We start from the raw sequence: 144,179 nt of genomic DNA, 5'->3' as shown, positions 1-144,179 counted from the left end.
CATTGTTGGCCAAACCTCCAACAAACTGGATCTTAGAATTGCCACCAACCCAACATAGGGAGCCACCAGTAGATTCTCACATGTTCACATCCACCCAGCCCAGGGAAGGAAACTGTTTTCATCTGATGGTTCCTCCTAATTGATTCCATTAGAAAGATTTCCAAAGAACAAAGCTTCATGATTCCTCTATGGGAAGGGACCCTGCCTAGTTAGTGGGTTGCAAATTACCCAGCCAGTCCTTTCTGCTTTGACAAGTCTGAGTCATCTTGAGGTAAGCCCTTTTTGGCCTGAAGAGTCTTCCCCGCCCGTTGAGAACATCTCCCAGTCTCTCCATAACCTACTTATTAACAAAGTTTGATGACAGGACTGTCCATGTAGCCCACTCATAGCTGGTAGAAGAAGAGAAAAAAGTGTAGCCACCCATCCCAAATATGTTTGGTAACATAACTTCATTGCTGATTGGTCTGTTCCAGGAGGTTTTATGATCAATATACTTAACAAGGATAGCCAATGGAGCATCATACTCTACAGGCAGGAAAATGGGGCATAAACTGAAATAATAAGCACTTAACATATACTTGGTTTCTATAACGCTTTCCTCATTCTTTTTTTTCTAGGAGATGCTATAAGAGATTCTCAGATGTTAACCTTGTAAACCAGTAAAATCATTTTTGAAATGTGTGTGCACATGTGTGCAGCTGGGCTCTGTACAGAAGTATATTAATGTGTTGGAAGGCATACACCTGAAACATTTTCAGGTGTCAGGCACCACCATGCAATGGACATGATGAGACATTCCTTCATCTGTCATCTGAATGTTTAAACGTTGCCTGAAATCTCATGAGATTGTCATATATTGCAAACTTGTGGTGATTTCACTATTGAGATTTTACATGATTTCATGCAAAAGCACAGAAACTGCACAAGATCACCCAAGGTTTCAGTCTTCTCATCTGACACATTGTGAGATAAATGAGATATTGTGAAATCTCACATAAGGACCACAAAAAATCTTAGGCGATATGGTGATCTTGCATGTTTTCAGTCATTTCAAATTCATTTTTAGAAGTTTGCTTTACAGTTTGGAGTATACAGATGTTGATGCTGACATGTGCACTAGAGCCACAATGTCAAACTCACTCAGGCTTCACATTAAACTCATTGGATGACCTTGGCCAAATTATTCCCTTCCTATATCTTTCCCAGTCCAGCACCTTTCAGAATCATAGTCTGCCATGTTGCTTTAGGAGCAAAGGTATGGGGGGTTCAGTGGCATAAATGCCCCCTTTCAACCCTGTGGTTCACACAGTACATTAAACCTTAAACTCACATAGGAAAACATAGTTTCTGTTTCATTTATATGAACTGGAAGGTGCCTTACAGGTCATCTGGCCCAACTCAGTTGGACTCAGTGTAGGAATCTACTAACCATCCTGGACAGATAGCCATCTAATCCCCATTTTAAAACGCCATTGAGAAGGAGTCCACTATTCTTCTAGGCAGACTGTTTCATTGCTTAATAGCTCTTACCATCAGGAAGTTCCTCCTAATATTCAGTCTGAATCTCTCTCTCTTTCTCTCTTTCTCATTCTCTCTCTCAATTAAAAAAAAATCAACTAGTTGGTCCTTGCTCAGTTTCATCTGAGAAAAGACTCCTTCCCCTCTCACAAATGACAATATCTGAGATATTTGTAGACTGCTATCATGTTTTTCTTCAGTCTTTTTGCAAACTAAACACCTCCTTTATCTGTTCCTCACAAGGCTCAGTCTCCAGATCCATTATTGCTGTGGTGGCTGTGCTCTGTATCTTCCCTGGCTTCTCCATGTCCCTTTAAAAGTGGAGTACCCAGAACTGGACACAGTAGACCAAGTGCTATCTAACGAGTACAGAATATAATGGAGTGATTGCTCCCTGTGATCTAGATGCAATGCTTGTGTTAAAGCAAGATTACATTGATCTTATTAACTGTTTATACTACACTGCTTGCTGATGTTCAGATGGCAGTCCATTGGGGCTTGCAGATTCCAATAACCAATACACCCTAACCATGGCTTATAATGATGGCCTGGTTTACACAATGTGAAGTTGCGCATTCCATGACACACTGAACCACAGACTACCCAACCTTATTTTAGTCCTGTTTATGCCCATGATTCTATGATTTCCACAGCATTTCTTCCAACAAGTGTCTACACAACCCTTTCCAAAAGATCTACAGATACTCATATTTGAAAAAGGAATCTGTCTGTTTGTCTGTCTGCATCTGTCTGTCTATCATCTCACATGTATCTTTGCAGACCTACAGAAATAGCAATGGAAGATAGCTGTAGCAGGTTGTAGGTGTAGCTGAAGAGCAGTGGAAAACATGTTACTTCCCCTGGGGAATGAGGCACCTGGTGGGAGCAGAGCCAATGAAACCCTCAGGGAGGAAGGTGAAAAGTGTGAGCACTGGGGCCAATCTGGCAACACATTCCAGCATTGCTGGGGGCTGAGTAATGTTGTTTGCATTTCTCCACTTACTCTTTAGCCTTGGGATGCTGTTATGCACCACTCGCTGATGTTGACTCAAGCATGGCAAAGGGAGGGGAGGGGAGTCAGATCACATGCTTTCACCATAAAGCTGGCTGCCAGTGCATCTAGTTTGGAAATTCCCTCTACTCAAGCCAAGCCTTTGAATCATGCCTTCAGTGGGAAGCAATGGAAACATTTTCCTCCAGGAAATGTGTTTGGTGTGAAATGCATTTGGCATGAAAATGCAATGGTGGCCATGCAAGCTGAGGCACTTTGGTTCCCAAATAGGGATAAGAAAGGCTGCCTAGCCAGACTGTCTTTCTATGTTATGTAGGATGGACACTTCTGTATATCCAAAATCGAAGAAATAAGTAAGCAAGTAGACACTAACATTCTTTATACAGAAATACGCTACCAAAATGAAAACCAGATCACTTTTTTGCATAACATGCATAAACTTTGATGTGATTTAGATATATCAGTGGAGACTTAGAAATAATTGCTAGCACTTAAAACATAACACAATACCTTTGGCTATAGTGAAGAAGGCTCAGTGTAAAATATTCCATATTTCTCTGTCTGGTGGACACTGAATTTAATGTATTGGTTTGAGCCAACCAGCCAATAATGGGGCTGTGTGCTTCTAGTTTGCAGTTGGATATTTGATTGAAGATACTGTTTTCCAGGTGTAAGATCTCATTAAAACATTAAAATAACTTTAAGCCAGACTCATCTCCTGGTGACTTCATGGAGATATCCATGTAGTCTTCTTGGCAATAGTAAGGAAGTATTTATCATTGCTTTGGTTTTGTTCAAGGGAAATAAAGAATACCTTGCTAAGAACACCTGTTATATTAGGGTGCTTTTAAAATGCAATTGCAAATCCAACCACATCTAAAGACAGGTTTCACAATGGGACGTTTTGCAAACTGGTGTGGTGCCATTGTTATGAGAATGAATAATAAAACTGCTGGTTCAAATCATGTTCCTCATCAGATCAGGAGACCTCTATGGATTCAAAGAGAGGCTGGTGGAAACTCAGAAGCCTCTGACTGAAATTGAAATCCAAGGAACTCAGTGGGCCAAACTTGCTTTACAGAGATTCTTTGAATGTAGACGTGTGTCTGAATGCAAAAATTACTGTCACCCAGCATTGGAGTCCATGACTCTCCTATATAGGAATTCATTACACACTCTTGTCCTTCCCCCATAGGAATTCTTATTTTGTCCCCATCTTGTGGACTCCCACTATGAGATGGCTGCAGAAATCACTGTCATCTGTTAAGAGAACGGGTGTTAGTAATTAGAGATCTTTTGAGTTGGGAGGAACCTTGGGAATTATCTGGTCCAACCCACCGCTCAATGCAGAGTCTACAAGCCACAGCCACAGCACTCCTGACATGAGACACACCATGAGTGTTTGGGATGGTCCATTGAGCAATTTAATAAGAGCAACATCTCCCATCACCCACCCAACAACCAGCCTTGAAATATGCCTCGTACAGAACTCAGCAATCTGGTAATTATCAAAATGGACCTGCTTGTGAGGCAAAGCAGGATTCATGTATTAACTGTTCGGCAGGAATCTTAATAAGTGAGGAAGCAAGTCTCTGCAAGCTGGAGGAGGTGAGGTTCATTCCCCTGGTTCCCTGCACTTCTGGAGCTCACTGTGCAGTTATTTTACCCAGGGGGGATTCTGAGACTAAGGAATCTCTTCCTTGGGTTTGTCAAGCTCTTTGGGTAGGGAAAGGGTGAAATGTAAAAGGAGCCAACTCTGTCAATGATGCCAAACTGAGAGATGTCAGAAGCAACTTTACAAGTCCTTATATTGCTCAATAGCTCCTGACTGGCCCTCCACTATCATCTAATGATCCCAGAGGCTCATGAGAGTTTTGAAATCCTTTCAGGTACAATATTTATTTATTTATTTATTTATTTAATTTATGTCACCACCCATCTCCCCCAATGGGGGACTCTGGGCGGTTTACAACAAAACAACACTAAAAATACAACCACCTAATTTACCATTAAAATATAAATAAAAAATGAATATAAAATCCAAGTGCAGATGGAACACAATCACTAAGGGGTGCTATGGTGCCAGCCATCCCCAGGTAGAGCTATCGCTCTCCCCTTCCCAAGCAAGGCAGCAAAACCAGGTCTTCAGTTTCTTCCGGAAGTCCGAGAGCAAGGAAACCCGACTTAACTCTGGGGGCAAGATATTCCAAAGGGCGGGTGCCACTGCAGAGAAGGCTTGCCTCCTGGACCCCGCTAGATGAAATTCCTTTGCTGATGGGGTCTGTAGCATGTCCTCCCTGCCTGACGGGTGGGGCGGGTCGATGTTAAGGGGATGAGACGGTCCCTCAGGTACCCTGGTCCCATGCCATGTAGGGCTTTAAAGGTGATAACCAACACCTTGAATTGGACCCGGAAGCAAACTGGTACCCAATGCAGCTTGTGTAACAGTGGTGTCACATGGGCTGATTTTACAGCACCAATAACTGTCCATGCAGCCACATTCTGGACCAGCTGAAGCTTCCGAATACTCTTCAAGGGTAGCCTCATGTAGAGTGCATTGCAATAGTCTATATGGGAGATGACAAGGGCATGAGTGACTGTTCGGAGGGCGTCTTGGTCCAGGAATGGGTGGAGCTGGCGCACCACCTGAAGGTGTGCAAAGGCCCTCCTGGCCGCAACTGCCACCTGCTCTTCGAGCAGGAGTCGCAAGTCCAGGAGGACCCCCAGGTTCCGCACTGGTTCCGAGTGGGGAAGTGCCACCCCATCCAGAACCAAAGATGACAACTTCCTGGAACCCAAGGGGCCATCAATCCACAGCCACTCTGTCTTACCAGGGTTCAGTTGAAGCCTGTTGTTCCCCATCCAGACCCACACAGCCCCCAGGCACTTGGAAAGGGTGGAGACCACATCACTTACTTCACCCGGGATGGAGATGTACAACTGAGTATCATTGGCATATTGATGATACCTCAGCGGTTTCATGTAGATGTTAAATAGGAGAGGAGAGAGTACCGAACCCTGCGGCACCCCACAATGGAGGGGTTGAGGGCTGGATCTCTCCTCTCCGATCACCACCAATTGGGAATGGCTCTGGAGGAAGGAGGTGGACCAGCACAAAACTACACCGCCCACCCCCAACTCCCTGGGCCGCCCCAGAAGGATACCATGGTCGATGGTACTGAAAGCCGCTGATGTTGATGTTCCTCACTTTAATCGGCAGCCTGTGCCCCCAAGAGCAAGTGCTTGTTTCAAAAGACCAATGACTCATTAGGACATAACAGTAGACCCTCATGTCTGTTTGGAAATTACCATTTGAAATGAGTATCCAGTGAGGTTAAGGTGTTCAGTTAGGATTGGAAAGAGCCAGCTTTACCCTCAACCATGTAACTGGATGACTTTGGGCTGTTATTCTTTCACAGCTCAACCAACTTCACAGGATAATTTTTGTGTGTGTTGGGGTTGGTGGTGGTGGAATTAGACGATAGAATACTATGTACCTTGCCTTAAGCTCCTGGAGAAAAGATGGAGTATAAAACTACCAAACAAATAAATAAGTGCTTGGAGCAGAGAGAAGAAAAGTTGAGTTATAATGGGAGATACAGTTTAGTTACATGACCACTTTTGTAACAAAATGTATGTCTTTCTGTCTGTTTTTCTACACTTCTTACAAATATTCTTGTATATTTATGGTCTGGGGATGCTCTCGGATACCACAGGATGTAAAGCTCAGTTGTAGCATTTGCAAGTGATTTTTACTGAATGAACACCAGCAGCATTCTTTTTGAACATACTTCAGTTTTGCTTCATGATATGTAGTTGGTGATATTGTTCCATAGGAGATTCAGTATGAACACAGGAACTTGAAGATGAAGTAGGAAGCGGCAATAGAAGATTCATCCAGCTTGGAAAAATTGATTTGCCAATAATTAAATCACACTTTTGAATGTTAATATCTTGGCATTAATAGTGAAAATTGTGAGCTTTTGATGTTTCATTTTTAAAGCTCTGTTCAATATTTCAATATATACTCATAGTATATTTCCAGCAGTATCAGTGGTGAATTCTATATACCAGCTTTTTGCTTGCCAAAGCACACTCTTTTTGGGAAACTGTAGCTGTTAGCCTGCAACTATCAAGTCATCTTAAACAATCATGTTTTTATTGAAGTAGAAACTGTTTCCAAGGGAGCCTGAAGCATTTTGATCATATGAATCTTCTGTAAATCGTGCACCAGCTTCATTCAGTTGGTTGTGTTTCCATTCATCCAGGAGGGGAGCACAGAGATTTTTACAGCTGATTCAGTAAAAAGACTAATGCAGGGCTGCTTAAGGGCCCTTGTGGGGGCAGATCAGGATAGGGGGCTCCAGTTCAGGGAGATTTTGTTCATATCTGGGATGTCTTTAAGAAGAAAACATGAATATGCAAAGCCTTTTGTTTTTCTAGTACTGATAATGTATGGAAATGTTGGCAGGCAGGCAGTTTTCCAAACTAATAGTCTTCTGCAAGATCTTCCTTGCTATTTTAAGACGATTTGTCCAGTGAGGCTCTAACTATGCAAATAAATCAAGATTGGAAGTGGGCAAGGGATAGATAGGCACTTATTGTTGGCTATGTTGGCTGGGTATTCTGTGAACAGTTGTAACAGCTGAGAGCACCAGGCTGTTCAAGAAACCATGTTACTCACAGAGTGCTATATAACCTCTGATTAGACCCATTTTTCCCCGACATCAATTTAAATGTAAAGTTCTGCATATTTCTATACAGGAGGGATCTTGTTCAGTGACACACAGCCTGCTCTCATAGCCAGCGGCTTCCTCTGTGGAGGAGAGAGATTGCAAAAGACGCTTGGAGACAGCAACCTGACTGGGTTTGTTGGCCTTCTTATAAATGGGTGAGAGGAAAAATATAATTTAGAGGGAGGAGTGCCTTGATCACAGATTGTTAGCATTAATAGCCCTTGCTATGGCCTCATTCCAAACTTAATGTAATGCTCAGTCTCCCAAAAGAAGACATCAATAAGATCTCTGACGAAACACTGAAATTTTGGGAGCAGACCGTGACTGTGTATAGAAGCAAGAGACAAATGGTCTGTACACTGCACAGCTACAAACTGGCTATGCTGTGGAAGCACACATGATTTTGCCCAAGACCAGCATCCCCCAAACCTCCACATGTGTTAGGGCAGCAACTCCCAGCCAATGTGGGCTCTCTCTTTTTGCATCTTCACAGCACAACAGCAGCCATATTTTCTGTATTGTCACTGGCATCGATAGAGACAACGTACAGATAGATGGGGATTTAGATGCCTTTGGGTCTGCAGATGAATTGCAATACTAAATAGGAGTATTTTTATGGCTTCTGCATTATTTTCAGAGTGTGGCCATATACTGAGAGATGACACAGGAAGACCTGACTCTCTGGATAAGTTATAATGCTGGGAAAGATGGCAGGAAAGAAGAAAAGGATGACCAGCAATGAGGTGGATGGACTCAATTACAGCAGTGATGAAAGATCAGGTTGAGGACAGTCCCTCCTGGAGAAAATCTATCTATGCGGTCACTAAGAGTCAACACCTTGATGGCCCATAATCAATCAGTCCTCATCTGACACTGAACTGTTTCTGGGCTGTGCCATTTCAGACTGCAGTGGGGACTCAACTTTTTTATGCATTACCATTTGATTTGCTTCAAAGGGTTCTATGTTGCCCTTAGAGCTTGGTTACACAGGAGGATATAAATTCCATGAATGAATGAAGACATGAATGAGCATGCTCAGTATCAACAATACTGCACAGCACCAAATTCACTGGTCTAGTCTGCTGTCCTTGCAATATTTTACAAAACCCTCAAACCACAGTCCAGGAATACCGTACTGGGTAGCCTCTTTTTGATAAAGGTCATTTAAAGAAATAATAGTGTTTAAGAACTCAATCATGGTGTTGGAAGGGACCTTGTCCATGATCAAAGAACTACGGAGGTAGAAAGGAACTTATCTATGATTAAAGGATAATAGAATTTGATAGGATGTGACATAGTCTGACCTCCTGCAGATGAAAGAAATCTGCTTCTACAAGTACCCTTGACAGACAACTATTGAGCCCCATCCCAATGTTGAAAATCTATATTATCACCAATCCTTCCTAAACTTTAATTGAAATCTATTTTTTTTTATCACATGACTCTTCCCAATATATTCAAAACTTCATATTTGAATTAGGAATGGGGAAAATTGAATTTGGCTTGAGCGTGATGTGAAATTATCCATTTGCGCTTTTGGAGTAAGCATTTCTTTGTTATGCTTGGTTATATCCTGCTTTTCTTCCAGGAGCTCCACGCGCAAGCAGAGCATTCTCTTTTCCATTTTCTACTTGCTGCAACAACCCTGTGAGGTTAGGATGCAGGAGCTTGATTGGCCCAAAGTCACCCATGGACTTTCCCCAGCCGAGAGTGGACTTGAACCTGCCTATCCCTGGATCTCATTCAACATGTAAGCCACAGAACCACACTTGCTCTATTTTGTAACTCAGATGTGCTTATCCTTGGGGTTGCACACTCTTCAAAAACAGTTCCTCAATTTCAAAAAGCGTATGAAGTACAGATATGAGTGAAAAAGTGGGTATACACCAGTGAAAAAACTATTTACATAAGGGGAAATCATTATTAGTATCAGTATTAGGGATGTATTGCCCATTCAGTCTGCCACAGTAGAAGAGAAGGCAGCACAGGTCACATTATGCACAGTAGGCTTATTTCTTTCCTTGAAACTGGGTCCTTGCCTAGGGGAAGAATTTGGCTAGGCACTCAGAGGTTTACAACATTGGAAGGTAAACACTCCTGGACAGTTGCATCATGTCATTACAATCGGCCGGAAATGTTTCAACCCCACATTTCAAATTCAAGTAGCACAGCAGCCAGAAAACTTGAATGCCATTATTTCAGAGGAATTTTAATATCTTCATGGGGACACGAAGGCGGCTGCCCCAAGGTACGAACCCCTCCTTCCTGCAGTGCTTCTTGGAATACGAGTTTGGTTGGTTTCACTTGCCAGAAAATATAAAGAGCTGCTCTCAGCCCACGCACAAGCAAAAATCTACCATTTGGTTTTCCTTCGTTTCCCCCTCCGTTGCTTTCAACATGTTCTCAGAAACTGGTGAACTGCAAACATTGCAAGGAAGAGACCCCATAGGTCACAGCTAAGGCTGGATTCCAGGTACTGTGACTCTCATCACTTTCATCACTGGCCAGGCTGAATGGGGTCAGCAAGAGTTGTAGTTTAAAACATCTGGAGGGCACTTGAATACTTTGCTGAACTAGAACAACCCTTTTCAGCATCATGTGGTGCTAAGTGGTAGGCTGACAGCTGCACACTCACAGATACACTCCCTGCACCCCAGGATCACCGTCATTAGACAAGGACTGGGCAGACTCAGCATCAAATCCACTCTCAGCCATGGAAGTTCATCAAGGGACTTTGGACCAGTCAGCCCATCCTACCTTAAAGGTTGTTGTGGAGAGAATGAATTGGTAGGAGTGAGGCATATTAAGTCTAGTGCCTTGATTTCATGTGAGAAAGGCAGAATATAAATCTAATGAATAAAAGGAATACATTTATCTTCATCTCTCCACGGTGTTCATCTTTGTAGCTGCTGCTTCTGTACTCTTAAGAGAGCAGCAAGGAAGGGATCTTCAGTGGGTTGTTGGTGGGGGAGGGAAACTTCTCTCCCTATGGTCCTGGTTCAGATTGCCCAGGTAACAGTGGCAAGTAGCATTCTGTTCCCAGCCCAGCTGTAATCCCTTTGGTTGGATGGTGAGGAATAGCAGACGTGGGTCTCATAGGCTGTCATGGATTACAAGATCAGCAGCAAAGGATTCCCCACATGTGTTTCACACTGAAGCATAATGTTCCAGTCCATGTGATTTTTTTAAAGTAACTATTCCCAGGTCATTCAATTTCTGCTCCTGAAAAACTGAATTCTGAAACGGTCACCATTACAGTTCTGCAACTTTGGTATTCTCTCCTTGTCATTCATTCCGAGTTTGCTTTTCATGAGAAGGGACACTCAATTCTGCAGAATCTTCACTGTCTTAAATTTGGGGGGAGATTGCTTCCAAACATAAAGTTCACAGCCATTAGGGCAAAAAACATCCTTTAGAACAGGCGTAGAACAGGGATTGGCAACACCTCTCTCTCTCTCGTCCTACCATCCATTCATCCATCCATCCATCCATCCATCCATCCATCCATCCAAGGCTACAGGGACTACAATGATGCAAAGCAAAATAGGTAGATTAAAACAGCTAGAGGGTTAGCATATCTATTTGAAGGCTTTCTTTAATGCTTAAAAAGGCCAACAAATCCATCTGTTGAAAACTGTCAATTGCTGTCAGGACTTGGTTGCATGATCTTGAAGAACTTTCAGATCCTGGGAACTTGGTCTCAGTGTCTGTTACATAAATTGTAGGCTGGGAGTTGCCCATCCCTGTTTTAGAAAAAGGGAAAAAAATGTTTTCCTACTTGGAAAGAATGGATTGTATTTGCAGTGCCATATTCTGCATCTAGTCTGGACTGCTTTCTTGCTGGCAGCTTTTTGTGTACAAAACCCTCAACAACACAGACAGTCTTGTCCAGCCTTCTCCTCCAGACCCTGAGGTTGCTTCACTGCTACTTCTCCTGAGAGTCCATTGTGTTGCTGCCTTGTTGAACAAGACTGTTCTTCTCATTATTTAGCATACACAATCCTTCCTTTCATTTGCACCCATGGAAGGAATATGTTTAATTAAAATGCCCTGGGAGTCATTCAGGATATTTCAAGGTAGCAAGAACATTTCAACTGGGAAAACCAGTGGGGCTCAGAGTGACTGCTGAGTTGCACCTGGCAGTTCTAATGGCTTGCAAGAGTTTAGCAGATCTGAGAATTAGTTCATAGCCTTTTCCAAATGACCCTTAATGTCAGAGTCAACTAGTTATGTTTGACAGATCTTTGAAACAGAAAGCCCCTCGTTCTCGAGTTTTCAAGCAGTCAACCATTATCAGTGAAATAGCAGTATCTGCTTCTCTCTGTTTCTCTCTCTCTCTCTCTCTCTCTCTCTCTCTCTCTCTCCCCCTTAGGTTGGTACCTGACAACCATAGATCAGGTGTACTTTGTCTAAATACAATGTCATGCTGAGAGAACCATCAAGAGGGGATTCTGATCACCAGCATCTTGCTGTTCGAAGCAAAGGACAAGATGGTGCCCTTCTTGAGAAGATGTCCATTAGCTGACTGGACAGATAGCTGAATCTTACCTTAGCATTAGCAATGAAAGAGTTTCTCCTCAAAACTAGATCACAGCTTAGTTGAGAGGCAAACTGCAGGGCATACCCAGCTGTGAATAGGTGAGAGTTCATGAAGTTAGCCATTGTTCCCACTAATATCCACCACTAAAAATGGACAGCTCATTCTCTTCAATAGAAAGGCAATGTGGATCTTTTGGTTGAATATTTCTCTATGTGTGTGTGTGTGTAAATCCCTGCATATAAAACACTAGTATGTCAGGAGGAAAACATGTAACTCAGCATGCTCTCTGACTTGCTTTCTTCCTGAAAGACAAGGAAATAACTTTTTTCAATGAAGGAATATTACTATTTTCCCTGTAGTCTGCAGGCTGATCACTTCAACAAGAATTTCAGTCATGCTAGTGCTTCATTTCTGCATGTCATCCTGCAATATTACTGCAAGTGGGGCCAGTGAAAATCCACCCTATATTTGCTCCCTCCAGCTGCAGACTCTCCCCTTGCTCTTGTTGTCCATTAGCTTACTCAATGAGCTAATTGCAAATGATTGATGAAGGCCATTATTATGCAACATCCACAATGTTGTGAAATTTTCACAGCATTCTGGATGCAGCATAATGCTGGATGCTCCATTTTGGATGCTGCTATGAAGCCCATTAGTTAGATTTTGGGAGATCACCACTCTTAGCCAATGGCCACACTGGTTGGGGCTGATAGATGTTCTGGTCTAAGATTGTGGAGGACAGCTGTTGTGGGAGGGCAGAACACATTGCCTTGATGTCATTACCTGGCATTGCCATAAAGCCAATCAGAATGAAGGCAATACTCTCTGCCTTTCCTCTGCAGGCTGCTGTGGTAAAATAAGGAAAAGATTTCAGCTCAGCTGTATGACAGAACTAAGAATTGTGGTAGTGCCTAGGGCAAAGAGTTAGAAGCACTAAGGTTGGTTAGGAGAAAGAAGGAATTTGCTTGGTGTGTGCTGAAAATATGAACTGACTTAATTTTGCACTTCCTGAATTAAGTAAGCAAACAGAAATTCAATTATTCTCCTATTTTTGCCTTCGTCAATGTGTACAATGCAATTTTCCAATAAAAGAGTGTACATTATTATTATTTTTTGTTTGTTTGCAAAAGAAGTGCAACTGAGAGAAAAAAATTATAAAAACCTGGACATATTTTCATCTGGAACTAAAAAACAACAACAAAATACCCCACCGCCCACACTACACTGTTTGCGTATTAATGCAGAACAAAAATCTACTTTAAAAAAAGGAACATTTTAGAAAGTGAAGTAGGCTAATTCACCCAAACTAGTGCCAATGCCCGTGGAATCTGGCATGTCAAACAACTCCAGCTGACTTCCGGGCACGTGAGTGTTGCTGGATGGAGGCTACTGACCTGTGTAGCTAATGTCTAGAACAAGAGCTAGGAGGTTTGTACAAACCGAGGTTTGACTGATTGATCATGTACCATCAAGTCAGTGTTGACTCTTAGCAATCATATAGATAGATTTTCTCCAGGATGATCTGTCTTCAATCTGGTATACTCACTGCTGCTGTAATTGATTCCATCTGCCTTGCTGCTGGTCATTGTCTTCTTCTCTTTTCTTCTTTCCCAACATCAGAGCCTTCTCCAGAGACCTAGGTGTTTGCACAGTGTGTCCAAGTATGACCATTTGAGTCTGGTTGTTTGTGCTTCAGGGGATAACCCTATTTGATTTGTTTGATGATCAACTGATTTGTTTTCTTGGCTATCCATGGTATTCTCAGGAGCCTTCTCCAACACTAAAGTTCAAAAATGTTAATACTCTTTCTAAACTGCTGCTTCGAAGTCCATCTTTCACTTCTTTAGAGGGTCACAGGGAAAATCATTGCCTACACAAATCTGATCTTTACATGCCAAGATAGTTCCACAAATATGCAGAATCAAGGACTCCTGCTCTTAACTATAGCCAAGAAGTGTACTCATTGTTATTCTGTAAGCTACTTTAACCTCTACCTTCTTTACAGGCTGGTACAAAACACTATAGCAGTTGCTGTTGTTCAGTTAGTAGCCTAATATGACAGCTTGCGTCTTGTCATAGGGCAGCAATAATGGCACAGAATATGGTTTCTTAATAGCTGCAAGGATAGGGTGGGGGAGAAAAGGATAGGTTGCTTTTTGAATGAGACACCTAGCAAAACAGAGAAAAACAGCCGAGAAAGACACTGGAAAGAACAATTGAGGCAATGTAAAACTTTTGGCATGCAGAGCTGCAGAGGATGTTATGGGGGGGGGGGCAGAGGAGGAATCACATTAAAGCTGAATTAGGGATACACAGTAATTGGCCTTTCAAAATCTGACCTTGTATTTCCACTATTTTTCTCATTTTCTTCTTTCTTTTTTACTCTTAAATTATTAGCAGCGGTCAGTTAATTTGACTGTAGAACACTACCTGAGTATAGGGTGAATCTATGTCTAGCTTCTTTATAACATGACATGTGTCTCGCCCACAACTCCCCCCCCCACCCCATGTGACAATAAAAAACACAATGGAAGAGCAAACAGTATTAAACTACCTGATTTTACTACATTCAAAGTATAAATGAAATGAAATCAAAACTAAGCCCTTGTCCTGACCTCAACCAGTACTTCCTTGGAGTATGATCCCTGGCACAACATTCGAAAGCCAAGGTTGGACCTCAGCCTGAAAAATATTATACACCTCAGTTTTAGCCTTAGCTTAGATTTCCCCCAATCCAGTGTTTTTGTGATCTTCAACTGCCAGAATTCCATGCCTTCAACACATTTGGAGGGCAGCAGGTTGTTAAAGTGGGTTACTTATTCTCTCCCTTCCCAGGGAGTTCCAGTTTTGAACAAAAGAAAGGCTGTATAGAAACTAGGGGCAGACTAGAACAGTGTTTCTCAGCCTTATCAACTTTAAGATGCATGGAGTTCAATTCCCAGAATTCCCCAACCAACCAAGGTTAAAGTTGCCAAGGTTGAGAAATGGAATGGTCCACATAATGGTTAACCCAGCCTGAGTTAACCAGCCCGGAGGATTTTCCCCACCAACACCTCCACGCCCACCCTACCCCTTCCCTCTAATTGGTCCCCTTAGCACATAATACAGCCTTGGCAAGCCGGCTGCGTCCAAGCTGGAGACAGTTTTGCCAGGGTTGTTGACAAACTGAAGATGCTTTGGGCAAAGAAGGATCCTTGAAAAATTATGGGTTTGGAATGTTTCCCTGCCATTGAGGCCTTTCCAGCTGTAATTATGGGTTGCTCTTGCATACAGTGCAACAGACAGTCCTGACATTCTGCAAGCTCAAATCCCAGACCCTTCCCAGGAGAAATTTTAATTGGCTCTGGGACATAAACAAAGCATGAACTTGCCTTCAGACAGATCTTTTTGAGAAGGGAGAGTGTGACATAGCCCCAAATTCCTCTTTCTTTGAGAGGGGTTTTGCCTAGAGGGATTTTCAATGGACTGGGTCCCCAGTGATTAAGCCCTCATCTATCTGGAGGAACTGACATTGTTTTCATCTGATCCAGCTTTGATTCTTCTTGACACTCAGAAAGTTGCTCTGCTTCCATTGCACAGCTCCTAACTTCTTCAGACCCAGAGAAAAATATCAAGATACTCTTAGGTTATGTTTTAAAAAATGGACGCATTCTTAATGCTGTATCTTATAGTTAAGGATATTTATGGCTTTGAGCCAAGCCCAACATCTCTGAGACTCCAATATTCCTTCCAGTCAAGAAAGCTATAGATTTATGTTCCAACTGTGACCATGAGACTAACCAAGGACCCTCGGCCTCACTCTTCCATCTCATTCACCAAACAACACCCCTGTGACATTAATTGCTAGGTTTTCATTTTCAACGTAGAGTTCCATGTCTGTGGGCAGAGCTATCTTCCTGGGTAACAGAGATCTGAATCTCTGGCTGGGTTTGCATGGCTTATCCATAGTTAACTATGTTAATGTTTACCAAATTAACAGAATTTTCTGGGGTCACACAACCCCAAACCTTGCACCATTCACACAGTCTGAGTGTGCATAACACACTTGATTAAAAAGTAGTTGGCTAATGTCTCATACAATGCTGCTTCCACAGCAACTAGAGTCTTGCCAATATGTGTTGAGAAGGGAAGAAGATGGTGGTGGCCCAACTATTTTCTCCCCCCTCCCCCTGTTTTAAAATCTAAGGCCTACCGCCTGAGGCTCCAGGAGGTATGTATTCCTCAAACGCCTTTGGTGATGCTCCAGAAATCTGCAAAACTGGTTACTAAGTTCAACTTTAAATGTGACACAAGGGGGAAAGTATTAAATACAGCACTAGAGAATAATCCTGTTAATTATGTTTAATTTTAATTAAATATAAATCAAATAAAATCAGGTTTAAGCTTTTATCCTGGCCTCACCCTTTATTTTTTGGAATGCGGTCTTCACTTGTTCCTTAAAGGCCAAGTGTAGCTCTTAGCCCAAAACACTGAGAACTACACAAAGAACCTCATCAACTCTTCTTTCACATTAGATAAAACTAAGAAATCAAATCTAGAATTCATTGTGAGAAGGAAAGTGAGCTTCTTTTCATTAAAAGTAGACAAAGAATAGAGAAGTATTGTATTAGAGTAATGTATTAAAGTAATTAAAGTAAAGTAATGTATTAAAGTAATGTATTAGAGACAAAAAAAACCACCTTTAAATATGGATACATTGAAACCACGTCTGCAATTTGTAGGATTTCCAAAGTTTATTCACAAAGCCATTCACAAAGGTTTTGGCTGAGCACTTTCACCTTCTTCCTTGGCACATCACACTCCACTGAATTGTCAGGTTTAGGGAAGGCAGGTGGTGGTGCTTCACAAGCTTTTCACGAATCTCAGACCTTTGCCTTTTATACCCTATTTCTGTTCTAACAGTGCTTTATATAGAGGTCTAGATATAACTAGTTATGCCAGAAAATGGAGGAAGACACATCTTTGAACACACATGTGAAAGTATATCCTAGCTGTAAGTGTGAAATCCAGATATACATTAATACCTAAAACAGCATTACGTGCATTCCAGCATATGTCCCATTCCAGACCAAGCAAGTTATACATGTGTCACTTTCCTTAACTAGATTGGGGCACTCATCAAATCAACTGTATAGATAATTGAATTAAAGATTGTGGCACAATCTGTGCTTCTCAAAAAGAATTACTAATCATATTAGAGTTTATATATGATAAATTGCATGTGCTGAGTTTATTACATTAATTTATACTTCTGCAATTGACGCATTTTGGTTTTCCGGGTTATGAAACTTCCATTTCTCATTTGCCATAAATGGATTACCTGGCTTTATGGGAAGCAGATAAGATATTGTATCTTAGAACTCTGAGAAGGTTCTTGAGTATCCAAAAAGATGTTCCTATTAAAAAATGAGCTATTTTTTTCCTACCTGGTGCCAGAGAAGCTTTGGTCTCAGGTCTTCACAGTGGCTCCATGAATTAAATCCAGATTGTTGATCTGTTGAAGTGGGAACAATAACCAGCAATAGAAGTGTTTAAAATCTCCCTTGAAGGATATTGTCCTCTTGATCAGTCACATTTCCTGATAACTGAGAGATGTCTAGAGCTGGAAGGCATGGGAAAGAGAGGATGGAGGTTACATGAAGCATCTATCCCCATCTTTACAGCTAGTAAAGCATCAAATGGGGTGTTATTCAATGGAAATTACTGTACTATTAAGAGAAGACCAGCCCTTTTCTGGTTGGCTTCCAAATTCTCATTAGGCATGTTCTTACCTGCTGCTAAGATGGTAATATGGAACAGAAGAAGAAGATGGAAAGAAGTCCAGAATCCAAGCAGAGTTCAGGCCAAGCTGATTTTGGAGAAGCAGTGAGAGTGGCCCAGTCAGCTTCTGTTTTCTCAATGGGCTAAACTGAAAAAAAAAAGTATTATGCTTCCATGGGTGATGCTGTGAGTTTTCCTATAGACTTAGTTTCTTGTAATGCAGATCAGCAACTGGTAGGCGGCTACAAATCAAGCTGTGACTTGTTTCCCCCAAAGAAGGGAAGGAACAGCTGGGATTATGGAGGCTAGGAGGAATGTGGTTTGCTTAGTTATGAGCAGTATACACGGAAGAGTCAAATGATGACAGACGCATAATCGCAGTCCCTTCATGTCTAATACCCTAAGATAGTGTATTCAAGGCAAACTCCTTTTCCACTGAGATCAAGAACTACGAAGTCACTCTAAGCAGTCATTTGCTCTCTAATTTTTTCAGTATTAAACAATTAGATTACAGGACCAGCTACTTAACATCTGCTTCTGGAATGCTTCTGTGCCTTGAAGGGCTTTGAAATGTATAGAAAGTAGTTTCAGGAAGATACCGGTGGAAGAGAAGGCTGCTCTGTTCTGTTCTTTGGCACCTGCTTACACATTGTGACTGGCACACTTTCCTTGAAGTATATCCATCTCAGTTCTGTAAAATGGGAAAAATAGTGCCCTCCTCCAATCCAAGTGCAGATATGAGGGTTATCAGATCCCTGTTTACTCATATCTAATAGCCCTAGAACATGTGTTCAAGGCAAGCAACTTTTCCACTAAGGTGAACAACTGCAGAAGTTATATTAAGCAGCTATTTGCTCACTAACTTCTTCAATATTTAACAATTGGATTGGGGAGGCTTGAAAGTGCACAGAAGGAAATTTCAGAAAGAAGCTGGTTGAAGAGGAGGATGCATTCTTAGGTTTCTTTTCCTCCCAAACTAGCCAGGCTTCTTCCCACATTGCTACTGGCATATTTTCCATGAATTGGTAATCAGACTTAATTTTACATCTGTAAAATAGGAACAGTAAGCATTTCCATTCAATCCAGGTACAGACGTAAGGATTATCAGCTACTTTGGAAATCAGAAGCACTCTTTTAAAAAATTGCACTGTTTTGCTCTTATGATGTGCTCCACAAAGAAGGTGGAACCCAAACAATCAAATAAAATAATTTCATACAGTTATCATGATTACTTCACTGGTGAAGAAACCTCACCAGCACACTTGAACAAGAGACTGCTGAATTCACATACATCAAAAGTTTTCTGACCGTCTTAGAAGGTCTTACCCTTCTATCCGGCTGAAACCTGGCAAGTGTAATGACTGCCCACTCAGTTTCTCACTGAAATTGATTCATACGTTTAAGTAGAAATCTCTTTAATGGATTGTAGCGTGCAGTACAGAGAAAAGGTTGCGAATGGAAGTTCCCATGCTTTCCTCAAGTTAAACAGCCCAATGAATTCAACCCCCTCCCCCTTCTTTGGTATGCAGCCCCCCTTTTCGTGCCAGTCCATTCAGTTCTGTGCAGATGCCTGCAATGGCTCTGCCGGTTGACCTTGGATGCCAGAGATAGTCCAAGCAAGATGCTTTCACACTCCCGGCTTGTCCGCCCTCCCACTTCTACTGACTCGCAAGTCTCATCCCGGGTTGATTCCATTCATGCATGCAAGTTGGATCAGATGTTCTGGGAACGTTTGATCTGGGAGATGACAGCAAGACTGAGTGGCTTTGGGTTTTCAGGCCTTCCAGTTCTGAGACCTTGCCATCTTTGGTACTGGAAGGGATTGCACTGCCTCAAACAGACCTGGTGTGCAATCTGGGGTCTTCCTGGACTCACAACTCCTGCTCAAGGAGCAGATGGCAGTCGTGGCTAGAAGAGCCTTTACACAGCTTTGGGTTGTGCACCAGCTGCTCCCATTCCTGGATTGGGAGGCTCTGCTCACGGTCATTCATGCCCTGCTCACCTCTTTGGTGGACTATTGCAATGTGCTCTACATGGGGCTACCTTTGAAGATTATTTGGAAGCTTCAGCTGATACAAAATGTGGTGGTGTGGGCAGTTATGTATGCTCCTAGGACAGCACGTATTACACTTACAATCCATGAGCTACATTGGTTCCCAGTTTGCTTCTACAGTAGGTACAATTCAAGATGCTGGTTTGGACCTTTAAAGCCCTTCATGTCGTGGGGCCCTTCCAGGTAAACCAGACAGGAAACATGACTAGATGAACTAATTCAACTTTATTGTAAGGCTACATTAACAGAATCTTGCAAGTCTGAAAGTACAAATCTCCCACCCTCCCTATTTATCGCTTGAGTGGTCAGGGTGGGTCTTTCTTAAGTTTCTTCTTTAGACTGTTACCCTCTCCTGGACCCTTTTTACCTTTATCTGATCATTCCCTAGGCAGCATCTCTTCCCTTTGTTCTCCAAAGTCACCCTCACATCCATCACATTCCAATTATGTCTGCCCATCCTATCAGGTCCGGCAGGAGGGGCATGTTACAGGTCCCAACTGTTAAGGAGTTACATCTGGTGGGCCCCTGGAGATGGGCCTTTTCTGTCGTGGTGCCTGCCCTGTGGAACATCATCCCCCCCAAGGTGAGATTGGCCCCATCCCTGCTAACCTTCTGGAAGTCCCTTAAAACGTGGTTGAGTCATCAGATTGGGGATCTCAGGGAAATGGAGAACTGGTGAGATGGCTATATTGTATGTAACACCCAAGATGCTCTCTCCTAGTCTTTTTTTAATAATATTAATAGTTTTTACTATGGAATCATTTTATTAAATATGTTAGTCTGAAAAAGTGCTACCAGACTCCTGATTTTCAGCTGTAAAGTGATGTACCTGTACCCCTGATTTTTTATTATATTAATTTGCCAAATTTATCACTGCCCATCTCCCCCGCAGGGAGGGACTCCCTGCAAGGAGGAATTGCTTTCAGTTATTTCACATACGTGCACACACACCAAAATGTGGGGTAAATATTTGTTTATTTTTGAAAGCCTTATCAGATAGACGTTATTTCATGGCCGCTGAGCAAGGAAGGATTTGATTTCCCAATTTAAAATGTAAAACAAAACAGGCTCCAATGTTTTGATTATGCATTTCAAAGCGCCATCCTCCCTGATCCTTTGGAGATAAGATGGCTATCGCAACAACATTTCCCAAATCTGAAAAAGCAAACTGAATCACTTGTAACTCCAGCTGCCATGAAAAACTGTCTATCCAGATAACAGAACAAAAATTTCTCAGCATTATGCCTGAGGCATCACCATTCCAAAGGCTGTTTTCTTCTTCCTTCCCTTCTCCCTCTTCGCACACGCACACACGCACACACACTCGTTTAATCAATGCTTTCTTGCACTCAGGAGTGGCAAATTCAGTCCTTGGTAAGGAAACGGGTTCTGTTGTAGAATATCAGAGCCACAGAGATCCTACAACAAGCAGAGTTATTATTGATCTACTTTCCTTCCTTCGTAACCGATACACTCCCTTGCTGGAGAGACAAAACCTCCAAATTATGGGTTGATCCACAAAGAAAAACAAATCTGCTTTCTATTTTCCCATGCATTCAATGTCATCTTATATTCACTTGATCTTGACCCCTGATTGCTTTCAGTTATTTCAATTATTGGAGCAATACGATATGTGATGTCAGGAAACCCACGCTTGCAAAGCCTATATATGTTCTGATAAAGGCAAATAAGTAGTCTCCTCATTTAACAATAACAATTGGGACTGGCAACTTGTTCATTAAATGAAGCAGTTGCTAGGTGAAACCATGACTGTGCTTATGATCTTACTTCAGCTTTCTTTTGCTTTACAGACCTGCATAGGTCATAAATGTGAGGATTGGTTGCAAAGTTACTTTTTCATCAGTGTGGTATCTGCAAACAGTTGCTAACAAAGGCAGTCACTAAATGAGGACTACCTGTATACTGGGCAAGTGACAAAGTATTGCAAGGCAGGCTCAGCAAGAAGGAGGCCCATTTAACTGCTCTGAATTAATTTCTTCCTTCCTTATTCCCTTTCCTGCTTCTTCCATGCATGGACACTGAGCTGGGCTTAATTCCAGATTTAGTCTCCATCAATAACGCTCCCCACCACCATGAAATTCTGAAGAAATTCTCAAGCTCCTAAAAATATTGATATTCCCCTTAAGCTTTTTTTGTGGAAGAATAACTTTCTGGAAATTGCACCATGAGTTTCAATACAACCATTCATCTGAATTAATGCTGAGTTGAAATCTGCCAATTCATGTGTAATACAAAAGAATGGAGGATTTTAGTGATTCTTCAGGATGGATGGAATTGGAAAGCCTAAATTCACTGCCACTGGAAGCCTTCCTGGCAAGCATCATTTTTTCCATGCAAGTGCTGAAATATCATTGCAGAGAAGGTAGTGTAGGCTGGGGGCAGGGGAGATGGGGTATCTGCCATCTAGGTGCTCGCAGCAGAAGCTTCTGCAGTGGTGATGAACTTCCCTGACCGTCATTGACCTTTTTTCATTGTGTGGAGTAGAAAATCATCTTTGCAATTTGAAAAACCTCTTTCCTGATTTGAAATAGTGAACTGGATGATATTTGCTCTAAGAAGAAAAATGAATTTGCTTTTCAATAAACATGTACAGGATTAGGCAACAGACATGCTTTGGAGACATGAGAACCCATGGGCCTGGTTTGGCTGGTCTTTAATGACTCCTCTTCCTTCCCCGTGGGAAGAGGAATACTTCTTTTGCCCTGCCCTTGGAAATGACAGCCAAGGGCACGCACCACAGGCACACAGGCAATGTGTCTTGGGCCCAGTAATTCAAACCTTTTGGTCTGAGGCACAGGCCAAGAGGTTTGAGCCAAAAAATACACAAATTCCAGGCAACTGCAATTTTATGTTGTGGGGACTCCAGAATATTTTTCTTCATTTGGCTGACGTAGGCGGTTTCCATGCTTTGGGAGATGTGAATTGTGGTGAGAAGAGACTTATGCAATATCCTCTGGAATACAAGACACAATCAAGCATAAATCTTGGAGATGCAAAGAAGAGTCAGTGAGGACTAATGTGGGAGAGCTGCATTTTCACCACCCCTGCCAAAAACTCTTCCTGATGTTTACGTTGTTGAACAAGCTGTCATCTTTTAGCTTCATTTCCCCCATCCGATTAGAGCCTTCCTGGAAGATTGGTGGGAGAGGGAGAGGTTTGTTTGTTTGTTTGTTTGGCTTTTTCTGTTCTTGAAGAGATGGTTTGCATAATATAACATCTGATGGTTTAAAAGAGGTTGCACAGATATATACAGTGTTTTTTTCAATATGGAATGCATAGGGTATGCAAAGTATGAGACAGAATGGCAATACTTTTGCCAGGAGTCTCTGGATCTGCATGCTGATGGCAAGTCTCGAGAACCACCCGGGTAACAGGTTGGTATGTTTCCTTCATGGTGGTGGTGATGATGATTTATTCAATGCAGACACCACCCAACTCCAAACTGACTCTGGATGAGGCATTCCTGGGTGCTGAAGTGATGTACCATTCCACCCTAGCCAGAATGTGGCCCTCTTTGATTTGGAAAGGTAATAAAGCTTCTGGGCAACAGGAGTTTCCTACTATGGTCTGTCCTGCTGAGGGGCTCCTCTTCCAATGAGGAAGCAGAAATTCTCTGGAACATCCTGCTTTCCAAACTCAAAATATGTCATTAGCAGATTACCCTCCCTGACGTTTTTTCCCCCTTGGGAGGGAAATTGCATGGAGCTAGAGTAAGCTCATGCTGGCTCTACTTATCTGTAGTTAATGCAACCCTGATTTGACAAATGGATTTGGTTTCCTGGGTTCAGAGAGAACACTAAACCGTAAACTAATCACACCAAGTGGATATGCACAATATGTTTGCCCTGATATAATTAGTTACTCCTGTATGCCATGCAAACATGCAGCCAGTATGACTCCAGTTCTTGTCCCATTAAAAGTTGAGACATTGCAACGTTCTTGGCGGAACCTTCTGAAAGGTTAAGGATTTCTTTCATCAAGGATCAACTTTTAGTAGTCACTGGCAAGAAATGCACATGAGAACTGCTCTTTTCCAAATGAAACTGTGGTTTCCAAGCACTGTAATTTAGCAATAGTTTCTTTACAAACATTGAAGAATATGTGGCAGTTGGAGAGATCTCCCACTTCTCTGTTCCTCTCTTGAGACAGAGAAAACCCAGATGATATAGTGCAACTGAGGCTCCCAGGCTCTGCACTAGCGTTATTTAGGAATGGGGATAATAGAGCAGGCTCTGATAAGCCAAAAGGGAAACGCACAGCAGTGACTCCTTACAACAAGACCTAAAATAAAGTGAGCCACAGCACCTCCTCTTCTGATAAATATGCTTCGTATAGAAGCAAAACATAGTCAAATTGGCCATCCTTATGAAATCATCCAGATTTATCTCATTGTCTTGTCTGTTCCACTACAGAGGTTTCAGCATGACGTCATTCCATTCTCTCTCTAGCACGTTCTTCTTTTTGTGATTGAGGAATTTCATCACCGGATCAGTCCAGCAGAGCCCCAATACCAGAGATCTGATGATCAGTACCTGAAATCTCACTGCTAAACTTCAGTTGCATAATAGCCTATTTTATGGTGGTGGTTTGTTCTTTCAAAAGTATGGGTGGGGATGGGAGCAGAAGGCCTTTCACCCTTAAAACTCTACTCTTGGGACCCAAGAGAATAACCCTAAAATTTAGCCATTTCCTCCTGGATTTTGAAGCATTTGGGGAGTGGGGGGAAGTGGTGGTTTAGAGATGATAGTGGGATATTCTGCCTCCCATTTCTACCCTTAAACCCACACCAATTTCTGTTTAAAAACCCAGAAAAAATGACCCCCTTCTAGTCATTTCACAATATCACCAGGAGGCATCATGTATCAACTTCTTCCTTAAGGTAGCCCTTTCCAACCCAATGTTGAATGATTTTTGCTCCCACTACTATATTTTCTTAATGAAGTAGAACTGGAACTGTAGTGTCAGCAAATATTACACTAGAAACCAGGAGACTGAGAATTCTAGTCCAGCCTTGGGCACGAAAGCTGGCTGGGTGACCTTGGGCCAGTCCCTCTCTCTCAGCCCAAGAGCCAATCAGGTGTAGTAGGAGAGTTCTAGTCCCGCCTTAGGCATGAAAGCTGCTGGGTGACCTTGGGCCAGTCACTCTCTCTCAGCCCAATCCACCTCACAGGGTCATTGTTGTGGGGAAAATAGAAGGAGGAAGGAGTATCAGGCATGTTCCCCACCTTGAGTTGTTTATAAAAACAATAAAGGCGGGATAAAAATTAAATAAATAACATAACATAAATGGCAATAAGTAAATACATTAGATGCCTACTCTTCACCATAGCCCCATTTTATTTTAATGAACTGCTATTGTAATGATTTTTTGGGAAGGGTGCCCACTGGGAGATGTAAGGCCTGAATGGACCATGAACTTCTACAGTTGAGGATGGTTCATAATTTTAACAGGCCATCACTGGATCAAGTTTATTTTTAAAAAAACACCAAGTGCCATCCACCGGAGAACATAGCAGCCTGGCCAACCAGGATGAAATGTTTGCCCAGGGCAGCTACCAGCCACTGGAGGGGAAGGAGCCTGCCAGGCCCTGCGGCCCCACACAGCTGGAGCTGCTACTAGAGCAGAAGAGAAAATGCTGGAGCCCACCTGCTCGGAAGGGCTTGAGATGGCTCCAGCTGGCCAACAGCAGTTTTTAATAAAAGCTGGAAAACAGGAGTGGGGTGCATTTGCAGTGGAGTGAGAGGAGGACAACATCATCCGTTCCTGCACTCAGGAAGTGGTGAATGGCCTGTACTGGCAGTGGGCCAAGCAGAAAGTATGGATCTGTCTCGATATATGCGGGCCACATGCGCTACTTTTCAAAATTCAGAGAAATGTGAATTCCATATGATAACTAAGTTTTGATTCAGCCATCAGCTATATCCACATTGAAACAGAAATAAAATGAATTTCTCTTGCATCTCTATTCTTCATCTCTCCTTTTCTTTGCTCGTTTCTAAACTGGTGACACTGTCACAAAATAGGGCTACCAGATCTATGCTGGAAAAATCTGGAGGGACACTAGATAGAAGCAGAGAAACCAAAAACCTCTAACTCTCTGCTGTTATCTTGTGTCACCTAGATTTTTGCAGCCCAGAACTGGTAGTCCTTTTGCTGAATTTTATTTGTTTGTTTGTTTGTTTATTTATTCAATTTATATAGCCACCCATCTCACAAAACAAGTTATTCTGGGCGGCATACAAGAAAGCTAAAAACAATAAATACCTGAAAACAGTTATCATTATTATTAAAAACATTAAAACTATATAAAAAACAAAGCTTATGTATTTATGTATAATAAATAATCTCTCACAGTTTTGAAAGCAACATTATTTTGGTGTTGCATTGAAGGTTATTTATATGTGAGAAAGGATTGTTGGGCACCTACTGTATGTGATCACTGTAGGACAGTATGAGTAACGATCTGATCAGCAAGGATCTTCTTAGATTCTCAACATTACTCTGCTTTTAAAATTATTAAATGACAAATGATTAAATTGTCCATGTGAAAAATAGAAATTCTCTTAAGGAATTGGAATTGGAAGTTATATTGAACAGTACATAAAAGGGGAATATAACAGAAAGCAATATATTTGAAAAGGTTTTATTTTGCATTCCAGGACAGCTTAGTCCTGAAATAGATTTCTTTGGAGTTGTCTAGGCTGTGTTATAATCAGCCAAGGAAGCTTCTCTGTGAAAATAGATTGAAAAATCACTGTTACTATTTATAAAGCCAACGCAGAGAGATACCTAATAGCTCTTGTATGTTTTTAGTCAGGCATTAGTCTTACATTGCAATTTTCTACCAACTTATCTAAGAGTAGCCTCTGTTGAGCTCAGTGGGATTTACTTCAGAGAAGAAATGCATAACAGGCTAGTTACCGACAGGTGTGGAGATGAAGTGCAAGGCCATACATTCCTTAGGCTTTGGCTTAATCTGACAGTAAGATAACCACCGTAGATGCAAGGAGGGAAATAAAAGTGGGAGAAAAAGAAATATTTACTACAGATAGAAGGTTAAACAAAGACTGATCAAAACCCAATTCTCTCCTGGAGAGAGAAACGTGCTTTCAAGGGGGTATTCCCAAATCGATTTAAGATTCTGAGTTCTTTTGCGACATTCAGAATTCAAGGTACAGAGTTCTTCCACAGGCAGTGCCAACCCATTGCATCCCCTCTGTAAGAGAGGACAGAAGAAAAACTGTGATGACCACCATCGCTCTGCTAGAAGTGTGGTGGCGCACACTCATCCATGCCTCCCCTTACATGTGAACAATTCCCCCAGCAGATAGGCAGCGTGCACAGCAGAGCAAGGCCGGCAGAAGCAGTGGTGGTCAAAGCTGTCGACCAGAACATGTTCCTCACACTTTTCGAGCAGTCTTGCTTGCCAGAATGGCCTTGGTTGAAATAGGGAGCCTGTTCTGGCGTGAGGACCCCCCCACAATCAGCTGTTCTTTAGAGAAAGTGTGTGTATGAGAGCGAGGGAGCACAAATGAACAACAGCAACCAAGAGTTTGAAGGAACCAGCAAGAATGAAGCCAGTGAAACTGACGAGCAGAGCACAAGGAAGTAAGACAAGCAAGAGAGAGGCAGATGAGCAAGAATGAGAGAAAAGCAAGTGAGTGAGAAAGGGAGAAGGATGAATGAGCAAGGAGGAGCCAAGCAAGTGAGAGCATGAGAGTGGGATAATCTTACCCGGTGGGAACTTCCAGGTAAGGCAGGAGAGATGGACAGCCCCACTCATCTTTGGACAGATGGGTGTGGCCACCTTTTGAACTTGCCTCCCCTTCCAGCTCCAGCACCACCCATGTTAGTGAGAAGAACCGGTTGATTTTTCTCCAACTGGCAAGAAATCCCCCAACGGCATTCCTTGACTTGTCACATATTAAAGCTTTCGGGGCAGCACCACTCATTGACCTTCTTATTCAGGCAGATTAGAGCTCGGCTCTTGGGACAAAGCAAATTACTCCAACATACTTTTGGGCTGCTTTGTGGACTGGAGGAAAGCACTTTATACTGAATGTGCCCACAGAGAAGGTAGTCCAGTGTATCTCCAACAATAATCCATGAGAGTTGATAATGTCATGAGTACCTCATTCCATGGAGGGCCTCCTAGTCCACTGCAGCACTGGGTGGGGACCTCTGGCCCTTGTCTTGTGAAAACACTCCATGAAGGTCCATAGCATGAACTCCTTTTGGCGCTGCATGAATGGAGAACTTTTCTGCTAGAACTCAGCATGGACTGGATTCTACTGTGAGAAACTTGATAGCATAGCAATACTTCGCACAGCATACCAAAAAGGATGCATGCGAAAAAGAGGGAAGGCTTGGATCATGCAATTGCAGCACCCATCTTGACTTTCTTTTACCACCCAAAGGATGGGTAGGCTCCTGATCATTTAATTAGGCAGGAAGTCAGTAAATATAAATGGCAGCTCCCCCCTGCATTGATCCTAAATCTGCTCCAACAAAATTGAGATTCCAGAGCCAAGATGGTTGAAGCCTAACTCAAACCAATTAGGGCAGCTGAACTGTTTGATACCATCTGTTGAGTGTGGTTAATTCCCAAGGTGTTTAGCATCACCTTTCTACCAAAGCAGGTTTGTCTCATTTTTGTTCCTGCTCTTTTGTTTTGTAATATGTTCAAAGGAAGCTTTGTGCAAGAGCTTTGAGTAAAGGTGTTTCCACTGCTTTGCACTGTTCTCTTCAGGTATTATCAACATCTGGATATTTGCTATGTCACACCTTACAGTTCAGAAGCTCTTCTTCATCACTTGTTTCATTGTGATTTTTTTCACTGCATCTCTCAGGGAATCAGGTTAAACACAGATGATCAGAATACTTGGTATAACCCCTCCTTCTCATTTTAATGACAAAATATTATTTAATCATTTGAACATCCCATCACCTGTGTTTGGAGTGGCCATTCTCTAATATTTCCAGGCAAAATATATCTTTGCACAATCTGTGCCTGCTTATGTGCACACTTCAGTTCCTCTAATTGAATGGACCAAGCCTCCTTCAATCTGATTTAAAAACCAGTTAAACTGGTTGAAAGCCAGCAGCCACCTGGATCTTAATGCACAATGCCTGGGAATTTTCCCCAAATAACTCATTTAGGCTGCAAGAAGCAGTAGACTCCCACAAGTAGCTTTCAAATGCCCTCACACCCTTCCCTCCAACTACCAGAAGGACATCTGTTTCTTAAAAACAAGTTTTATAAGCATGATTGAAGATAACATTCAGGCTGGATAAACATGTGGACTAATGCATGAATTCGAACGCAGTGACTCCTTGAGTTTTGTAGAAATTCTGAATGTTTGTGATGCAGTTCTGAGTTCAGGGCCATACTTAGGGCATGTAAAATGTGCATTCAAGGATGCAATGCCTCTGAAACATTTTGTGAGAAAATGTGTACATTTGACTCTTTTGCAAGCAAATGCATCCATAAATTTAAATATGGATTTGCTGGTGTTTTTTTTTAATGCACATAACTGTAGTAAGTGGACACAGGATTTATGAATGAGCATAGGTGAAACACGTATTATATATGCATCTCTTCTTAACTGTTGTGATGCCTGTGTATCTGCTTCAAGCAGGATAACTGCTTTTCTTTTCTGCTTTTCTCATAAGCAGATCAAACAAGGTCTAAGCGTTGTTGTTTTTTTAATTCTCTTGTATACTGTACTGATCTTCACTAGGTAGTAGCTTCATGGTAAAGAAGCATTCAAGTGCGTGCCTAGGAAGATAACACTCCAGAAACTAAAGGCTTTAGACTTTGCCCTCTTTAGCTGAAGTCCAAACTAAGCATAGAATAAGAACATGTTTTATATAAGATCAGGCTACCAGAGAGGCTGCTGCATGTTGTTTTCCTGAGTTGGCAAGAACTTGGATCTTTAAGGATTCTTCCAGATCTATGGCTTTTTCATACTATAAGCTTGGTGTCAGGTTCCCCTAAGGCAGTCACAAACTTGGCTGATGCTCATAGCGAGAGCACAATACGGCTAGGAACAAAAGCCTTGTCGTAGCTCAGGACCTGCAGCCATTGCAACAGTTGACAGTCCCCAGGGGCATGAGTCTGAGCCAGAACTTAAAGTTGCTCCTCATTCCAACGCAGCACCCTCTTTTCCCAGGTCTACAACTGTGCAACAGACTTCTCACCTCCTGTTTCTCACATGAAGCGTTAATAGCAGTTGCCTGTTTTCATTCTCCACATTCCTAATCGCTAAGATTCCTGACCCCCGGTGTGAGAAAACACAGTTGTGATGTTCACATTATACGTGATGTTTAAAGAACTCATGTCATGACTTAGCATGATGGACTGTTTCACACAGTATGTTGAGACAACAGCTTGCGTTTCTACTTCACCCTGAACTACAAGCCACCCAACTCCTTCCTAGCTTAGGACTCTTCCTCATGGTGGAGTCAATATGCATTCTTCCAGTCTTTGAACAGAAGAAAACCATACCAGCATAAGTTGTGCTGCCTCAGTGATTGAGCTCTAATCTGTCTCAAGAACAAGGCTTGCAAGTGGCCCTGTCCTTATTGCTTTAATCTGGGATAATGTAAGGGCATTAGTTGGTAGATTCCCCTGGCTTCCTTTCTCCCTCACACCCAGCATCAGCAGCTGGCAGGACAAAACACCATCCATTGTGGCAGGGTGGGCTTGGGTAAGGGTGGCCAGGTGCCCAGGACAGAGGCTTTAGCCTGAGTAAGAAGTTGCTAAAACACTCCAGGCTGGCAACCTGTCAATCAGCCTATTTCTGAACACAGGTCTACTGAACTTTTGGAAGACTGGTAGAATATGTCCAAAAGTAGCCCAGCTGTTGTGCCAGCGGGGCTGGGAAAGTATGTGGACTGAAGCAGGAGGGAGTTCACACAGCACTTTGGAAGAGCTCTGTCCCACTTCATTCCACCTATCCCCCACCAGGCTATATTTATTGGTAGAAAGATTTACTGATCTTCCTGTTGCATGAACTAAAAAGGGAACTGTCAAAACTCTTGACACTTTCATACAGCTCCAAATATGTTGCAGAAGACTTTTAATGCACTCATTTGGGATGAATCAGCAATACATCTCTTTTCTTATTTAAATCGATGGGTAGACACCAATCATATCCTTAATAACAAGTCTGGTGGTGTAATGGTTGCCTAATCCCAAATACTCAGTCTCACAAGCTCGGGCTTAAAGATAACTGATTTATTAAAGGAATAGTATGCAAATACAGAGAAAGCTGAGAATGAGCAAAAGCGCGCCAAATACAAACTTAAAAGCCTTGCCTTCAATCCAGTCCCGCCCCAAGCACCCGTCAGCATGCACCCCCTCCCAGGTGCTAGGAACCGTTACACGCGCCTGGGAAAGTAACCTTGAATAGGATTGCAAACCCAAACATACATTCCAAAGTTCCAAAACAAAGCAGAGCGCAGGAATGGAAAAACTCAGAGATGAGCCAGGCGGGCATACACGGAAAACGGCTTGACATGTGAAACGTTACGATGTTAACAGAACATTGAAAGGGGAAACATGACATATCGCCCACCCCCCAGAATGATGCTAAGGAGCCAGTTTGTCAGGGTAGGTAGAGTGAAAATGAGCAACCAGGCGGGGTGAGCGTACATTGGGAGCAGAAACCCATTCAGGATGAGGGAAATGTTTCCAGCGAACGAGGTACTGCAAAGTGGAACGCTGGCGGCGGGAGTCAAGGATGTCAGTAACCTCGAAGTGTTGTTGGTTATCAATCATGATCGGAGGTGGTGGAGCCAGTTGGGGATGCCAGCGGTCTGACTGCAGGTAGGGCTTGAGTAAACTGCAATGGAAAACAGGGTGTAAACGTTTGAGGTTATGGGGTAAATCCAGTTTAAAAGTAACAGGGTTAATTTGTGCAACAATGGGAAAAGGACCCACAAATTTAGGGCCAAGTTTTTTGGAGGGTTGTGGTGATTTGATGAATTTTGTGGATAAGTAGACTTTATCCCCCACAGCAAAAGTTGGTTCGCGGGAGCGTTTAGCATCGGCATGGCATTTGTAGGTGGTTTGGGCATGGTGCAGAGCTTGTTGAATATTGAGCCACGAGTCTTTGAGTGTGTCAGCCCAGTCAGTGAGAGAGGCTGGGAGTGGCTGCGGGTGTGGGAGTTCCGGTATTGGGACGAACTCACGCCCGAAGACAGCTTTAAAGGGAACTTGACCAGTGCTTTGATGCACGGCGTTGTTATAAGCGACTTCAGCAAATGGGAGTAAGTCCACCCAGTTGTCCTGTTGGTAATTGACAAAAGCTCGGAGGTATTGCTCAAGTGTGGAATTAACCGCCTCAGTAGATCCATCCGTTTCCGGATGCCATGCAGTCGATAGGGCTTGTTTGGTGCCAAGCAGTTTCAAAAATGCCCGCCAAAACTGTGACGTAAATTGTGTGCCTCTGTCACTCACCAGACAGGCGGGGATTCCGTGAAGGCGGTACACGTGAACGAGGAAGAGGCGTGCCAGCTGTTGCGCGGTAGGGATAGAAGCGCATGGGATGAAATGAGCTTGTTTAGAAAAAAAATCTTTGACCACCCAAATGACAGTTTTTCGTTGACTGGGTGGTAGGTCGACAATAAAGTCCATGGATATGTCCTGCCATGGGAAGGACGGGGTGGCCACTGGTTGGAGGAGACCTTGAGGCTTGCCAGTTTTGCGCTTTGTAGCTGCGCAGACAGGACACGCAGTGACATATGCCTTAAGGTCCTTTAGCAAAGTTGGCCACCAAAATTGACGCCTAACCAGGTGAAGTGTCTTAAGATATCCAAAATGTCCAGCCAACTTGTCGTCGTGGCAACGCTGGAGGATTGTTTTTCGCAAAGCGTCAGGCACATAGAGACGATCGTTTCGCCAGGCAAAATTGTCAGTGAAAGTTACAGTGTGTAGGTTTGCTTGTAACCAAGTATCAGTTTTAAGGTGGAATAGCAACTGTTGTTGCAAGTCTGCTGGAATTGGCAAGTGCGGTGACCGGGAGGCAGGCGGAGCGGCTTGAGGTTGAGTTTGTTGCGCTCGTGCTTGGCTGCGTGTCACAGCTGCCAAACTCAGTTGCTTTTCTGTCCACACAGTACCCTGGACCATTGGTCCTGGGCCAGCATCTTGGGGTCTGCGTGACAGCGCATCAGCTAAAAAGTTTTTCTTGCCTGGTATGAATTTGAGGGTAAAATCAAAGCGACTGAAAAATTCAGCCCAGCGAAGTTGTTTGGGGCTGAGTTTTCGACTGGTGCTTAATGCTTCCAAGTTCTTATGGTCAGTCCAGACTTCAAAAGGGTTTGAAGCCCCCTCCAATAAGTGGCGCCACGTTTCCAAAGCAGTTTTTACTGCAAAAGCCTCTTTTTCCCAAACATGCCACCTTCTCTCTGTTTCCGTGAACTTGCGAGAGAGGTAAGCACAGGGTTTCAAGGTGTCAGACTGGTCTGACTGGAGCAGTAGCGCCCCGACAGAGAAATCAGAGGCATCCACCTGTACCACGAAAGGCTTGGAGGGGTCTGGATGCTGCAGAATGGGTTCGGTGGTGAATATTTGTTTGAGCGCCTCGAATGCCTGTTGGCAAGTTGGAGTCCATTTAAGGAGTGCTCCTGGGTTTTTAGAGCGGCGCGTATCCCCCTGCGCTTTAGTTTTTAACAGTTCGGTAAGGGGGAGGGCGATTTCTGCAAAATTTTGGGCAAATGCCCTGTAGAAATTGGCGAATCCAAGGAAACTTTGTAATTGCCTCCTGGTACGGGGAGGCTCCCATGCCACAATCGCTTCAACCTTGGCAGGGTCCATTTCAATACCTTTAGCAGAAATTCTATATCCTAGATAATCGATTTGGGATTGATGGAAGGCACACTTAGACAGTTTAGCATACAACTCAGCTTTTCTCAATTTAGTAAGCACTTGACGCACCAAGTGAATATGTTCTGACATGGTTTCAGTATAAATCAATACATCATCCAAATACACCAGTACTCCCTTAAACAGGTGGTCGTGCAAGACCTCATTGATAAGTTGCATAAAAACCCCAGGTGCCCCCGATAAACCAAAGGGCAGGACTTTGTATTGGAAAGCCCCAAGAGGACAGTTAAATGCTGTTTTCCACTCATCCCCTTCCCTTATGCGAATGCGAAAATAGGCTTCTCTCAGATCCAATTTTGAGAAGATTTTGCCTCTGGCCAGATGTGATAACATATCTTTGATAAGGGGCAAAGGATATTTATTTAATATTGAGACTGCATTGAGCCCGCGGAAATCGGTACACAGCCTCAATGAGCCATCCTTTTTTGGTCTAAAGAGAACAGGGGCCCCCACCGGGGAGTTTGCAGGCTCAATGAAACCCCTAGCCAGGTTTTTGTCAATGAATTCCCTCAGCGTAGTTAGCTCTTTGGGAGACATGGGATAGATTTTTGGGTGTGGTAACTTTACATTAGGTAAAAATTCAATGGCACAGTCTGTTTTCCGGTGAGGTGGCAAGCGATCTGCTTCCTTCTCCCCAAACACATCAGCCAGATCCTGGTATTGGTTGGGCAGCCCTTCTAGCGGCGGAAGGGTTTGTACTGTAGTGTTAGCCACCCGTCCTCCCTCCATGTCCTCTAACAAGTCCTTTTCAGGTACTTTGTAAAATCCATCAGCAAACGTTACAGTTCTATGGAGCCAATTGATGAAAGGGTTTTGTTGCACAAACCAAGGCATTCCCAAAATCACCAAAGGCCCCCCCACTGGAGCTATGACAAAAGGCAATTTCTCCCAATGGGTGCCCATCTGTAAAGCCACCAGTCCTGTAGAGTGAGTGACTGCTTTCCCTCCCGCCATGGTCCCATCCAATTGCGTGAAGATCATGGGCCGTGGCAAAGGGAATGTGGGCAGTTCTAGGGCAGCTACGACATCAGGATGCATCAGCGAACGAGAACAACCCGAGTCCAGCATAGCCCAGACTTCGACAGTTTTGGTTCTAGAGCCCAATTTTACTTTGACAGTCATTGTAGGGAAGTTCCCACTCACCAAATCATGGTCACGCCCGGTTTCTTCCACCTGCCCAACGGCACCCTTCAGGGCAGGTGGAAGGCTTTTCCCGCCGGCTGGTCAAATTGTAATTCCTCTTCCTCTTCCCCGAATGGAAGATCTGGAGGGTCGAGTTCAGCACAGGCAGCCTTCATCTTGCGCGGCAGGGATGGCGATTTTCCAGGCGCTTTCCCGGGCCGTTCCTCTGGTCGGCGTCTTGGGCACAAAGTAGCACGATGCCCATCTTTCCCGCATCTTAAGCACTGCCCTTTTGCAAATCGTCATTCCCTTTCTTCCTCCCAAGTTTTTGGTTTAGGGCGACTCGAATATCCAGAAGCACGAGCCCCCTTAGCGACTCGGGTTTGTCTTAGTTCCTTGCTATAGGCATACATTTGTAGAGCGCTTTCCGCACTGCCTGCCAACTGAATCCAGCCGTATAACGTTTTAGGATCGTCCCTACACAAAGCCCAATGGAGGATTTCCGTCTCCAGCCCTTGCTTGAACATCTCCACCAAAGTCGACTGGGACCAGTCCTCCACCTTCCCCACCAGGGCTTTAAATTCCAAAGCGTAGTCTGCGACAGAGAGGGTTCCTTGGTAAAGTTTTCTCAGGGAGTTCTTCGCTCTCTCTTGGGCCAATGGGTCTTCAAAGTGCTGTTTTAGCGCCCACAGAAACTCATCAAAGTCCTCTAACTCTGTGGCCTCAGCTTGGCACAGCTGTACGTACCAATCAGCTGCCCTCCCCTTCAGCTTGTTGGCAATAAAATTAATCTTGCCTTGTTCAGAGCGAAAACTTCGACCCCAATCCTCCATATAATGTCTAGCATTTGTAATGAAGAAGGAGAGCGTGGTAGGGTCCCCATCGAACTTCACCCCAAAGGGTGGGAAGGTCCTTACCGGCTCCACCAGCTGTGGTGGCTCTGCAAACAACAACATGCGTCGAGCCGCCAGTGGTGGCCGATCTCTGGACGCCCTTGACTCCCTTCCTCCCAATTGCCGGGGAGCTCGAGTCTTACTTCTTCCCCTGAATGACAGGGAACTCCGTCTTGGGAAAACCAGCTGAGAGGGGTCCTCTTCCCAGTCTTCCTGTAGGGACCCCGAGCCTCTGGTGACATCCTTTAGGAGGGTCACTATCATATCCATTTTGTCCTCTATTGCTTTCATGCGGGCAGGGGTGACAGGCTCTTCTAAGGGTCTATTGGTTACCACCACCCTCGGCGATAAGGGGATTTCGGGTTCCCAGGATGGCTGTGGAGATCCCCTCCCCGGTGCTGCTTCCACCTCAGGTTGGGGCTGGAGTACACCCCCTGTGGCACCCTGCACTGCTAACAATAGATCATCCAATTGGACATCTCGCCTCTCCCAATGTGCTGCCCTTTGCGCTCTCGAAGTTGGAGCTAGCAGAGTCTTCGTCGAGTCCGGCTCTTCTTCGCTCCCTTCACTCTCGCGAAGCGGAGGTTCGATCATCGCTAGCGCTCCTCTTTACCCAAACTTTGGATGGGGCTAGCGGAAATGATATAAACGATTCTCAGCTTTATGTAATGGTTGCCTAATCCCAAATACTCAGTCTCACAAGCTCGGGCTTAAAGATAACTGATTTATTAAAGGAATAGTATGCAAATACAGAGAAAGCTGAGAATGAGCAAAAGCACGCCAAATACAAACTTAAAAGCCTTGCCTTCAATCCAGTCCCGCCCCAAGCACCCGTCAGCCCACACCCCCTCCCAGGTGCTAGGAACCGTTACACGCGCCTGGGAAAGTAACCTTGAATAGGATTGCAAACCCAAACATACATTCCAAAGTTCCAAAACAAAGCAGAGCGCAGGAATGGAAAAACCCAGAGATGAGCCAGGCGGGCATACACGGAAAACGGCTTGACATGTGAAACGTTACGATGTTAACAGAACATTGAAAGGGGAAACATGACAGGTGGTCTCTGAGAAGGCCACTGAGCCAGCCAATAGAAGCTCAGAGATGCCAGCTCCTGATAGTGTCATTACCAAGTGTGTGAAGGAGGCATCGCAGATCATTTGTACACCATTTGTGCTGGGAGAAGATGGAAAACACTACTTTAAAACTGGAAGCCAAGGACAAATTTAGGCTGCCTCCATGGTGGTCTGTGAATGAGACAAATATTATATCATGATGTTATCATGTTGTCATTAAGGACAGTTAATGGGAATCATGCAGAAGAATCCTTAAGTCTATTGTGTTAGGTAAATTCAACCTCTGAATCAGATGTGCAGCTCATCAATATTCTCTACTCTTGGCGGATCTGCCCTTTCTGCTTCGTCTTCACTGCTTCCTGACTGCAGGAATTGATGATGTTGCCTTTCTGCCACACCCAGGTCATTGCAAATGCACCCCATTCCCTTTTTCCCAATTTTGAACTGTTGTTTTCTGACCCAAGTTGCCTTTAGCCTTCAGGGCAGATGGTCTCTCCTGCTTTGTTCTGTTCTGGTAGCAGCTCCAGCTCTGATTGCCTGCAGCACCCAGCAATTCTGCCTCCCCTCCAGTAGCTGGTTGCTGCCCTGGCAGCCATTTTGGGACACATATATGAAGCCCAGTTTGATGGTCTATATAATGCTGTGACATAGCCAGCACTGAATAGGCCATGAAGTTCATTGATTGCCTGGAACTGCTTATTCCTGAGATGAAGAAGAATCAGGGAAAAATAGAAATAAAGTAGCATAAATGTAGAAAATTCGAGACTGAAAAGGAATATAAAGAGTTAAGTATTCAGTGTTTGGATGGAATCAAGGAGATGTTTCAGTCTCCTGAAAGTGGAACTGAAAAGTATCATAGACAAACGTTGAGCAGTTTTTGAAAAAAGGAATCACTAATTCTGGTTGCTCAAAAGTATCCTGTGTTCCCATACTTTTGTCTAGCTTCACTCCATGTGCCTTGCCGAGCAGTGTAGAAAAAGTGACAAGGTGACATGCATACATCAAAAGGGGCTTTATTTACATGGATATTAAAACTGCAGGATCAACGCAATGCGATCACATGAGCCTTGGAAGGTGATCTTCACCTTCCTTCCATGCTGCTGCTGCACAATTCTTATCTACGTAGGGTGTAGATAACTTGAAAAGGAATCCTCTCTGTTTCTCTGTGTCTACAGAGAGACTAGCACCTTCTGGCTTTGATATCCTACTGGGACCTCACAGCCATATGCCATTCACAATATAAATAATTCAGAACAGCAGGCCATCTGGCCCTTCAATTATGAATGAATCCCTTTTATGTATAAATGGTCGGCCTCCTGGCTACAGTCCCTCTGGGAGACTTCCTTTAATGCAAAACCTAGAATCATAGAAACATAAAATTATACAGTGGGAAGGGCTATTTAGTCCATCTAGTCCCACACCTTGTTGCCCACCACTCCCTGGGTAATTGGTTTTTTTATTTGTTTGTTCAATTTATATAGTCACCCACCTGACATGTAACTCAGGGCAGTGTACACAAACAGCAAATAGCAACCAGCAAAAGAATACAATATAATAAAACACATTACACCAGAGGCAGCTCAAACCACCAGAAGCAATCAATCAAGGCGGGCTCACAAACCCTCCGGATCTAATGCCTAGAGAGAAGCCAGCTCTTCAGAGCCTTTAGGGAGGCAGGCAGGGTCAGGCCATCCAGATCCTAGGAGGGAATGCTGTTCCATAGGGCAGGCACAGCGACAGAGAAGGCACATCTCCTGTGTACCACCAGATGGCTGCTGCTTAAGTGATGGGACCTGGAGCATGCCAACCCGATCAACTCCTATGAGATGGGCAGAAGTCACTAGACACAAGCAATCCTGCGAATAACCACACCCTGGTTCCATTGCTGAGCATTACTTAATTATTACTTAATAAACACTCAGTTGGAATCTACTTTCCTGTACCTTAAATCCACTGCTCCTTATGAAGCCATTATGCTCATTCTTGATCCACAGGAATACTTCTGGATCACAAATGGAGCTCTGATCCAGAAGGGATGAGCAGAGATGGAGGAGAAGATGGGAAGAATGGTTCATATTCTGATTCTGGGGAATCTTAGGAATCTTTTTAAAAGGCAAGGATTTGCAAGAGATTGCTTAACTCAGAGTAGGAAATCTTCTTTTTTCCTGTATAAATAGTTCTACACAGCCAGACAACGTAATCATAGTATGTGTCACTGTTTGGGGGGAGTTCAAAGAATTGTGTATTATCTTGGTAAACATGGCTGTGTTATTATTCCCATATTACTGATAGTAGGTTGAGTATTTCTAGAGGAGACGGACTCGTCCCTGGGGGAGCTGGGGGTTCTGACGACCGACAGGAAGCTCTGGCGTGGACTGGTCCATGAGGTCACGAAGAGTCAGAAGCGACTAAACGAATAAACAACAACAAAGGTTGAGTATAAAGCTGAGGGAAGAATAGAATAGCAAGGCTGGCTGGCTGGGGAATTCTGGGAGCTGAAGTCCACACATCTTAAAGTTGCAAAGGCTGAGAAACACTGCTCTAAGGGTTGTAAATGACCCTCCTGAGAATGTTATCCCCTTTGCTTCACAGTTGGAAGTAATGCGACACTGTGTGTGCTGTTCTTGACCTTCAGATGGGAAGGATGCCTTCCTGCTCCACTCCCTGTTTTCCTACGAGATCCAGAGAGCAGTTTTGAAGTCCTACTGGGTGACATGATTTGGGAGGAAAAGCAGGATGCATTTGCTTTCCATTCAGATAGTCTGAAGTGTTGTAATGTGGCAGAGCTCAGTGTTGGATTTTTTAAAAAAATCCATCACAGACTTCTAGGTAGACCAGTGCAATCCAGCAGAACAGACTCTTTATTTGTCATTCTTGGGTCAAACTCTACTCTAAATCACATTGTGGAAAAACGTTTTAAAAAAGTGCATACACCAGAAAATTTATACCAGAAGATATAAATAACAAGGTTTAATGTTAACACACGTATATTTAAGGGAATGTTGTTTTTTTAGAAAAATGTATACATAAGGACATTTACTTTCAAACACCATTCACTGACCAAAATTTAGGTTAGAATGGGAAATGTACATAAAACATTGGGGAAATTTGCATTAAAAGGTAAACTGGTAAAATTTATATTAACTATGTTTATTAGGGAAGGTTGCATACAGTACAGAACCTCAGTATATTAGAGAAAAATGTGAACAAATTGATGTTACAGATTTGTAAAAATCCATGCAAAAGTTGGATAGGTTGGAACAACTAATACTAAAAGGGTAGAATGCTTGATGGAGGGGCCAATCCTTCCCCCTCTTGTCTGATGTACTTCATTTGCATAGCCCCTCTGTCCCCCCCCCCTCCCCAGCAATGTCCAACAAATCAACCAACCCCAGCTGGGCTAAGTATTTTCAAGCTTCAAGAGTTTTCTCAGTTCAGGCATTCACTTTCTGGCTTAATGAAATGATTTAGTATTTATCCTTCCCCATGCTTAATTTGTCTGTTAGGCCTGTTGAGTAAGTGCTCCAAGACCAGTGCTATTGGGCTCTGTTGCTGATGCTTTATGCTCAGAACATTTATTTTTGAAACATTGCCCTCTGTGAGTAACCATAAGTGCCTTTAAGGCCTAGAACAGACATGCCAGTCCTGATGCATGTAGCTGGAAGTGAGGTAAGGCTTATTCACAGTTCTCAGGGGAGACAGCTTGATGACACAGATGCCCAACAGACTTGCAGGGAGGTTGAGAGGATGAGCCAACTCAGCCGCTTTACAAATGCAGCTCTTATAAATAGAAATACGTATTTCTGGGATTCAAGGCACTCCAACCTGCCCAACAACATCTTTGCTTTTGCTTTGTAGAAAACTGAACTGGTCCTTGGGACTTAAGGCACCTGGGCCTTTATTGTCATTCTCAAAAACCAAGTACCTTAACTGAGTGCCTTGGGATAGGCTTTCTCTTTTGTTGTTAGTGGCATTTTTATCTCACTTTTCCTCAAACTCCTCCAGGAAGTTATGGGATTGTATGTGTCTCCTTTTCTCTGCAATTGACCTTCACAACAACCTGAGGGGTAAGCTAGATGGAGGGACACGGAGGGGTCCAAACTTGAATGGGTTAAAGACACCCAGTTGAGTGGAGATTTGAACCTCAGTCTTTCCCATCCTGGTTGAACTACAGCACAACAAAGTAATGGTTGCACTGATGTACATTTAAATCTCTACCTTTCACAAACCTCTTAAAACATTAACTACATTAGAGAGCAACCCAAACCAACCTCAGCCTTTTAATATCAGTCACAAGTGCAAAGATTCAGGTAGGCCCATTTCCAAAGGTACATGATTGGACACTAGGATTTCATGCAGTGATATTATTACATCTTCTGTCCAGACAACCAGCATGGTGTAGTGGCTACAGGTAGTCCTTGTTTAGCAACTGCCTCTTTACCGACTGTTCACAGTTATGACGGTGATGAAAAATAACTTTACAGCCAATCCTCATATTTACCACCTTTGTAGGTCTGTTAAGCAAAGGAAAGTTGGAGTAAGATCATAAGCACACTTTTGGTTCCGCTTAGTCACTGCTTCATTTAATGACCAAGTTGCCGGTCGTTTTATTTTATTGCAGATGGGGAGCAGGGCAAAGGAAAGCTGGAGTAAGGTCGTAAGCACAGTTTTGGTTCCGCTTAGTCACTGCTTCACTTAACGACCAAGTTGCTGGTCGTTTTATTTTATTGCAGATGGGGAGCGGGGCAAAGGAAAGCTGGAGTAAGGTCATAAGCACAGTTTTGGTTCCGCTTTGTCACTGCTTCACTTAGTGACCAAGTTGCCAGTCATTTTATTTTATTGCAGATGGGGGGGGCAACGAGGGCTTGTTGTCCCCCCTCCCCATTTGTCAAATGAGGGCTACCTGTACTGTGTTGGACTGAGATCAGGAAGACCCAGTTGAAAGTGTACCTTCCAGCCCAGAACTGAGCTACATTGACCACAAGGTGGCACCTTGTGACCAATGTCATCCTTTTTTGGGACTCTTTAGACATGGGTAACCAGGTATTATTCTGTGGGATTCAAGCCCTCTACTGGGAATTAAACTCACAGACCTTTGCACTTCAGATGACCCCAGTACATTAGCTTCTGGAGCTATGGAAGTCGTGGTTCTCAGTGGTTGCAGGAAAAGGAGTAGACACAAGCTTGGTGACTTTGAGCCAGTCACTCATTCTGAGCGGAGGAGAACACTGGAGGAAGGTGGATGCTCCAGGAGGAAAAATAAAAATAAAAAATAATGATGACAGTGCACATCGAATCCCACAGAAGCTGCTAGAATGCATAGGATTGCTTGCGTTTTTGCCTGAGACAACCAAGGTCTGAAGTGGAGCTCTGGCATGCTCACTATCTGGGAAGAAAAATGTTGGGGTTGAAGCTTCCATATTATTTGGATGCTTTTTCTCACTTAATAGAAAGCATTAAGCGTTCGGAATGGACCATTTAAGTGTCTTGACTAGATGGTCCTGCTTTTACTATCCTGAAGGGTCCTTTTCCTGGATGCACAAGGAATTGCCCATGATTTTTTAGACCCAGGTCGTAAGTCATGCATCCATCAGCCACTTCGGTGCTAGAATTCAGTTATTTTATGTTCAGCTGAATTCCAAGACCAGCAGCAGCAACTTTGCTTGTTTCAACAAGGTACATTTGTTCTGTGCACAAGGGTTCCCGTAGGCTTCCGACTCACTGAATTAGCAACCACCCGGTCAAAGTTACTGTTCCGTGCTGACCTCCAGCTGAAAGCATGCTTCACCCACGTCTTTTTGGCAAAACAGTTTCAACATTTCTAGGAAGAGAAATGTTGGTATATGGTGATATTTATTGGAAGAAATCTATTTACATGAGTCCTGGGGTAAACTACTCAGCTGTAGTGGAATGTCCCTTTACTGGATGGTTTGGACATTTTATTTTAGAAAGAAAACAATGACTGAATGCCCTGCCAACTATACCAATGACATTTGGGGAATGTTCAAATAGTTGGGGAACTGTTTTGCCCAGCAAAGTGGCCTTGGTGTTTCCTATTAATATTTAAACCTTCGGTGCTGATAAGAAGCTTTCAATAGTTGCACACGTGAGTAGCTCTTGTGAAGGAATAGAAATCCCCAAAGAGCAAAGCTTTTTTCAGTCTGATTCTCCTCTTTCGGTTCATAAACTAGGACTGTCCCTTCTCTGTTCAAGAATATTGAAAGCCCCTTTCCTTCCTCTGAAATCTCCCATCTTGTTTCTTCTGGAAGACTTGAACAAGGATGAGCTGATGTTGTGAAGAAAAACAAAAACATCTTTACTGCCACTTAGACCAGATCATGATGCATTTAGTTACCAGATGGTGTGGGACTTAATTGTATCTGATGGAGTCAGGGTTTTAAAGCATCTCATTTCAAAGTATAAACATTTTTTTCCCACTTCAGAAATGCAGCTTCCTATTCTTCCCTTCTCTTCCCTTCTTTTTAAAATTTGTGGTGCCAATTTCAAAACCAGATTTTTCCCAGTTGGCTTACAAACCCGCAAAATAACATCCTGAATACTACAGATAGTTTTTAAAGTACATAATTTTAAAAAATAATAAAATAAAGCAGTCCACAGGGACAAGTGCCCATAGGCAGACCAGCTGCATGGTCTTCTCTAACGAATCAAAACACCTTCTCTAAGCACACAGATGATTCTATCATTTATTCATTAAAATTAAAATCCATATGTTGTATATTGCAGTAGGTGGTGTACAGCTGAAAGAAGCAAATATCTGTAGCTCAGGGTTGAACTGTGGAGTCCCTGGTGCTCTCTGAGCCTTGTTGTTTTCTTGCAGATGTTTCACTGCCAGGCTAGGCATGAATGCAGCGTCTGGAAAGGGCAGCACTCCCACACATACAACCCAAAGTATGGATCCAGTATGTAGATGACACTTTTGTCACAATACAAAAGAAACAACTGGAAGAAACCCACAAAACCATCAATAACATCTTTAATGGAACAAAATTCACAAGGAAAAATAGATGAAGAGTTTTTTCACCAAAGGACTCCATATGCATTTCCACATGGAAGGCAAAAGGCTTCCTTCTCCTTTTCAACTCCCTTGCCCTTATTTCCTATCTATACAGCTCTGTTTCCCCTTTCTCTTCTGGGTTAAAGCACCCTTTTTGTCCCTTATTCCCTCTTTCAAATGTACCAGACCCTCAAAGGCAAAAAATATTGGCCCTGTTGACTGCAGGATTTCCGGCTGCTGGAAAAAAGCACGCCAGGGCCTGGGGGGTTGCTTACACCTGCTCAAAAACTACCTAGAAACTGATGGAGGAAATTTTTGTTTCTATTGAAGGCACTTGCTGCAGATGGGGCAAAGCCAGACTTAAACAGGGTCAGAGCTAAATGTATGTCAAGAGAACACTCCCTTCTCTTTCCCTCCTTCTTTGTGTTCAGTGGGCTGATGGATGGACCCATTGCTCCAGCTAAAGACTTGAGGGTTTGCTTGCAAAAGGGTTTTTTAAATTAGTCCAAGGGCTGCAGATTACCACACCTGACCAAACAGGTGTCATTTCACTCTTTCTCCTCCAGCCTCACCTCTTTCTCCCTCCTTTTCCCAAAGCCATTAATTCAGAGATCTAAGACTCTGTTGATGAGACTCAAAAGACCCATTGAGACTTCCCCTGCTGCATCCTTCTTCTGACAATGGCCACTTTGAATGATGGGCACTATCCTGGTTTCCTAGCAATTGCTATTCAGCTGCAGGTGTATTACCTTGACCTGGGAGGGAACCAATAGATAAATTGACAAGTAAAACATAACATGACATTATCCCAATTAAAGCACAGCCTAGTGTGTGAATGCCTAGTGTTTTTTCACAATGGCCCCATGTTACCCTAGTTGCAATTCTATGTCTAAAGTTGAATGAGGTGACTACACTTTTATGATTCATTTGTGCAAGAAGAAAGATGGAGGCAAGTGATATCAAATTAAGATTGGAATTTATGGAAATGGGTTGAGAGGGCAATTGTGTTTCATGATGGGCACGCTTATTTTAGGGTCTTGGTGTCACTTCTGGACAAGTAGATTTTGCAGGTTTTGGAGACAATCAAATTTTTACTCAAAGGCAAACAGGGATGAGTGTCTGTATTGCAAGCCATAATCCTTAAAACTCTTTTGAGAAGCAAGCTGGACTTAATGCAAGAAAGGTATGAATGGGCCCTATGTTTGACTTCCTGAGACTTTCAGTTGTATTAGAGGAAGGAAATATGGGTCAGCTAATTGACCATTTTCTATAATTTTCAGCTCAATATTCCTCTCCCTAAGTCGCTTTTCTTCTGGAAGGGAAAAGATAGGGGGTGGTACTCTAGATATTTCCAGAAGAAGTTGGTGAAATAGCAGGATTGGCAATACTGAGCTGAGAAAAAGGATAAGGGTTAAGCAGTTTTTTTTCCTGCAATGCTTCTGTTTAAAACTAACAACCTCTTTTGGCTGCTTTTCAGCTAATGACAGACAATTCACAGATACATCTCCTTTGTAAATTCCAGCTTGGCCTAAATGCATCTCCTCCCCACCAATATTGCAGTTGGTTCCTGGCTCTGAAAAGGATGAAGCTTCCTGTTTGTGGCTGATCCAAACACCACCAGGAAAAGAGATCTCTAGATAGGTTCTAATTTGCCATAACAGCCCTTGTCATCTTTAAAGCAGCTGCAAAATCCTGCTCTTCCCAGAAGGATAGGAGTAAAAGCAATAATGCTTGGAGATGTTGTGACACATCTGCTGGAGAAGAGCAGCCTTCTGCCAGTCAGCTCCTGGCTGTTGCTCTGAGCTCTGCCGAATTGGCTTTATCATGGCATTCCTCGGGATGCTGTTTCCATCTGTCCTTAAGGAGAAAATGAACCCTCATTTTCCCAATATGGATGAGCACAGGAAACTGCAGCCCAGACTTGAAGCCCTTCCCAGAGCTGTTAGGCTATAACTCCAGTACTCCCTCCTACACTGCTGCAGCTAGGGTCAGCACAAACATTTACTGTGGTTCATATTCAACTTGATGAAGGAAAATTTGCTTTTGAAAGTTCTTTGAAAGAGAGAATAATTTGGGGGGATTTCACATTGGAGGGGTGGGATCTAGCTAAGGAGACAGAGAGAGAGAGAGAGAGAGAGAAGTGGATGAATGGGAATGCTCCCCCTCCTTTTTTTTTGTCCAATAATCTCTCCAGCAACCCACAGCTCTCTGGACTCCCCAGGCTTCAGTTCATTTCCAAGGAAAGATGGCAGGTATGATCTTCTCTCCTTGTGCTTGTCAAGATTGCAAGGTCTGAACAGCCAGGGATGCCTCAGTGTAATGCAGTGTTTTCCAACCTTGACAGCTTTATGATGTGTGGACTTCAACTCCCAGAATTCTGGGAGTTGAAGTCCACACATCTTAAAGTTGCCGAGGTTGAGAAACCCTGGTGTAATGGAAAGGTGCGTGACTGAAAACAGCAACCGCCACTGTGCCCCCATAAAGTTTCCCAAAACTACAGCAAGAGAAATTCTAAAGAGATTCTCAAGCATCCTGTTAATTATGTGGGAAATCAGAAACATTTTTCACGGGAAGAAAAATTGCTGCAAAATTCAGACATGACAGCTTGATTATGTGAATGACTTTTTAGTGTCTTTGTTTTGATGGCCTGAATCACACTTTCGGTGATAACAGTGAAGCCCTGATCGTTTGACCTCAGAAGGGAAATCAGACATGTTAAGATGGGTGGGATATTCTCGGAGAAAGAATCCCCAAGTTGCTGAACAGGACGCAGACCTTGGAAGTATCCACTTTCTTATCAGAAATAAGCAGAGAGACCATTTCCTCTCAGCTGTCTAAATCACACAGCTGCTATGCACTCTGGTGTGGCTGCAGGAGCTGACACCGGTCCAATTTATATTGTATTGCATTTTTGGTCAAAGAAACTCTAATATCTATCAGCTAAGTGTGTCAGCATAGAATGTCCATAAACTTCTCAGGCAACAAAGTTGAGGGCAGCAATAAAGGTTCAACATCTTGATTCTCTAGAAGATTATCATCTTGCTGAGATTAAAACGTCATACAAATCCTAAAGGAGGAGTTATTGGGAGAAGGCTAAGTTTAAGAAAAGATACTCTGTACAACCAGGAGCCTAAAAATCTAGGACAGAGATACAGCAGACATACCCACCTAGAAACACAGCCGAGGGAAGGCAACAGAAGGAAAGATGAGGATTTGAAGTAAATGGTCATACTGTGTAACCGGAAAGGGTACTAGGTTTGCCTTTAGATCTTGTGTGGTCTTCTAACTAGTATGGCAGGACGGCTGCAGGGAAGGGTCAAAAAAATCAAGATAATGGCCACAATTGTGTGACAGAAGCCCCACTCCTTTTTATGTATGCTGCCTATGTGACATATATCAAATAGGGGCAGGGCTTGGACTGCATGGTCGTGGCTGCCGTCTTGACTTTTTTGACCCCTCCCACTGGAGATACTTCTGTAGCCCAGAATGGAGAATTCTGTTATGTGTTACTTCATCATCATGGCAGCACACGTGCTTGCAGTCTTCATGGGGAAGCAGTGTAGCACACGTCCTCATTTTCTCTGGGGGCACTGCAGTCTTCAGCAAGCAGAAATGGGAGGAAAAATATTACATTTCATATGTCAGTTTGAATTAATTCCCCAAGTACGGTGTCTGCATATCCCTCACATTCATTTCCATTTAGCTGCCCTGTTACAGCTTTGATCCGTCTGTTGTTTAAAAGTTCATGTGCCTTTAGAAGCCTTTAAAAGTTCATGTGCCCAGCTCTTTTGGTTTGGGAAAGTCATGTTTCCACTTTGAGGGCCAGAGCTGGTTTTTTGTTTGTTTGTTTTGAGTGGGGAAGAAGACATTGAAGGAAACAGGTGGGGAGGAGAAGGGAATACAGGAATGTGATTGGATGATTCTGCTGGATCTAAAGAATATGCTGAATTGTGCTGGGAAAGTTAATCAAAGCTTCCTCCACCTTTCTCAACTAGAGAGAAGCCTTCATTTTTTCCTGATGAGCACAAGTCCTTAAGTAAACATCCTTTGGCCATTCTTATTAAAACCTTGGTGGAGGGTGGGTATGTACTGCAGTAACGTCATTATGCTGGAATCTATAAACAGAGCCTTTCTATGGAGAACCCTAACTTTCCATTGTACAATAAGTTGGGGTGAGGGAGAGGAGAAAAACAACAATTCATCAACAGCTCAGTGACAGATCTCCTGTATGGCTAATATTCATGATAATATGGTTTCTCTGGAAAGGAATCCAGGATTTGTCTTTGAAAGAGCTTTGGTTGTAGCTGTGAATCCTGAAGCCCAGTAGGTGGGCTAAGGAGGCACCTCTGCTGTTCAACCATAAGAGGGAAGGTTCTTCTTGCTCCAGTGCGGTGGTAGTGATGGAGCAAAGGACGTTTCAGTCTACATCATGATGCTGAGAAGTGCAAAGCAATTTAATCCAGTGTTTCTCAACCTCAGCAACTTTAAGATGTGTGGATTTCAACTAGCAGAATTTCCCAGGCAGCCAGCCAGCCTTTGAATTCTGGGAGTTGAAGTCCAAACATCTAAAAGTTGCTGAGGTTGAGAAATACTGGTTTAATCCAACCCAGGTCAGAGCCACATGAACTCACCTATGTCTGGGTGCCATCAATTATTTATTTATTTATTTAACAGAAACTATCTTACTGGCCACAGATGCTATGATGGCTCCTGGAAAGTCATCACATTCCAGACTTTTTCAGTGCCTCCTTCAACTGGATTGTTAATTTTAGGAAATGGGAACTTTTCTTCACACAAGGGCATAATAAAACCTCTGTGGCATCAGATCAAATGTTTATTTAGTCCCGCATTTGGTCCTTATAGTGGCCAACTAGAAACCTTTGGAAATGTAATGAGGTACAAACTCCCCTATAGGGGAGGACATACTTTGTTTAGACTCAAGAGAGTTTGGGGATCTGAATCTCTTACTTGGGAAGTAACTGCCTGAAGGGTGTTTAGACTCAACCCTCATAAAATTGAGTGGCTATGGAGTTGTGGGACCCCCTGAGTTCAGGGACCTTGGTTCTGGTTGGGGTTGCACTGCCCCAAACAATCATGGATTTTCAATTTGGGGGTCTTCCTGCTCATACAGCTCCTGCTGAAAGAGCAGGTAGCAGTGGTGGCACAGAGAGTGTTTACACAGCTCCACCTTGTGTGTCAGTTGTGCCTGCTCCTGGATTGTGAGGTCTTGTTCACAGTCATTCATGCCTTAATCATCTCCTGTTTGGATTACTGCAATGTGATCTACATGAGGCTACCCTTGGTGACCCCTTGGAAGCTACAACTGGTCCAGAATGCAGCATCATGAGTAGTTATGAGTGCACCTCGGTATCCCTACATATAACACCCCTACTCTACACGCTACACTGGTTACTAGTGCACTTCTGGGTTCTTACCTATTCCTTCATAAGCTGGTTACCTGTGGAATTGTTGATCTCCAATTACATCTATCCAGTAACATCTAATAGGGTCAGCATGCTTCAGGTTCCATCACTCGGGAACCATCAATGTCATCTAGTGGAGCCCAGGAAGCATGTTTTCTCTGTTGTTTTTCCTGCCATTTGGAACTGCATCCTCACTGAGACTGGGCTAGCCCCAACCCTGCCTGCTTTTGGAAGGCATTAAAAACCTGGTTTTCCCCCCAACTGTTGGGTCTGGGAGTGGTATGAGCCTCTGGATGATTTTTTTCCCAACATTTAAGAGTTTGTACATTGCTCCTTTGGGCTGTGTTTTTAAAATTGTGTTTTATTATGGTTTTATTATGTGGTTGTTATTGATTATTCTGTTATTGATGGTGTTCACCACCCTGAGTCATGTGCTGAGTAGGATGGCTGTATAAAACAAATTATAGAACTATAAGAAAACACTGATTCTTATTAATGAGAACATTAAGTTAGCTGGACTCATTGCTCTTATTTATCAGTGATTGCTTGCCCTCTCCTTACTTAGTGATCACTTATTGTCTCCTTCTTGCCTGTCATTTAAGTATCTAATTTGGGCTAAATCTAGGGAAAACTCTTCAGTCTAGGCCTAGTCTGAAGATAGTTAGCCAATCTGATGTAAAAAAAATGGTTAGTTGGCTTGTGACATTCTTATCTGACTTCTTCATAAACCCATTTCTGTTCATGTGCTGTTGAAAGCCATGCCAGGTAGCCACTGGCAAATACGTTAACCAAAAGAATGAGAGGCGGAACTTGACTGACAGGCTTTTTTCCCAATAGGTAGAATTTGTTGAGAGAACTGAGCCAGCTTACAACCCAGGTCAACTGAACCACTCCTTGTGTTGTCACTTTTGTTTACAGACAGCATGTCTTGTCTTGTGTAGGTGAACCTCCATAAGAAGCATTTGTTCACACAGGGAGAAGATGACACTGAATGAATCACGTACTCTTACTTGGCCCAGACTTGTTTGCCCTTCTGACCTAGTCACCTGCCTGTACAAACAACAAGCTATTTGGGTGTTTATTTAAAATACTTCCCCATTATTAATACATTAAGAAAATGTGTGCAGAGCACTTTAGAGAGGAAGGAGCTTGAGAAAATTTTTAATTGCTTCCATCACATAGTATGGTCACTCTGAATTGTCCACACGAAACTAATGCTACAGAGAATTCTGGATGAGATGTGCTGAAAGTAGAATATAGGAATCACCAGGGACTAGCAATGAGTACCTTCAGCAAAGGATTGTTACCTTGTTGTGGTGCTGGAACTTGAGCACCTCAATGATGCCATGAGCTAAACCGTGAAGGGCCACCCAAGACGGGAAGGTCATGACAGAGAGGTCAGACTAAATGCGATCCCTGGGGAAGGTAATGGCAACCCACCCCAGTATTCTTGCCGTGAAAACTAAATGGATCAGTACAACCAGAGATATGTCGGTATACCATCGGAAGATGAGACCCCCAGGTCGGAAGATGGTCAAAATGCTACTGGGGAGGAACAGAGGATGAGTTCAACTAGCCCCAGACGTGATGACGCAGCTAGCTCAAAGCCGAAAGGACGGCTAGCAGCCGACGGTGCTGGTGGTGAATGTCGAATCCGATGTTCTAAGGATCAACACACCATTGGAACCTGGAATGCAAGATCTATGAGCCAGGGCAAATTGAATGTGGTTATTGGTGAGATGTCAAGATTAAAGATAGACATTTTGGGTGTCAGTGAACTGAAATGGACTAGAATGGGCCACTTCACATCAAATGACCACCAGATCTACTACTGTGGACAAGAGGACCACAGAAGAAATGGAGTAGCCTTCATAATTAATAGTAAACTGGCTAAAGCAGTGCTTGCATACAATCCAAAAAACGACAGAATGATCTCAATTCGAATTCAGGGCAAGCCATCTAACATCACAGTGATCCAAATATACGCCCCAACCACAAATGCTGAAGAAGCTGAAGTAGAGCAGTTCTATGAGGATCTGCAGCACCTACTGGACAACACGCCTAAAAGAGATGTTATTTTCATCACAGGAGACTGGAATGCTAAGGTGGGCAGTCAAATGACACCTGGAATTACAGGTAAGTATGGCCTGGGAGAACAAAATGAAGCAGGACATAGGCTGATAGAATTTTGCCAAGACAACTCACTCTGCATAACAAACACTCTCTTCCAACAACCTAACAGACGGCTTTATACATGGACTTCACCAGATGGACAACACCGAAATCAGATTGACTACATCCTTTGCAGCCAAAGGTGGCGGACATCTGTACAGTCGGTAAAAACAAGGCCTGGAGCTGACTGTAGTTCAGATCACGAACTTCTTATTGCACAAGTTAGGATCAGACTAAAGAGATTAGGGAAGACCCACAGATCAGCTAGATATGAGCTCACTAATATTCCTAAGGAATATGCAGTGGAGGTAAAGAATCGATTTAAGGGACTGGACTTAGTAGATCGGGTCCTGGAAGAACTCTGGACAGAAGTTGGCAGCATTGTTCAGGAGGCGGCAACAAAATACATCCCAAAGAAAGAGAAAACCAAGAAGGCAAAATGGCTGTCTGCTGAGACACTAGAAGTAGCCCAAGAAAGAAGGAAAGCAAAAGGCAACAGTGATAGGGGGAGATATGCCCAATTAAATGCAAAATTCCAGAGGTTAGCCAGAAGAGAGAAGGAATTATTTTTAAACAAGTAATGCGCGGAAGTGGAAGAAGACAATAGAATAGGAAGGACAAGAGACCTCTTCCAGAAAATTAGAAACATCGGGGATAAATTCCAGGCCAAAATGGGTATGATCAAAAACAAAGATGGCAAGGACCTAACAGAAGAAGAAGAGATCAAGAAAAGGTGGCAAGAATATACAGAAGACCTGTATAGGAAGGATAACAATATTGGGGATAGCTTTGACGGTGTGGTCAGTGAGCTAGAGCCAGACATCCTGAAGAGTGAGGTTGAATGGGCCTTAAGAAGCATTGCTAATAACAAGGCAGCTGGAGACGATGGCATCCCAGCTGAACTGTTCAAAATCTTGCAAGATGATGCTGTCAAGGTAATGCATGCTATATGCCAGCAAATTTGGAAAACACAAGAATGGCCATCAGATTGGAAAAAATCAACTTATATCCCCATACCAAAAAAGGGGAACACTAAAGAATGTTCAAACTATCGAACAGTGGCACTTATTTCACATGCCAGTAAGGTAATGCTCAAGATCCTGCAAGGTAGACTTCAGCAGTTCATGGAGCGAGAATTGCCAGATGTACAAGCTGGGTTTAGAAAAGGCAGAGGAACTAGAGACCAAATTGCCAATATCCGCTGGATAATGGAAAAAGCCAGGGAGTTTCAGAAAAAGATCTATTTCTGTTTTATTGACTATTCTAAAGCCTTTGACTGTGTGGACCATAACAAATTGTGGCAAGTTCTTAGTGGTATGGGGATACCAAGTCATCTTGTCTGCCTCCTGAGGAACCTGTATAACGACCAAATAGCAACAGTAAGAACAGACCACGGAACAACGGACTGGTTTAAGATTGGGAAAGGAGTACAGCAGGGCTGTATACTCTCACCCTACCTATTCAACTTGTATGCAGAACACATCATGCGACAAGCTGGGCTTGAGGAATCCAAGGCTGGAGTTAAAATCGCTGGAAGAAACATTAACAATCTCAGATATGCAGATGATACCACTTCGATGGTTGAAAGCGAAGAGGAACTGAGGAGCCTTATGGTGAAGGTGAAAGAAGAAAGTGCAAAAGCTGGCTTGCAGCTAAACCTCAAAAAAACCAAGATTATGGCAACCACCTTGATTGATAACTGGCAAATAGAGGGAGAAAACCTAGAGGCAGTGAAAGACTTTGTATTTCTAGGTGCGAAGATTACTGCAGATGCTGACTGCAGTCAGGAAATCAGAAGACGTTTAATCCTTGGGAGAAGAGCAATGACAAATCTTGATAAAATAGTTAAGAGCAGAGACATCACACTGACAACAAAGGTCCGCAGAGTTAAAGCAATGGTGTTCCCCGTAGTAACATATGGCTGCGAGAGCTGGACCATAAGGAAGGCTGAGCGAAGGAAGATAGATCCTTTGGAACTGTGGTGTTGGAGGAAAATTCTGAGAGTGCCTTGGACTGCAAGAAGATCAAACCAGTCCATCCTCCAGGAAATAAAGCCAGACTGCTCACTTGAGGGAATGATATTCAAGGCAAAACTGAAATACTTTGGCCACATAATGAGAAGACAGGACACCCTGGAGAAGATGCTGATGCTAGGGAGAGTGGAAGGCAAAAGGAAGAGGGGCCGACCAAGGGCAAGATGGATGGATGATATTCTAGAGGTGACGGACTCATCCCTGGGGGAGCTGGGGGTGTTGACGACCGACAGGAAGCTCTGGCGTGGGCTGGTCCATGAAGTCACGAAGAGTCGGAAGCAACTAAACGAATAAACAACAAAAAAACAAGCAATGAGTACAGACAATTTCATAGCAGTTAGTTTTCTGCCAACTGAAGGATGGGTAGATAGCACTAACCCAGCAGTGGGCAAAGGCCCAGTATATGAGATAGGGATCTCATGAAATTCCCTCAAGCCAATATGACCCTGTGATACTCCATGGAAGTTGGACTTTGAAGTACCAGGATAGAAAGAGAATTGACAATTTTTAACTTTTGTGTTGGAGAAAACTCCTGAGAATACATGGATAGCTTAGAAAACAAACAAATGGATCACGGAACAAATCAACCCAAACTTCTCACTTGAAGCACCAACGACCACCCTCAAATTGGACATATCATGCAAAGACTCTCATGCTGGGAAAAGTGGAAGGAAAGAAAAGGACAACCAGCAGCAAGGTTGATGAACACAGTTACAGGGCAATGGAATGGTGGACAGTAACTTAGGCTGATTTTACCACTGTCGGCCAGCCCTCTTAATGCCACAGAGAGATATGAAGCCCTTTATTTGGCTGAACACATTAGTTGCCTTAAAGTGTTTATAATCAGATGATTACTCCAAAGCGGTTACTAACAACCTGTCCTCAAGGTTATGTCCATCGCACCATTCCTATGGTCACATGATCACACTTTGGGCTCTTGGCAACCAGCTTACATTTACAACCAGTTGCAGTGTCCTGCGGTCATGTGATCATGATTTACAACCTTTCCAGCCAGCTTCTGACAAGCCAAATCAATAGGGAACTACTACCAAAGTAACAATCCAACCTCCCACAAGAGAAGCTGTGTAAGGACATTATTCAGACAAGCACTTACACACTGCAGCAACCCAGAACACCAGAATCAAGAAAAAGAACATCTGCACAGCATCTTCCAACAAAATGGATACCCGCTCAACTTTATCAAAAAGTGCCTCACCACCCAACCCACTACAACTCAACCAATGGAAGCTATGAAAAGGATAACACTGCCATATATCAGAAACATCTCAGAAACCACCAACAGACTGTTACAACCACATGGCATCACCATAGCACATAAGCCAACTAAAACTCTTCAAAACATATTAAGCAACCCAAAAGACCCAATAGCCCAAGAAGAAAACACAGGAGTTACTTACAACATACAATGTAAAGACTGTAACAGCCACTATGTAGGACAGACAGGCAGAAGACTAGCAGAGCACATCCACGAACACCAACTAGCAGTCAGAAGACACGATGAGAACTCCTTAATCTCACAACACATGGACAGACTCAATCATAGTTTCAACTGGGAAACTGTGAGCATCCTAAACCAAGCCAAATCCAAAAACGCCAGAGAATTCCTGGAAGCCTGGCACTCAGACAAAGCAGCCATCAACAGAAACATAGATGTAAACAACATTTACATACCCTTCAAAAGAGACAATAGAAAAGCCAAAAGACCAGTACACTCCCTTGTCAGCAATCAACACCCAGATATGCAAAAGTCAACACTAGGATTAACACCAGATGAACCATCAAACAGCACAATACACCCTAATCAAGGAACTATTAACTCAGGCAATCAACCAAGCAGCGAACAACAGCCCAATCAAAGAAATCCCAAGGAGAGAACAACACCCCTACCAACACAAGCAGGGCAAGCCACAGTATATAAACTGAGAGCAAGGCCCACTCCCTCTTTGCACTGAAGATGTTGCCTAGTCTGGCAATGAAATGTCTGCAAGAAAACAAGAAGGCTCAGAGAGCACCAAGAACTCCACAATAGGGAACCATTGATTTGCTTAACAACCATGTGATTTGCTTAATGACTGTGGTGATTTGCTTGACAACCATAGTAAAAATGGTTGTAAAATCGGGTCTGGTCACGTGATGCCTCACTTAACAATTGCCTCACTTAGCAACTTAAATTCCAGTCCCAATTGTGGTTGTTAAGCAAGGACTACCTGTACCTATCTAATCATCAATCTATCATAGTCCCAATGGCTCTGGGTGGCTTACAATCATAAGTAAAAAAACCCGACAAGACAAAACAGGGATCATGAGTGGCCCAAAGGCAAATGTAACCTGTACCCATCACCTCATTTCAGCAGTGGCTCAACTTTCACCCTGCCCCAAAGCCTGGGAGAATAGCCAGGTCTTTAATAGCTTCCTGACATCATCAGGGTGGGAGCCATCAGGATTTCTTGGGGGGATATCATTCCAGAGGGAAGGGGCTGCAACATACTCTTCAGGTTATTCTTTCCAGATAATCAACATTATCCAAAGTGTAGAAAAGCAGTAAGAAATAGTGAGAAATTAAGGCATGAGTTAAGAAAAGGAAATACAACTAAATCTTGTTTACCCCAGCACTACTCAATTTATCTTTCCACATTTTTCCATTTTGCAAATTAACCTTGCTTTTACCTAAACTGTACACTGCTTTGTACATACATTTATTCTTTAAAGTTCTCACCTTTCTCTTTTTGAGGATCTCATCAGCTTCATCCAAACAAGATTTTCTCCATCTTTCTTTTCCTTTCATCTAATTAACTCTTCTTTCATGCATTTGCTTTGCAATTCAACCTCATTCATTCTGTCTCTATCATCAAACCACCACCTCAACATATTTCTTTCCTAGTGGTTACTCACTTTTGTATTCAATTCACATTCATTCTGCCTCCCTTTGTTCTTAACACAATCTCTTCTTGCACATACTTCCTAAGTAACCCATTTCTACTGTGTTCAACTTACTTTAATGTTTCTCCTGTAAAATTATCTGTTATCTGTAATCTAATTATCCTTATCCATTACGAATACTTTCTGGTTTCTTTTGGCAAATATGCAAGTTCAACACATTAACTCCACTTTGTATATATAATTTTTTCCCCTTTCATCTCTTTTTAATTTTTTTTAGCTTTGCAAACCTAAATATTAGGAAATGTGTTGCATAATTCAGAAGAATGTTCATGCTCTGCATTCTGAAGAGGAATCCATGTCCTAATTAATGCTAGGCTGAATTAGGGGCCAGTCACTTATGGGAGTTTTTACTCCATTGAAAAGAGAAGCAGATTTTAAAAGAATTCTGAAGTGGGGGATGGGGGGAATCAATACCTTATCTCCAGTTATCCTATTGCTCCCGTATTTTTTTTCTTTTCTTGACAAAGAAATCTTGCATGATCACCTGACTATTGCTTGATCAGGGGATTGTTGTAAACAGAAGGAACGAAGATGCAAAATGGCATTGGGAGCTATGAGAATCTTCCTGGCATTTGGGTGTGTGAAGGGGCTGCTTTGAATTAAAGATTACAAAAATTAACAGAGGAAAAATCTATTTTTTTTCCTTCAAAGTAGCCCCTCATTACCTTCCGGCAGTGCAGAGGGTCCCACTCCCTCTTCGTTTCCCCTGTTTAAAATGGCTGCCTGCCTAGGCATTACTGGGCGGTCACCTGACCATTGCAGGGTTGTTATTTGTAAATAGAAGCAGAAAGAAATAAACAGCATGAGCGATGGAAGTCCTTGGCATGTACTGACCTATGGTAGCCCTGCTAGTGATTTCTATTGTCTACTCCTTCTACAAGTTAGAATGGCTTGGGAAGAGCAGAACTGGTGGCAAAGCTGGTTGACAGTGACCCAGTTATGAGGGTTTAGACCAGTGTTTTTCAAACTTGGCAACTTTAAGATGTGTGGACTTCAACTCCCGGAATTCCCCAGACAGCATTTAGGAATCCTGAGCAGAGAAATACACCATCATTACAACTTGTAACAGAGATAAGTACACTTTGGGTTCTTTTTCATATACCCCTAATTATGGTACAAACATATCCCAATAACCATTTCTTAAGGATACGTCCACATGAAGTTGCCTTTGTTCCATCCCTAGCAGAAAGCTGAGGCTACTCAAAGTTGTCTTTAGCTGTTCTAGTTTTAAACTGTTCTCTTTTCCCCTGACACAGTTCTTGCCATAGACAGAATGCAGGATGTTTCATCAGTGGTGAGTTTGGAGATGGGATATGCTTGGCTCTTTTGGGCCATTTTAGGCTGTGGGCACATCTCTCCTCCACTTGCTTGAGGCTGGACACCTGGCTTCTGCAGAACTATCTATCCCTAACTAGCACTTCCCAAAGAACTTGTCAGGCCTTCCTTGGTCCCCTTACAAACACAGGTTTTGCACTCACTTCAAAAAACACTAGTCCTGTTTTTCAAACATTGGTTCAGCACTCTTTTGAGAGAGCAGTAGTTCTGTGTTGAGCAGAGGGTCCATTTAAACCCAAGAAGAGACCTGAGTCTGGCAATCTCAGTGTTGCTAGTTCTGTCACCAGGTTTTCTACTGTAAGAAGTTTGGGGGAGGCACCATTCTTCCTTCATACCTGCAGTCTGTTAGCTGGATAACTTACCAGGTGGTTAAACATGTTTCCAAGCAATTGCCTAACTTATACAACCCCTTTCATGTTAAGGAGAGTGAATGGAGGTTGTTTCCCATCAACAGGCAATGCTTGGGGGCAGGGGAGAAACCAAGCCAGGGAATCCATCAATCAATTTGATGGACTCAAATTAAGAAAATCATCAAATTCCTTAACTTGTCCTGCAGTAAAATAGTAAGGACAGCACCAGGTGCTGCCCTCCTTAACATGAGTGACAAGGATTTGGCAATCAAGGCAGCTGTCATGAGTACTGATGGCGAGCTGGAAGGGGCCTCTATCCAGGGGGGAAAACGCATGCGTAGTACTGAGGAATTAAGCAGCCATTCAAAGAGACACAGATCAGACCCGCCTCAACTTTTGGGGTTTATCTGTCTGGGTTTTTCCCACGCTTCTTCAGTTTGTTAGGATTGATGTCCTAACAGTCAGAAATCACGCTGAGATGAGGAGTAGGTCTCTAGTGTTTATTACTGCTACATAAGACAGAATCCTAACAAACTGAAGAAGCATGGGAAAACCCAGACAGATAAACCCCAAAAGTCAAGGCGGGTCTGATCTGTGTCTCTTTGAATGGCTGCTTAATTCCTCAGTACTACGCATGCGTTTTCCCCCCTGGATAGGGGCCCCCTCCCGCTCGCCATCAGTACTCATGACAGCAGCACATATTATGTTGGCATGTTTTTCTTCCAGCTTGAGGACTGATGGATAGCATTTCAATGTGGCCATACCCTTTAAGTAGGAGGGGAGGATAACATAATTTCCCATATGCAGTATTTGAAAGACAGAGATGAAGCAATAGATTCCTTGAGGCTACTAAATATATAGAAACATTTATGAATGGTAGCCCCATGGTAGCCCCAAGAAACGGTGGATTGACCGCATTAAGGAGGACATGGAATGTGTGAACATCACCCCTGAAGATGCCTTGGACCGAGCCAAATGGAGACGGATATGCCAACAAGCGAACCCTGCCATAATGCGGGAAAAACACTAAGAACAAGAAGAAGCATAGACGAAGGAAATTTCAGTTAGATGTAGCGATCCTGGAAACAATGGCTTTCTAGAGAAGTAGCTTCTTTACCCTGGCTTGGAAAAAAACATCAGCCCTTAATAGAATCTGCCAATCTCTCTCTTTCTATGTTCAAAAATCCAGGCATGCACATTGTTTTATTAGATGCGTGGCTAAAAAGCATATACTTTAAAAAATTATATACAAAAGTGGTATTTCTATAGAAAAGAATTTATGTTGTGCTTTTTGTGCATCAAGGAAGCTGATGCAATAAAAAACAATATTAGGGGCATTCACATTTTAAAAAGGTTTCTCAGGGAATTTCTGTTCACAACTTCACACCTGAAGGAAAGTTGTATACAATAGTTTTGAATGTTGTGAAATGTTACCTATGCAGGTTGATTCCAACTCTTTAAAGCTTTTTGAGGAAAAGTGTGAAGGCAAGAATCATTCTCCTTGGTCTCTGCCAAATGGAACTAAATAACATGTTCCATCTAAAATTGGAGGCTCCTTATATTCGCATGGTTGTGATGAGAGTCCTGTCCTTCAGGTGAGGTCAATGTTTCCCAACCTTGGCAACTTTAGAATGTGTGGCCTTCAACTCCCAGAACTGTCTAGCCAGATGCTGTGTCACGAGTACTGATGGCGAGCAGGAGGGGCCTCTATCCAGGGGGGAAAACGCATGTGTAGTTCTGAGGAATTAAGCAGCCATTCAAAGACACACAGATCAGACCCACCTTAACCTTTGGGGTTTATCTGTCTGGGTTTTTCCCACACTTCTTCAGTTTGTTAGGATTTTCTGTCTTATGTAGCAGTAATAAAACACTAGAGACCTATTCCTCGTCTCAGCGTGATTCCTGACTGTTAGGACATGCTGGCTGGGGAATTCTGGGAGTTGAAGTCCACACATCTTAAAGTTGCCAAGGTTGAGAAACTCTGGGTTAGACTATACTTTTCTGAGAGTCTGGTGTAAAGTTAAAGTAGAACTTCTGCTACCTAAAGAAGTCCTTCTACTAGTCTTTGCTTATGTTCTATCTATATGTTTGCAAATTAATAAAAGAAGCCAACCTAGCTTTGCTTCTGAAATTTGTCACTGGATAAATGTAATCTGCCTAGAAATATGTACTTCCAAACTGTGAAACTAAACTTGGTTCAGATGTAGTCTTATTGTTTCTGAAAGAGATAACATTTTAGAAATAACTTTATTTTGCTAATCATTTCATGCTGAAGCTTACAGTAAGTATCAATAAAGAGGTATAATATCTAAAAAATGTAGCAGACTTTTCCCCACCAAATTTATTCCTTGAGGTTTCTTAATATGGGGAGGGGGCAGTAGCATCCACAGCAAACCACGATGACATTAAAAAGAAGCCACAGATATAACGACAGCATCACGCGAATTCCTTCGTTACATACTTGCAGCCTGATTTTTAATGCAAATACATAAGTCATGGTGCTTGGTGGGATAAGAGAAAGAGAGTGGCAAAGTTTGTAATTTCATTCTCCATAATGAAGTTAATTTATTAGCTTGTTAAAAACAGGTATTACATTAGTAAGTTCAGTAACAATAAAAAGAGAATCACTTATAGGCATAGTTGCTGATTTACTGCACTGAACCTATTCCTTCGTCTTATACATCTGAAAGAGGCAATACTGCAACAGATTCCTACCAAAGATGCAAATTTTATTTCAAGACATTTATTGTTTCAATACAAATGGTTCAGTGAGGAGGTGCATCAACTCTTTCAGAGCCTTTTCTCTTGGACCCACAATGCCTAATTAAATTAGCTTTTTCATCTGTGGATAAGATTTTTTCTTCCAAGCTGGAGTCCTATATATAGACCCATTGTGTTAACACTAGTCTGCCTATCCCTACCCTTTGTTGGAATAGCAATGGGTTTCACTAAAAGAGTGCCCATAAAATGTTCAAAACTGCATTATCAGAGTTCAGAGCCAGTTAAACAGCTCTGGATGCATGTTGCATAGCAGTCAGGTGGAGACGGGTTTCTAGCCTGAATTGTTGGAAAATAAAGGCAGAGTTCCAGCATGTTTGGCAATAGTACTCCCTTTTGTAGAGAAGCTTAGCTTGATCTGCCCTGTTCTTTGGATTCGCTCAATCTATCTGTTTACAATTCAGCAACGTTTGTGGAACTTTTCATCTCATTGCATTTAGCCCTTTTTATTTAGTTTCTTTTGCTAACACCCATAGAGTGTCACTTGAAGGGCCTACGCAGTTAGAGGGTGTTACCGGAATAGCCAAAGAAATCTCTAAAGCTTAACAAAGTATTTTGGGGATTTGATTTGCCACTATGTGACATAGTTGATCTCTGTTTATGGAAGGGAACTTGTAATGCTAAAAATTCACACTGACACAAAACACATTCAATCATTATGTGAAATACTAGGAAGATAATGAAAACCAGGTGTTATCATTACAGGCTAATAGGTGGGTTTGAGCAGGATTATTAGATTCTGGCACAGGAGACTTACATTTCTACCAATAAGATAAAATATATAAACTTACTTTCTTTTTAAAGAAACCTTATTTCAAATGGTCTTTCCCATTTCTGTGTAAATCTGCATTTAATTTCTGTCTGATTTCTAACCCTGTAGCAGACACTCCCTGCAGGATTTTAAACATCTCATGAGACTGTTAACTGAGTTATAGAAGAGAGTACTCAACAAGTCTGATTATTACAGAAGATTTACATAAAGCAATGTTGCAATGTTCCAAGCTCTTCAAGTACAAACTGGCAGATTATATTTTTGAATGAGAGAAGATTACTGCCTTTTTGTTCCAGATCATAGTCTTCCCAGAAATATCTGGTCATTCCACCAAAAGGAGAATGAAAATTAAAATGAGATAAGTCTTTGGTTTGATCCAGCAAAGCTGTTCCTACTTTTGAATCAAAACAGGAGAACAGCTGCATCTATTTGATTATATGTCAGCCCCATTTTATTTATTTTTATTGAAGTACATATCTACCCCATTTATGGATATGGTGAGGGTGAGCCAGTTTTAACATCAAAGGGCACACAGATGATGGAAGAGGAAACTTTTCCTGCTCTCTATGGATATTTATTTCATCCCCCACAAGATTTTGGTACTAAAGGGTGGATCTACTATTATGTCGGAGGTGAGAAAAGGTTGGATGCTTTGCGCAGAAGGCTGCAAGAGGTAAGGCAACAGACGTTCTGTCACCTGATCCTCAAATGTTCCCACTACAGGCATCTCCTCCCTTATTTATTTATTAATAACACTTATGAATGAAAAACTGATAGCTTCCATTTTCCAACAGAAGATGGATTTGAAGCTGAGATTTCATTGATAGATGCTTCCTGAGTGGAACCTGCAACAGACTGTTGGCCTATTGAGTGCTCCCATTGAGTCATGCTGTCTTTCAGGATGCTCCATTTCATCTCCATTTCTTTTGATATTCTCTTTCCCCAACTTAAACAGCCCATCAGCATTTCATGTCGAATGAACATGCTTAGTCTTTCTTGGGTTAGGGCATTTTCAAATTTGGAGTATCCTAGCAAATTTCCTTGTTTTCAAAATCTAATAATGCACATGTAGGAATTGTGCTCTTTTGGCTATATAAGGACCAGTTATTATTGTACATTATTATTGTATATTGTACATTATGCTTCTATTTTGTGTGGGTGTACCTTCAATCCAATTGGACTCCTGGTAATTACACAGACACTTTCATGCAGTTTTCTTGGCAACGTTCTTTGAAAGTGATTTGCTATTTCTTTCCTCCTTGGGCTGAGAAGGAATGACTGGCCCAAAGTCATCCAGTTGGTTTCTACGCTTAAGGCAGGACTAGAACTCAAGTCTCCCCAATCCAGCACTTTAACTACTAGACCAACTGGCTCTCTATATGTGATAGAATGTGAGGGTGACCTTGGCGAACAGAGGGAAGAGATGCTCCCTAGGGAACGATCAGATAAAGGTAAAAGAAGTCCAAGAGAGGGTAACGAGCTAAAGAAGAAACTTGGGAAAGACCCACCCTGACCACTCAAGCAATAAATAGGGAGGGTGGGAGATCTGTACTTTCAGACTTGCAAGATTCTGTTAATGTAGCCTTACAATAAAGTAGAATTAGTTCATCTAGTCATGTTTCTTGTCTGGTTTATCTGGAAGGGCTGACACTCTGTGATCTAGATTTAATAATATGTTAAAAGACTACGAATACTACATGGAATGTTATTATCATTGTATCATTTTACCTTTGATTGTTAACTTTCACTAATAAGAATAATTAAAAATATTATGTATATGCATAGTACTAAGCAGTGCTCTGTTAATCAGTGTCTGCTGGAGCCCTGTCCTCTTCCAGGATACTCCATTTCCCACCCTTAACAATCACTTAGCTTTCCATGGCCGCTGGGCATATTCCAACGGCCACTGCTGTTCTCCTAAACTGTGTTCAGATATGCTTCCACAAATCTTGGGATTATCCCACACTTGTTGCTTTCCTCTCTTGCATGTGGTGCCATTTTGACTAAAAGAGTGCTGTGCTTGGAAATCTGAATCATGATATAGAATCATGAATTCTCTAATTTTCCAAAATTAGTTTTACTTTGACACAATGCTAAGGGATGTAGGGGGTAAAGCAAATTCTTCTTTGATGAGATAGCTACAAAGGAAAAAAAAAGGTATTTGCATAGGACGTGATATTCATTTCAGACTCCTTCATTTGCAAGACACTGTTTCAAGATGCTCTTACGTGAACACTTATCAATCAAATCTTTATTACGATCATAGACCAGCATAAATGTGAACACTTTATGGAGCTGATACGCCCGACTGTGGAGAACCAATCAAAGAATTAGCTGGTTCTACTGTATGTTCATAAGCCCTCTGCTGCCATCTTCTGGTTCTTGCATCCCATGGTACATTAATGACTATGCTTATTTTGAATTTGGGATAGCAAAGAGTGCTTTTAATCATCATCATCATCAATGGTACATGGTACAGATCAAAATAAAAACACAATAGTTAAACCATTCTATCTAAAAAGAAATCAAACCCTACCATCCTACACATTTTAGGGAACATCCTATAACACTACAAGCATAAATATAAATATAAATCAAATACAAACCCAACTGAATGAGACTAGTGTCAAATAACCAGGACCTGCACTAACCCACTAGTCAAACGAAAGGTCTTAAAACCATCAAACTCTTGCAGGGGTGATGAAGGAACGGAAGGAGCTGACTCCAAATATGGGAACCTGGAGCCTGTGATGCTGGAACGAGAAGCAAGAAGAAACAGATACTGGGAGGTTTGTGACCGGAGGCTCTGAACACAAGGACCGGTGCTTTGAACCAGGCTGTGGCTAGAATGGGAAGCCAGTGAAGAGCCTTGCAATATAATAAATAGGGGAATTGTGTAAAGGGTCAATAACAGCCCAAATGGGACTGTCCTGAACGAGGATCGGGGGATGGATAGGAGAATCTGGAATACCTGCCAGGAGAATTTTGTGGCAATCTAAGCATGAAATAACCAAAGCAAACTGCAGTCTTCCCTTGTCAAACCATCCCCTCATCAAATGAAAAATTGTGACCATCCTTCTAAGATCAATAAATGAGTGCAAAGTCAGCTGATCATCAGTCAAGGCCCTGAGACTGTGAGTGGTGGAGACTGAGATGATCCAGGAATCCTGGAGACAAATGGGTGGGGAGCAGGGGGACCCAGCAGAGAAGAGTAAAAATGTATTTATTTTATTTATTTATCAAATTTCACCACTACCCATCTGAAGCCAATTTGGTGGCCTGCTAGAACCACTGAAATGGAGCAGAGCTTATAACACAGCTGAGAAGCTGGCACAGAAAAAGAAAATTATCTTAGACAGCTTCAGTGAGCATGTCAGAGAAACACAGGTTATTGATCTTACACATTCAGCCCTCCCAAGCATAAAGAATCACACACTTAGACACATTAGGTTGAGGTAAATAAAAGGAATTTCTTACTGACTTTATTGTTTCTTCTGCTACATCCATCTTGGTGGAAAAGATGAAGTTCCTTTGTTCTTCTTTTCTCTCTAAATACTTAGTTTTGCCCTAAACTCTCAGCCCTACAGCTGCTAAGAGCTGCATGGAAGAAAGGGGAATTCCAGGCCCACCACATGGTGCCCAGAATGGAGGAGAGCAGCACACATCCATGTGCTTGTCTCTGGTGGAGAAGGAGAAGGAGAAAGGGGAAGTGGGAGTGGCAACAAACAGCTTCCTCAGAGTTGAATTGTGGGACAACTTAATTTACATGTTAATTCACATGCAAATGAGGCATGCTGGATTTGCCAGAACTTCCAACACCATCTCCTCCTGACAGAGGGGCTCTGGGCGGTGAAATGATCAGGCAAAACATCTCCCCTTCAAACCTTTAGGATGTGACTTACTTTAACCTGTTCTTGCCATTGGTTCTTTACTATACTTCTCCATATACAGGGAGGGTCTGATGTTACTCCCTTGCCCTCTATTTCAGCACTATCCACCTACATACACATGACTGCAGCTGGCCAGCTGTGCAGGCATTTTGGTTCTGCTTCTTGTCTCTCGTGCCAGTGTATGGTCAGACTGCTTTAACTATTCTAGCTTGTTGCAAATTCCAACCTTCTGTTTCTTGCTTTGTTTGATGACTCAGTGACTGGTACCAGCTTTTCCTGTAGAGTCTAAAAAATGTATGGAAGGAGGAAAAGCTAGTAAAAGGAGGACTAAACCAGTTTTTCAGAATCAGAACAAAGCAAAAATCAGCATTTTTGATATGGCTTCTTTCATTGTATTTATCACAAGAGTCAGAAAACTATTCTGTTTCACAGACTCAGAGAGAGAGATGATGAGTAGGAAAGAGATAGAGAAAGTACTTAGTATTTACAAAATAACTAAGCAAAAGGGAGTAATTTATTCATCTTGATGTGATGACCATACTCACAGGAGAAAAGTTATTCATACAAGTCCTAGACTGGTGCAGCATCTAAAGTTGGGTTTAAAGATGGTCCAGATCTTTGGGTTCCATAGCTTCCACTGATGGAGGATTCTGTTCTAGGCAGATCTTCTCCCCATTTTTGGATGATATAAGCTTCCACAGCAGCACTTGCCTGGGGCACATCTAAATGTTCTTTCAAACTATAGCTAGTGTTTTTCTGAAGCCTCACAAGAGCTGAAGGAAGAAACAGGTGAATTGTTTCAGTGGAGCAGTTCTGCAACAATGTACGAAATATGGCAAATATTTGTTTTATCTTAAGCTGACATGTCAAACTTCTCCATCGTGATCTTGAAAGCAGACACTGAACATTTAAGGTTGAAAGAACTATTCTGTGACCAGGAGCCTCCTGTTGGCTTGATGAAAATTTAGGCATTTGTTTTATTTACACAAACACCTACACATGTACACACACACACATTTAGGCAGTTAGGCTAAAGTTTATAACTTATATGAGTCATGAGATGGAATCCCAGAAAACATTTGCTCAGCCTTAAAGCAGCAACTACATTATTTACAGTATGTTTGTTTAATCTCTGACTATAATAACAGAGGGTTATTTATATGTAGTCTCATCCTCCATTGATTGTGCAACATCCCAGTAAAATGAATTAACATGAGATAATGAATGACCCCAACCTACCCAATCTGAATCAAATCCATCTAGGAAGTATTCTGCTGGGAACTGAATATTGGTGATGAGTGAAGCCCAAGCAGACAGTGGGCAGAGCAGACTCAAAAACGGGTGAGACCATCCATCCTCTGTTTTGCACACATCTTTCTTTTTTTAACCTCACCTTTCCCCCATTCTTGGTCTGAGAACTCCACAAAATTAGAGTGACCCCTGCTGTAATACATTGATTGTACCATTTTGCTACTCCAACCACTTGGCCAGAGATCATAGTTTAATTCTGGGTGGACCTGGGCCAATTTTGTCCTCACGTTGGCAACATCATGCAAGTTTACTCTGAATTCTTGCACTTTCCTGCAAGGTTCCAGATTTGCTTTCACCATGCCCATATCACAAAGAATAATTGCATCTGGCTCAAAATAATATCTGGAGATTTTGAGTTATTGAATTTTATTGAGTTGACTTGAGTTTATTGAATTTGCATGCTGCCCGACTCCCAGTGGCTCTGAGCAGTTTTGAGCATGCATTGATGCTGATAATCATGAGAAAAAGCAGACATGCTTTAAGAGTCATGTGTGTGAAAATCTCCAAAGATTCAGGTCTGTGCCAATTTTCCAGGCAATTCTCTACTTGTATAATTAAAACTGCCTATAAAAAAAGGGGAAAACTTTCTTTAACAGATCTAATGCTGCTCTCCTCAGAAACTGTATGTTCAGGTGCATATTTATTCATTTATTCAAGGTGTATTTATTTATACAGTATTGCTTACCATTTAGCAGAACCTGCTTAATAGGCTCATCCAGGTCTGATATCTGCATGCTTTCCAGAATGATTTCTGAAGGGAAGGAAAGGGAAGGAAAGGATAACTTTCATTTCCATCTTTTACAACATGTAAGAAGTACTATGGTAAGGGCAGTCTTGCCATCAATCACTGGGACCCTTTTTTTCTTTAGGATCTTAATCAGAAACCTGTGTAGAAAAGTTGTTGAAATAAGCCAGTAGCATATATTTTAAAAACACAGTCCTCTAACAGTTCTCAGACTGGCACATCTCTCTTTTCACTCAATTTCTCCCTCTACCGATTTTATGGAATTTGCTAAAGCACCCTAGATCTTCTTACTAGGCCTTGTCTCTTACCTGTTAATTCAAGAGCTCTCATTTGGATTTCTTCCCAGCTGCTTTGGAAATAGACCACTGTTTTTTTCAACATCTCTCTCCTCATTTCTGGGTTGGTATTTTCCACCTACATTTTACCAAGGATAATATTGCATTTAATTTATTGTAGCAGCAAAGGTCAAGATAAAGCTAAAACATGGTCTATTTTTTTTTTACTGAAGCCATGGTTAGACATATCTCACTATGGCGTTACCACTTTTTTCCTAGTTATTTTATTCCTGTAACTTTTTATAAGTATATTCTATAAAACACAATTAAAAAAAGATTTTCCAACTACTTCCTCCCTGGAATGATATCTATCTCTCTATAAAACAATGTTTATTATACTAATATAATATAATATAATATAATATAATATAATATAATATAATATAATATAATATAATATATACACATACTTATATTAATTGATAGGATCTGATATAAAAGTATCTAACCCAAGGCTAGCCAACTACTGTATTCTCTAGGACCCTTCATTCTTCATATAGTAGTCCAGTACGCAGACTTTTCCCATTTTCCCATGCAAGGGCCCTGGAGTTATTTACAACCTACTGTGCAAGAGATTGTCCCACACCGGATTGCTATATTTGCAATTCTGGCAAATTTACTTCAATGAAGAACCCTATTGCTCTGTTTGGCAATAGGGTTAAAATAAAAGGTGTCATCTCAAATTTTGGAGATCTATCATCAACAAGTACAGATAATAGGGCTGTGCAAAGATTTCTTTTGGAGATTTGATCTGAACATGATCTGACTGAATCTCCAAATTAGCTGCAGAATGAATCCACTGGACAATTTTCAATGCTTTTGTGATGGGCAAAAGCATTTTTTCCCCAGTCAATTTTGAAAATCAATTCATCATCCCTTCAGATACTTGAAGACAGCTATTACATCTCCCTGAAGTCTTCTCTGCTTCAGGTTAAAGATGTCCAACACCTCCAACTGATATTTCTGTTGATGCAACCTGGGATTGAATTTGCTTTTTTGTAGCTACATTACATTCTTTGTTCATGTTCAGATTGTGAATCACATAGACATAACCCTTTGGATAAACTGTATATTGCTAACCAGTATGAACCCCCCATTCTCTACTCATGCTGTTGATTTTTCCTACCAAAATGGAGCAGCTAGCATTTTCCCGTTGAGTTCATTTTACTAGTTTCTGCCCATTGTTCCAGCTTGTTAAGATCTCCTGAATCTTGACACTGAGACTCTATGTTGTTTGCTATCCTTTTTGTGTCATTTTCAAATTTGATAAACTTATCTAACCAGTAAAAAGGTGTGTTAATCCTATGAGAAAAACTTAATACATCTGTTTTGCTTTTTATTTCCACATCCTCTCATGAAAAATCAGGTTTCCAAAGTCACCATGAAGGTGCTGTTTTGCTTTTTATTTCCACATCCTCTCATGAAAAAATCAGGTTTCCAAAGTCACCATGAAGGTGCTGAAAGAGGCTGAATGTGACCCAATTTGGGTTGTCCATCCTTGTTGTACAGTCCTGGAAAATGCTTTTTTTCCTTCTGAGAGGATGAAGTGAGACCATATTTTGCAATTCCTCAAAAAGTTGGCAAGGGTTTGGAAGCAAAGAGACTGCTTTAGGTACACAGGTTTGCTGACTGACCATACCAACTTCAATATCCTCCTAAAATGATCCTCCATTTATAGACTGTTAATTCAAGGATCTCTCTCTTACCAGCTGCCTGCATACATGAACATGTAGATTTGGAAGAGTTAAATTAGTGGTATGATAAAGTTCTTCAATATAGATTCTTAGTTTCCTTTTCACTAACAAAGTCGTGCATTGCAGAAAAGCAGTCCTGCATGCCTGAAAAAGAGAATGGAACTGTTGGTAAAGTAGTGCATGAGACACAAAGTCATTTATAATAGTAGTAAGCACTTTAAATTATGAATAATTCCTTTATCTTTATCACTAGTTCTCCTCAATCTAGCCCAACAATTTCAGAATATGTTCTCCAAAGTCAGGGAAAATGGAGTGTTGCTTGCTTTTGAGAAAAAGGAGAAATCCCAGGATTACCTTCCTTTTGACCCAAATACTTCCAAGCCTTCATGAGGCTCCAAGAACAGCACAGCTTAATCACTGCGTTCATACATCATGATAAACCATGATTTGCTTAACCATGATTTACTGATAAACTAAAACTGGCTGGATTTGCACAACAAGGTACTGTAAGCCATAAAAATGATGTACAAATCCCAATTGTTGGGTTTGCGTGAGAAGATAATCCAAACCTAAATAAAGCACGTTATGGTTTTGTGTGTTCTTTGAATCAGGACTTTGTCAGTAAAGGCTCTCATTTTAAGGGTGCTGAATAGAAAGTTCCAACAAGGACAAGTCACTTGAGCTAAACAAGATTTTAAAACGATAGCACTACTTTTAAAGAGAAAAGGCTGGGTGGGTGACTCAGTTTTCTTCAGCCTCTGTTCCTTCAGCCTCTGTAGTCAGGAAGCTGATCTGTCTCATTTCCAAGTTATCTGTACTACAGCAACCTTGTGAAGTAGATTGGGCTGAGAAAATGTGACTAGGCCAAAATTACCTGGTCAAATCCATTGTCAAGTGAATGCATTCATTCTCATGCTGCAGCAAATAAATTAAATTCTTGGGCCCCATATGGTGGTACCTAAACCATTTGGTCTTAGAATCACCTAGAGGCAACCTTAGATTTGATCCTAAATAGTGACTATGGTCTGGTGCGAGAGACAAATGCTTTGGAATCAGTAGGAAATATTGACTATAATGCTATTACATTTAGCAATTAATGAACTGATAAACTGACACCAATGTCACATTTTACTGCAAAAGGAAAATGTCTAAAAAATGAGTGGACAGATGAAAAACAGACTGAAAGAATGCAAAAAAAAAAAAGGCATTTGAAGAGCATATGGCAAAAACATTAAGAGAAATATTACAAAATTCTTAAAATACATTTGAAGCAGAAAACTGGCCAATGAAACAGTTGAACTGAGGAATAAAAAGGATGGTCAAGAGGATCCCAGAGAAACTGGTGAATTATTTGCATTTATTGTAGAAGATAGACATCTGTGCCTATAGTGACTTTTTAGGGGAGGGAAGCAGAACAAGTAAATTGAGGGAATGAGAAAATATCCAAGGGTATTTTGAGACACCTCATAATAATAAATGACTGGGTCCTTATGGCAGCCATCAAAGTTCTTAAAGAACTTAATTATGAAATTGCTGACCTCTTAGCAAGAACATGTAACTTGTTCATCAAAGCAGACTCATTGTCAGATGGCTAAAAAGTAGCCAATGTAAAACCAATTTTTAAGAAGTGACTGGTGGAATATGGAAAGTTGTATGTTGGTCAGCTTGTTTGTTCTAGGCAAATGGGTTGAAACAGTAATGAAAGAAAAGAATAAATAAGAACATAGAAGAACAAACCTTGCTGAATAAAAATCATTATGGATTCTGCAAACATCATTCTTGCTTCACTAATTTGGTGTTTTTTGAAAGGGTCAACAGGCATGTGGGTGGAAGTGACCTCGATGATTTTGTGTAGCTCTCGGAAAGCCTTTGACAAAGTTCCTCAACAAAAACACTTCTAAATGTAGCAGCCATGGGATAAGAGGACCTGATTTTTTATGGAGTGCTAACCTGATTAAAACAGAAAGAGTAGGAATAAATGGGCAATTTCCTCAGTGGAAGAAATAATAATTGGAATCACTTAAGAATCTGTTTTGGGGTTGCTGCTGCTTAACTCATTCATCTTGATTTAGGGATAAGCAGTCAGAAGTCCACGTTTGTGGATACCAAATGATTCAGCTTGTTGAAAATCAAAAGTGATTGGGAAGAACTCTTAAAGGATCACTTTAAATTGGGTGAATGGTCAACCAAATGGCAAATGATGTATGTTGGGGCAATTTCAAATATATGCTGATGGGATATGAGTTGTCTGCATCTAATCAGGAAAAAGATCTTGGGTTCATAGTGGATAGCTCAATGAAGATGTGCTATTACCTTCAGGATGCAGCAGCTGTGAAAAAGGCTAATTCCATGCTGGCGTTTGCTAGGAAAGGGATTGAAAATAAAAATTCTAACATTGTTACATCCTTATTCAAACTTTTGGCATTTTCTGCTTCTGGAACACTGTGTATAGTTCTGGGTTGGAGGGACCATGCCTCCAAATACCAGCTGCAGGGGGGACTTCTGGGGCAGAAATGACAAGAGTCCCTCCTTGGGAGGGAGATGGGTGGTGATAAAATTTGATAGATAAATAAATAAATAAACTGAAGATGGATCTGTTAAAAGTGGAGCCAACCACCACGGCGGAGAGAAGAGCTGGCGAGTAGACCGGCTCTTCATAATTCCTCTCTGGACAAGGAGAGGACTTGAGATTGCCCACAAGTGCTCCAGACAGTTGCTCCTCACAAAGAAACTGCAAGACAGTGGTCTCTGGAGGGTTTAGAGCTTTGGGAGATGAGGGAATCGCCATCTTTTTGCTCAAACTGTAGTTGGCACCTTTGAAAGGACCCTAAGTTTGCATACTTCCTTTTCTAGTCATTTTTGGAAATTGCTTGTTAACAGCTTTTCAGCTATTAGGAACCTTTGGATTGACAATCTGTGAAAACACAGATGAGTTTCCTTCAATCTTCAGTGAAGGAATTTAAATACAAGTTTAAAGACCTAAAAAATATTTTTTTGGAAGAAGGGTGATTAGAACTTTGATTCTGGAAACTTACAAACAGACTAAAGGTTTAGATGGATTTGAAATAAGATTATGGAATTAATTATAAGAATCCTTCCTGTGGGAAAATGCTTTTGTTTTGAATTCTTTTTTTTAAAAAACACACGATAGGATGAGACTTTGAAGGATGAGACTAGACAGAACCAAAAGGAACTAAAGATTACAACTGAAGAAAAAGAACACTTAAATTTGACTTGCTAATACAGAATGAAGCAAACTATGTTAACACTGGACATATTGAAGGATATTTTTGAACAATGGATCCAGAAGTTAATTTTAATAGTGTCTGCATCTATAGATAGGCTGTATTTAAAAGATGTTATGGAAGAGGAACAAGTTTTACCTGACAAGATTGAGACTGATCTGAAAGTGGATTTAAAAATGACAGGCTACAAGAATGATATGGAAAAATATGCTACACTGGACATACAAAAGAAACTGGCTGATGTCTTAATAATTAAAAGGGATATACAAATCAAGAGAGTAACCTGGATAATTTTCCTATATTGGATTTACAAAAGAGGCTTGTTAAAGCTTTGAAGAATTTTGTAAGAAGGGACAAAGAAAAAAATGCAAAGAAATCAAGTTCTAGGATATTATTTGAAGGGACTAAAGGTCAAGACTGATAAAAGTAAAAGGAAGGAATATAAAGTTGGTTTATTTGATCAAGGTTGAAATGAATATGTTGTTATCTCTGGTAATCTTTAATGGACTTTTGCTGATCAGGACTGAATGACGAGGCTTTAAGGATTTGTTTATAAATAAGAGATGGGATATGGGAAGAAGGGATCATTTGTTGTATTTTAAGAGGAGGTGATAAGCTACTAAAATTGTTTATACTTGTGATGAAGGGGGAAGTCATTATCTTTATATATTTCTTTTCTTTTTCTTTACTATAGTCTTATTTTTTCTTTCTTTTCTATTTTTTCTTTTCTGCACCTTCTATTTATTTTCTTTTCTTTTTTTAGTTTGTATTAGTTTTTATCTTTGCAATTGTAATTTTTAATAAAATTACCATTAAAAAAAAAGCAAATGCCAGAGGCAGGGGGACAATGGTAAGACAGGGTTACATCTCCATGGGCTGCTTGTGTGCACTGCAGGAGCAGGTGGTTGACCACTACAGAATCAAAATGCGGGACTAAGACGACTCCCGGCCTGAATCAGCAGAGTATTGCTATGGTTCTTATGTGTAGGAAGTAGGGCTGCTATTGAGCCAAGCTGAGGTGAGCTACAATCAAGGCCTATGCAGCCCTCTATTAGATAACAAACTTTTCAGTTCTTTTCGTATTCAAGGATTATCAAAGAGAAAATTTGCTCCGGAACTTACCTCAGATACTCTGGGATTAGGGTCACGCTGGTGTATTAGAAGGGACACCAAATTCCCTCTGGCTTGGTTAGTAAAAAACCTTTTGTATCTAAACTTTGTCCAAGCAGCCAAGGTGCCAAAGAGACATAGTGCAGCCTCACGAAGGTCAGCATTATCCTATAGCCAGGAAAAGTGACAACAACAACAACAACAACAAATTTTTCTCATAGACTTAGACTTCCTAGGCACTAGTTTGTAATGCTGCTGTAGAAAATACAACATCAGGCTCAGGTTGAAATATGAAGGTTCTCATACAAGCTTGGAAAATCTTAGTTAAACTGTGGCATTTGCTATCATAGTAACAGTTGGTAACAAAAGGCTTTACATGGGAATTAGACCCATTCATGGAGGGTAAAACTATCAACTGTGCAATCTTATTTTGAATTTAGCAGTCTTAATAGCCTCCCCATTAAATGATAATGACCTTTATTTTGTGTACATCAATGTGCAGGAAAACAGTCTGTTGTGTAGAGGGGTGAACAGTAAATTAGGCTAAGTAGGGCCTTAGATTTTTGCCCCAAATTCCTACCCAGATGGCACTGCTGCCTGGACTTTATCTTATGTATGCTGAGCAATTTGTGAGAAACATTTTTCAGTATCTTTTAAGCCTGTTATCTGTTAAGCGTGAAAAAAAAACCTCCTTTGGACCATACCTAGTGATATGCAAAGCCAGACTCCGAGAGGAAGGCCTTGGCCCTCTCAGCAATTCCTAAATAGGGAGCTCTACCCTTTGCTTACGTCGGCCAGGTATGATGTGGTCTTCAGGGAGATGTCTTTAAATAGGAACCCCACATCTTTCCCCTTCAGGTGTGGAAGAATCTGAGCAAGCAACCTGAGACTCTCCAGCACCAACTTTTCATCATACAAAGCTCCAATGAGGATGGCTACAATGGTCCTCTTCTGTTCTTTCACCTGTAAGGACACAGGTAAGAAGGCGACTGTGAGAATGGCTGTAGAAAAAGGTCTTATAGCAAGTTTGTTGGATCTGTCAAAGCAGACACCATTATCGGGATGATGTATCACACTAAGCCATGGTTTGTTTAACTAGTCTGTTGAGCAACTACAATTGCCTGAGTTCATTGTTCCAAGCTGTGATTTCCAAACCACAATGGTTGGATTTGAACCACAGGCTAAGTCCTCAACTGTGCAATCTAGGTAGTGTGAACCCTGTCCATGGTGCAGGCAATAACACTGAATAAGCTTCTCGCATGCCCATCTTTTCCTAGCCAACCGTCCAGTGTCTGATTCCAAGCCAACTTCACTGAGGGGAGGGTGTGTGTGTCTGCCTTCAAGTTATTTCACATATTTCCTGCAACCTCAACAGGCAAGAGCTGACCTTGTCAGGAGCCACAAGGAGAAGGTTCCCAAGACCTCGGATTGCCATCTGACGGGTACCAGGATCCCAGTCTCCTGCTCTCAGCATCATGATTGGAAGGAGAGTTTTTAGCTGCACCTTTTCTATCAAGATGGGATCTTGAATCACCTGCAATGAATCAACGTGTTTCATGTTATGCCCGAACGTCATGTTACTTCATTTTTTTCCAGTTTGTCTAACCATGGGGCATTTAAAGTAGCCAACAGGCTAGGATAAAATGTAAATAAGTCAAAACTGATAAAACCCACTAACATTATTCGTAGTACAACCATAGATTTGGCTGAAGAGGAAAGTCTGAACTCCTTTCCTAAAAACAGAAGAGATAAGAGCTGAGCACAAATCAAGGCCTGATACATGCCACCAGGTTTTAGTCAGCTTCCTGCTGAATTTTGGCAGGCTGATTTTAGGTGAAGTTTGGAAGGATTGGGGTCTTTCGACGGTGGAAAAGGAGCCGTTTGTGTCCTAGAGGCCTGCTGCACTGAAGGATGCTTTCCATCCTTAAAAATGGTGAGAAATTGCTTTTTTAAAATGGCCTCACCCTTTTCTGTGGGCCTTCAAAGCTGGGGAGAAAGTTGGACCCCCAAACTCTGGAAAAGCCCTATTTCTGGAACATACACAGTTGCAGAAAGAAAGGAAGGAAAATAGAATAAACTTTCCTTTACAGGTTGATACAGATGCATTCCATAAGGATAAGTTGGGGGCAGGGTTTAAAACGAGTTTAAGAGTTTAAAAACAAAGGTCTTCAAAATGGCAGAAGAATATTCCAAGCATTGGGAGACTATTTCTGAAATAGCCTGTGGGTGGCTGCACCTTCTTGCTTGCCAGTGCAGTTTGGTTTTTTTAAGCGAAAGTCTTGTTGGAGGTCCTACTGGGCCTTCGGTCCAGGACCCCAAATTCCAGTAGGGGCTGCCAATGAGCCTTTTGCTAAGAAAACAATGCACTGCTCTGCAAAATGGTACAGCCACACTCAGGCTATTTCAAAAGCAAAGCACATCTCCCTGCCTAACAGCGAACCTTAAAAACCACAGTATGTTTTAAATAGTTGCCACTTCTGATTGGCCAGTGCAGCGCTTTCTTTGCTGGGCAGCAAGTGAGGGAAAGGAGGTATTGAGGTGGAATCAGAGCAGGAGTAACAAAAAATCATGTAGGTGAGGTGGGTGGCCATATAAATCCACTAAATAAATTAAAGAGAAAGAAAAGGGAAAGCAGCAAGTTACAGTAGCGGCAAGGCAAGGAGGAAGCAAAGGAGTGTAAGAGGCTCCTCTCACGGCACCTTGTCTTCAACCTCTTAAGGCTAGCAGCATCCTAGGTCCTAAGCCTTACTTCTGTCAAGAAGGCAGTTCCTGTGAGTCGAAGCTTTCGGGACTCTGAATTTATCCATGGTAGGATATTCTGGACAGTTTTGTGATGAAGAAGTCTATTCTGAAACAAACAACTGGAAGATAAAGGCACATGGAAGACTGATTTAGTGATACTGGCCAAGTTCAAAACGGGAACTCATCTAGTCCAAAGCAGCATCATATGTGACAGGACCTCTCCCTGGAAGAATTAGGCCAGTACTCCCTTCTATTATGCAGCATGTCTGTTGTCTTGCAGCTTTCCTTCCTTTCTGTCAAACGTATTTACTATTTGCAACTCAATTGCAGAGCTGGCAGCAAGTTCTTCTTCTCCATCAGTAAGAGTGTTGTTTAGACTCAGGAAGAGTCCTGCAGAACTCAGTTTCCCAGGTTTCCATGCAACTAGTACACGTGTTCCTTTTATATTATCCAATGCAGGGACAGAATGAAGAGCAATTGGTGGGAAGAAGAACAACCAGAACTGGATGATGTTGTGGCTGCCCTCTTTACTTTTCTTTCATTGTAGTGGAAGGAAGGGGATCATGGTGGTTGAGGAAGGAGTTTGTTTAATTTATGTATACAACACACTTTTTTCTTGATAGTGCACACTATGGAGCTTGCTGGATAAGTCTAGGGCAAGCTACTGTATATAAACAGGGAGTAAACCCCACACTCACTAGCACTGATGATGTTGCCTAATCAGGTAATGAAAAGTCTGCAAGCAAACAACCAAGCTCAGAGAGCATCTATCTATCTATCTATCTATCTATCTATCTATCTATCTATCTATCTATCTATCTATCTATCTTCTACCTATCACCTACCTATCATCTATCTATTCTATCTCTATTATCTATCTCCATCCATCCATCCATCTACTGTAATTATCTATTCTGTCTGTCTGTCTATCTATCTATCACCTACCTACCTACCTATCATCTGTCTATTCTATCTCTATTATCTATTATCTATCATCCATCCATCCATCCATCCATCTACTGTATCTATCTACCTCTATCATCTATCATCTATCTATCATCTATTCTATCTATCTCTATTATCTATCTATCTATCTATCTATCTATCTATCTATCTATCTATCTATCTACCTACCTACCTACCTACCTACCTACCTACCTATCATCTACCTATTCTATCTATATTATCTATCTATTATCTATCATCTAGCTATTATCTATCAACTACCTATCTATTATCTCTCTCTCTCTCATCTCTCTCTCTCTATCATTTCATAGTAGGCCTATGGTTAAAATAACTCTTTATGTAAAGATTTTTGATGTATCTAATGTTTTGTTTTCGATGTTGGGGAAACAATGATGAGGGAAGGGCTTGAGTAAAGCTTAAAAACACAAGACAGGTTATGCTATTGGGTAAGACCAAGGCCTATCTAATTCAGCACCAGTTTGCCAATGTCCAGTAGTAGAGCACAAATGAATTAATACTCTTTCAGCTGTGTTTTCCAAAACTGGTACAAAAAAGCCATGTTGTCCCTGTACTTAAAAGAAAGCCATCATGATAAGTAGTCACTGACAAATCTCTTACCGAATCAGCAGACAGACACCATCCTGGTGGGTTCTAGGATCCCTGAGTAATGCCCAGATACTCACTTCTCTGATTTCTGCCAATGATGGGTCACAGGTGAGCTTTAGTACTAGAGCCTTCAGGCTTGACACTGAAAGTCTGTCCAGGAAAAAGAACATCAGCACAGAAGATCAAAGCCTCCAGCCAACTCTGCTTATGTGTTAGAGGGATGTTTAACAATGGCAGTTGATGTCTGCCATGTTCATGCTAACTAGGAAATCCTTGATGGAAGCAAATTTATTTCTTAAGAAGTGCTCTTTCCATTGTTACAAGAAAAGCCAGGCTATTGGAGGAAGGCTTACCTGCATGGGTTGCCTTCAGATAGATGCTGTTCTCTTAGAAACAGCCGCCGACGTCCTTCAGATAAAGGCATCTGTTGCCCCAAGGTTTTGCTGACCTGCCATAGTAGAGCACAAAAGAGCTCTGGGAACACCTGCTGGACAACTTTTTTCACTTGCAGCACAGAAAGGATTTCATAGATGGCACAAGTGGCCTAGGGAGAGAAAGAAGATCAAGCTAGCACATTAGAGAGGATTCTAAAATCTGGTATTTTCTTTCCTATCTTTGGGAGAGCAAACAGATAGTGGAATACCAACAGGGTAAGCTCCCCACGTTAGCTTCAGAAATGGTGTTTTGAAGGGGCTTGAGGACCTGTCTCTTCTCCCAAGCCTTTAGTGAGTATGAGTGAAGCCCCCTTGGATTGTGTGTGTGTTTCTTTTGTTTTTCTCTTCCAGTCCAGTTTCTGTCATCTTGACAACTTTTATTCCTTATTTTTCTTATTGTATTTTTTAAATGTTTTTATTTGGGCAGCATACAAGTTTAATAAATTAAATAAGTAAACAAAGAAATAAATAGAGTTTGGAAAACAAAACTCAGCTGGTCTCTGACCATCAAGGCTATCAGTCAGGGTAACCACATGCAGGGAAAGTTGTGCAGTTGATCTGGTAGTCTCATGCCCCCACAGAAAATCTAGCAGTAGACCAAAAAACTTCAGCTCATTCTGTAACTGCTAGAAATACAATACATCCTTAATTTAATATATAGCAGCTTAGTGGATTTTGGACAATTTTTTTTTTGTCCATCTGAGCAATACCCTGAAATAATGAACTTATTTGTGGTTTGGAGAAGTAACCTAAGGTTGCTGCTCCTCATTAAAAAAAATGGGTATGTTTCTTTCACACATAGATAGTTCATGCCTGGATTCTGGGTAGGTAAAAGAAGGTGTTAGAAAGATTGGGTTGACTGGTAGTACATGTGCACTCTTCATATCTGAGTTCCTGGTGAGGGGAGGTGCTGGAAAGACCAGGCAGACAGGGTGCTGGAGCAATGTCTGATGAGTCAAAGAAGGAAGGTGCTGGGGAGATGGGGAGGTCAGCAGCATTCTGGAGTAGCAACTTAGGATACAGGAGGAAGAAGAGAAGGTGATCTAAAGATTGATCAATTAAGTGGGTGGGCAAGCCAGTGGATGTATGTTAGGACAGTGACAGCACTGGCAATTCCTATACCTTACCCTGTCTCCTGTCTGATGAACAATTCCTTGCCGACAGAGACGTTGGAGAAAAAAGGGTCCTTTAATAATCTTGAAGGCAGGCATGAAGAATGACATCCCTTAAAGCAGCATTTCTCAACCTTGGCAGCTTGAAGATGTGTGGACTTCAACTCCTAGCATTCCCCTGCCAGCCATGCTGGCAGAGGAATTCTGGGAGTTGAAGTCCACACATCTTCAAGCTGCCAAGGTTGAGAAACACTGCCTTAGAGGGTTCTTTTTATAAACCATAGCCAAACTCCAGGAAGGGGAAGGGGGAAAAGGGGAGAAAGTCTTTGGATATAAGTAATGGACATTTGGGCTTAATAAGCACTCTTCCCCCACCTCCATCCCCATGGTTTATGAAATTGTGGCTTTACCAAAAGTTCCCACAGGCAATACAGGATGGACACACTGTATTTTGTTCTAGTGCTATTGGGAGGAAAGCCTCTGAACTGGAGGGCTGACCCTCAACTACACTCCCTATCTTCTAAGTCCACAGATTCAAAAAGAAGTGTAAACGGTGCACTGGATTGGCAGTTCAGGGACAGCTTTTGTCCCCAAAGGGTTGCAGTGTGATCAGGCCCAGTAACACTGGAACTGTGCTGAGGTTTCTCTCCATTCTCAGGCCCCTTTAGATTTTTAAAAACACTTTGATTTATTCTTGTATTTATTCCATTTATATCCCCCCTTTCATTAAAAAAAAACTTTCAAGAATAGGAAAGAATAACAAACAAGGCTGAAACTTTAATGAAGAACAAAGACATCAATAAAAACAATACAGCATAGAAAAGCCAAAGCAAACTTTATCACTGATAGATGCCCAATAAAACAGATGAGAAGCCTAGTGACAAAATATAATAAAAGCTGTGGAGAAGAGAGTTCCACAAAATTCATGACTCTGCTGCAGAAACAAACTTATCTCATATTTATAACAAGAAATTATTCAATGTTAAATATTGAACCAGAGGAGAATGATCAGGGAAAATGCCAAATGCAGTTTCAATATTCCTGATAAGAGTGGTGGACACTTTGGAATTTTTAGATTAAGAGTTAGGACACACTGCCATTTCTAGATACAGCACCACATTGGACCCTTTTTAAAACTGGTGTTATCTGCAGAAAAGGACCTTCTATCATGTGTCTTTGATTCATCTCTTCCCATATCCTTGCCTAAGAAACTTCATTAACCTCAAAAGCATTGATTGTTGATAACTAACCAACAAAAGTATTTTTGTTTTAACGCTATTCTATAGAGTTTCAGAGTGTTAGCAAGCTGACTACCTAGCCTTTCTCAACTTTTTGATCCTGGAGGAACCCTTGAAATATTTTTCAGGCCTCAGGGAACCCTTGCACATTCAGGCTCAAATATAAGCCAGAAGTTACAAAATTATTATATTTGTTTCATGCATAGGCCTGTATATATGCATTAACAGTGTTCTTAAACTAAAAATAAAAAATGAAACTTGCCTTTTAATGTGAAGTTGCCCGAATTAGAAGTAATTTTTTAAATAAATTGTGATCTCCCAGGGAACCCCTAGTGACCACTCATGGAACCCTAGTTGAGAAACCTTGACCTAGAGGGAGTCAAAGCACAGCTGTGATAATTCAACATCCTTCAACAGTCGCATCATCTATCTCCATTTTTCTGGGCATCAGAAAACAAAAGAACTTCTATTACAAAAGACTCCAGTTATCTAATGCTTATGCTGTTCAGAATGCTAAGAAAATAATGTTCTTCCTCACTTACTTTGAGATGGTCTTCATCAGCAACTTCCACAATATCTTCGCTTGTGAAGTGCAAAATGGTTCCTGAGCTTGTGGGCTTTGTTATTCTACTTGCTAGCTTTTGAAGGATCAGCAAGGCCAGGGATTCATCTCTACCCAGAGATCGCCAGAGTTCACCTGTCTCACTAAAATTCAGCAGTGCAAAAGGAAAGCATCATCTGATACACTTTGCACTAACAGAATAAATACAATATACATTGTTAACAGTAACACAGGGTAACAAGATAATTTAAACCAGAATGTACAGGTGAGGTGCCACTTACTTGCTTATTCCATTTTTAGTTGTGATGCCACCCAACATTCACAAGATTGACAGCTACCCCTGACACAAAATGCACATCTCTGTCTTAAGCACATGAGTTATGACATGTATGCAACAAGCAGATTCCCCCCCAGCCCCTCCCTTTCTTCTACTTAGAAAAAATGAAAGTGAAGCAGAAGTTGCTAGACAAGAGGCTGAACATGAGTGGCATTACCTGATAGACTAATGTAATATAAATATTCAAAAACAGTGATTGCATTTCCCCAGTATTTTCTCTCCCCTGGGAATCCAGGTACAAAGAGATACGCAAGGTCAAAGGTGGCAGTGCTCAGAGGCATAATGCAGCTGCTGTGGGGCTGGACATTCACCTCTTTAAGCTCCACTAGCTCAAATCCAAAGGTTCCCTGGGCCTGTAGAGTTGACATAAAGAAATCACCTTCTCAAACAACTACAGGCCTTGATTTAAACTTGGGCACATACCTATCCATTGGAAGGCGCCGGCATAACAGGCTGCTAAACACAGCATCCAAGTGAAAATGGGCTACGATGGACACGGCATCCATGAGAAACTGTCGCAAATCATCCTGCTTGATGATTGGCAAATGGCTGTAGAATACATCTAGGACTGCTGAGATCTAGAATGGGCAACATAGATATCTGCACTCCCATTTGTTAATCAAATCAAATAATAATTATACACAATCAAATATTTAATCAAATCAAATAATAATTGTGCATAGAGTGCTTGGGCCATCCCCCCAAATTCAATAATTGGCTCTTACTGGATATCTGATCTCTTGCATGAGAATTTCTAAAGTAGTCTGAAGGTTGTGTACAGCTCTAGACCCACAGTTGCCTACTTCTGCTATAACTAGATTAACCATGCAATTCTAACCAAATTTATATAAAAGTAACAGTGGCTGTCTTAACCATCCTTAATAGGAAATAATTGGTGACACCTACACAGGTATGTCAGGATGTGTCAGAACATAGCTCAGGATGATTATTCTGTGTCCTGCACTCTGGGACAATAGAGAATATGGCTACATCTTCTACTGTGTGACACTCTCTCTGGAATTTGAACAGAGCTATCCTATTTCCCCCCTACTCCTCTTTTCTCATAAATTCCCTTAATTTCTTCTCATAATGCTTAGTTTCTGCTGCCCTGATCATCTTTGTTGCCCTTCTCTGTACCTTTTCAGTTTCTCCGACTCTTTCTCAGATGTGACGCCCAGAACTGGACAAAGAATTTGTGGTAGGATCTGGCCAATGCAGGAGATAGTGAAATTATTACTTCCTAAAATTTGGAAACAATATTTCTAGAGATGCACACTAAAACTGCATTTGCCTTTTAAACAGTCAAGTCATACTGCTGACTCAGCTTCAACTTTTTGTTAACTTGTTGTTGTTTATTCGTTTAGTCGCTTCCGACTCTTCGTGACTTCATGGACCAGCCCACGCCAGAGCTTCCTGTCGGTCGTCAACACCCCCAGCTCCCCCAGGGACAAGTCCGTCACCTCTAGAATATCATCCATCCATCTTGCCCTTGGTCGACCCCTCTTCCTTTTGCCTTCCACTCTCCCTAGCATCAGCATCTTCTCCAGGGTGTCCTGTCTTCTCATTATGTGGCCAAAGTATTTCAGTTTTGCCTTTAATATCATTCCCTCAAGTGAGCAGTCTGGCTTTATTTCCTGGAGGATGGACTGGTTTGATCTTCTTGCAGTCCAAGGCACTCTCAGAATTTTCCTCCAACACCACAGTTCAAAAGCATCGATCTTCCTTCGCTCAGCCTTCCTTATGGTCCAGCTCTCGCAGCCATATGTTACTACAGGGAACACCATTGCTTTAACTATGCGGGCCTTTGTTGTCAGTGTGATGTCTCTGCTCTTAACTATTTTATCGAGATTTGTCATTGCTCTTCTTCCAAGGATTAAGCGTCTTCTGATTTCCTGACTGCAGTCAGCATCTGCAGTAATCTTTGCACCTAGGAATACAAACTCTTTCACTGCTTCTACATTTTCTCCCTCTATTTGCCAGTTATCGATCAAGCTGGTTGCCATAATCTTGGTTTTTTTGAGGTTTAGCTGCAAGCCAGCTTTTGCACTTTCTTCTTTCACCTTCATCATAAGGCTCCTCAGTTCCTCTTCACTTTCAGCCATCAAAGTGGTATCATCTGCATATCTGAGATTGTTAATGTTTCTTCCAGAGATTTTAACTCCAGCCTTGGATTCCTCAAGGCCAGCTTGTCGCATGATGTGTTCTGCATACAAGTTGAATAGGTAGGGTGAGAGTATACAGCCCTGCCGTACTCCTTTCCCAATCTTAAACCAGTCTGTTGTTCCGTGGTCTGTTCTTACTGTTGCTACTTGGTCGTTATACAGATTCTTCAGGAGGCATACAAGATGACTTGGTATCCCCATACCACTAAGAACTTGCCACAATTTGTTATGGTCCACACAGTCAAAGGCTTTAGAATAGTCAATAAAACAGAAATAGATGTTTTTCTGAAACTCCCTGGCTTTTTCCATTATCCAGCGGATATTGGCAATTTGGTCTCTAGTTCCTCTGCCTTTTCTAAACCCAGCTTGTACATCTGGCAATTCTCGCTCCATGAACTGCTGAAGTCTACCTTGCAGGATCTTGAGCATTACCTTACTGGCATGTGAAATGAGTGCCACTGTTCGATAGTTTGAACATTCTTTAGTGTTTCCCTTTTTTGGTATGGGGATATAAGTTGATTTTTTCCAGTCTGATGGCCATTCTTGTGTTTTCCAAATTTGCTGGCATATAGCATGCATTACCTTGACAGCATCATCTTGCAAGATTTTGAACAGTTCAGCTGGGATGCCGTCGTCTCCTGTTGCCTTGTTATTAGCAATGCTTCTTAAGGCCCACTCAACCTCACTCTTCAGGATGTCTGGCTCTAGCTCACCGACCACACCGTCAAAGCTATCCCCGATATTGTTATCCTTCCTATACAGGTCTTCTGTATATTCTTGCCACCTTTTCTTGATCTCTTCTTCTTCTGTTAGGTCCTTGCCATCTTTGTTTTTGATCATACCCATTTTTGCCTGGAATTTACCTCCAATGTTTCTAATTTTCTGGAAGAGGTCTCTTGTCCTTCCTATTCTATTGTCTTCTTCCACTTCCGCGCATTGCTTGTTTAAAAATAATTCCTTCTCTCTTCTGGCTAACCTCTGGAATTTTGCATTTAATTGGGCATATCTCCCCCTATCACTGTTGCCTTTTGCTTTCCTTCTTTCTTGGGCTACTTCTAGTGTCTCAGCAGACAGCCATTTTGCCTTCTTGGTTTTCTCTTTCTTTGGGATGTATTTTGTTGCCGCCTCCTGAACAATGCTGCCAACTTCTGTCCAGAGTTCTTCCGGGACCCTATCTACTAAGTCCAGTCCCTTAAATCGATTCTTCACCTCCACTGCATATTCCTTAGGAATATTAGTGAGCTCATTATCTAGCTGATCTGTGGGTCTTCCCTAATCTCTTTAGTCTGATCCTAAATTGTGCAAGAAGAAGTTCATGATCTGAACTACAGTCAGCTCCAGGCCTTGTTTTTACCGACTGTACAGATGTCCGCCACCTTTGGCTGCAAAGGATGTAATCAATCTGATTTCAGTGTTGTCCATCTGGTGAAGTCCATGTATAAAGCTGTCTCTTAGGTTGTTGGAAGAGAGTGTTTGTTATGCAGAGTGAATTGTCTTGGCAAAATTCTATCAGCCTGTGTCCTGCTTCGTTTTGTTCTCCCAGGCCATACTTACCTGTAATTCGAGGTGTCATTTGACTGCCCACCTTAGCATTCCAGTCTCCTGTGATGAAAATAACATCTCTTTGAGGCGTGTTGTCCAGTAGGTGCTGCAGATCCTCATAGAACTGCTCTACTTCAGCTTCTTCAGCATTTGTGGTTGGGGCGTATATTTGGATCACTGTGATGTTAGATGGCTTGCCCTGAATTCGAATTGAGATCATTCTATCGTTTTTTGGGTTGTATCCAAGCACTGCTTTAGCCACTTTACTATTAATTATGAAGGCTACTCCATTTCTTCTGTGGTCCTCTTGTCCGCAGTAGTAGATCTGGTGGTCATTTGATGTGAAGTGGCCCATTCCAGTCCATTTCAGTTCACTGACGCCCAGAATGTCTATCTTTAATCTTGACATCTCACCAATAACCACATCCAATTTGCCCTGGCTCATAGATCTTACATTCCAGGTTCCGATGGTGTGTTGATCCTTAGAACATCGGATTCGCCGTTCACCACCAGCACCGTCGGCCGCTAGCCGTCCTTTCGGCTTTGAGCTAGCTGCGTCATCACGTCTGGGGCTAGTTGAGCTCATCCTCTGTTCCTCCCCAGTAGCATTTTGACCATCTTCCGACCTGGGGGTCTCATCTTCCGATGGTATACCGACATATCTCTGGTTGTACTGATCCATTTAGTTTTCATGGCAAGAATACTGAGGTGGGTTGCCATTACCTTCCTCAGGGATCGCATTTAGTCTGACCTCTCTGTCATGACCTTCCCGTCTTGGGTGGCCCTTCACGGTTTAGCTCATGGCATCATTGAGGTGCTCAAGCTCCAGCACCACGACAAGGTAACGATCCTTTGCTGAAGTTTTGTTAACTACAAATCTAAAATCTATTTCACAAGTACTATTAGTAAGTCAGGTATTCTCCATCTATCCCTGGTTGTTTGATCTGTTTCCTAAAGGAAGAAGTTTGAATTTTTCTCTATTATGTTTCTTTTTCCTATTTTCAACCCACTTCTTTATCATAGCAAACTCATTTTGAATTTTGTTTCTGCCTCTCTGGAATATTACCTATCACACTCTGTTTTGTATTATCTGCAAATTGGTTGAGTTATTCCTTCCAACCTTCTTTCTTAGAAATAAAATGCCATAGCTGTATTTAGGAATCTACTTAATGGTCCCCACATGTCATCTCATGGCCAAAGCTCCTGTGCCACCAATTCCTGAAAATCAACAATGTAATTTCCTTTCATTTTGAGTGGGGAAGCACAAAAAATAAGCTGTAAACCTCCAAGGTTTAATGCATTAAAAAGGGAAAGGAAAAAAAAGATCTCCTTCACACATCTGGGGAGGAAAATCATGCCCCTCACCCTCTGTATAATGCAGCTCTATCCACTGGGCACTTGGCCTCCAAAATGTGTTACAACCAGCTCCTGGCCACCAAAAGATGTCCACCCTACTCTATGTGAAGCAAAGTTTTAAAAGGTCCATCCTGTGGCAAAAATTACCTTTCCTTCCATAGCACCACCACAATCTTGAAGGATGGTTAGTAGCCAGTGACCAGCAGCAATGGCACACATTTTGTTTCCAGACACTAAATCTTCCAGGATGGCCTCAATGAAATCAAGGGCTTGATCGGGTGGAAAATGGGCACTGACCACCTGCCAACATACCAGAAATAGATGAGATTGTGGGAAATCTATAGTTCACTGGTTGATTCATGCTTTGTTTATTTGTTTATTTATTTAATTTACAACTTGCCACAATTGGAAATGACTCTATGTGATATAGACAAAATTAAACATCCATGTTATAAATAAAAATAAAAATAAAACCAATTAAACAAAATCAACTCCCCCTCCAATTAATCAATAAAACATAAAAAGATGGTGAAGTCTAATTTTTGAGAATGTTCTATGGAACAACTCAGACTTCAGCATCTTCCTGAATGCAATCAAGTGGGTGCAATCAGGTAGTGGACCAATATGATCTCCACAGTGAGAGATGGCTACTGAGAAGCAGCTTCTGGCCTCAGTTTCCTTTACTTCCTTAAAGTGGGGACCAAAGAGCAGTTTTTCCCAAAATGATCAAATAGGTTGTGTTACAAGTGTAGCTTGGAGGGCTTTCCTGCTTCCAATCTTTCCCTTCCCAAGATGCCTTCTTCAGGAAGAAAGATTCTAGCTTTGAGTGCTGCTTTGGTCTACAATGTACCAAACCCTTGACAGGAAGGGAGGGAGGGAGGAAGAGCGTGGGAGATAGATGGAAAAAGGAAGTACCCAGGAATGTGTGTAGTTTCCAGACAGCATTTTACTTAGTACCCCCCTCCCCAAATCCTGGCAGTTCAAACCATCACCTTGGCCATTTTGGAAGATGCCCTGAGAAGATCCCCAAAAACCTCTGTTTGTAGATCAGCATAAGCAGATTCCATTTCTTTGACTTCCACATATGTAGCATGTGGCGTAGCTGAGAGAAGGAAGAAAGGAATGGTTGAATCATTTTCTGACCACTTTAGCTCCTGCTGTGTATATGTTGCTTTAAAAAAGGCTAAATATTTTCTTGGTTTTGAGCTGGCCATCACTTGCTAGGCACAATGGTCAGCTAATGTCCCTGCAGGAGTTAATGGTGGTATTTTCTTTTGTATCAGAATAAGATATCCAGCAGAGATCTGGTAGGAGGACCCAGCCTCCCAAATGAAAGGAGGAACCTTATGTCAAAACCATTTTGTCTAAAGACTTGTTGAATTTTTGGAAGACTCACATGGAGAGAGACACAACTAAGTGTCCTCCACCACTGAAGATCTGATCTGATCTGTTTGCTTGCAGGTCCCTTGGCTTCCATTTTTTATTTGCTTGGTAATATATCAATTAAGCAAATATGAATGTTCTAAGCCTCCCATATCTTCCCAGCCAACAGTCCTGATCTTGCTGCCTTTAGAGTTGTGTTGCTAAGGAAAGTGATCAACCCTATGCCTTTGGCTCATTGGCTCTTAGGCCTTCGACTCTTGGGAAGGAGAGCAAACAAAGATCGGGGGGGGGGGCATTCATGTCATGTCCTTACCCTGTACACGAATAAGGCAGGTGATGCATTGGGCTGCCCACTGCCGGCATTGGATAGAATTGTCACAGGTGTATGGAGCTAGGAATGCGACTCGGGACCCAAATTGTTGAAAATTTTCTCCCTCCTGCCAAAGGAGGAGGAGGAGAAGGAAAAGAAAAAGAGAGATTGTTTTAAAATGAACTGGGGAAAAAAATTGGAATATTTGAAAACTGACACCTGGCCCCATGCCCTTAGGCAGGTTTACCCATCAAGTCAACTTACGTAAACAATGCCACTTTTCTTCACACACATAGTATAAAGTAGTACCTATATATATAACTGAACCAATCATTTACTCTAAACATAAGCCTTCCATCCTGGTTGATGCTCAAGCCTATTTAAGATGAACACCCAAAGACTGAAAGAATAAGCCAGCATGCCCTCTTCTAATGCTCAACATACGTATTGGACCCCACATGAATTATCCCATTGCAGGAACTGTTCTGTGCTATCCAGAGGTCTCTTAGCCCCTCACAGTTTGGCAGGAAGGAAAAGAGTGGAAAACTCACAGGGAGATGAACTTTCTCCTGAAAGGCAACAAGGGCATGGAAAGTAGCCTGCAATGCCCGCTCTCTGCTCCATTCTGTTTCGGTGAACCAAGGGTCTATGAGCTGTTGACAGAGCAAGGAGACAAGCAAGGATGATAATAGAATCCCTTGCAAGTTTTAAAAAAACTTTCTCCAATAGTTCTATTAATTGCTTCATTCCGTTCTGAAATCAGGTTTTCCCCAATTGCTATCCAGAGAGGCAGACCTTTTGCGGGGAAGGGTCACGTCTGCGGAGTGAAGAAATTCCCTTGCTTGTGCTGGATACCCTGCATGATACGAGGCACAGAAAAACCTCCCACCGGAGACAATAGAAGGCTTCCCCCAAGCTTTCTAATGTTTTTCCCATCCTCGTTATGGGAACACTTGTTTTCATGATGGGGGAGAGGACCAAGGTGTAGACTTAGGGATATAGATCTGAGTATATGTTTCTGTGTAACACGCTTAGGCAGGCCAGGTAAAGGCTCTGTAGATGCATGCAGAGGTGTGGGCCAGAAAAATTTTGGAGTCAAAATTTTCCACTTCAGGCAAGCTTAGAAGCTTCAGAGTTGCATGATATGCACATGATTGTGCATATCTTTGGCTTAGCATCACCTACAGATGGCATATTCTCTAGAAATTGGCCATAAGGGAAAATTATCCTTGGATGGAAAAAAAGTGTTCTACAAGAAGCCAAGCTCAACTTTACCAAACTCCTCAAAACAACAGAGCCCTGTCCAAACAAGCTACCGCTTCTCCAGCCTGGTACCCTATAGATTCTTTGGAATTCTCTCTTGGCTGAGAATTTTGGTAGTTGAAGCCCCAACACATCTGGAAAGCACACTGACGTAGATTATGTGAGATTGTGTAGACAGCATAGTGCAAGCAAGATTGGGATTTAGGGGCTCTGCCCTTCATCCATTCATATTTCCCAGTAAATTGTATGAATAAAGCAAAATTTAACTGGCAGTTCAATGTTCATGAACTTGGTCACCCCAAAAACTACAGTGAATTTTTAAGAGGCTGGCTTATAGTTTGAGAGATGAATGGATGAAGAAACAGTCATTTGTGTCTTGGCAATATCACTAAATTTCATGAAATATATCATGCTTCAGGACTAACACCTGCCTGCACATATAAAAATTTTGGCACAATTGAAAATTTTGTGCTTATTGGGATAACATCAAACTGCTATTTCTATACTATCTATATTTTTAAAAAATGGATGTAAGATAGATACTAGTCACTTTGATGGCCCTAATAGATTACAGAATGCAGGAACTATTTCTTACTTTTATTTCAAATGTTCATACCACACTTTTCTGTTAGAAAGTGCTTAAAGCAGCTATAATTTTTTATAATGAATAAATCAAACTTCCAGTCATTCATTGTGAGGTATGCTGACAGCCAGCCAGACCTTTTTATGGATGTTGTCTTGCCCAAACTATTTTACCCCTTTTATCATGCTATCACAGAGTTGGATTTAATGCCCAACTGCAATAGGACCAAACTTTCGTACACAGAATGGGATGAAATCCTAATTAGAATGCAACAAATCAGAAACCATAAAATGGCTGAGCTACTAAACTGGCTGTGTGTTCCAGGTTACCAAATGTCAACAAACAGACATTACTCACCTGGAACAGTTCATTCATCAGCTCAGATGTTGGGTGTTCCTCAACCATACTCTTCACAAGTTTCCCAAAGGCATCCATAGAATCGGTGTAGAGTGACTAAAAATACAATGCAAGTGGTGAGGCCTAGGAGCCAAGTTAGGTATAACATTAGGAAATCCATCAGAAGATCACCATCCAGTGGAGAGGTCATTAGCTCACCATAATCACTTATTTGTTTTTAAACTTTATTAATGGTTGTAAGGGAGAGGGGTCTTGGCCTAGGGGAGGGACCTGCCTCTGAGCCTGTTTGTTTTCTTGCAGATGTTTCATTGCCCAACTAGGCAACATCTTCAGTGCGAGGAACTGCTTGCACTGAAGATGTTGCCTAGTCAGGCAATGAAATGTCTGCAAGAAAACAAACAGGCTCAGAGAGCACCAAGGACTCCACAGTTCAACCCTGAGCTACGGATATTCTCTTTGATTGTTATCTTTAGGTTCATTTTCAGAGTTCCTATATTTGCCCTGCAGGGGTTAATTATTTTCTCGCTGAGCATTTTTTCCACTCCGAATTCTCTCCCCATGGTTTCTTCTGCAGAAGAAAAGACATCGAATCTCCTCTCCAGTAGGAAAGCGCATCAACTGGGCAAGGTTATGTGTGAACCTGCATTGGAATCTGTTTTGTACAAACCCAGACTCTCTCTCTCTCTTTCATACATCTGCCCATCCATCCCCCTATTTATTTTTTTCAGTTTTTGAAAAAATACGGGATTAATCAAACCCTGGAGTAGAAAGGCAGCTTTGAAAAGATAATCTATATTATTTTTTCCACTTTGATGCCATCCCCAGATGTGTTAGATATCTCCAATGACCTAGCCAGCTGATTAGGAATGATACAAGTTGGAAATGTATGGGGATGGTGGCGGGGCATGAGTGGACTGGACATGATATAGATATTGTTCATGGTAAGAAGAAGATAAATAGTTTTACTAAATCTCAAAGCAGACAATTTAATTAATCCAGCATCGTATATTAGGCAGTGACCAACTGGAGATTTTTTTCGACACCCACAAGCAGACTAGAAAAACAAAAGGATCTTTAAAAAACCACCGTCTGATTACCTCAATATATAAAGCATCCCTTTCTGTCTCCCCTTTTTCTTTCAGCTGCTCCAGGGGATGGAGGGGGAACAAACTTTTGATGCTTTGATCAAGAATATTGCGAATGTCCTCCATGTTCAAAGATGGCTTCAGTTTGCTGCCCATAGAAAGATGGATTGAGAAGTCATATATTAAAGTTGAAGGCTAAAAATCAGCCCTTAATAGAATGGTAACTTGAGCAGTAATCTGAACAATGAATAGGACAAAAGTTGAGAATTTGCAGTGTACACTATGCAGGAGTTCCATATCCTTCTTTTGTTTTTTCTGTGCTCTGATTTGTAGTAAGATTATGCCACTGAAAACTGGCCGCAAAATGCCGAAAATCAACAGCATGCTCCTACTGGTTTTCAATGACTTGCAACAGGAAATAGATGTGGCATGTGCAAAACTCTTCTCTGAGATTCTCCCTCAAAGCAGCAGAAAACAGACTCATAATTCTGCCCTGCTCTTTCTGATGATATTAGGTCATAACCTGCTTCCAGAAAGCTCTATCTGTGCATAGGCCTCTTTCAGATTGTATGAGTGGCACAACCAGTGGCAAAGGTTGACTGGGGAAGTGGGTGGGCCAATATGGGAATGTTGGGGCATAGCCAATGTTCATGACCCCACTTATACAAAAGTAGATATCATTCTGGATTTGGGACTAGCTAAGATGAAACAGCAGGATTCCTCCCAATTCCATAACTGTTGAGTCAAGATTTCCCTGAGCAGAGCTATTAGTTCCCATGCTTTGAGGTATTGCTGACAAAAAGACAGGTAGTAGTCTTCATTTGTCCTTCACTGGCCTCCAAAGGCACAGAGAATAGGGTGAGATGCTCATTCTCTTCAAGATGAGATGCTCTTTCTTTTCAAGGCGGAGCGAGCAAGTGATGGCTGGGCATGTAGCAGAAAGAAAGCCTGTGCTGTAAGTTGGCTTAGAAATGAGTTCAAGGTTGACTTTGCTCTCTGCAATCTATCTTGTGCAATAAGTGTTACAATAGGAATTCACCGGAAAGCTCATATAATGTGAATCTTTATCCTCTGCTTTAGTCTGTACATCTGTGTGAATAATCCTTGTATCACAAAAATGTCATCAGTCTCTAGTTATATCTCTGAGATCCTGAAAACCACCATCACCCGCTGAAGCTAAATATAATGTCCCTTACATCATGTGTCTTTGATAAGGTCCTGAGTCTCCAAAGAAAGGGGTAACAAACCTTACCATTCAGTTGGTCTGGTCAATCCAGCTTGAACTGCCCCCTCTCAGCTATGCTCTAGAACTAGAAGACTTGCCAACAGGTGAAGGCCAATTCCACCTGAGGTCACTGCAACTCAGTTTGTTTCAAGTCCTTATGACTTTTGTGGAAGTGGTGTTGTTTTGCTGGTGGTGGGGAGGTGTTGGGAGATAATCAAAACATTTTCTTGAAAGATGGGAGAACTGTATTACTCCCTTACATGGTCCAAGAGAAAATAAAGGTTAGTGATAGAACTTGGGAGGGCATTGTATGAAAATGAATTAGTTAGCACTATAGGGATTTTCTGGGCACTGGAAAGGGCGCAGTTTTTCAGAGATAATTGTAGATTTGCAAGTGATTTCTGAAGGGGTGTGTGTATGTGTGTGTGTGTGGCTGAACAGCAAGATTGTATGAGGTTGGTCAAGGCAAATGTCTGGTTTTGATTTGTCATTAGCCCCTTAATCTTTCCATGGACTCCCTGTCACAAAACTTTTCATGAACTAGACCAACCTTCCTTCACATGGCACCCCAGATGAGTTGTAACCACAACTCCTGAATTCCCAGCCATTTGCCAGCTAGGAATTCTAGGAGTTGCAATCCCAATGTGTTTGGAGGACACCCAGTTAGGCAAGGCTGACCTATGCTTTTTTGGGGTATGAAATTTCATAAGACATAATCCTGAAAGATGCCATGAAATCAAGTATTTACTGTACAACCATACAGCCCTTCCAAGGACTTAAAATATCTACCTCAAGAATGCAATGGCAGTGATGGCTTTGGGACGAAGTGGTATTGCCAAAGAATCCAGTGGCTCCTCTCTAATGAAATCCTGAGCATACAAAACACACATAAGACAGAAAGAATGAAAAATACACCATGGGCAAAGGGGTTTGCCAAACTGATAAATTATGGCAGCTTTCCTCCACCTGAATGGCCTTGGGCAGGTTTCTGCAGCAATGGAAATGTTAGTTGGAAAATTCTGGGAATTGAAGTCCCCACACCTGGAACTGCCAGAGGTTATACTTCATAAAGCCAGCCATGGGGGACTTTGAATTCTATAAACATTCAAAGCAAGGATGATGAAGATATATGTTTTAGACCAACAAGGCTCTTAGAAGTAAGCTAACTGCATTTGTCTAAATATATTTTTCAATCATAATAGCAAATTCTGGAGCAAGAGCACAATTCTTCCAGTTTGAATAAAACTTGGTTGTTCTCAGTTCTGGTTAATGCCCTATGATTTCATACAGAAAAAAACCCTATAATCTTTGCACTAGGTTTTTTTAAAAAGTAATTAGTAAGACAATGGATGAACAGATATCAATAAATATTTTATAGATTTACTTAAAACTTGTGGAAGAAATAAAAGTGCACAGTAGAGTCAGCATTATTTGTTGCAACTCATGTCTACAATTGGCCTGCAAAGCTGGGAAGAAATTGTTATCATAACCTATCTGAAGAATTTGCCGTGAGCTTTGAATTTATATTAGGCATGTCTTCGTAGATCTGATTAAGTGTCTAAACGTCAAAAGTGGTCAAATCCTGAAAGCATATGAAGTGTATAGGATCATCACCATCATCGTCATCACCATCATCATCCTGGGGCCTCAGTAATGGTCCAGTGAAGTCTAGAGCAATTTCACAAGAACACCACATTCACAGGAAAGAAATCAGTTTGAAGAGATGTGGATTCTCATAATGTGATTTGGAGAAGCATTTTAAGAACAGCTTTAGACTAATAGCCTTAAAAACAGCATTACTACAACTAATGTATTATTTAAGAGGCAATAGAAAGGACATCTACATCTCTCTATCATGGTTTTTACTCACCAACAGGATATCAAGAAGTTCTTTCTTGCAACTTAAGGTGAAGTTCTGAAAGCTCTGAGTCTCGTGGACAGCTTGACAGATATCACTTGTGCTCTGGACAAGGGCTAGTTTGAGATTCATGTCCTATAATTAACAGAGGAGCCAGTGTGACAGTGTGGTTAGTGCTCTAGACTAGGAACTGAGGTTCAAATCCTCACTCATAAATGTTATGAGTGGCTGTGAACCTGCCTCATACAAACATGAAGAGATCTGTTGTGAAGATAACATTATAGGGAGGTAAAACCTCCTTGGAGGAAAGACAGAACATAAATTTAGTCAATAAGGCTCATAAGAAATCAGGAAACCAGATATTACATGGAAGCCGAAGAATCACTAATCACTCACTAATTCCCACATACCAACACTGAACTAAAACTAGAATTAGACACAAGCAGCCTTTCAAAATTCTCCACCAAATTTGCTGGCAAAGCAATTGGATGATTTCTCTGAATTTCTGCAGGGAAAGGAGAATATTGTTTTTTATACTGACAGCATCACACTATTGGACCCCCCAACCCCCAACCCCCCATGTGCAGAGTTGTCTGATGAAGTCTTTCCTCTGAACCGAATTACTGTAATATATGGGAAGCCAGGGACCTGGGGACCACTGGAGAGACGGCTGTGCAATGAAAGGCAGAACATACCTCTCAGCCCCTTTGTAATAAAGAAGGACGTACCAACAGGACATTCACACATAGCATATGGTCACCTCAAAACTAAATGAAAACTAAATGAAAACACTCCACCCAGGATAATTTTTCAGAAATTCTCTTCTCTTAGGGGAAAAAAAACAACTGAATTTTCTTTCATAGGATTGAATGAGGACTAGTTTAAAAAATGGCATGATAATTTCTTTATCTGGTAGTGTAGAGGGCATAGGGAATGGCCTTGAAAGACAGGAAGAACAGTCACTACCAAGGCAATGGTCAGGTAAGTGGGGCTTGTTCCAAGAAACTAGTTTGAGAAAGACAGGCCCCTTCCTAGTTCACGCAAAGATAAAGTGAGGAGAGAAGCACGTTCAGACTTGTCGCTAGGAGTTAGGCAGCATATACATTTAATAATAATAATAATATATTCTGTTATTATAGCTGTTACAATAAAAGTAGTCCTGATCTAAATGGTACTGGTTTCTTAGTCTGGTCTACCTTATAGGGCTGACAGGCACTAGCTAATGCTCTTCTCATCCTCCCCTTTTTCTTTGTGATGGAGCTCGGAGCTGAGGGAGGAGAGAGCGCATTCCAGGCAGATAAACGTTCTCACAGCTTGGAGAGCATGGGTGGTGGGGGTGAAGAAGAAAGTTAGACTAGCCCCACCCTAGATTTCCAAGAGTATTTTTCCTTTCAGATCAGTTAGGAGACCTTTAGTCTGGCAAGATTCTGTTTATGTCAGGAACAATAAAGAAACTAGAGCTGCAATTCCGACTCAGCGTAGTTTCTTCGCCAATTCCCCTGACAATCTTGAAGAGAGCAAGGACATAAGAGACTTTGATCTGGTCATGTCAGCAAACGTCAGATCTTTTATGACTTACCTTGTTTTCAATGCTGAGACCCAGCACCTGAAAATGAAACAAGAATCCAAGGAGAATTGGATAACTTGTCAAACAACAAATTAAACAGTAGAAGTAATGCATTTTTAAAAAGAAAGCAAGCAAAGTGTATATTCCCTCCTCTTCCCCAGTTCAGCTTGCTATAGGTAATAATATGCTGGTGAGGTTCCACTGCTACCAGTTCAGTTATGACACCTGAACTCTGGCAAGCAGAAAGCTGTAGTGCCATTCTGTGACCATCACTGGTGGTGGCCCTGAAGAGCTACAGGGCATTTGGCAATTTGTTTGTTTGTTTGCTCTGTATGCTTCTGTAATTAACAAAGACTTACAGGGATTTAACTCTGAAAATAGATAGGTCTTGATCATCCCACCCTCATCCCAGCTCCCCAAACAAAGAAGATTGTGTTATTTCCGGCTTCATCTCAGAGACAGCCCAGGTCAAACATTCTGCAACAGTGTAGGGATATAGGAAGTTGACGGACACCATAAGGTCTATCCAGCCCAGTACTCTCTATTCTGGATCAACTTTCCAGATTCAGTCCCTGACCCCACAAGCCCTCCCTTTTAGCCAAACATAAAGACTACAAAGTCTGCAGAGAAGAATAGAAAGATTGCAAGAAGGATATGAAGAGCCTGTTCCTCAACCGTAGAGTCAAAGGTCTTGCACTTGCCTGGCAGCTCCTCCGGTAATGGTAGAGGACTCTTTTCATTATACTGGCCTCCACCCTTGGAAGCAGGAGCTCTTTTGGTGCTCGCAGCGCCACTTTGCCATAGGTGAGCATCAGGGTCTGATGGATGTGGCTTCGCCTGCCTTTGTGGTAGTCCTGGGCAACATAAAGAATTAAGAGACAGAGCAGGTTTTCCTTGGTTGATTCCATGCTTCATGTTTTACCATTAATCTAGGATTACCATCCTTTTTTCCTTTTTGCATAGATTTCAGACAACTATTGCCCACACCCTTTAATATTTTCTTTGTTGGCCTCTTGGTTTTCTGTAGAAAATATGTAGATTTTTTGCAGTATAAAATATTATTGCAGCATCAGCCTATCAATGTGGGTTGGCAAAGCATTATTAAAGCTTACAGAGTTACTGTGAAACAATCTTTAGTTTTAATTTGTAGTTTTCTTCTTGTGCTTCTAACCCTCTTATTATCTGCTGTTCCCTCTCAGATAGGCTCTTAATTACTTCTTAATGATCCATTTCCTTTTGCCTTAATATGTTTGTGGCAAACATGATGGTGGATTTCTAAGGCTGCGCAATGCTTCAGATCTAAGAAATGTCTTCAGAGTATGTGAGAATGCAAATGCAGTACCACTTGGTGACTTGTTAAAGCAGCTATGTCTTTTTCAGGATCGTGCAAAGCATTGCACAGCCCTACTGATTTCTTCTAATAAATTCTTACATTTTATCTCGAGGATCCGGCAAGTTCAATTTCCTATTCTTGGTGGACTTCATGCTCCTTGGCTTGACTTACACATAACCCACAATGCCATTTATTCGGCATTGGCTTAACGTACTGTGTGAACTTAACCACAGTTTATGGTTTGACATGTTGAGACCCAGACATTTATAGTTTATTCAATAAACCATGGTTAAACAATCATGGCTTAATATAAAATATGAATCCAGCTCATGCATTTTAGGGGTAAAAAGCAGCACCTATCACTGAAAATAATTCAGGAATCATCTGTTTCCTTTCCCTCTGCAGGTCTTAAATTCTGATAGAAATAATAAGTGTTTTTGGCTAAAAGAAGAATATTGCCCATATATTGGAAAGTGGAAGTAGAAGAGTAGATATTCAATTCAGTATGACTTACTATTGAACAAGCATGTCCTAGAGCTGAACTGCCAACTCATTTACCTTATAGCGACTGATAATCATAGATATCTTAATTTTCAGGTGCATCCCAGCTCCAAATTCATGCAGTATGGCCAATGTTAGATCCAAATGGCCCATGGCAGAAAAGGACAGAATCTGGATGACCTTCTGTAAAGAGAGAAAAAAACATATTGACCAGTATGAGGGTTCCTATGGCTTTCCCCAGGAATTCATCTGTTGGGAATATAGTGGCTGGGAATTCTGGAAGTTTTAGTTCCAATGCTTCTGGTAGACATCAAGTTAGAGAAGGCTTCTTTAATGGAACATGAAAGAGAAAGTGATTCTTGGAAACCAAAGATTCAAATTTTCAGATCAGTCTCCATTTGAACCCTTAGGATTTTGGAAAAAATCCAGATTTTAGGTGGACTTTGCACTGAGCCAGCATAACAGACCAGAAAATGTGACTGAATGAGGAATTGGACAATGGGTTTGGCAGTCATGGGAGTGTTATAAAATGAGTGAACACTTGGAGATACAGAGAGATTTCAGAGAAAGGGGGACCAATGTGGAACTGGAATTAACAGGAATTAAGCCAGTTTGCAAGATGGATAGATGATATTCTAGAGGTGATGGATTTGTCCCTGGGGGAGCTGGGGGTGTTGACGACCGACAGGAAGCTCTGGCGTGGGCTGGTCCATGAAGTCACAAAGAGTCGGAAGCGACTGAATGAATAAACAACAACAACAAGCCAGCTTGGTCTAGTGGTTAAGGTGCTGGGTTTGGTCTAGTGGTTAAGGTGCTTGGCTAGAAACCAGGAGTCTGTGAGTTCTAGTCCTGCCTTAGGCATGAAAGCTGGCTGGGTGACTTTGGGCCAGTCTCTCTCAGCCCAACTTACCTCACAGGGTTGTTGCTGTGGGGAAAATAGGAGGAGGAAGGAGTATTAGGTATGTTCACCACCTTGAGTTATTTATAAAAATAATAAAGACGGAATAAAAATAAAATAAATAAATAATAATTAATTAATTAATTAACACTGGAATTAACACTTGATCACTTGGTCTCTATATAAGGGGAAAGTGGCAGAACTTTTGTCTATTCAACCTGTCTTTTTTTAAAAAAAAGGTAAGGTCCCTGTTTCATTGTTTTATCAATGAATTTGTTGGGGAAAAAAGGACAAGTTCATTGTTTCACTGTTTCTTCTGTGCACTTGTGCGACCCCCCTCCCCAGTTTTTTTCCCATTCCATTGGTAAACTTGTAAAAAAATGGCTGTAAAGGGAAGGAGCAGTGACTGGAAGGGAGGAGGGAGTGGTCTTACTACAGTGCTCGATAGCCATTTGGAGTGGAAGAAATGAATAGCCATTTGCCACAAGGACAGCATCAGTTGAGCTGACACAGGTTGGAAAAAAGTAATTTTTTGGTTGCCTGGCTAGGTGGAATTAGAGGACGACATTGGACTTTGTTCTTCATATATATATGAGGAAGGAGGAGTATGAGAAGCTGGAGAAGTGCCAGGGCCTGAAGGAGGAACTAGAGAGGATGTGGAAAGTGAAGGCCAAGGTGGTCCCAGGGGTGGTAGGGGCACTTGGGGCTGTGACTCCTAAGCTTGGAGAGGGGCTCCAACAGATCCCAGGAGCAACATCAGAGTTCTCTGTCCAGAAGAGTGCAGTGCTAGGAACAGCTAAGATCCTGTACAGAGCCCTCAAACTCCCAGGCCTCTGGTAGAGCACCTGAGGGGTTGAGGAAGACACATACCACCCACAGGGGCAAGAAAGGATTTTTTTTAAATATAATTTTTATTAAGAATTTTGATTATAATAGTAAAATCCAATACGAACTAAACTGAAGGAAAGAAAAGAGAATAGAAAGAAGTAAAAGGTGCAAGAAAAAAGAAGAGAAGAAAGAGAAAAGTAAGAATTAAGAAAAAGAAATATATGAAAAAGTGAATTCCAGCCTTCATCACAAGTATAAACAAATTTAGTGGCACTTCACCCCCTCTAAGATTACAAACATTTACTTTTCATCACCTGTCTCATCTCTTATCTATAAACAAATCCATAAAACATCATCTTTTCAGTCCTGGTATCAGCAGAAAGTCCATAAAGGGTTGCCAGAAGCTATAACATATCTTGTTTTAACCTTAATCAAATAAACCAACTTTATATTCCTTCCTTTTACTTCTAACAGTCTTAGTCTTTAGTTCATTCAAATATTGTTGTGGGATCTGATTTCTCTTCATTTTTTCTTTGTCCCATTGCACAGAGTTCTTCAAGGCTTTAACAAGCCTCTTTTGTAGATCCAATAGGAAAATTTTATCCAGGTCACTCTCCTGGCTTGTCATTTGTATTTCCCTTTTAAATTTTAAAACCTCAGGCAGTTTCTTTTATAAATCCAGTGAAACAACCTCTTCTTAGTCATTCTCTTGGCCTGTCAGTTGCAAATCCACTTTCGATACCATCTCTATCTTGTCAGATAACATCTGTTCTACATCTGTCATTTCTTCAATAACAACCTTTGGACATAGTCTATCCATAGAAGCAGAAATCATTACTGACATTGCTGATATTCTGGCTACTAATTTCTGACTCCATTCTTCAAAAGTTTCCTTCAGTATTTTCATTGTTATAATGTTTTGCAACATTTTACAGGTCTGTAAATCTTTCCTCTACCTAAAAACTTTAGTCCCCTCTAGTGCCCAGTTTTTGAAATCATGAAATTACTTATCTTTGTTGTATCTTGTAAAAACCAAAACAGAACCTGTTCTTTATAATTAATTCCAAAATCTTGTTGTAAAAGTTTCAACATTCCAATTTTATCTGGACCCTTAATCCATTTATAAGTTTCTAAGATCAAAATCTTATTTAGCTTTTTGTTGTTTATTTCAGATTCTTTAAATTCTTAAGCTTATGATTAAACTTTTCTTTCAATCAGGATTGAAGGCAGTCTCACCTGGCTTTTTCAAACTTGTTGTTTGGAAGGTCTCTCCTAGCTTAGTAGTAGTTAATGAGCAATTTCCAAAAGTGATTAGAATGTGAGGTTTGCAAACTTAGTGTTCTTTAAAAGTCCCCACTGCAGTTGCAAGCAAGATGGCTAATCCTGTCGTCTTCTGGTGCCCAAATTCACAGAAAGCTGCTGTCCTGCGGTCTCCTCACAAGGAGCAGCCATCAGGAGCAACTGTGGGCACTTTCCTGTCCTCTCCTTATCCATAGAGGTTCCAAGGAACCGGTCTACTCACCAGTTCCCTGGTCTTTGTCATTGGCTCCACTTTCACAGAGCCGTCTTCAGTTCACCACACCTCCCCCAGAAGTCTCAGACATTGTTCTTCTCAGGAAATGGTCAGTGGCCTGTTCTTGCACAAGGACAAGCTGGTCATGTTGATCACCCTAGAAAGCCATGTGGGTTGCAGATAAGATTCTAAATTTGGAAGGAGTTGGGCTCCAGCCCGTGTTCAGCCACGAAATGTTTTTTCTTGGCTGAAAAGCAGGTGTGCAACCACCAGGTCAAACAAAGAAACATTATTGTAACAGTAGAGAAGAGGTGAAGGTTGGAACAGCAGCTTACATCTCTCTCAGATGCTTTCATATAATCAGCATTTTCTACCAAGTTCTGCATCTTGCTCTGAACAAAAGTTAAATCCTCACAGCTTGTCAGGGAAACTCCCAAAGATTTACAGAGGAAACTCTGGGGAAAAAAAGAAGAAGCAAAAAAGGAGAGTATTTCATTGAACACAATGAGAAACTTCTTGAGAGAATGTGCAGTTTGGCAATGGAACAAATCACTTTGAGCACGAGAGCACATAACCTTCAGAGCGCATGCCAAAGGGCCATACTCTGAAAAGGCTGGACAACATTAAAATCAATTTTCATTTAAAATTAAAATCAGTATTACTTAATTAAATACATGAGTATGATCATTCCCTATTTTATAAGAGCAAAAAACACAAAACCCATGCAGCAGTCACACAGAACCACCACCACAAAAAAAGGCAAGAGATGTCTACTTTTAGGCAAAAGTATTTATTTATTATTCAAAATTTATTTATTATTCAAAATTTATTTGAATAATAAATTTATTTACTATCCAAATAATGTATTTATTTATTGTTCAAATGCTTTATTTGAATAAATAAATAAATATTATTTATTTATTTATCACTCAAATAAAGCATTTATTTATTTATTATTCAAAATTTATTTATTTATTGTTCAAATAAAGTATGTATTGATTGTTCAAATGCTTTATTTGAATAAATAAATAAATATTTATTTATTTATCACTCAACTAAAGTATTTATCATTCAAAATTTATTTGTTTATTGTTCAAATATCTATTACTGCCCATCTCCCTCTTTTTGGGGGGAGATGGGAGGTAATAGAAATTTGAATAATAAATAAACAAACAAATAAATAAATAAACAAACAAATAAATAAATAAACAAACAAAATCCTTCATCTCTGTGTTACAAATAGCTGGTAAAAGGTGACTGGTTTGAGGACCAAGGCTTCAAGTTATTTATAAGTCCTGAACAAATTAATTAGAAATGCTGCTTTCAGAGAGGAACTGACCTTTTCAGTTGACTCATCAGCATAACTGCTCATCTGACTTTCTAATTCTCTGCTCAGGTTCTGGGTCCACATGCTATCATCAATGGTTTCCAGAGATCTTCTCAGAAACTATGGACAAAAACAATCAATTAGAGTGTTTTGGATTATTGTTGTTATAAGCAGGCCTGTGACCTGGTACTGTTATTTGATTACCTTTGCCTGAATTCTTGCAAATTCATTGGAGTTACTTTATTTATTTTTATTTATTAGATTTATATTACCACCCCTCTCCCCCAATGGGGGACTCTACTTCTAGAAGTTAGCAGTATAACCTATTCCTGACTTACCATTATCATCAGTGACACAATTAATTAGATTTATGCCATACCTTTCTACTCTTGAGAACACTCAAAGGCGCTAAGAAAATTTAAAAAACAAAAACAGAATATGAAAAGTTAAAAACATTAACAAAAAATGATGCAAAAATCAATTGACAGTGAAAAGTCCAGTGAAAGAGTGCTTCTTTACCGATTTTTTTTAATTAATCATTTTTTAAAAAAAAGAGAACAGACAAGTGAAAGAAAGAGAAAAAAGAATACAAAGATATATCGAGAAGGGGACAGCAAAGTTGCAGAAGTTATACAATTAGTGTTCATTATACTGTTGATGAAGGATTAACATAAAAACAGAATAATTAAGATATTTTTAAGAAAAAGGAAAATATTTTTAAAGGGCTTTTAAAATCTCTGATACGAATGCCAGTTTCCCAATCACCTAACAAAGAAAAACAATGAAAAATAATTCAAGATCAATGGACCTTGCTTTTCCTCAAGTTACAGTGTCAGTTTCTCCTTTAATTCCCTCAAAGTAGATAGCACATGACTCAAACCACAGAAGTCCCAATGCAAAAACTCCTAAACTTACAAAACTTCAGTCATTACAGTCCATGGATCAGAAACTCCCTTGTGACTTATTTTCAATAGCATTAGAAGGAAACATATCTGAAAATCAGGAATGGCCTGGCCATTCTCTAGAAGCAGCCAATGACCAAGGGGCTATTGCCTTGATAGCCATAATGGTCAAGCACCTGGAGGCTACCGCAGCTTCTCTTCCTGAGGAAAATGTCACATTGGCCCTCAGGATCTTAGATATTGCCTTTGCATACAGAACAACTCCAGGAAAGAAGATATTTGTTAGATTTTCATCCTGCCTTTCCTTCAGGAGCTCAGGGTAACATACATACAGTAGCATTCCTTCATCCAAATTTTTCCCCACGACAAACTTGTGGGGTACTATATAGTTCCTCCCCCGCTTCTTCATCACTGTCGTCATCATCATCATCATCTTAGCAGTATCTTACCTGCAGCAACTTCTGCTCCCATTGCTCTCTGCTGGTCTCTGTTCTTCCTGCAAGAAAAGATAAAAATGATTGTTTCACTTGGATTATGACAACTGGCTATAATCTCAGTGTGTGCTTTCCAAAAGTTACAAAGAAATAACCATTACCTCCTTTTAACCATAAAACTAATAGCACCTATTTCTATTTCTAATATATAGTAATGTATTATTTGTTTAGGAAAGCCTGTTCAGTGTAGTGGGTAAAGCACCAAGCTAGAACTCAGGAGACTGTGGGTTCCAGTCCTGTGTTAGGCACGAAGCCAGTTGAGTGACCTTGGGCCAGTCATTTTCTCTCAGCCCTAAGAAGGAGGCAATGGCAAATCACTTCTGAAAAACCTTGCCAAGAAAACTGCAGGGACTGGTCCAGGCAGTCGCCAGGAGTCAAGAATGACTTGAAGAGGCAAATTAGTTGTTTGCTTACAATATTCCTACATAATGTGAGAACTTGTGGCTGCAGTTGGGCTTGAGGGAGCAGTTGGGTTTTTGCTGCTGAACCTCCCTCCCTGATGCACAACAAGCTCCCTGCCTGACAACTGGTTTTCATTGCTGGGTTGGTGGTGGAAACCCTGAAGCTGATAGCCACTGGGGATTTTGAACTGCCCCTTCCAGTACCGCCTTTAAATGAGCCTTGAAAACTGGGCTCTTCCTACAGACCTTGGGCTAAGGTGGTTGTTGGGTCCTAGTAGGTTGGGCATTCTATGGGAAAGGTTTTTTTGTTCCCTCTGGGCAACTGCAGTCTTGTTGATCCTATGATATTTCTCCCTTTTTAATTTGTAAGTTGCTCAGAGTCATTCTGGAGTTGCATGACCCTAGAAAGGTATACACACATACACACCATACATACAGTACATACATACCATAATAAGTTGGGGAAGTTCATTGTGAGAACTTTAAGCCATTTAAAGAAATAAAATAAAATATAAAATAAATCACTCTTGCTATAACTCGAATAATAGGAAAAAATCAGTAGAAAGAATTTCAAATGCTGTTTGAAAAGCCTGGGAAATTAAGGTCTTCAACTTACAGCCCCAGAGGCCACAATGTAGTCATCAAACCCTCCCAGGAGTATTATTTAAATCAGGCAAAAACTGATTCACATGAACCTACCTAAACTTGCTATCATTTTTTCATAGCTGCCATTAACAGTGCTACCTGTCTGCTCCCCCCACCCCCATCTTCCCAGTGTCTTCTTGCTGCTGCTGCTAATGATTTTCATGCTATTTTGCGGGGAGGCTTCAAGAATTTTCAGTGACATGGATGTCTTATGCCTCTGCAAGTCTTAAGACACCACTATGCCTTTTAATCCCCCTCCCCATACAAAGAAGGACTGAATTTTTAGTTGTATCCACTTTTGGTTCTGGGAACTACTGACAAGCTGAGAGTGGCCCTCAGGCCATGCTGTTTGTGTCCCTGCCAGAGGGACAAAGACCTTTAGTGGAACAAGTAAGATTTACACAGATTAGGATGGGTGACAGTCAGAATGGATCAATCAGTTAATTTTATTTAATTTTATTTAATTTTTATCATCTACTAACCTTGGAAGGATTCCCAAAGAAAAGGGACTTGTTTTGCCCACAGTTTCCTGACTGCTGGGTGGATGTTGCTATGGAGGATGTGTAAAAGTTGAAGGGCCCAGCCTCCCCTTTGGTTAAGGTTTGAGGCCAAGACCTGTTGGTGGAAAATGGAGCAAAGGAACAGGATTAGAGTCCCAGAGTCATCTTTAAACATAAATACATGGTTTATGAAGACTGAAGACTGAAATCTTAAACAGGGGCTGGGATTAAAGCCCTATTAAGGCTAAACAGAGATTAATGCATAATCTCCAAATATCTAAAAGTTTGCCATGACGGTAGAGCTTCATACTGTCCAAAGAACTTGGTAGTGATATAAAGATTACAGGTAGCATAATTAAGTGTTGGGAGATCTGCAATCAGATTTGAATATCCTGTCCCCAGTGTCTGAAATACAAAAGAGGGCAATGGCGTCTGCAGCAAACCATGGTGATCCCCAAAATGAGGACACACAGTGATGATGTCATCATACAAATGCCACCATTGCTTTCTTGTGTCCTGATGTTTGATGGTATAATCTGAAAACAATAAGATGTCACTTTAGAACAGTGTTTTTCAAACTTGGCAACTTTAAGATGTGTGGACTTCAACTCCCAGAATTCCCCAGCCAGCATGCTGGCTGTGGAATTCTGGGAGTTGATGTCCACACATCTTAAAATTGCCAAGTCTGAAAAACACTGTTTTAGAAGATCGTCTTTCAGAATGACATTTGATTGGGTAGGGGTGAGACTTCCCAGAATATGATGTGAATTTTTTTAAAAAAAATCATACTTCCACAAATATGTTAGTTATTTCCCCTCTAGTGATTCTAGTGTCATCTAGTCTTTACTGTGACAAAACAATAGTAATCAAGGCAGGGTTTATATCACTTCAAAAATGGCTGGGTGATTCAATGAAACCAGAAATCAGTAGTGGGGGAACGGTCTTTGTAAAAGGAAGCAGTTTGGTCTCAGTTTGCTATGGATCTCTTTACATTTGAAATGAATATCCAGGTTTCCAAAATGTCTGGTCTGACACACAAAGTAATATAACAAACGTCTTCCGAAGCTACTCTAGTAAGTGGCACATTGTTTATCTAATCTAATATGTGGAGTATATTATGGATATTTATACTTAACTTTGAAAAGGAAAATAGGTTTTTTAAGCATTGCTCACCAGAAGCCTTGCTACCAATCCTTGGGCACTTGGAAGATTTACTAAAAAGAAAAGAGCAACAAATATGTGTTATAGCAGATTTGAAAGTCTGCAATAATGTTATTCATTTCATGTAATTCCCAGGTTTGCTTTCCAAGATAGCTTTCAAGAAGGATAATTTCCTTTTAATTGCTTCAGAGTCTAAAGTGATGCAGCAGTTCATACCTTTACAGATAAATAGGAAGGGATCACTATTCCCAGACTTTGAGTCTAGATCAGCGTTTCACAAACTTGGCAACTTTAAGATGTGGGGGCTTCAATTCCCAGAATTCCCTGGCCAGCAGTGCTCAGCAGGAACCAATCATTCGCAGTGAGCAACTAAGCAGCTCTCAAGACGCATCACTGCAATCAATATTTATTCAAGACTTCAACGCTGAGTTGAAGTACACACATCTTAAAGTTGCCAAGTTTGACTAACACTGGACTAGATGCTTTTTCTATCAAACCACTAATGGATGCCCCTGAGAAAGATCACCCTTCATGAGCCACTAGGTTTACTGGTGTGCTTCATATCTGTTCCTTGCTGTAAGGAAGTGCAAAGTAGAGAAAAGGATTTTACATTCCTTTTGCTCTTCAGGGCCAGTTTCTTGCCTCCTATTCAGCAAAATCTCTTTTCATGCCAGTGTCTTCTGCAAAGTCCTGAATGTAGTGCTGCGGAATACCTTTCCTTTCTCCCACAATCGGTCCTGTTCATTACACTTGCTGTTCTGTTTAGCTTTCTTCCTTGCCAAGAACTCCTTTGTTCCCTTTTGCTGTAGGACCTCCACCATCCTGAACAAGAATTTTTTCTCCTCCCTTATGAGTCTAGATCAGTGATTTGCTGCTCCAGCCCTCCTACTTTTTCGTTAGACATTGCAGTGAGATGCATTTGATGCATATCCAACTCTTATATACTTTCTAAATTGCCTGAGGCGATCTCTGCTTTCTCAGCAGGAACCAATCATTCAATCATTCCCAGTGAAGAACTAAGCAGCTCTCAAGATGCATCACTTGCAATCAATATTTATTCAAGACACATTTTCAACATATAAAACTCAGCATGCAGCTGGTCTAGTCACTTTTTCCCTCCTAGAACTCTGCTGCCAAACATTACTCATTATTACTCTCCCTGTTCATATAGCCATGATTTTTAAAATGGGAGTTTCCCCCAGCATAAGCCTTTCCAAGGCTATTTCCTTTTTTGGATGTAATATTTTAGTGTATGGAATTCTGACCAAAGAAGACAAATGCTAATGGACTCCATTTGATGTTGACAGTGCAGTGACTGAGTGAGGTTTTGGTAGATCTCATATACCTGCTATCATTAAAATTTAAGGCACAAAGATAATATGTTCAAAAGCCTAATTCTCACTGAGAAAATAAGCCTATCTTTCATCATATCTCTTCTGATTTAGATGGATGAGGTTCCTCCAAGACGTTTCCCCAAAGCTTCTACATGGGGGAAAAACCCCTGAACCTATAAACATTATTCTGATAGGAACATCTGGATGTTTCGACTTGTGAGTGTAGGGAGAAATGAAGTTCCTTCTCCATTATTTCTAAGGGGACAGGTTGCATACAGGGAAGCCTAGTAGTAAATCAGGATGCATGTCAGGATGCAGAAGTGACCAGTTGGCATATTAAAATACTGTACTTTGAACAAAGTCCCTTTGTAAGTGCAAAAAAAAAAGTTAGCCAAGTAAGGAAAAAGTATACAATAAACCAATGAGAAATGGATACATTGTGCTATGCATGTGTATAACTATTGTAAGCATCCCCAGTTGATATTTGCTCCTATGGGCAGATCCAATGATGGTTATTGATTTTTTTTTTCTCTTTACTTGGTGGCTTCCTCTACACACTGAGCATCACATCCTTATCCCACCACACAAGACACTGCATCCACCATTGTTTGGGCAGTTCTTCCCACCCTAACCCCTCCTGATACAGCCTTCTCATGGAGCAGGTAGAGATTTCACATTGCTTTGCACAGAATCAACCTTTTGGTGCAACATTTTCATTTAAACAGGCACAATAGCATCCGCCATCCACCAACCTCCTTTACATGATCCAAGGAAAAGAGCTGATTCGTCTGGCCGAAGGATGGCCAGCTCTTTCAAACATCTGCAGAGGGGGATCAGGGTGCGAGTATAAGGAGCTGGCACCACAAAGACTAAGAGTTTGGGCCACAGAGCCTGCAGAAAGAAGGGAGATGGGATTCAATATTTATTCTGTTCACGCTCAGTTTTCTTTTATCAGACTTCAGTTACCGCTCCCTATAAGTAAGATCTTATGGAATATAAGATCCTGCTCCCCATAAGTAAGATCTTATGGAATATAACTGGATATCCAGAACAGCGTTTCTCAACCTTGGCAACTTTAAGACGTGTGGACTTCAACTCCCAGAATTCCCCACCCAGCCATGCTGGGTGGGGAATTCTGGGAGTTGAAGTCCACACGTCTTAAAGTTGCCAAGGTTGAGAAATACTGATCCAGAATAACTGAATATTCTAAAGCCAATATTTCTCGCACAAAACAGGGCAGAATGGACCATGCTTTGCCAAATGCTGCTTTGCCCATTTTTCCTTTGATAGATGCAGACTGAGGAAGGAAATGCTGCCTTCATTTTGATCTGGTTTTCTAACATCACCAGGCAGCAAAAACTGGCCTGACTTTCAGTGAAGTCTGTAATTCTGACTTCACTCTGCTGTTGTACAAGTTTAATATTAACAGTTTTAAATTATACAATTAGCCATAAAGCTAAACTTCCCACACATCTGACAGAATTATTTATTGATAATGCAACATCAGTAAGAGCTATACTTTACACTGAAAGCTCAGCAAATTTAGTGCAGCTATTTAAGAAGAACATTCCAAAGCTATGGCACTACTGTGTAAAATAGGTCCTTTTTGGAGACGCAACATTAATCTCCTAAATATATGATGCAAGAAGCAAAGCCTTTCCATAAGATCTTACTTATGGGGAGTGGCTCATATGGAAGCAAATAAATCTTGAGATCCATCAGGCCCATAACTAAATAGGTAACTGCAAGCAACTTTTCCTGCTGCCAGAATAAGTGTATAGAAGAATGTTTTTATACTGTTCATTTATATTATTAAAAACTTCATTCATTTAATAAAATCACATGGGTGATATTTTTCTTTTGTTAAGATCGTATTTTAATCACTCAGAGCTTAGGCTGGAATATAAAAGTATCAGGAAGGTTCAGACACATCCAAAATAGAACAGGAGGGAATTGTTGCTTTCTCTAGATTTTTCAGATAAACTGAGAATGATTACAGGAGCGTGATGGATGAACTAGATGGAACAATTGTTCTTAAAAGAACATCTACATACAAGGGACTCACTTTACTCATTCCTTCTGCAGAAGTGTTCATGTGCTCCAAGACATCAATGCACATATCTTGAATATGCTCCTCTTTTAATTTTTCTTTTTGAGTTGCAACAGGGTCTTTCCCCTGTGATAGCAAGATGCATGAGAGAATGGTTTGACAAAGAAGTTGCATTAATAGACTCCTGTAAGGCAACTTGAATATTAGCTTCCCATTACTTTAAAGAAAGATGCAAACGGATATAATCTGGGACATACTACATTGGAGGCACTGGTTTGCTGTAATGGTATGTGGGAATGACCTTGGGAGACAGGAGGAAGAGCTGCAGCCTGGACAATGGTCTGATAAATGAAATTTGAGTCTGAAAGAGGAGGGGTGGTGAAACTTCTTCAGAAGGGACCCTCTCTAGTTTTCGGAGGAGCAAAAGTGAGGGATGGGAGGGGTACTTCCAGTCTTGCAAGATTCTGTTAATGTAACTTTACAATAAAGATAGAGTTAGTACTCCTGGTTGTGCTCCTTGTCTGGACTACCTCACAAGACTAACAATTACACTAGTTTTAGACCCCTCCATCCAGCAGAATGCGGTGGCCAGGGGCAGCACGAATGATTCCCATTGTTACTAGGAAAGCCCTCTGAATGAGCAGTCAGCCAAGGAAGCAGCCAACCCTGGCCATAGACTCCAGTATGCATTCTGCATATCACTGTGTTCCTTGCTCAGATTATGCATACTGGCAGGATTGTACCGCAACAGTTCTTTAAATGGGCAAAAATGGGCAAGTTAAAGCAGCAAGGACAGTGTTGCAGTTGGTAACAGTGGCAACTCAACTGACAGTGTGGCACTCAGATTCAGTTGCCAGGCTAAGTCAACTTTTGCACTTGGAACTGACAACATGGGAGATGCCACCTTGTCCTTCTCTAGAGGAATCAAATGTCTTGGGTTGCCTTGTCTTCAAGTTTGCATTCAGCTGACAAAAACTGGAATGGTTGTTTTTTTTTTACAATGAACACAAAAGGGATCCCAAGGAAAAAGCCAAAAATCCTCCAAGGATTTCAAACTATGTATGTCAGAGAAAAAGAAGCTGATACTGATATATAACAAAATATGCTCAAAGTGGAACACTGTGACAGACATGTTTGATTCAGCTTATTAAAGATAATAAACAATGAAAATGGACAACCCTGGTATGTTTAAAATGGATGAACATACATCCCAGAAATAGACTGCTTCAACTGTTCTGAAAATTTCTTAGGTGAGTCTCTGTTTAAGAGTTTTTGGGATGGAAAACTGACTATCCTTTGCTTTTATTGTCATGTGCAGGCTGATGGTTGTTCTAGCTGGGCCAGGCCATTCCTGGCAACTCAGAAGGATCCAGGTCTGCATTTGCAACTCCAGAAAGAGACCCCTAGATGCTTCAAGTTAGACCTGAAAAAAGTCAACAGCCTCTATCCTCATGTTTTGTAGCTGCCAGATTAAAAATATTTTAGCTATCTAATGTTCAACTCACTGATAGGTTGACTGACACGGTAAACTGCTTGAAGATGTAGTCAACCATATCCCACACTGCACAGCCCTCAACACTCTGAGAGCGAAGAAGTTCTTTAATAAAGCACAGAATAGCTTTCCTCACCTGTCATAGAATGAAAGAAGATGATGATGTAGATGATGATTATAATCATTACATTTGCATGCTGCAGAATCTTTACAGCTCCCCATAAGAAGCCTTCTTAAGCTTTTGCCAAATGTTGAGTTTATAGCCATGCTAACTAGGGAAAATGGGAGTAGCAGTTTGAGAAAACTGGGTTAGCGAAAGGTGCACTGTCTACCTGTCTGGGTTGAATCAGCTCACAATGCCAGTCAGGATACCTAGGACTGAACACTTGTGCAAAGCAATTCCCTGCCCTAGAGAAAGAGTAGGGCACGACGAAGAAGTCTACTAGAATGCTTCTTCTGGAGTGAAGGGGCATAGTGCTTTGAGGGTCAAGAGCCACATTTGGTCAAGGGCCATACTTAGAAAAGGAGGCAGGACTCAGACAAAAGAAATGGGTGGGGCCAGGACAACATTTTTATTTAATTTTTATTTTCACTTAATTAGAATAAAATACAGTTAATGTGTTTACCCAGCCACATATTTAATAATTTGCCCTTCTATCAAATTAAAAATTCTAATTTGGCAACAAAAAGTAAAATTCAACTTCAGCTAAGAGTTTGGAGAATAAGAGAAATCCTGGGGCCACAGACTGGGTGCTTGTGCCTGCTGAGAAAAGTACACACACACGCACAGAGAATATATATAAACTGCATATATGTTCAAAATATAAATTACAAAAAAAATTGACAAAACATCTAAAAACACTAAAAAATCCCATGCACAATTAAACAAGACTGTGTGTGAACTTAATGAAGCATTCCTGATGAATCCATTCTTCCTCAGTCTTTATCAATACAGGTAGTCCTTGTTTAGCAACCACAATTGGGATTGGCAACTTAGTCATTAAGTGAAGTAATTGCTAAGTGAAATGTAATGATTTTACGATCTCACTTCAGCTTTCCTTTGCTTTACAGACCTGCAAAGGTTATAAATGTGAGGACTAGCTGCAAAGTTACTTTTTCATCACTGTCTGAACTGCAAAGGACTACCTGTAAAGCTAAATGGTAGGAGATTTAAGACACCACCAAGGAAGTACCAGTTCACATAGTACGTAGTAAACTCTGGAATTTCCTTCCAGAAAGAGTACCATCTTAAGACAGTTTTCTGAATTACACAGCCATGAACCGGTGCAATTTCCTTAGGCTTTTGGTCTGAACTTGTATGGTTTTTCATAGGTTTCTTATATCTTACCGTTTCACGATGGTCATCCAAAAGGCATTTAACAGCTTCCACAACTGGACGTTTTCTGCTTCTTGCTTCATATACTGAAAATAACCAAAGATTCAACATGAATTTAAGTGGGATTTTACCATGAACAATTTGACTCCAAATCACAGTGGCAACAAAAGGCTCTAAACTCACAACACACAAACATTCAATTGTGGGAACAAAGGAAGCTTGGAGTATAACCAGAAATTCATGTATGTATGTTTAGTTCATTTACTTCCTGGTTAAACCTTAATGTGGAGAGACATTTTGTTCCATAGTTGGAGCTGCACATCTGAGCCACCGATTGCATTCCTTGGTGGATCTTGGTGTGGTGATGGTTTAATAGCAAAATAAATAAATCCTCACATCTGCCAACCCTTTTTTCTAAAGCAGAATTGGGGAGCTGGCCTTTAAGATGTTACTGAATTACAGTTTACAGCATTCCTCATTATTGTTCACTTTGGCAGGAGCTCCTGGGAACAATCTAGTAATATTTGGAGGGCAAGTGAACGTTTGTGCTTAAAGTAAAGGGCTTTGCATAAATGTGATGCATCCTCTTTTAGGATCTAAGAGGATCTAAGAGGTTATTTGGAGAGTAACTCATATTACTTACTCTCATCATGGCTCACAATCATTTTTAAATTACTTAAGAATCCAGCACGAATATCTTCAGCAGCATCTTTCATCTGAGCCTGCAAGAAGTCTTGTGCATCAACAGGACAGCAGGAGACTGAAGAACGAGAGAGAGAGAGAGAGAGAGAGAGAGAGAGAGAGAACTTCAGGGAATGCACATTCCTCTGTTCTTGAAATTTCTACTGACCATTATTCATAGATAGATAAAACACTCTTCTGAACAATTTGAGGTCAAAACTGCATTATCCATGCATAACAGGAGAGCAAAAAAAAAAAAAAAGCCAAAGCTTGCAAAAGTTCAATTTTAAGGAAAAAAGGTCTCTAGGTTATTGGTGGGGGAGGGGAGGAGAAGGAAATAAATCTTTGAAGTAGAACAATGGGGATGGATGATGCTCCATAACCATGGAATGATGGTGGAATGATGGTGACTCTTGGAGAAAACTAATGGAAATGGAAATGGAATGGAGTATCCTAGAGCAAGATCAGAAAAAGTGGAAACAGTTGGTCCATAGAATTGCTGAGAATAAGCATCACCATCCTAGAACAGGGTACGGCTGGTAGAAACAATGAACAAGAGCATTCTGTGCTACAACATACACTATAACATCTTGATAGGTGCATCCTACATACCAAATTTCTTTTGTTACTGACTGTGCATCTAGGTGAGGTATGGCACTTTGATGAAAACCAAAAAGATAATGTAGAAAGTTTCCATGATTTTGATCCTTACCAAGGTGACCAAAAGCATCCATAAGCATAGAGCGATGATCCTTGCAGATCTCCTGATGTTCATAACAGGACTGTAAGAAAAAGGAAAAAGAAGCCTTTATTTATTTAATTCAGTTTGGTCCCAAACTCTGTACTGATTGGGCAATGGTAGGAATTCTAGTCTATGATACCTGAAAGGCACCAATTTCTCTCTGACTTCATCCACTACTTGTTTCAGCTGCATTTGCCATTTGTCCCTGCAAAGGTAGTTCTCAGGGACGTGTGTGGGGTGGCGGTGGTACATAAAAGTCAAGATGGCGGTCATGTTCACACAATCAAAGCCTATCCCTTTTTTCCGTGCATGCATGCAATGCATGTCAAATAGGATCAGGCTTTGATCACATGGTTGCAACTACTATCTTGACTGTTTTTTAACTCCCCTGTAGATGCCTCTGATGGTTCATTTTTTCTACCATAGACCCCAGAGATGGAGATCTGGCTACCTGCAAGGCCAACTATTTTCCTTTCCTCTCATAGCACTGCCTGGTGAAAAAGGGTTTCAAACTGCAGAAAAGAAAGATGCTAGTTTTACAGTGTGACTTGTTGGGGCCCTGCAGATTTATGTAACTTCTGTAGAGCTTGAGATCAAATATATCCCTCAGCTTTGCCACTCTTTTTGCGTGTGTGGAGAGAGGGCTTCACCCATTTGGAAGAAGTTGTGTTAAATGAACTACTGATGGTGATAGTTCACGTTGCACATTTTGATAAAGAGGAAGTTGAAGCAAAGCAGACTACAGGAATGATCTGAAAAGTAATCTTGGAGTTATTTCTGTCCCTGAGTGCAATTTAGAGTTCTTATTTATTTATCTATCAAATTTGTCACCGCCCATCTCCTCCGACCGGAGGGACTCTGGGCGGTTTACAACACAGAATAAATATACAATAAAAACTCAAATAAATACACGGTAAAATTCCAATAAAATCCCATTAAAACCAAAACAATTTCTTAACAATTTCTTCCCCTTATGATCTACACTGAATTCGGAGGAGGTGGCAGAAGGAAAGAAGAAGAAATATTGCAAATTGGTCTTCTCTGTGAAACATTTTTTTCATACATCTTACTACAAACTTTTCCATTGGAGGTGGCTGCGAAGGTTAAATTTTCTAATTTGGCTACTTGTATGGATTCAACAGGGCACAAAGTAGTGTATTACTACCAGATCACACATAGCTGATTCCCCGTCAAAATCCTGCCTTTCCATGGTAGTCATTTGGATGTTGGGTTTCCAATCCTGGCGTGAAAACATCTGGGGTGTCTTCTGTGGTGGAGTATTCAGTGGTAGAACCTAGAACAGAGGAAGACATATCAATAGTGAAAAGCATTGTTGTTGTTGTTGTTTTTATTATTATTTTTATTTCTGTTGGGCAGCCTGTATTCACTTTAGGGTCTTAGAATTTAATTTGACCAAGTAGCTTCAATATTAAGATTGAAAAAAAAAGAGGGCAGAGAGGTGTCCAGTTGATGAAAAGCTAGCTTATCATTCAGTGGGTCAAGCTGAACATTTCTGAAAGGCTCATGGAAAATTAATTTAAATCATACGGCAGCCACTTTGCATGGAATACCGCTATTTGGTTTGGCTTTTCTGCTGGTGACATCATAATTTGCTGCATGGAAGGCCAAGCACATGGTTTGGATCTGCTGACAGGGCACTACAGTCGGTATCTCCTTATTCCAAAACATGTCCTTGTCAAAGGACATTTCCTTACCTGCTTGAAGACAAAGTCACAAAGGGCCTGGAATATCTTCTTTGGTATGGGGGGTTTACACTCTTCACAGACATCCAAAAAAAGGTTAAGCCTCTAAAAACAGGAAGCCATATCTATTAGGTAATGTAAATTGGAACCATGATGCATTGCTTTACCATTAAAAATAAAATTAATGGCTTCATCTGGTGCACCAGCTGTGCTCTTTCCTAGGCTGGGGGGCCCTCCCAACAGTCACTTGAGCCCTGGTCACCGCACGGCTGGAAGTGCTTACTTTGGCTAGGTAGAAAGAGTCGAGAACCCTGCTGTCCATAAGGACTTTTGGAATGTTCTGTATAATTTCGTCTTGCTGCTCTGTGCGACGAACCAGAACCCCCAGCATCGGCCACTGAGCTTTCACTGATGCCTCCTTCACCTGCAGAAAAGACAGACAGGTTCCCTAATCATGAATCTTAATAAGAACGCCACAGCAAGAGCTGTTGCATAGAGATCTGGAAAAGAATAATCAGGCTGTCACCTGATACTCATCACAATACTTAAAATGATACCAAAATACATGTGAGAACCTGTTATGATGTTTTTTATACCCTAGCCATGTACATCCTCTTTTGGGGGGAAGCCGAATCTGCAAAAAGGGACATAAATGTTCCTAGTCCATCTTCCTCCTGGCTTCTGTTTAGAACAAGAACAATACTTCCTCCGGTTATTTTTAATTTATGATTTATTGCCATGCACCCATTTGTGATTGGCTACCAGATGGTCTTAATAGTCACAACTTGCTCTCTGATTGGTTAGGGCAGCCTTTCTCAACTTTTTGACCCTGAAGGAGTCCTTGAAATATTTCTCAGGCCTGTGGGAACCCCTGCACATTCAGGCTCAAATAGAGGCCAGAAGTTACAAAATTATTATATTCGTTTCATGGGTAGGCCTGTCTATATGCACTAACAGTGTTCTTAAACTAAAAATAAAGACTGAAACATACCTCTTTAATGTGAAGTTGCCTGAATTTGAAATCATTTTTAAATAAATCATGATCTCCCAGGGAACCCCTGGTGACCTCTCGCAGAACCCTGGTTGAGAAACCCTGGTTTAGGATCAGAGACTGAGACCCAAGGAGAATCAAGGGCCGGAGGGAAATTAGTTGATGAGTGAAGTTACAAATGCCAATAATAAACAGGCATGAAAAAACAACAACATATATTGGGGTTGAGGAAAATTTTTCTACTTCCTTTTGATGCCTCCAATTTATGTTTCTTCTATGTAGCCATCAGTCCCTTTTGCTATAATCCCATATGATGAGCCACTCTTGTGGATTTAAGGATGTGCTTAAAAATTAGGCTAAATAGTAGCTGTGGATCAGACAATTATGGCTAGAAATTTTCACCAGATTTTAGATCCTATGCTAGATCTAAATTTAATTATCATGCGTGCAGAGTGCTACAATAATTTGAGTTATTGCAATGGAAAGTCAGAAAAGGTGAAAGGTCCCCTGTGCAAGCACCGAGTCATGCCTGACCCTTTGGGGGGGCATTTCCTTGGCAGACTATAGAGCGGGGTGGTTTGCCACTGCCTTCCCCAGTCGTCGCCTTCCCCAGCAAGCTGGGTACTCATTTTACCGATCTGGGAAGGAAGAGCCACTATGGATGATCTGTGCTTGCTCTCTGCTTTCAGTCAACATAAAGGAAAGACTTATTACTTTGCACAGTCAAAGACTGTGTTTAGAAACTGAGCCGCTTTTCTGGATGTGTGCTAGTACATTTTTGGCCTTTTCTATTTGGTCCTTTTCATTTTCCCCATTCATTTTTTTTCCCTGTTGGTTTCCTTTCTTTCTTTATCTCTGCATATTAAAGCAATTTTTTAAAAAAAATGGCTGGGAACTAAAGATAAATTGGCCAGATCCTCACTTTTGTTTCTTCATCGTTCATCCAATCACTAACCAGACACTGATAGATAGGAATGACAGGAGCACAGAGCTGGACTTCCGACTCTCTTGGGAATGAGCACATTCTCCAGTTTTTATAGTAAAAGTTTATGGCGGTGCAGAAAGTTTCCATTACTGTGAAAGAAACAGAAAGAGGCAAAATGCCTGAGAAGTGATTATCTTGGAATAAATCATTTATGTTGTACTGTATTTATTTATTTATTTATTTATTGTTTGTTTGTTTGTTTGTTTATTATGTATTCATTCAAAATAGGATGACCAGGGAAATATTAGTTGTAATTTGCAATGTTTACATTTATATTTCTAATCTGATTAAATGTCACTGCTAAATTATTAACTATCTATTTGCCTTCTCTTGCAGAAAAGTTCTTTTTTGTCCAGTTATCTTACCTTTTGACTTCCATGAGCACAAATTAAACATCTTTTGTTTTGTTTGTATGTCAGTGGTTGGCCTGGTGGGCAACCTGCCGGAGTGCACCTACAGTGGCAGGGGACCTATCACTCATGGTTGTTCACTGCTGGTATTTACTTTTACCGTGTGTGTATGCTCCCATATGAGCATGAGGGTGTGCAAGCTAGGAGGAAAGGAATGGTTGATCAGGCCTAAATCAGTCTGAAAAGTCAGCCCATTGTATGTTTTTGTTTAAATTTATGTTAAGCTAAGAGAGACTAGATTATCAAGCAGAAACTCAAATACTTTGGACATGTGGTACAAGCTGATGAAGGACTAAAACAAATGGCTATACTGGTCAAGGCTGAGGGCAGTAGAAGAACAGGAAGACAATGGATGGGATAGATGGATGGGATCAGGATATCACTGGAATGCCCCTGAAAGAGTAGCAGATTGTCACTGGGGGACAACTCAAGATGGTGAGCATTTTTCCATACATTTACCAGGAGTTAAGTGAGAATCAGTGGGCTCTCCTAACTCTTAATCTTGCCTCCTAATTGACTCTCTTCAAGTTTCCTAGAAGTTTCCTTAAGTTCTGCAAATTCTACTCCTGCTATGCAAAACAGTCTTACCGATAAGTCTGAAAGAGTCCCTGGACTGAAAGTCAAGCTAATTATTTTTCCAAACTGGTGGAGTGGATAGACTAAAATGGAGAATTAACACTAATGATGTACCCCAAATCTGAAAGGATATGCTTTTACCTTTAAGGAAGAATTGGCTATATAGGCTAAATGAAAAAGGAAAACGTTTTCTCACTTACCATAACACACTGCTTCCTTCATATAGCTTACCATGGGCATCCTTAGAATCACTCTTATATACACAAAAGTTAAAGACAAAAATGGGATACATTTCAGTGCTGCAGGAGTGAAAAAAAAACATACACATGTGAGTTAGATACTAATGAGTGAAGCATGTTTGTGACAGGCCTCTCCTTGTTCCAATTAGCTACTTCCAACTAGTTGCCCATCCCAAGGCATTTACTAAGTGATTTGGCCAACTACTTGGGTACATAAATACAGCATATTTTAAACTGCTGTATAGTTCTATAGCCTTTTCTTTTTATACGGACGTGTGACAGAGAGGGTGAGAGCAGCAGCTGCAGCAATCTTGCCATTTTGAATCAGAAGAAAGTTGCTGGAAGGCCTCAGTGTCACCTTGCCTAGAGCCCCCTCAAACCTAATTACGTTCTTGGTCATTCCCCAAATGTTGCTACCTGGCATCCCTTTTAAAGAATTAACTAAGTACCTGGAAATACCAGGAATCAATGCTTTTAAAATAATGTTTGTAGGAAAAAAAGGCTACAGAAAGTAATAAAAAGACTACAGAGAAATTAGAAAAATCATCCAGAAGTTAAACAGGGACTAGGCAGAGAAGTCAACATTCTAGCAATCAGCAGTGGAAAAATGCACTAAGAATTACAAAGACCAGTGTAAGAATTTCTCTTCTGATTTGGTATATTGCATGTTTGGCTTCAATGTTTGATCAATACATTTATTTGTAGCAATACGTTTTAGTCAAAATAATTTTAATTTTAATTCTGTTATTGCCTGAACTCTGAGCAACCATATATTGTTTCATATAGTTCTGAATGCGACTAAGGGTTTTTTCTTTTTTTGGTAAGCGAAATTTCAATGTTTCTATTGAAATGTGGCTCATTCCTAGGCTGCACCTCATCGGATTTGATTCAGATCATTCCTTGGAACCAGTTTGCGCAGCATATTAGATCACGAATCCTCCAGTCTTACAGAGAAAGGACCAGTTTCTGCTTGAAACAAAATACCCAACAGTGAAGGAGGAACTTCTGGAGAATGCTATACCATAGTGAGATGCCAGGTTCCCCAGAGTCATCAGTACCATGTGGTGTGGGAGCATCCCAGTCTTCATATTCCTTTGAAGTTCGTACATGACATCATTGAAATGAGAGTTGGCCAGAGCTAGAAGGATCATGCTGGCGTGGGCGCTGATTTTCATAGGAACTTCCTACAAAGGTAGAAAAAATTAAGGAATTATTGTCAGCCATTTAGTCCTTAAATACCATTAAAATGAGGTTAGCTATCAATAAATAGGGAGAGCATGTTTTAACATGAATCAGATGGGAGAAAAGAAAAAGCTAAACATAGGACTACCATTTTCAGTGGCAATCTATTACCCTTTCTGTAGTCTACAAAGAAGCATCTTGTATAGCATGGACATTTTTAGCACAAGGTTAGTTCAAGGGCGATGAAAACAGTTTTCCAGATAAAGTGTGCTATAAAGCCTTAGATTCACCATAGTGTTGACTTTATGCAACAGGCCCTACCTCGTTTACCATCTCCTGGGCCAAAATATTGATGGCCATCTTGACATTAAGCTTCCCAACCATCTTGCTGATGTCTTGAGCAGCTTGCTCAGCATTCTGCAGGCATTCCAAATAAGAGTAGATGTAATCGTAAATCTCTGAAAGGTAACAAAGAAAATTTGGAGTGCCACCCTTGATGAGGGCCTGATTTGCCTGTGACAAAGATCCACAATGGTATTACTGTACTACTTAAGCTGTTAGACAGTTTCTCTTATATTGTTAGGATTATGACTCACTTCAGAACATGGTGAACTAACTTACAAATGCCATTTAAAATACAATATTTCACAAGAGCCAATATAAGTTCACCGGAGCCAATCTCGCTTCACTAAGCCTTGTTTTTCTAATTTGGCATCTTGGTACACAGTCATAGCCTGCTGGGATATTTAAACTGGCTTTCAGTTCAACACATTCAGAGGGTTTCATGTTGAGGAAGGTTGATTTAAAATATTGATATTTTTGCCTTTTACCGTAAGGTTAAAAAACATATCCCAAGATGCTATTTGCATTAGGGTGGATTCTCCATTGATCCTAGTATGGAATTTTATCCCCCCACCCCCCAAAAATGCCACCTCTAAATACTAGTTTAAGGAGTTAAAACAAGGGATTTTCCTCAGGATTACAGCAGGGGAGGAAAATATGATGAGCACCATCCTCAGTTTAATCAGTAGAGGCAATCTTGCTGAGTAATGTCAAAGTAAGATAACTCCAGCAATCCCCCAGAAAGATGGTCCACTGGCCAACAGAGCATGCAAACAAGGACTGCCGTCCTCAGCGCATCGGAAGTGCAATTCCAAAAGCATTGCTTCTTTCTACTGTTTATTCCATCGCTGGTGGGGAATTCTGGGAGTTGAAGTCTGCACAGCTTAAAGTTGCCAAGGATGAGAAACACTGGTTTATTCTTTTGACCACTAGAGGAGCAGAGATAGTGATAAAGAAACACCATCTTTGCTCTTTGCTTTGTTCCTGTTCTGCTTTCCTGATTGGAAGCACAGTGGCAGGCAAGAGAGGGCAAATGAAATGCATGCTGTAATATTGTCATGCAGACTCCTCCCATTTTGTACTTGCATTGCAACATTTCATGCAAGTATGAAAGCTTGCATTGTGATGTCACAGTGAACATTCTGTCCTTTTATAAACCCCCAACTAAAAGCAGAACTTGTATTGACTGATGGACATGGTAGATTTGTTGGGGTGGATGCTAATTTGCATGGGGCTAAGACTCTGACATTGGGAATTTTAATGAGGACAAATTATTGTTCTATAAAGGGCTTATGGAGAGACTAATGGGCTTTTCTTATGAAAATTGGTGTTTGATGGGGTATTGGAATGGAGTGATCTCCCCACAGCTAGACAGAACTTCTGAGAAAAATATTAAAATTATACAAGGCAAATTATCAAAAAAAATTTTTTTTAATTTGATGGACAATTTAGGGCTTGTTGATATATGGAGACAGAAAAATGGCAGTTCAAGAGAGTAAACATATTTTCTGAAAAACATAGATCCTTTCCAAGAATAGATATGATTTGGATTTCAAAGAATTTGGCTACCAAGGTCCATAAAATAGAGATATTACCAATGACTTTTTCAGATCATAATCCTGTGAGTTTATAAAAGGCAATCTAGTTTTTTTAGATGGAGATTAAATAAAATATTGCTACAAAAGAAGCAATAGTGGAGGACTGTAAAAAGAAATTAAAAGAATTCTTTGAAAATAATTTAGATAAAGGTACTGATTTAAGAATCATTTGGGCTGAAAGCAAAGCTTTTATCAGAGGTTATTTTATACAACACAACAGTGAACTCAAAAGGAATAGGCAAGAGAAAACACAAGCTATTTTGGATGAGATAAAAAGAAAAGAAGAATTAAGGAAATTTCCAGAGAAGACAAGTATTACTCAACAAAGTCAGCTTTTACAATGACAGCTATCTATATTAACAGTAAGAGAAATGGAAATAAAAATGAACTATGTAAAGCAAAAAATCTTTGAGTTTGCAAACAAACCAGGGAAAATAGGAGGAGGAAGGAGTATTAGGTATGTTCCCAGCCTTGAGTTATTTATAAAAATAATAAAGGCGGGATAAAAAAAATCTAATAAATAAATAAATATAAATTATGAAAAGAAAAAGAAAAGAAAATGATACAGGTAGTTCTTGACTTATGACCATTTGTTCAGCAACCATTTGAAATTATGACGGTGCTGAAAAAGGAGACTTATGACTGGTCCGCGAACTTGCGGCCATCCCAGCACCCCTGGGGTCATGTGATTGTGAACTGGGTGCTTGGCAACATGTTCACACTTACAACGGGTTGCCAAGTGCCCCGCGATCACATGATTGCCATTTGCAACTTTCCACACTGGCTTCCCAAGATGGTCCAAGGGGAAGCCAGCAGGGAAGGTTGCAAGTCACTGAGGTAAGTTTCCTCCACCCGTGCACCCTCCCCAGCCTTTCTGCACTCGCACTGTGCTAGCCACTTGCGCACCCCCACATACCCTCCTTGATCTGCACCACACCTCTTACACACACACGTGCACCACCACACACCCTGCCTTGTTGGAATTATTAGGGGTCAACTCAGCATTGTCTCATAAGCATAAGGGGGGCTTTCTAGTAAACACATCTCTATTGTGCTTGTGGGATGTCACATGGGTCACCTGATTTCCACTTCCTCCTTCTTCCTGGGTTTGGGGATTAAGAATCTCCATTACTTTTTGGCACACCTGCAAGCAGGAGGTGCTGCAGAAGGCGGCTCTCGTCCCTTTCATCTCGCTTGCATGCAGACATTTCTATTCCACATAGAAACGTGTCTACAAAGAACCAGTGATGAATAAGTGCTTTCTGCTATGAAGCTGATTGTATCCAGATCTACTGAATAAATGTAAGCTACCTTTTTTTCCCCTCTTCATCTAACTACTGTGTGAAGACTGAATTATTTTCTGAACGTAATTAAGCTTAATGTGCAAGTTTTGGTTCACGCTTCTACTTTGCAAGGTTGTTGTTAGCTGCTTGGAGTTCTTTTATTAACCTTTAAAAACTCCATCATGCCTGACCCACGCTGCACCATCATGCACCCTCCCTGACCTGCGCAGCGCCTCTCATGCACCGCTGTGCACCACTGTGCACCCTCTCCGACCCATGCTGCACTCTCATGCAACTTCCCTGACCCTCCCCTACACCCCTCACTGCCTCCCCCACCTGGCAGCAGTCACTTACCTGCTGTAGTGGCAATGTGGAACACCATTGTTATTTTGAGGAGTTAGGTGACATATTTTGATTTTCTCCCTCACATGAAGAAGATTAGAGCTTACTTTGAGTTATACTAATGTTTAACTGGCTTGTTTTTTTATTTCTGTTTGGCATGGGGGGGGGTAGATGAGAGAAAACCCCCAGATTGTTTTTGTTAAGCACTAGTTTATTTGTAAAGCTTCCCAGCTCTTGGGTGATGTCATAAACAGGTGCTCTAGACCCTGGGAAGTATCCCAGTCAAGGTCGGGTCTCGTAGCCTGCAACCATGGAAACATGGTCACGAGGTTTTAGAGCCAGACTTTGATAAAACTCCTAGGCTTCCTTTTGGGGTTTGGGAACTTCTGTACAGACGTGGGACGCTGGGTGCTGTAGAACTTAAAAGTCACCCTTTGGGGGTTATTCCTGCTACCTTGGTCAGGAGGTTCCTGGTAGCAAAAAGGGAATAAAGGTCACCTTGCTTAGGTATGTTATGATTTCCTTTTCTTTATGTTATGCTTTTTAATGCTTTTGTTTAATCTGCTTAAACTGTGTTCCTGGTTAAACTGTGTTTCTGTTTAAATCCGCTTGCTTAAGTTTATAAAAAAGCTTAACGTTTCTTGATCCACTGGCATGCTCATTGTCTCTGGATCTAAAAGAACCAATTGCCTGAGCACCTGATCACTGCTTGGACACTTGGCAGAACACCTGCCTGCCAGCCTGGGACTTGCAACTTCCTGCCGGCTTCTCCACTGATTTCAGTTGTGGGAGCTGACAGGAAGTGGCCTTGCCTAACCACTGTGGGATTCAGTTAACAATGGCAACTGGGACTGCCGGGATTGCTGTCACTAAGTGAGGTGGTTGCGCTATATGACTGCATCCCTTAGTGATGGAAATTCCAGTCCCAATTGCTGTCATAAGTCGAGGACTACCTATTTGAAAGTTCTTATTTTTTTCGAATCCTTATAGAAATATTTTTAAAATAAAGCATTTTTGTATGACCTTCATTTCTGAAGTGTCCTATAGTACTGCTCAACTCTATACTGATATGGTTCCTGAACATGAGCTGAAAGGAGATGCCTCACCCCTGAATATCTACAGCTAGTTTCTGTCCTCCCAGAATGGTGAAGTTTTGTTCTCCCAAAAGATGTCCTGGTAGCTCTTAGTCCCACCTACCTTTCCTTATCTTTAAATCGAAAGATGGATCAGTTATGAACATTGCCAAAGAACTCTCATTTCCCAGGCCAGCAGTGCTGTTGAATTAACTACAGTTGGCCTGGCTGGCTGATAGCTTTAGTAAACCACTCCTGTGCATATTTTCTTGGATGTAAATCTTGCTGAGCTCAATGGGGCTTACTCCAAAGTAAATATATACAAGAGTGCAGCTTAAGTTAAAACAAAAAATAATAATTCAGCTGTTGTGTTATTGTGATATGGGTATGGTGTCATCCTTTATTAAAGCTCCTTGCACTGGCCAATGAGGTTGCTTCAGGAAGTTTGGGATTGTTGACAACATCAAGGAGGGATTGCAACCCTGCCAAACCTGGTGCCCTTCAAATGAGCTGGACTGCAGCATGCTTGTTTGCTTGTTTGCTTGCATGCTTGCTTGCTTGCTTGCATGCTTCATTCATTCATTTGTTCATTCATTCAAAAGACTTAAATGGCTGCCCATCTTAAGCAATTCCAGGTGGCTCACAACAACAACAACTTATACATTTATTTTTGTTTATAGGCTGCCTGAAATGACTCTGGGCAGCTTACAACAAGAAACCGCAAAATATGTCAAAAATATACTGTATATTTCCCTAAGGATGGGTAGCAAGATCTTTAACCGGCAGTGGCGCATGGCAGGAGGAGACACAGAGCAAAGAGAAACGCCTATGTTGCATCCTTCCCCTTTAAACCACTCCATCCCTCTGCATGGAGTAAAACTTTCTGCACCACTGCCAGAAATCAGCAGTACAGAGAGCCTTGGGGTGGTGAGTGGCCCATGAAGGAAAGAATGAAGCTGGAGAGCCTCGGTTATACTGGGACCAGCATGTGCGGCTGAGTGTGTTGGCAGCTGCCATGAGGAGCAACAGCTGTGTGAGAGTGCCTTTGGCTGGCGAATTGCTGGAGGAGGAGACCCCGAGAATCTCAGATGCCTCAGTTAAAACTACAAGAAACCAGCTAGACATCAGAAGGAGCTTCCTCACAAACTAGGCTGTTAGCCAGTGGGAGAGACTGCCACTTGAAGTGGTGAGATCTTCACTTGAGGTCTTTAGCCAGAGGCTGGTTATCTGTCAGAGATGCTCTAGTGGACCCAGCACCCAGAAGGGGTCAGAACAGATGACCCCTAAGATGATGATGTTAGTCTTGCGAGGTAGTCCAGACAAGAAGCATGGCCAGGAGTACTAGCTATATGTTTATTCTAAGGTTACATTTACAGAATTTTGCAAGTCTGAAAGGACCCCTCCCATCCCTCACTTTCACTCTCCCGAAAACTAGGGACAGTCCCTTCTGAAGCACTTTCACCACCCCTCCTTTTTCAGACTCCAATTTTGTTTATCAGACCATTGTCCAGGCTGCGGCTTTTCCTCCTGTCTCCCAACGTCATTCCCACATACTGTTACAGTTATCCAGTGCCTCCAGTGTAGTATGTCCCAGATTATATCTGTTTGCATCTTTCTTTAAAGCAATGGGAAGCTAATGTTCAAGTTGCCTGATATGCTGGAATTATCATAACTCAATTGTTTAGTGTGTTATCTACTAACATCTGTCTGAGGCACTTTTGTTGCTTGACTCTTTTGAAGTGGATAATAAGTTCCTTAGGTCAGTTCACACCACTAGCTGCATGCCAAATCCCAACTCAACTTGGCTTATAAGGGCCTCTAAGGATTCTGTCCTGACAACGATTTCTGAAATTAGTATGTCTCTGTGGGAGGCAGAATTGCCCATCATTTGAAAGAGGTAGTGATGACGTTTGGATTAACAAGCCTCCTCTGGTCCTGACCAGCTTTAAAAGTTGCAGGCCAGCATCCAAGGAGCAGTGAGGTATAGCGTTTAGGATTTATTCTGTGTCCTTCTTTGCCTATCACTCTGCTCTTAGTCAATGAGATTGGTAATCTCAGGATTACTTATTTCTGTTTTTGCCTGGATGATCACAGACAGAGGCTTTGTCCTCTGGCCCTTCTCTTGGTAAGACAGCATTAGCTAGATAGATTTCTTTAAATAAATCTTTATAATAGAAATGTGCAATACTAATTGTTGTTCAGGTTATATTTACACTCTCAGGAACTCCCATACAATATGCACTTTCTGTCCAATGATCATATCTTACCCTGCTTGAACACTCCTTCAAAGCATCTGATTAACTACTGTCAGAGATAGAAAACTGGAATGGATTGAGCCTCATCTAATTCTTCAAGGTATATTGCTATATTGCACACTTGATTGGAAAATTACATCCCTCTATACTTTGTGACTGAGCAAAGTTTGCTCTGAATTTCTCTTTGTTACTGTAGTTCATCCGCAAATGCTGCACCGCCCACTCCATTTTTCAGGATACACCTTTCTCACTCATCCAAACATTGGCAGATTAGACTTGGATTGTAAAACAGCCCTGTTAATTAACACTTAGATCTTGGAATCCATCCTCAGCTCAAACATTTGCCAGCAGAAAAGAATCCAGGTGTTTTCTGTTTACTTAGGCAAGCATTCATAATAATAATAATAATAATAATCCAATGACCCAGTCTGGCAGTATAAAAACAGTGATGTATGTAGAACTGTTACAGTCCTATAATATCTGCTTTTCCACTGGAAATGGAGCAGCCAAATGATTTAAGGCCCCACCAGTTCTGATTGAAGAATTTTTGTAAGGGTCTTTCATCTGCCTTCTACTATCAATGTACAAATTAAATCATTACATTAAAACATCATGTTGCTGTTTTTATTGGCAAAGGCCAACATGATCTAATTCAAACACCATGAAATTTTAGTCATTTCTGGTCCCTGCTCAATGAATAAATAATAAGACCTTTTAGAAGCCAAGGACAGTAAATTTAATAGTGTCCATGATCTGATACACTTTGAAATCCTAAAAATGAAGTCATGTACTCCAAATCTCACATAAGACCAAACCCACTTCTCCCCACTTCCCTGATTCCTGGTACTATGGTCAGGAAGTTATTTCTGTCAAACAAGCCAAAAGTAGTAGATTAAGCTTATCAGCCACATATGTCACAAGGTTTTGAAAGCATATGAATACCTCATTAAGCCACATGCTCACAGATGGCCCAAAATTGGGTAGATTTGAACCCTATGAAGTGGGTGAATATTTCATAAATACCGCACCATCTCATAGCTCCATTATTGACAACACATGGGAAATGTGGTCTTCCTGGAAAGAGTTTGCAGATATATGTGGTCCGTGAACCCTTTCTTAGGGGGTGGTTTGTCAGGGGGCATTAAGGAGAGAAGTTTAAAGCTTTAAATGAATGAACTTTCTCCAGATCTTTGCCACAGCTCCACTCCAACGTTTTCTTTCGATGGGCAAGACAGGCTTGGCAAGGAAGATACACACATGTGTGTCTGTGGTGGTGGGGATAAATGCTAAAAACTCTATAAGAAGAATAACAAAAGTAAAAATTCCCCACAGCTCAGCCCGAAGGGTCAGAAAGCATCTCAGAGAATGGAATCATGCGGTAGTTCTTCTTGAACATCAGGCCACCCCCTCCAAAGAAATAAATAGGGTAAAATTCCTTCACCTTCTCCTTCCCCTTGCTTCAACTCCCCAGCCCTCACAGCTACACTCAGCCCCAGGGTGTTTTCATTCTTCCCCTTTGTGATACTGTTTATGTTACACACATTAAAGTTAGGACATGTCTTTAATAAGATGAAAATTGGAAGCGAGATGCTAAAAAGAAGACATCGGCTCAGTGCCACATTTTAGAAAGCACAGTTGGGGGTTGCTGCATGCATATGTGCTCATGCACAAAGGGAAATAAAGCAGATGGAAAAGAGCAAAGGAAGCACCGAGGCCACATCTGCAGCAGGATTTTGAAGGGGAGAAAGGTGTGTTAAAAGATATATTCACTATCAAGTGTTAGGTGAAAGTAATAGTTTCTGTGAGTGTTCTTAGCAAGGCTCCTAAAACCCTTCCCCACTTTTGTGGGTAAGATTTTTGATATATCTTACAAACATATTCACGCTGGCATCCTTTGACTTTGGCGAAGGCATTCCACATCTAAATCAAATTGGTTGTTGATCCAAATGATGTTATTTATTGGCCTCCTGCGGCATCATCATGTTGTTTATTATTTTGTGACATCATGCTATTTCTCTTTATGATCTTTTATTGTGTGAAATCGTCCTTGGACTAATTCATTTTATAGGAATGAGTACTTGGTGTTTAAAATGATTTTTTTTTTGTAAAAATGATGTAAATATGGGGAAAGATCCCACTGAATTGCTAGGACTGGTTCAAACAGACCTGTGTAAAGTTTAGCATGTTGACTACTTCTTTCAGGCTTCATCTCCAGCTGCCATGGTGTCCTGAAGCTTGAGCAAAGTAGGTCTTCAGAGAGTTGTGGGTAGGCCCAAAGCGATTAAAGAAGAAGTTGTTAGCTCACATGGCTCAGATTTCACACAGCTGAACTCTGATCTAAGAACTATTTCATATGTATGTGGTGGTTCTATACCTGACTGCATAATGAATAGAAATATTGAAATGAGAGGGACTTAAGTCCACAGATTTCGTCACGTCTACTCTGACTAACACTGGGTTCAACTCATTGACTTTTAGTGTGCCACAGAGATAGGACAGCTATACAGAATTATTGTGTAAACAGCAATGACTCTTGTGATATATTAAAGATTTATAAATTTATTATTTCATGGATTACCCTCTGCTTCATAAATTGCCATATTCCACTTCTAGGAAGTCATCTTGTGACACTGACATTTTTTTCACACTGATTATATAATGGAATGAAAATTAGATCTCAGGCAGAGGACCAAATAACCAACACAGTCAATATATTGAATTTGCAATGCAGCTGTACCATACAGTATTGTATGGTGCCCAGTAAGGGTGACTTGTGCATATATTATCCCATAAAAACTGTGAAATCTGCTAATTTTAATGTTGTGACATTAGGAATCAGCTTTTGAAGGCTCAAAGGCACAGGTGATATGGCAGAGTGTACGTTATGAAAAAAAGAATCATGTTTAAGATATCTGTATATTAGTGCCTGTATTTTAACAAAAAAGTCATATTTGATTATCACTAGCATCTAATCCAGGATGATAAGGGAGATCACATTGAAATTAAAATCAGTATGTATTATCTTATATATTAATGTATAGCTGTAGCTAATGCTTATTTGGTTGTAATATCATTGGAATTTATAACTTTTATGCAAATGTGAGTGAACTACAAGTATCTTATTATGTGTAAATGGTACCTGCAAAGATAGCTGAATGTATAATTAAGATTCCAAATGTGTGTGGATAGTATTAAAATACAGTTTATTAAGCAGGAAACTTATAGAGCCAGGTCTTGAGCCTCCTAATGACCCAACATATCATGACTCTATCCACCCACACAATCTCCTGAAGCTTAGACTCTCAGTTAAGAGGAAAAGCACCTATACTTGATGTACCAGAGTTTAACTGAATATATAGATGGCTCCCAGATAATACATGGGTCAGGATTTTATTGGATAAGATTTTAGCAAATTTTGCAAGTTTGTGTTTATGACTCCGCATAAAGGGAGAAAATAATTTAGACTTTACACATTTTTAAAATATTGAATGTATGAGAAAATGAAACTATTTAGGCAAAAGATTTTGCCGATTTGTGCAAAGTTTGATTCTCATATTGAACCACGTTTGTGGTGCTGAATTAGATTTGTCCTCTCATTTTTTTTTTTAGATGACTCTTCATCTTTAACAACTGTCTATGACAGACAGTTTCGGGTAGTGGTTAAAAGCACCAAGCTAGAAACCAGAAGACCGGGAGTTCTAGTCCCGCCTTTGGACCAAAGGCAGCTGGGTGCCTTTGGGCCAATCACCCTCTCTCAGCCCTAGGAAGAAGGCGGCAAGGGCAAACCACCTCCAAAAATGTTGCCAAGAAAACTGCAGGGACTTATCCACGTAGTTGAATCAGGACTGACTCAAAGGCACTGAAGGAGAAGGAGAGGAGGGGGAGGGGGAGGAGGAAGGCTGGTATAACATAGATTTTATTATTTTGTATTTACTTTATATTTTAACTGCTTTAATTGTAATTGTTTTAATTGTTTTATAGTTTTATTGTTGTAAGCCGCCCAGAGTCACTCTCTGAGATGGGCAGCTATAGAAATCAAATCAATCAATAAATAAATATTTTGAAAATAGCTGCCAATTTGCTGGTGCAGTCCAGCTGCATGCTTGGAAGGAAGGTTCTGAAAGCTGCAGAAATGATCCTGAGCTGCAGGTTGTCCATCCCTATCCAAGGGAATGGAAAGTCAAGCACGATCCTGCTTGTAGTTTGTAGGGAAAGAAGAGCCATGATTGTGACTTTTAAAGCCAGGAAGAGACAACTAATCACCATGCACCTTCTAGTAGAGGAACTGAACCCTGGGTTTGTTGGTTGGTTTGTGTGTGTGTGTGTATGTGTGTGTTTGTATGTATGTATGTATGTGTGTGTGTGTGTGTGTATGTGTGTATATTTGTGTATGTGTGTGTGTGTGTGTGTATACATACATACACACACACACACATATATATATATACACACACATACACACACACACACATATATAGGCCTGAAATACTCCCAGAAGTTGATCCACAGGGCCCCACTTGGATTGTAACTGCCCAGACTGATATATCGAGCCAGGACAAATGCTTCATTTTGCATTTGACTCAGAGTGTTAATTCTCTATTAACGTTCTCCATAGGGCCTCCTCGTCAGCCTCACAGACAGATGGTGGCTGCATTATCTTTCATTTGAATCACGAGTCTCCTGGCACGTGAACTGCAAGGCCAGGGTCCCCTCCGGGATGTATTTGCAAGTTATTTGAGATTCTTTGATGTGGATCTTCTGAACAGAGAGCTAGCCTGCTCTCCAGATGTCATCGCTTAGAGCTCCATGTTTAGACAATGGTTTTTTACTCTGTCTTTAGAGAGAAGCAGTTGGTCGCTGAATCTTGCACACTCATGTGTGCTTGCCTTTGCCATGTGCTTGGGAAGAAAGAACATGTGAAGAAACTGTTTCATCCACAGGTATCACTGTCCCATAAAGAAATGCTATTTGCTGTGTGGTCTGAAAGTAGGCTTGGAATATAAATAAATATCAATAATACTATAATATAAATATATATCGTCTTCAGAAGATTGGGATCATTGGATTAAAAGCTCTGGAAGACTCAAAGTTTCTTTTGTGTGTGTTTGTGTGTGTATAGTATATATAATTTTTATTAAAGATTTTTACATCAATAAAAGATAAACATGAAAAAATATATAAAGAAAAGTTAAGAAAAAGGAAAAAAAAGATAGAAAAAGTGAAAAAAACAGTACAGATAGAAAAAGAAAAAAGAAAAAGATATTTAAAGAAACAACTTCTGATCTTCTTTATAGCAGTTACAAACAAACTTATTGTCTCTCCTCCCACTTTAGGGTTGCGTTACATAATTCCTTTCTTCCCATATTCGACCCTTTTTAATCAGTAAATCCAAAAATCACCAACACATTTTTTTTCCATTTTCAGCAAAAAGCCCATAAAGGGTTTCCAATCGTTTATAAAAGTACTTATTGTTTGATCAGGGATAAAAGGGCAATTTTGCCATTTCTGCAAATTTGTGGAAAACACAAAGTTTCAAGCTAAAAAGTAGAAAATATGGGATCCCTATATTCTTTTCCTCAAGATTATTTTCTTCAGCTAAAGATAGCTATGGAGGTACAGGTAGATACAGGGTTTAATACCCCTCTATCTGAATAAATTGTGCTTTAAATTATAGTTCATATATAGTATTTCCTTTCCCTGTGTTTAAAGTTGTTACCACAAAAAATTTCCTGAATTTTCCCCCTACCGTTCTTTATTTAATTTGAAGAGGCTTTCCTTTCAAATTCTTTCAAAGGAAAAGAGAATTTAAGTGTAATTTGCCTAGATGAAATGTGGCATTCTTGAATTTGTACATGGAACTAGTTTATGTTTTAATTGTAAGCCACCCAGAGTCATGAATGTGAGATGGACAGCTATAGAAATTGAATGAATGAATGAATGAATGAATGAATGAATGAATAAATAAATAAATAAATAAATAAATTTACTTAGTTATGAAATTGTTAAGGGGCCCTTGTGAATGCCTTGTCTTTCTAGGTACAATATATCTTCAACATTCTACAGCAATATTTCTCAACCGTAGCAACTTGAAGAAGTGTGGACTTCAGCTCCCAGAATTCCCTAGCATACCATCAACCATGGTCTCCTTATGGGCAGGCTTCGGGGATTGGGAGTTGGGGTCACAGTGATATGCTGGTTCTCCTCTTGCCTCCAGGGTCAGTTCCAGTCAGTGTTGGTGGGAGGAAGAGATCTAGCCCTAGGCCCCTCTGATGTGGGGTGCCTCTGGGCTCTGGTTTCTTGCCACTCCTATTTAACCTCTACATGAAATTGCTACATAAGATCATTCGGTGGCAAGGGGTGCAGTATCCTCAGTATGCTGATGCTACTCAGTCACCTATCTTCACCCTGAGCCCATTAGGCAATGCCATTTAGGTGCTGACTCAGTGTCTGGAGGCTGTGAGGGTCTGGATGGGGAGGAACCAGCTGCAACTCAACCCTAGCAAGATGGAGTGAATCTGGGTTTTTGGATCCCCTGGATCCAGAGGACTCTAGATGGGGAAACACTCCCCTAGACAGAGATGGCGTGCAATTTGAGGGTCCTCCTGGAATTGTGGCTCCTGCTCAAGCAGCAGGTGGCAGCTGTGGCAAGAGGGGATTTCCACAATTCCATCTTGTGTGCCAATTCTACCCATTCCTGGACCAGGAGGCTTTGCTCACAGTCACTCCTGCCTTGGTGGCTTCCCAATTAGATTACTTTGGGCTCTACATAGAGCTGCTTTTGAAGACCACTGGGAAGCTGCAACTGGTTCAGAATACAGTGTTATGTGCAGTTCTAGGCACCCCACAGTTTGTCCGTGTTACACGGCTGCTGCATGAGCTGCACTGGATCCCAGTTTCTTTCTGGATACAACTCAAGGTGTTGGTTTTTTATTTATTTATTGTTAGATTTGTTAAGGCCACCTTAACAGTTCTATGAGGATCTGCAGCACCTACTGGACAACACGCCTAAAAGAGATGTTATTTTCATCACAGGAGACTGGAATGCTAAGGTGGGCAGTCAAATGACACCTCGAATTACAGGTAAGTATGGCCTGGGAGAACAAAATGAAGCAGGACATAGGCTGATAGAATTTTGCCAAGACAATTCACTCTGCATAACAAACACTCTCTTCCAACAACCTAAGAGACGGCTTTATACATGGACTTCACCAGATGGACAACACCGAAATCAGATTGATTACATCCTTTGCAGCCAAAGGTGGCGGACATCTGTACAGTCGGTAAAAACAAGGCCTGGAGCTGACTGTAGTTCAGATCACGAACTTCTTCTTGCACAATTTAGGATCAGACTAAAGAGATTAGGGAAGACCCACAGATCAGCTAGATATGAGCTCACTAATATTCCTAAGGAATATGCAGTGGAGGTGAAGAATAGATTTAAGGGACTGGACTTAGTAGATAGGGTCCCGGAAGAACTCTGGACAGAAGTTGGCAGCATTGTTCAGGAGGCAGCAACAAAATACATCCCAAAGAAAGAGAAAACCAAGAAGGCAAAATGGCTGTCTGCTGAGACACTAGAAGTAGCCCAAGAAAGAAGGAAAGCAAAAGGCAACAGTGATAGGGGGAGATATGCCCAATTAAATGCAAAATTCCAGAGGTTAGCCAGAAGAGATAAGGAATTATTTTTAAACAAGCAATGCGCGGAAGTGGAAGAAGACAATAGAATAGGAAGGACAAGAGACCTCTTCCAGAAAATTAGAAACATTGGAGGTAAATTCCAAGCAAAAATGGGTATGATCAAAAACAAAGATGGCAAGGACCTAACAGAAGAAGAAGAGATCAAGAAAAGGTGGCAAGAATATACAGAAGACCTGTATAGGAAGGATAACAATATCGGGGATAGCTTTGACGGTGTGGTCAGTGAGCTAGAGCCAGACATCCTGAAGAGTGAGGTTGAGTGGGCCTTAAGAAGCATTGCTAATAACAAGGCAGCAGGAGACGACGGCATCCCAGCTGAACTGTTCAAAATCTTGCAAGATGATGCTGTCAAGGTAATGCATGCTATATGCCAGCAAATTTGGAAAACACAAGAATGGCCATCAGACTGGAAAAAATCAACTTATATCCCCATACCAAAAAAGGGAAACACTAAAGAATGTTCAAACTATCGAACAGTGGCACTCATTTCACATGCCAGTAAGGTAATGCTCAAGATCCTGCAAGGTAGACTTCAGCAGTTCATGGAGCGAGAATTGCCAGATGTACAAGCTGGGTTTAGAAAAGGCAGAGGAACTAGAGACCAAATTCCCAATATCCGCTGGATAATGGAAAAAGCCAGGGAGTTTCAGAAAAACATCTATTTCTGTTTTATTGACTATTCTAAAGCCTTTGACTGTGTGGACCATAACAAATTGTGGCAAGTTCTTAGTGGAATGGGGATACCAAGTCATCTTGTCTGCCTCCTGAAGAATCTGTATAACGACCAAGTAGCAACAGTAAGAACAGATCACGGAACAACAGACTGGTTTACGATTGGGAAAGGAGTACGGCAGGGCTGTATCCTCTCACCCTACCTATTCAACTTGTATGCAGAACACATCATGCGACAAGCTGGCCTTGAGGAATCCAAGGCTGGAGTTAAAATCTCTGGAAGAAACATTAACAATCTCAGATATGCAGATGATACCACTTTGATGGCTGAAAGCGAAGAGGAACTGAGGAGCCTTATGATGAAGGTGAAAGAAGAAAGTGCAAAAGTTGGTTTGCAGCTAAACCTCAAAAAAACCAAGATTATGGCAACCAGCTTGATTGATAACTGGCAAATAGAGGGAGAAAATGTAGAAGCAGTGAAAGACTTTGTATTCCTAGGTGCGAAGATTACTGCAGATGCTGACTGCAGTCAGGAAATCAGAAGACGCTTAATCCTTGGAAGAAGAGCAATGACAAATCTCGATAAAATAGTTAAGAGCAGAGACATCACACTGACAACAAAGGCCCGCATAGTTAAAGCAATGGTGTTCCCCGTAGTAACATATGGCTGCGAGAGCTGGACCATAAGGAAGACTGAGCGAAGGAAGATCGATGCTTTTGAACTGTGGTGTTGGAGGAAAATTCTGAGAGTGCCTTGGACTGCACGAAGATCAAACCAGTCCATCCTCCAGGAAATAAAGCCAGACTGCTCACTTGAGGGAATGATATTAAAGGCCAAACTGAAATACTTTGGCCACATAATGAGAAGACAGGACACCTTGGAGAAGATGCTGATGCTCGGGAGAGTGGAGGGCAAAAGGAAGAGGGGCCGACCAAGGGCAAGGTGGATGGATGATATTCTAGAGGTGACGGACTCGTCCCTGAGGGAGCTGGGGGTGTTGACGACCGACAGGAAGCTCTGGCGTGGGCTGGTCCATGAAGTCACGAAGAGTCGGAAGCGACTAAACGAATAAACAACAACAACAAAGGCCACCTGACTCCAGAAAGACTCTGGGCAGCTTACAATATGTCCAATACATAAGTTAAGGATACAACTAACTAAAACAACATTTATATAATTAAAATAAAGTACTCAAGAGGGGCTCCATGGACACCCTAAACCCAGGCCTGGGAGCAGAGCCAGGTCTTAAGAGACTTTCTCCTTCACCCTTGGAGAGTGGGACCTGTGTGATTCTCTAGCAGAGGGATGCTTTTCAAGAGGGCAGGGGCTGAAAGAGGGAAGGCACAGTTCCTCAGTCCTTTAAAGCTCTGAGTGTCACAAGTTATTGGCAGTACCTGAGGGTATCTGCCCATCCCACCAAGGGCTAGATAGGGCTGGTGTGCTTCAGGTTCCTTCTCTTAAATGTTGTCATACTTCACTTCCTGGGTCCTGGCAGGACCCAGGAAGTGTGCCTTCTCTGTAGTGGCCCTGGCCCTATGGAACATCTTCCCCCGGGAGATCCAGCAAACACCCTACCTTTTGAGTCTTTGGAAAGGCCGTGAAGAGCTGGCTCTTCCCCCAAGCGCTAGGCTAGGATGGGAGATGAATCCCGCAAACATGCAGCTGGAATGGTATTGTTATGATGTATGGAGCAACATTTGATGTGTTTTTACCATTTTAATTTTTAAATTTTTATTGCTCTTGTGGGCCACCCAGGGTTACTGTATATAAGCTGGGTGGCCATCAAAGTCCAATGAATGAATGGATGAATGAATGGGGGAACCTTCTAGCTGCGTCTAGCTCTTCTTGGCTGACCTGTCCATTGTCTTTGATGAGCTGCTGGTGGGGGGGGGGGCTGATTCTATGTCCATTGCCCTTCACAGATTGCCTGGCCTGTCTTTGTGCATGGGAGGGGTGTGAAGGAATGTAGAACTGGCCTTGGGAATGGAGAAGGAACAAGAGAACGCAGGAAGGGGGGACTTTCAGAACAAAATTAGTTCTGAGAAAGAAAGGGTGAGAAAGAAACTCAAAATAACCCCGCTTTGATTTTGCTTGCTATAAGATAGGGCAGAGAGAAACTCTGATAGGCTTTTAACATTCTGCTATACGATTGTACAATGGTGAAAAGCATTCCTAGAATCCCTGCTGAGTCTTTTTCTAGAACTGACACATTCTGACCACTACCCTGCATCCCAGGATACTGCAGAGATGGAAAAGGTGCATGAGGAGCAAAGAAAATGGTCATTTTAATATATATTGACCAAATCCAGATTTCCTGCAGGGAAGTGCAAATACTCCAACTTCCATACTTTTCCATATTCTACAATATATGTCATGAGTAAGGATGGCGAGCAGGGGGCTCCCATCCAGACTGTTAAGCGCATGCGTAGCACTGAGGAATTGGGCAGCCATTCAAAGAGACGCAGATTGGGACCGCCTTAACCCTTGGGGTTTATATGTCTGGGTTTTTCCCACACTTCTTCAGTTTGTTAGGATTCCTGTTATGTACAAGCAATAAAACATTAGAGACCAGTTCCTTGTCTCAGCGTGTTTCCTGGCATTTAGGACAATATAGTTCCCAATATTTAAAAAAAGGTCCCAGAATCAAGGAAAATTACATTTTAGAAGTATGTGGGGAAAATTCCTTGCTTACAAAAGGAAAACGTTGATGTAAGAAGTAAATGCAGGCAAACGTGTATATGGATGCTTCCATATATGAAAATGTGTCAAAATTCTGTATCCATAAATTTTAAGTAAAACCATTCCTAGCGGGTAAAGAAAAGGTGAGAAACACTGGATAGATTTTTGCCCTGATTTTTTCTGTCTGGCCTCTTGTTAGGCCTGTGTACCCCTTGTAAAGGCACAGTTGGGGGAGAGGCTAAATTGTCCACCTTAAATCTCTGATCCAAGATGTCCTTCTGCTTTCAACTCAAAGCAGAACTTTCTAGATCAGACTTCTTATTTCCCAGCTGCAACCCTTCATTTACCTTGCAAGGATGATGAAAAGATAACTGTCCTAACATGGGAGGTATACCCTGGACATGACCAAGATTTGAGTTTGCCAAAGCATTTAATGTTTGCCCCAAAGGATCCCCTGGGGTAGCTGGTACTTTGAGTTTGCCTTTGGAGATGGCCCAAGTCACACAATCCTTTTTTCCTCCTTGTCGTCATTAATGAGAACGTTTCTGCCTCAGTCGCCTACATCTACAGAACAGATTTTGCTCAGAAGTCTCACTGTTGTCACAGTTAAAAGGAACCAGTAGGGGGAGATGTTGGATTTTAATCCTCAATTTAGATTAGCTTTTGGGATAGCCTGAGAAAGAAAACTTTGGTGCAGTGATGCATGTTTTGTCGATGAAGATCTCAGTCATCCAGGTGGAATTGTCTGTAGGTTGAGTCATGGCAACTGGATTTCTTTCTTTCAGTTGAAACGTTTCGCTGCTTGTCCAAGCAGCTTCTTCAGTCTGGGCAAAGGTTGGTAAGGGGAAAAGTAAAAAAGGTAAAGTCCCCTTACCAACCTTTGCCCAGACTGAAGAAGCTGCTTGGACAAGCAGCAAAATGTTTCAACTGAAAGAAAGAAATCCAGTTGCCATGACTCAACCTACAGACATCGATGCATGTTGCAAAAATCTGTGAATGCATATAAACACCAGGAAGGTTTTTCGAATGAGAGGCTATATTCACCAAAACCTAGTTTTTTTAAGGGCATTTTTAAAGATGACTTGGAATAGGGTGATGCTCTTTTTGCAAGGCAAAAGCAAAAGTCCAGTTTATATCAGGTCCCTCACAGCTATTTCAGGACATAGGCTGCATTTAACTTTTCGGAAGGGCAACATGGTAAAAATTCATGCCAGGCCAAAAGAAAGAAGAGAGGGGGAAGGACAAAGGAAATTAATTCCATGCAAATCAAATTAAGTAAGTTAAATACCATTAAAAAGGTTGCTTCTTGTATACTTAATAATATTCACCTTTATATGACAGTAAACTTTTCTACTTAAAGCAGCATTTGGAGAAGCTCTGATAACATTCAGTGGCAAAGATATGCAAACGTTCTGAACATTTGGAGCAAATACTTTTTTACAGAATTGTGTGTAAGAGTCCCTCTTTTGGGGGAGATGGGCAGTGGCTAAATTTGATTAATAAATAAATAAAGTTGAGGGGATGGATCCTGGGGTGCAAGTACGGAGTAGCAACACTAAATCGGCACCAGGAAACACACACACACACACCAAAACAGTTTGGGAATCAACCCTATATTTGCAGGAGTTAAGAACTCACTGCATTTTGCCTGGATGGACACATCTGTCAGTTTTATTTTCTCTTACATGTGTTTCTACTCTCTCTCCCCCCCCCTTGCCTTTTTTTCTCTTGCGTTTTTCCCACCCTGTTTAGGAAGAACTTTGTTTGAATAAGTACTTTTCTAAAAATAAACCAGATGAAATTCTTACCCATCTCGAATCCAGAGTCCACATCTGGCCTGCCCACATGGAGACAGATCTTGCCTATTTTGTGTTTCAAATAGCTCCCTCTGGTAACACATTCAGTTAGATCCCAGCCTAATACTGTGACCACTTCGACTAACATTTAGATCAGTGTTTCTCAACCTTGGCAACTTTAAGATGTGTGGACTTAGGCTGGCTGGGGCATTCTGGGAGTTGAAGTCCACACTTCTTAAAGTTGCCAAGACTGAGAAACACTGATTTAGATGAATGCTGCTATGCCCCCAGGCTTCAGTTCTGCAAGTTCTAGGATGAAATTGCATTGTAGAGAAACTTGCATAGGATCGGACTAGTCAGCATTCCCTATTTTGGTGCTGTCCAAAGGATTTTGGACTATAACCCCCTCCAAGTTCCCCATTATTAATAATAATAATGATATGCATGAAGAAATATAGCAAGCTTTTAATGTTTCCTATTGCTTGCATTTTTCCATGTCCTTTTTCAATCTGCTGGCTTTTAGGCTTTCCGATTTTATTGCTGCTTTTGTGCAATAGTCAATATTGTTAATATTCTCATCCTGAATATCACAATTTCAGAAGGGGAAAACAGCTTGCAAATGCTCCAGTGAATTAATACTAAGTGTCACAGCAGATGTGCAACTATCCAGTCCTTGAAGTCAAATCAGAAGGACAAGAGGAGTTAGCAGAAAGTAGAGTAAGCTAAGCTTCATGGTAAGAACCACAGATTTCAAACCCACTACAAAGCAAATTCTTTCAGCAGGCCCATGTTTAAGGGGCTGAGAAACATCTGGGATTCCTCTAAGCAGCCCCTGCATTTGGGAGGGCATATAAAACATGTGCTGTGCTAAGCCGAAAACACATCCTCTCAGGGTGTCAGGCTTGCTCTACGCTCCTTGCCTTCCCTGGAGCGTGCCAGCTACAACAGTAACATCTGCTGCTGCAGATGAGTTGCCTATTGGCAGCTGCTGGGTTCAGATGCCAGATCCATTAGTTACTTTTTCCAGCAGAGAACATCTGGGTTTCTTCTGGCTGGTACCTGGGGCCACTACTGTCTACTGTGGTGGTCTTTGAGCTAAATGCTAGCTTGGAGCATCCTTGGCTACCAAAACAGCATGCAAAAAAGGACTGTCTCTTTCTTCCCCCTGAGCCTGCTTCTCACAGGAGACGGGACAACCTACTGGCCTTTTCCCAACGGTCACATGGAGAAAGAGCATTTTGCTGTATGAATGCTGGTCCTTTCCTGGCCTCTGAGATCTTGGGAGCGAATTATTATTTCCAGAAGAATACCTTGCTTGGATTTTTACTTTAAACATGTCTTTCCTTCCTTCTATATTTATTTGATTTATATCCCACATTTCCTCTCAGATGCAGTAAGGCAACTACAATTGTTACAATTATTAAATGAATTTGTCTTTAAAAAGAAAGGGAAATTCAGGTTGCTTTGAAAAAATGATCAGGTCGTACAAAAATTTGATTCTGGAAAAAAAAAACACTTGCAAAGAATAACACAAAATGACTGCAAATGCCAGTTAAATGAAAAACAGAATCCGGTTGTTTTTTTGGCCCATTTCACATATTCTACAAGTCAGGTTTGTCCCTGGAAAACCTTTAAGGGGAGTCCCACCCAAATCTCATTTCTCTTGCTCATCCATTGGTTTTCAAGAACCTGTCTGCCAAATCCAGGGCCAATGTTTTTTTAAAGCTTTATTTATTTTTATCAGAATATAGTTAAAATACAAAACAGTAAATACAGTAAAGATAGAAGATAGCATTAAAAGAAAAAAGACACAAATGATAAATGTGAAAGTAGAAAGAAGGTAAGAACAAAGAAATGACTTCCAGCTATCCCAATTACAAATATACATATAATTGAAATAAATTAATCTCTTACCACTAATTTATCCATATTAACATTATTTCTATCCAAACAAACCCGCTATTCAGTAAAACCCATAATCATAACTTCATTTTTTTCCATCATAAGCAGGTAGTCTAAAAATGGTTGCCATAAATCTATAAATCTGGAAACAGTATTATCTCTTATCAGAGCAGTTAGCTTCGCCATTTGTGCCAAGTCCATTAATTTAATTATCCATTGTTCTGTTGGTATTTGTGGTTCCTTCCACTGTTGAACATAGAGTATTCTTGCAGCAGTGATCATATGCAAAAGCAAATGTCCATGCTGTTTCTCCAATTCTTCCTCCATCAAACCTAATAAGAACAGTCCTGGTTTCTTTTTTTAATATTTACATTAAGAATTTTTTGAATAACAATACATATCTGCTCCCAAAATTTCTTTGCTTTTTCACATGTCTACCAAAGGTGGTAAAAAGTTCCTTCTCCCTGTGAACATTTCCAACAAACATTTGTTGCATTCTTAAACATTTTCAGTAACTTGTCAGGTGTTAGGCACCAGCAGTACATCATTTAATAAAAATTTTCCTTTAAATTATAATTTAACATAATTTTTAAACCTTTTCTCCACATTTTTCCCATCGTTCCATCATAATGTTATACCCAAAGTTTCTAGCCTATTTAACCATACGCTCCTTGACTTGTTCATCCTCCAAATTCATTTGTAATAACCTCTTGCACAATTTGGTAATAATATGTTCATCATTCATACAAAGTTGAGTCTCAAGGCAAGTTATTTCATTTACAAATCTATAATTCTTTTTATCCAACTTAAAACGTTCAAATAATTGCATATAAATAAACCAGTAACATGAAAGACCTTCTATCTCTAATTTTTCTCTTGTCTTAAACATAGGTTTGTCTTCTTCAAAATTTAATAAATCTTTATATTTTAACCACTTAAGTTTAGCATCAAAGAGTGCTTGCAAAACCAAATCTCTTATTTGTTTGTTTTCTAGAAAACTCTACCAGTACATCTCTTGGTTTATTATGTGTATTTGCATATTTACAATTAATACAAAAAAAAAAATTCTATTTCATCCAACATCCTATCTACTTCCCAATCAGTTAGGGATGCCAAAGCTTGTATAATCTTTTCTTTGAGATCTTCTTCTCTAACTTCAGGTATTCTCCTAAATCTTAAACAAAATTCCTTGTCTCTTAATTCCAACAGTGCAATTCTATCAAGTTCATTCTCTCTTTCACTCTCTAATAAATCAACTCTGTTGTTAACTTTAAAAAATTCTCCTTCCTTTTTCTTTTCCAAGTTCTCAAATTTTTGGTCAAGCCTCTTTTCAAAATCAGCAAATTTTAATTCCAATGATTGATTAACATTTTGAATAATAGTTTGCAAAGTTTTAAGAGTGTACTCTTCAAAGAGGCCTTTTATCCAATCACCTTCTCCAGACCCATGTCTTGCTTGCTTTCTAGTATTCATAATGTAGTTTATTTATAACTTATATTTCAGTTTAATAGCTCCCTCTAGTGGCAACAAGAAGAGGGGAAATTACAGTAAAGTATAATGTATCTTCTCAAGTGGCCACTTAAACCAGCTTATATCTTTGTTTAGAATAAGAAAAGGGCAGGAAAAAAAGCAAAAAAAAAGCTTCTGTAAAACAGTAAGTCTTCCATGTTGCCTGCTCGAGTTCTTAGTCCTTTAAATTTGATAGAAACACACTGTAAAAAGCCTGAAAAATAATGAAAAGCCCACCAAGAGAAAGAGTTTTTCTGTAGTGGAGATAGCCTCTTTGAATTCTCTTGTTAAAGTACAACAAAGTGATTTTGGAAATGAGGTGGTCGGAAGT

The 144,179-nt window shown here is 41.2% G+C and overlaps 1 protein-coding gene across 1 annotated transcript; it reads right to left on the bottom strand.

Annotated features, from left to right (window-relative positions):
- Nucleotides 1-64,570: 64,570 nt before the first annotated feature.
- MROH2B (maestro heat like repeat family member 2B) lies at nt 64,571-125,503 on the bottom strand. Its single transcript, XM_063291068.1, has 42 exons — nt 125,461-125,503; nt 121,020-121,156; nt 120,538-120,700; nt 119,478-119,576; nt 118,229-118,380; nt 116,599-116,739; nt 116,328-116,420; nt 115,778-115,906; nt 114,583-114,652; nt 113,833-113,949; nt 113,202-113,275; nt 111,867-111,989; nt 110,377-110,487; nt 109,064-109,202; nt 106,990-107,030; nt 105,799-105,931; nt 104,226-104,272; nt 102,887-102,994; nt 101,883-102,002; nt 98,366-98,491; nt 97,176-97,328; nt 96,487-96,513; nt 94,920-95,042; nt 93,839-93,918; nt 91,837-91,972; nt 90,740-90,835; nt 89,088-89,189; nt 88,540-88,663; nt 87,836-87,945; nt 86,991-87,143; nt 82,207-82,361; nt 81,427-81,589; nt 78,454-78,644; nt 78,113-78,250; nt 76,536-76,647; nt 75,174-75,320; nt 74,576-74,749; nt 73,799-73,954; nt 69,444-69,575; nt 67,711-67,816; nt 67,343-67,408; nt 64,571-64,623 (listed from the first exon to the last, which is right to left on the bottom strand). Exons 1-42 carry the CDS (start codon nt 125,501-125,503, stop codon nt 64,571-64,573), a joined length of 4,863 nt encoding a protein of 1,620 aa, XP_063147138.1.
- Nucleotides 125,504-144,179: the final 18,676 nt, after the last annotated feature.

Source organism: Candoia aspera, chromosome 1 (assembly GCF_035149785.1).
Source record: "Candoia aspera isolate rCanAsp1 chromosome 1, rCanAsp1.hap2, whole genome shotgun sequence".
In the NCBI taxonomy this organism is placed as follows: Eukaryota; Metazoa; Chordata; class Lepidosauria; order Squamata; family Boidae; genus Candoia; species Candoia aspera.
The sequence above is the reverse complement of the archived record's forward strand: the minus strand, read 5'-3'. Positions and strand labels throughout refer to the sequence as shown.

Excerpts from the sequence above, each read along its gene's own strand:
- MROH2B (XM_063291068.1), bottom strand. The coding sequence starts at position 125,503 with ATGTTCATAACTGATCCATCTTTCGATTTAAAGATAAGGAAAG. Across the intron at positions 96,514-97,175 it reads ATTACCGGAGGAGCTGCCAG|GTGCTGGGTCTCAGCATTGA; the intron begins GCAAGTGCAAGA and ends TTTCATTTTCAG. Across the intron at positions 67,817-69,443 it reads TTCATGTATGCAGGCAGCTG|GTGGAAAATACCAACCCAGA; the intron begins GTAAGAGAGAGA and ends GGTAAAATGTAG.